This window comes from Ahaetulla prasina, chromosome 8, assembly GCF_028640845.1.
Source record: "Ahaetulla prasina isolate Xishuangbanna chromosome 8, ASM2864084v1, whole genome shotgun sequence".
Lineage (NCBI taxonomy): Eukaryota > Metazoa > Chordata > Lepidosauria > Squamata > Colubridae > Ahaetulla > Ahaetulla prasina.
Genome location: NC_080546.1, coordinates 24,638,893 through 24,783,071, shown reverse-complemented (window position 1 = coordinate 24,783,071; position 144,179 = coordinate 24,638,893). Strand labels below are relative to the sequence as shown.

The window sequence follows — 144,179 nt, the reverse complement described above, 5'->3', positions numbered from 1 at the left end:
TTTGTTTCTTTATGATCTCTATGAACTGGAATGAGTTTTTTACGTGTGAGGTGATGGATTCTGCATAGGGCTGTAGTTGTTTGGCGAGAAATTTGGCTAGGTTTTGTAGAGGTGAGCCTATGGAGCTGACTATGGGTCTAAGTGGGATTCCTTCTTTGTGTATCTTGGGGAGACCATAGAGTTTAGGGCATCTGGATGATTTCTCTCTGGGAATGATTCTTTGCTGGATTTCTTCGCTGATGGGGGAGGCTTTTATTTTGGATCTAGTGGTTTTTTCTAGGTAGGTGGTGGGGTCTGTGTTTAGGGGTTTGTATGTGGAGTCTTGGAGTAGGTTGGTTAATTTGGTTTGGTAGTCAGATGTGTTCATAACCACCGTGGCGTTGCCCTTGTCTGCTGGTAGGATTATTATGCTGGTGTCTTCTTTCAGGTTAAGTAGTGCTGTCTGTTCCTCTTTGGGTAAGTTGCTTTTGGGTGGCTTGCTGGTGCAGAAAATGTTGGTGATTTTGAGTCTGATTCTGTTGGCGTCATCAGGGTTGATTTTGGTCAGGCTGGTTTCAACTCCACATATAATGTTTTCAGTGGGGATGTGTTTGGGAGCGACTGCAAAGTTGAATCCTTTGGAAAGGACATCAGTTTCGGCTTTGGTGAGGATCCTATCTGAGATGTTATGCACTGTTTGTTTCATGCGTGGCTGTGAGGGGGGAGGGGTTTGGTTCTGGCATTCTTGTAGTCTTCGGAGTTTGTTGGTGTGCGTGTCTGTCTTGAGGGTGGTCTGTGTTTTGGCTCTCCAGACAGCGAGTTGTTTAGATTTGTCCCAAAGTGCGGGGTGGATCTTGTTGCTGAGTTTGAGGTGAAGTGCGAGGAGATCTTTGTTGATTCGATCTAGGAGGAATCTTTTTGTGTGAAGTTCATTTCTGATTAGGGCCAATTCTGTTCTTTTTAGGATGCGTTTGGTGGCTGCAGAGAAACAGCAGCGATCATACATTTCTTCTACAAATAGGAAGCTGTAAGCAGCTAGCCTGATGATGACGAATGGGATTTCGTCGAAACGTCGCCAAGACACTTCCAATTTTACGCGGGAGAAAACCCGAATAACCAAAGACCTACATACAAACACCCGCGAAAACCTCAGAAAACACACACACACACACACACACACACACACACATATATATATATATATATATATATATATATATATATATATATATATATATATATATATATAATTTTCCAATAATAAGTAAAAAGCAATACAGATAGTCCTCAACATATGACCACAATGGAGCCCAACATTTCTGTTGCTAAGTGAGACACTTCTTAAGTGAGTTTTGTTCTATTTTATAACCTTTCTTGCCTCAGCTGTTAAGCGAATCACTGCAGTTATTAAGTTCATAACACAGTCGTTAAGTGAATCTGGATTCCCCATTGACTTTGCTTGTCAGAAGGTCTCGAAAGATGATCACATGACTCCTGGATATTGCAACCGTCATAAATATGAGTCAGTTGCCAAATGTCTGAATTTTGATCATGTGACCAGATGGATGCCGCAATGGTTGTAAGTATGAAAAATGATCAAAAGTCATTTTTCTCAGCTCCGATGTAACTTCAAACAGTCACTAAATGAACTGTTGTAAGTCGAGGAATGAGAGTAGACAGTAATCAGACGATCATTCTGCCAGCTAACTTTGAGGAGCAACATTAAATCCACCCATCCCTCCTTATACTGGATATGCTGGTAGTGTATTTTTTTTCTTTAGATTCTTCAAAAGCCCAAATATGAATTAAAACTATCATGTAATAAAACAGAGCATCAGCCTCAATATAAACTTTATTACAGGGGTGAAATCCAGAAGGTTTGACAGGTTCTGGTGAACCAGTAGCGGAAATTTTGAGTAGTTCAGAGAACCAGCAAATACCACCTCTGGCTGGCCCCAGGAGAGGGAAGGGAATGGAGATTTTGCAATATCCTTGCCCCAGGAGTGGGGAGGGAATGGGAATTTTGCAGTATCCTTTCCCTGCCACGTCCACCAAACCACACCCACCAAGCCACACCACTCCCACCAGGCCACGCCCACAGAACCGTTAGTAAAAAAAATTGAATTCCACCACTGCTTTATTGGCTTAAAGATTCTCTGGCTCAGATTATTTGCTGGATGAATTCTTAGAAAACAAAAATGAGAAGGCATTGTAGCCATTTTAAGCATGCACTTAACAACATCTCAAAAGTTCACATTTGCCCCCCCCTCAAGAAAGTTGAGGGTCTCTAACACCACGGACATTTTTAAAAGAGGATCCCTTTTATGGCAGCTCTTGAAGTAGAAAATATCAGTTGTAAGTTAAGATGTCAGTGCACCGTATCTTGAAGGCATTTCCTCTGGCATGTGCCATTGCAGCAGTTATTTTGTTTAGTGAGAAACAAGTCTGTTCAAGCTATCCATCCCATTTTATACCTTCAACCCAAATCTCTGATGGATTTCCCTATGCTGTTGCTAGGAAACAAAGAAGCTATCTAACGAGACCTGCACTGATTGCAAGCTATTATTATTCCTCTTCTCCCCCTCCCCCACCAAAAGAGCCTGTTTTGTTATGATAACATAACTTTCACTTAAGTGGATGTTGAAGGATTTATGAAGAGATAAGTGGCAGTGGCAAAACTAAACATATTTATTTCATTTAAAAGGAAAGCTACTCTCCCAAGATGTAATCCTGTTTAATAAAAGATGCTTCCATATGGAACAGTTTTGCAAATGTTAGGGTGTTTGGATTAATGTTCTTGACACCTTAAGCACAGCAGGTCTGTCATGATCCCCCATGTGAAATGTTCCTACTGCGCATGGATTAGGGAAATCAGCAAAGTTGTCAAGATCTAAATCCATAACTGAAACGTTAAACCTCCACGTTTCAGTTTCCTGAAATAGCTTTTCAACCTTTAACAAAGTATCTCCTCAACCTTTATTAGATCAACTCTTCCTCGATGCTGGGTTTTTCATTGGTGTTGTGACCCAGGCCCCAGTAGGTAGTAGGAAACTCAATCAGTGTAAAAACAAACAAACTTTATTCAAACAGCTGAGAATTACTTCATTCCCAGCGTAGTTCAACTAAATTAAAGCAAATTTCTCCCAACACAAATTCCTCAGTCCTATCACAAACCTTGGTCCAATTAGGCAAACTGCCAAAGGCCTTTCTTAGCAAAAGTTCAGAAGACACTGATAAAAAATAAATGCAAGAAGACGAAGCTATCAGCTATTGTTTTCTGGCAAAGCCCAAATGACGTGGCTGGTCTTTTAAGCCTTATGGGAGGGGCCAATCATCTCTTGGCCCTACTCCCGAGTTGTCCTCTTTGCTTGAGCTGCTCTTGCCTTCTGGCAGCTCTTCTAATGCATGCATTAGGAACAAGCTCCTCCTGTTCCTTTGTCTCACCACTGTCAGTCTCTGGAGGCTCTGGAGTCCGTACCTCACTCCCCGATGGCCCCTGGCCCCACCTCAGCCTCTGACGCAGAGCCCTCATCTGGTCCCCAGGACTGTACCAAATTCTTCCTTAGCCTCATCACTGTCCGACTCTGTTGCCAGCTCCACAGGCTGCTGGCAGACCACAACAGTTGGATGCTACTGAATGTTTACCCTAGTAATATGGGGGTTCATACTGTGAGCTTCTCCAGTGGGGACTGGACGTGAGGAGAGAATTTACCTTTACCTACAATTTCTTGAGGGAAATATTGCTTTGAGAGGGAGCAGGTGATGTGTTTCTGAATGCAGTCCTCAAGAAGGCAAGATTTGGGTTTGGAGATGATTTATTGGTAATACTATTGAAAAATTAAAGGACCAACTCTAATTTGAGAAGGTTATAAGAATGTGAATCTCTGGGTGGGCGACAGAGTTCTGGCGGGACTTACCTAGACTGCAATGGTGGGTTTCAAAATTTTTTACTACCGGTTCTGTGGGTGTGGTTTGGTGGGCATGGCATGGCATGGCATGGCATGGTGGGCATGGCAGGGGAAGGATACTGTAAACTCTCCATTCCCACCGCACTCCAGGGGAAGGTTACTGCAAAATTGCCATTTCCTCCCGAATAGATGGGGGTGGGGCCAGTCAGAATTTTTATTACCAGTTCTCTGAACTACTCAAAATTTCTGCTACCAGTTCTCCAGACCTGGTCAGAACCTGCTGAAACCCACCTCTGCTAGAGCATTTCCAAACCTGTAGGCTCCTAGAGAAAGTAGGGAAACAGGACATATAGGATTCTTGGTCCTGATTTTTGTGCGTCCGTGTGTATAAGAGTGTGTGTGTGTGTGTGCATTGAAGCTCAAGTTGGAAACTGGTGTTGATTGGGAAGAGACATAATTGATATGAAGGATCAAATGTTATGGATGGCTTGACGTGATGGGGCATCTTAATTGGAAGAATATTTCGGGGGGGGATGGGGGGGTTTCAATATTGGAAAGACCTAGAGGCAAATTAACAAAGCTGAAAATGACAAAGGTAGGTATCACAAGAGATGACTGGGATGATCATTACGAAAGAAAGGGAATCAGCAGTTCGGCATTGGTCTACTCTGCAAATTTAACTGCCTCTTCCATACATTCATATTTATTTATTTGCAATTTTGCATGCTGTCTGATTCAACAACTGATAGTTAATGCCAGGACTCTAAAGCAATAATACCATATTTATTTATTTATGTAATTTTCAATTTCTAAGAATTTACATGAATGATCGAGACCTGATTGAGTGAGGATGAAGATATAGAAGAGGAAGAGGACGAAGATAACTCCGCCGCCTTCGACGTGACCTGAGTTTAACTCATCGAATCATCTATTACAATGTCCTTCCTGTTGAAGACTACTTCAGATTCAATTGCAACAATATACGAACACACAGTAGATTTAAACTTAATGTTAACCGCTCCAATCTTGATTGCAGAAAATATCACTTCAGTAACAGAGTTGTAAATACTTGGAACACACTACCTGACTCTGTGGTCTCTTCCCAAAATCCCCAAAGCTTTAACCAAAGACTGTCTACTATTGACCTCACCCCATTCCTAAGAGGTCTGTAAGGGGCGTGCATAAGAGCACAAACATGCCTACCGTTCCTGTCCCATTGTTTTCTTTCATTATATCCGGTTAATATAGTTATTACATAGCTATGCTTATATATATGCTTATATATAGTATAGTTATTTTGTGTTTATGCTTATATATACTGTTGTGACAAATAAATAAATAAATAAATAAATAAATAAATAAATAAATAAATAAATAAATAAAAATAACTCTGTCTTAGCCAGTCATGCTGGGATACTTCAGTCTCCAATACCTGGTAATGGGATTCAAGAATTTATAGGCTCCATGACATCTAAAGTCTTGTCTCAGTTCACAACTAATATGTAGCCCAACTCAATCACTTGGCCATACAACTGATCAAACTGTCACCTCAAAGCAGATAGTTTAAGATCTCCAGGCAGAAGATATTGTGATCAATCTTTTGTCATGGTCAGATTGTACACTGATCAGTTTTCAGATTTGTCACCACTGATTTCTGGAAGGCTCATGGAGTAATTAAGATGACTTACTCAAAATATCTGATGGAAATATCAGTTTTCAGCAAATACGTGGGGATTTTCCAAGCAATATATTAGGAAATTGTTTCATGAAAACGTTTGTGCATTCAGTGACAATGGAGGAAACCAAAGAGTATGACCAAACAAACATATATATCAGAATTCAGGCCTACATTACCTCAATAGAATAGAATAGAATAGAATAGAATAGAATAGAATAGAATAGAATAGAATAGAATAGAATAGAATAGAATAGAATAGAATTTTATTGGCCAAGTGTGATTGGACACACAAGGAATTTGTCTTGGTGCATATGCTCTCAGTGTACATAAAAGAAAAGATACGTTCATCAAGGTACAACATTTACAACACAATTGATGATCAATATATCAATATAAATCATAAGGATTTCCAGCAACAAGTTATAGTCATAGAATAGAATAGAATAGAATAGAATTTTATTGGCCAAGTGTGATTGGACACACAAGGAATTTGTCTTGGTGCATATGCTCTCAGTGTACATAAAAGAAAAGATACGTTCATCAAGGTACAACATTTACAACACAATTGATGATCAATATATCAATATAAATCATAAGGATTGCCAGCAACAAGTTATAGTCATACAGTCATAAGTGGAAAGAGATTGGTGATGGGAACTATGAAACGATTAATAGTAGTGCAGATTCAGTAAATAGTCTGACAGTGTTGAGGGAATTATTTGTTTAGCAGAGTGATGGCCTTGGGAAAAACTGTTCTTGTGTCTAGTTGTTCTGGTGTGCAGTGCTCTATACCGTCGTTTGAGGGTAGGAGTTGAAACAGTTTATGTCCAGGATGCGAGGGATCTGCAAATATTTTCACGGCCCTCTTCTTGATTCGTGCAGTATACAGGTCCTCAATGGAAGGCAAGTTGGTAGCAATTATTTTTCTGCAGTTCTAATTATCCTCTGAAGTCTGTGTTTTTCTTGTTGGGTTGCAGAACCGAACCAGACAGTTATAGAGGTGCAAATGACAGACTCAATAATTCCTCTGTAGAATTGGATCAGCAGCTCCTTGGGCAGTTTGAGCTTACTGAGTTGGCGCAGAAAGAACATTCTTTGTTGTCCTTTTTAATGATGTTTTGATGTTAGCTGTCCATTTGAGATCTTGCGATATGATAGAACCCAGAAATTTGAAGGTTTCTACTGTTGATACTGTGTTGTCAAGTATTGTGAGAGGTGGAAGTATGGAAGGGTTTTCCTAAAGTCTACCACCATTTCTACGGTTTTGAGTGTGTTCAGTTCCAGATTGTTTTGGTTGCACCACAAGGCTAGTCGTTCGACCTCTCGTCTATATGCGGATTCGTCATTGTCTCGAATGAGACCAATCACTGTTGTGTCATCTGCGGACTTCAGTAGCTTAACAAATGGATCATTGGAGATGCAGTCATTGGTATACAGAGAGAAGAGAAGTGGGGAGAGCACACAGCCTTGGGGGGCCCCTGTGCTAATTGTACAGGTATTTGATGTGATCTTGCTTAGCTTCACCTGCTGCTTCCTGTTTGTTAGGAAGCTTGTGATCCACTTACAAGTCTGTTCCGGTACCTGTAGCTGGTTTAGCTTAGTTAGAAGAATGTCTGGAATGATGGTATTGAATGCTGAACTAAAGTCTACAAAAAGGACCCTTGCATAGGTCTTTGGAGACTCAAGATGTTGTAGGATGTAGTGCAGAGCCATATTAACAGCATCATCTGTTGATCTATTTGCTCGGTATGCAAATTGCAAGGGGTCTAAAAGTGGATTCGTGATGGTTTTCAGGTAGGAAAGCACTAGCCTTTCAAAGGTTTTCATGACTACAGATGTTAGAGCAACTGGTCTGTAGTCATTCAGTTCCTTGATGGTGGGCTTCTTCGGCACTGGGATGATGGTAGAGCGTTTGAAGCAAGAAGGACTGTCATACAGTCATAAGTGGAAAGAGATTGGTGATGGGAACTATGAAACGATTAATAGTAGTGCAGATTCAGTAAATAGTCTGACAGTGTTGAGGGAATTATTTGTTTAGCAGAGTGATGGCCTTCGGGAAAAAACTGTTCTTGTGTCTAGTTGTTCTGGTGTGCAGTGCTCTATACCGTCGTTTTGAGGGTAGGAGTTGAAACAGTTTATGTCCAGGATGCGAGGGATCTGCAAATATTTTCACGGCCCTCTTCTTGATTCGTGCAGTATACAGGTCCTCAATGGAAGGCAAGTTGGTAGCAATTATTTTTTCTGCAGTTCTAATTATCCTCTGAAGTCTGTGTTTTTCTTGTTGGGTTGCAGAACCGAACCAGACAGTTATAGAGGTGCAAATGACAGACTCAATAAAATGAATGCAGAATGGTGAGCAGAATGTCATTTAGTCACACTCTTCAAGATACCTACGCTCTATTGGATAATATGGTTGTGTATTCTACTTTCCAACCACCATGACATTTTTGCAAAATGTTTTTATGACAAACTCAGTTGTATTTGCTCTTAGATTCCATGTTGGCAAAAAAAAAAAAAGGGAGAGTTGTGCCAATGTTTTGAGAGATTATCTGCCCTTATCTGCAAACAAACAGGAGGCAATTAGCTCACTTCAAAGAATTTTATTAGCTAGGTTATAAATCTGTTAAGGTAATGCTGGGACTAGGGGCTATAAATTAAGTGAGGAAATATCTGCTGAGAAAAAAGTCTCTTGTTTTTTCTTGAGCCTTGAGTATAGCAGAGAAACTTGTGGCACTCCAATAGCGTATGTCGATGTCCACAATATCAACTCCAGAGATCTTTAAAATATAGCAATAGCACTTAGGCTTATATATCACCCCAAAGCAATAGTGGGTTTCAATTTCGGTCGCTACTGGTTTGCTCATGGGCACGCGTGCACTCACCCGCGAAGCTTTTGCGCATACACAGAGACATCCAGGTGGATGGGCGGAGCCTCCCGCCACCACTACCAGTTTGCCCAAACTGGGGCAAACCTGTAGCAACCCACCACTGCTCCATAGTGCTTTACAGCACTCTCTGGGAAGTTTACAATGTAAGCATTATTTGTATATTGATTCCCCCCTCAACAATCTGGGTCCTCATTTTACCGACTTCAGAAGGATGGAAATCTGAGTCAACCTTGAGCTCCATCAGGATTGAATGCCAGGCTGTGGAATATTGCACTTTAACCACTGCACCACTTAGGTGGCTCAAAAGCTATTTGGGCAAGAATTCAGGAAAAACAAGTAATGAGAGGCCCAAGAAATGGAAGCCCAGAAATTAAGAATGGTTTTTTAGGGGATGCTTTTTTATAACTGGACTTTCAGGCGTTGCCTAATTAGAAGAGTTGGTTTCCTCTTCTCTCAGAAATACGTGCCTATTTTGTCTTCTCAGCCTCCTTAGCTGGTGGTATGTTTTAGGGACTGGCACTCTCCCAAGTTTAAGAACCAGCTTCTTGTTATATAAATCAAAGTATCTGCACTGGATAGGAATTGTTATTTTCAGTGGCTGACAGCTTGTGGGCTTCTCAACTACAGGCTGAAAGTCTGAAAAGTTTACTTCTGTCTCATAATCAAAATAGTCCATTACATTATTTGAAATTCTTTGGTCTGGTAGATTCCAAGGTTGGGACAAGGTTCTTGGCAGCATGAGCTCTCACATCCAACCAAACCTAGATTCTTGGGATACCAAGGAATTCTTTTGTGACTAGATAAGCCTGTGGCCCATTAAGCCATCCTTTGAGAGAGAGATGCAAGCCACTGGGAGTCTGTAGAATTAGGCAGATTATCATTTCTGTAAATAAAAGAAAACAATAATAATGCAGGTGCAGTTTGCTGATCAAATGTTCCATTGTGTCAAAAAAGGCTTTAGCTATAGTAAATCCTACTTATCTCTATTGCAGTGGAGAGAAAACATGGTTGCTAAAACAATCACTTGGTGAATGAGGGGACACAGTACATGAGACACTTCCTTCTTTTCCACTTGAAATATTATTGGTCTTGTGCCATAGAGATTTCTGAAGCTTATACATACTTCTAAATAGAAGTCTATGCATGACTTCAAATGAATTAGTGCAGTAAAATTAGGATGAAATTACAAGGTCTGCACACTCTCAATATACATACATTTAGCTACAAATTCAACTTGGTCTGTGGGAAAGAGGTAGAGTTTCTGACAGCACACATACCAGAGGTGGCATTCAGCAGGTTCTGACCAGTTCTGTAGGACCGGTAGTGGAAATTTTGAGTAGTTCAGAGAACCAGTAAATATCCTCTCTGACTGGCCCCACCCCGATCTATTCTCTGCCTCCAGAATCCCAGCTGATCAGAAGGAAATTGAGATTTTACAGTACCCTTCCCCTGAAGTGGGGTGGGAATGGAGATTTTACAGTATCCTTCCCCTGGAGTGGGGTAGGAATGGAGATTTTACAGTATCGTTCCCCTGCTACGCCCACCAAGTCACACCCACCAAGTCATGCTGCGCTCATCAAGCCACGCCCACAGAACTGGTAGTAAAAAAAAAATTTTGAATCCCATCACTGGCACATACTTAGCTTAGTTCTGGCTAGCAGTGCCTTCCCTGGCAATGTAACAGAAGTAGAAATGGTAGAATCCATGAGGCATTTTGCCATTAACCATGATATCCCTGATGTCACACCATTTGTTCAGATGATTTTTCCTCAGCATCATACCCATAGGAACCATAGGAACTCCATCCCCAAATCTCACTCTCCTCCTAGTGCAAACAGGCAAAGCATGATCAACGCACCTGAACAACAGGGCAGATTTTTGCAGAATGCTATCATTTGGTTATAGGTTCATTCCTGGATTCTCCATTTTAAAAAAACATAGCAGGACTCGGAGAACTTTTAGCAGAATGTCCTGTGTTAGGTGGGCAAATCAACTGAGCAAATCAACTTCCTATGCTTCTAGACCATATGAAAAGGCATTTCTTGTACTTCTCTTCCAAGACAAAAAGATGGGGTTAAGTTGATCTACCTAGAGTACCCTGGTAGATGAAATTACAGGAATTTGTCCAAATTACCAGCAATAAATAAGTAACAGTGAGTTGAAATAAAGCAAATGAATACTAAGTGCATTCATTCACTGGGGACACAGGAAAGTGGCAGCAGTAATCAAAATGGGTATAATTATATTCTGAATTGCTCCTTACATAATATCACTCCTCTAACTGCTGCTAATAATATTCAATACCCTAAATTATTCAGATTTGAGATAACATACACATGGTATTTTCTAAATTGTTCAGTTTAGAAAGTTGTGTTAAATTGCATAGGCATTGCTACCTGTATCTTTGCTGGGTCTTTCAGTTGCAACTCGACAATACTGAATTTTTTGCTATTTCAGAAAAAAAGATCATCTTTAAGTATGACACATCAGATGCAACCTAATGTGTTCAATAATTACCGTGTGCATTAGCCATAAATGCAAAAAATAATAATAATACATCTTTGTACCTAGGAATCAGTAGTAATGTTACAGTTTGGAAAGATAAGCAACTGAAAGCAATGCGTGGATATTATGACACTTTTAGGATAATAGTTGGCAAGCCTGTTACTAATCAACATGAATCAACATCAGTAAATATTTGAATTTCATTTAGGTAAAATAAAGGTTCCCCTCACACATATGTGCTAGTCGTTCCCAACTCTAGGGGGCGATGCTCATCTCCGTTTCAAAGCCGAAGAGCCAGTGCTGTCCGAAGACGTCTCTGTGGTCATGTGGCCAGCCAAAGGCGCACAGAACGCTGTTACCTTCCCACCAAAGGTGGTCCCTATTTTTCTACTTGCATTTTTTACGTGCTTTCGAACTGCTAGGTTGGCAGAAGCTGGGAACAAGTAACAGGAGCTCACCCTGTTACACGGCACTAGGGATTCGAACCGCTGAACCACCGATCTTTCTAATCGACAAGCTCAGCGTCTTATCCACTGAGCCACCGCGGCCCACTTTTCATTTACCTACCATCAAGGACAAGCAAGGGAAGATCCTTTGGATTCTAACTTCGTGCAAAAACATTGATAGATGCAGGTTTGATATTAGGACTCACAACAAGGACAAAATAATATCTGGATATTATACTAGAAATCTCAAAGAATCCTCTTAGAAAAAAAGAAAATTCACCAGCAGAATTCTGATAGTGACTGCTGAATTCATGTACATCAAAAGATTTCAGACTACAGTATCTCTGAAGTCTCAACAATCACAATGGATGTTTAGCACATTACAATTGTTAATTGATAGGGTACTTGTGATGTGTCTCACAGGTACCCTCTGTTAACGTAACAGTCTCTCCTCCCGGTCTTCTGAATTGAAATCTGATGTTAGTCTAGCTGCTCTATTGCAATTGCTGAAATGAGCTACAGAGCTCATTAAAGCTTATGCCTTTAATACAATTGATTAGTCTGAACCCCTCCTGATTTTTGGCTCCCATAGACTGGCATGGCTCTCTTTCGACACTATCTCATTTCTTATTCTTGCTCAGAGAATGGTGGATGTGGGCTGCTCACCCTTGAGATCATTCCAAGCTCTTATTTCAAGAGACAAAGAAGCTGAGAATGAATCATATGCCATTAGAAAGTTTCCTTCTTGCAAATGATGATAGGGAAACTGTTGGGCTGTTTTCAGGGTTTTTTTTTTTGTTTTTTTTTAACAGCAACACAATTTCTGCCAAGACCAAAGGCTCATCAGCGGGTCACACAAATCACCTTGGCAAGGTACCAATTCTGCCCACACAAAATCCAGAATGAAACAGTAAATCATTATTAATCTCTACTAAGTACTAGCACCATCTAGTGCTTTTGGAAGGCAGAGGAGTCTGTAGGTAAAGTGGATTTATATTTCTTTTAATTGCTGCTTCACCCCAATCCCCAACTCCCACCGCTCGCCTATGCCTTATATTACCATATTAAATCATTACTTGTAAAGCCTAGCAAGCAGCAAAGGTCATGTGCGATTATTGTGAATGATATTGACCAAACCCAGTATCAGCCCCTGTGAACTGACATTTGCTCTGGCCCCTTCATTTTTAATATCTCTTCTTACATAATATCTTGAGGGTGAATTTTTTTCCGCCGGAATTTCTTCAGAAAGGAAATTGATGAAATTGTCATTGCTAGCCAGGAAAATATATGGTTTTGAATGTATGTTCTGGTGATCTGCACATCTCCTTGCTCCTCTTAAATCCCGGGAAAACTTCTCCTAACACAATTTTTCCCTTTAGCCAAATCATACTGGGAAGTCTAGGCAGCTAGAGGTCAACAGAAAGCAGGAGTCCCAGCCGTCACCTCCAATAATAAACTAAACTTAAAACCTTTTATTAAGAGAAAACTAGAAAAATATCCTCAATCACCCTAAGAATAAAATAGAAAAACAGTGAGTCTTTCACAAGGTAAGAACGTTTTTTGAGAAACAGCAAGGCAGATTTTGGCACGGCATAACTGATAATTGCAGAAGGCTGCAATAACTCTATTAGCTCAGTCCTCCTGGGAGAAAAAAAATGTTTCAGCTTGAAACATTGAAAAATATTCTTTCTATTCTTAATTGGCATGGTTGCTCTTGTCCATTACAATCAATCTTTCCTAATGCTTGTTTGGCAGAAAAGTTGAGGTGGAAGTATCAAACAAGTCAAGGGATCCCTGTAAATGCATTCTTTAGAAAATTGAACCACATGCAGGCACATTTCAAGAGGGATGTACTGTTAGACATGCATTATTATTCATCAGGAGTACCATAGATGACCTCCCTCAACTGCTGGAATATATATGGAGTCTTTGGATGAACAACTATATGTGCATTGCTGTTTCTTCTTGTAATCTGGAGCCCTCCTTGTCTAGCCCTTTGATTATGAAAAGTACTATGCGCCTATAAGCAATGTGTCCACGAAGTCACATATTGTTGACTTGCACTTGCTCACCCAGATATTATTTGTATTAAAAATAAGCTATAGTGACCTTCAGGGGAAGTATGGTGAACTGAAAATGTCTCCACAAAAGCAGACCTAATGGTTATGGCAAAGACCAAAGAACTGGTGAGTAGAGCAGTTCTTTGGGACCTCTTGGAATAAGGAGATGATGGGAGATCACTCATCTTATTTCAGACAGGTGCTCTCTGGGAGGAAAATACAGAACAGCAGTCTTCAGTGGGTTTGAGTGTCAGAAGATGAAGGGTTTAGCTAGTCTTTTTGCAGCTACTGTACAGTGCGCCATTTTAAGGACGTTAGATCCACCACTTTTCTAATCAGAAATTGCCTAGTAACCATCTTAAAGCTATTAGAAACCTTCAGAATGACAACTCGTAAAAGTCACCAGATGAATTTAACTTCAGCTCTGTGCAAAAGAAAAATTAACTACAGGTAATCCTCAATTTATGACCACAATTGAGCTCAACATTTCTGTTCCTAAGCAAGACGGTTGTTTTATGACCTTTCTCATCACAGTTGTCAAGTGAATCACTGCAGTTAAGTTAAAATAACACGGTGGGTAAGTGAATCTGGCTTCTTCTTGACTTTGCTTGTCAGAAGTTTGCAAAAGGGGATCAGAAGACCCTGGGACAACCATCATAAACACATGCCAGTTGCCAATAGTCCAAATTTTGATCATGTGACCATGGGAATGCTGCAACAGTCTTAAGTGTGAAAAACAGTCATAAATAAGGATTTGATTTAAAAAATTACATATGGCTTAAAGGTCTAGTTCAGCAGTTCTCAACCTGCGGGTCGGGACCCCGTTGGGGGTCGAATGATGATTTGCCAGGGGTCGCCTAAGACCATCGGAAATATGGGAAGTATACTTGCAAGTCGAAGAATCGCGCTCCAATGGTTGACTCCACAAGCCAGCTGCAGGCTTTTCAAATTGCTAGCCGAATTCAGCTTCAGGCGCAATGAATTAAAAAAGAGAGAAGTCTTTGTTCTGATGTCTCCCTCTCAAGCCAGCTGCAATCACTCCCAATCGCTAGCCTAATCTGGCTTCAGGTGCGATAAACTTAATAGGGGAGGAGTCACCGCTTTAATGCCTCCGTCCTCAAGGCAATCGCAAGCAGTTCAGATCGCTAGCCAATACGGCTTCAGGCGCGATAAATTCAAAACAAAAATAATTTTATGGTTGGGGTCGCCACATTGTGGGGAATTGTATTAAAGGGGTCGCCACATTGTGGGGAATTCTATTAAAAGGCTCGCAGCACTATAAAGGTTGAGAACCACTGGTCTAGTTAAATTTGGGATACTGACTTTTACTATAAATTTTTGGAATTGTCAGGCTAAGTCCAAGGATGATGAAAGATAATTCAACCAAAGTTCAGTTCTTTATTTGTTTACACACAAGAGAAAGAATCTTGCCAGACTAAACCCTTACTATTTTTACCCTGATGATTATATCCTGGGAGATTCTAAAGAGTGGCTTTTCTAACTTTCTTCCTCTGTCTCCTAATCAGCTACTGGATGTAATGCCTCTTGTCTAGGCCCTCTTTCTGGAATGTTTCCCTGAGAAACTGCCAATTCACTGTAGTCCATCCCACCAGCTCCTTTTCCATGGGCACGATCTTTCATAGGAACTAGCTATAAAAAACAAACAACGGCTCATGGAAACCAGTTATTTTGGCTGCCTTGTTTCATGGCAAAGATAACTTTATGATTTTAGAAACTGGACACTAGAGGGGACTAAAGATTCTGAGTGGAAGGAAAAAGAAATACAAGCCAGTGTTGACTAGGACTTAAAACAGCACAATACATAACATTAGAAATATTAAAGGATATTTAATATTTAAATATCTCTGAAGAATGGAGCCAGAAATTAGTAGAATTAGTACAATATCAACTATGTCAGTAATAATGTCTGATTCTAGGGATAGATTATGGCCATTTCCAAGGCCATTGTAACTTTGAACAGTTGTTAAAGGACCAGTTGTAAGTCAACAACTGCCTGCAGATAAGGGATGAGATGTAGCAACAAGAGATATGTGTCTATAACTTTATGGGGATAAAGAGTTACTAAATGTGTCTATACTTATAATGAATATTAAAATTCACTTCTTTATGTATAAGCCTGACTAGGTGGCTCAGTAGCTACGACACTGAGTTTGTTGATCAGAAAGGTTGGCAGTTCAGCGGTTCAAATCCCTAGTACAGGTCTCCTGCATGTGCAGGGGGTTGGACTAGATGACCTCCAAGGTCCCTTCTCATTCTATTACTGTTAAAAAGTGTAGTTCTTTTCCTTGTCATATTCTTTTTCTCTTTTTCATTCCCTTTTCCTTGCACATTTTATTCCTTCTTGCTATTCTTTTTTCTTTAAGTTTAGTTTCTATTGGTTTTTTACCATTGTAATCAAGATCCTTAATAAAAAATGAATTACACTGATGGTTTTGAAATGTACTGTTGTTTGATTCTGAAAGCATCTTGTAACAGATCTTTGAATCTGGATGTGATTCTTTCTTTCAGATCCAGTTTCTATTTTGTATAAAAGATAATTTCATTTTAGTGATGATGTTTTATTTCATGTGTGTGTGTGTGTGTGTGTGTGTTTGTGTGTGTTTTCTGAGGTTTTCGCGGGTGTTTGTATGTAGGTCTTTGGTTATTCGGGTTTTCTCCCGCGTAAAATTGAAGTGTCTTGGTGACGTTTCGACAAAGTCCCATTCGTCATCTTCAGGCTAGGTGTTTACAGCTTCGTGCTTCTAGGAGAAATTTCTCCTTCAAGATCTATATATATACATATATATATACATATACATATATATATATATATATATAATATATATATGTGTGTGTGTGTGTGTGTGTGTATGTATATGTATATGTATATATTGTATATAATATATAACCCTTTTATCAGTCTGCAGTTAAACCAGCCAAATTACTTTGTGCAGCATAGCAAAAAGGTAAGAAGGTATTCCCTTGTTGCTTATTCATTCCATCAGCATCATTCTGGTGAGTCATTTGCACTGGCAAGTCATTAGTCAACACTGTAATTTTCAGCCATAATACCCCCTACTATGCATACAGCTAGTGAAACAGCTCACCAGTTTTAGCCAGATTCTGTGTTCTTTGAAGTTGAAGAGGCTTTTATCCATCAAACAATAGTCCCATGTCATCTTTGGCTTGAAGAGAAACACAGTAAAGAAAAGTGCAACAAACTGTGTACTGTAAGGAATAGACAACCAGAAGACTTTTGTGAGACATGTAGCAGGGTGGATCAAATGCTTCGCATGAAGTGAATGTCAGCTTCATTTCTGATCATCTACAAGTAGAGCTGGAAAAGCAGTTTCCTGAAATCATGAACAATCCTCTCCAGTTCGCCACTGACAAGTTTGGTAAAAGTGAGGTCCTACCAAGATTTCTATGTGATAAACATGAAGATATAAGAAGTGTGAGGTTGGACTAACTAATTACAGGTAATCTTCAACTTACAACCACAATTCACCCCAAAATTTCTTTTGCTGAGCAAGTCAGTTGTTAAGTGAGCTTTGCTCCATTTTATGAGCTTTTTACCATGGTTGTTAAGCAAATACTGCAATTGTTAAATAAATCACATAGCTGTTAAGTGAATCTGACTTCCCCCATTGTTAAAAGCTCCCTGGGAAAGTTACAAATACTGATCACATAATCACGGAACAGTGCAAACTGGGATAAATACATGCCAGTTGCTAAGTACCTGAATTTTGATTACATGGCCATGGAGACACTGCAAAATGGTTGTAAGTGTGAAATGTGGTCATAAGTCCCTTGTTTCAGTGCCACTGTAATTTTAAATATCCACTAAATCAAGGGTGTCAAACTCGATTTCATTGAGGGCCACATCAGGGTGGTGTTTGACCTTGGGGGGCAGGGGTGGGCATGGCCAGGGGGGCATAGCCAGCTTGACGTCACTCATGTTGGGGGTGCTTGTGGTGGTCCGAGCACTCTGCCAGGAAAAACGGGCTCCCAAGCTCTGTTTCAGCTGCAATGGCCTCCCTACAACCTTCTGCCAGCAAAAATGGAGCTCGAGAAGGCCGCACACAGCCCTCCCAAGCTCCATTTTCACTGGCAGAGGCACTGTGGGCCGGTCCACTGTTTCCAGGGTAGCCCCATGTGCCAGATCTAAGCACCTCGCAGGCCGGATCCAGCCCTAGGCCTTGAGTTTGACACCCATGCACTAAATGAACAGTTGTAAGTTGGGGAATCCCTGTATAAGCATCTTATTTGTATTAGACTTTGTATTAGACATATGTATGGAACTGTAGAGTACAAAAAGGTCAACTCGTTCCCAATACAAGTAACTGTTGTCAATGGTTCTAGGGGTATATAGCAATAGCAATAGCACTTAGACTTATATACTGCTTTGTAGTACTTTACAGCATTCTCTAAATCAGGGGTGTCTTTGTGGAACCGGGATGGATGTGGCCTATGCCAGCGGTGGGTTCTATTTACCTTTACTACTGCTTTGCAGCGGGATCACACACATGCACTTTCTTCTGCACATGCGCAGAAGCTTCCTGATAACGTTGGGGGTCAGTGGGCAGAGCCTATCCCGGGTTTTACTACCAGTTCACAAGAACCGGTCTGAACCGGGGTGTCGTGTCCCACTCCCACTCCAATGAACGAGTCAAGGAAGTCCATAACAAACTTGGCAATGAAGCCTTTGCAGCTTGCCAAGTTCCTTCGAGGTTTATCAGGGCAGGCAGGAGTCCAAGTTGTGACTTCAGCGATAGAATCCGATATCAGCAAACTAGATAAGACTTTGTTTGACTCAAGGTTGGAATGCCAAAAGCAGGTCCTTTATATAGGCTGTGGGGTATGGCTCCATGACTCAGCATTTATCCAGGCCTGCCTCACCCTTCCTTCCGCTGGCGTCACCTCTCAGATCTCTAGAAGCGAGGGTCCTCCCAGTCTGAATTGTCTTCAGCTGGATCTGCTGCCAGCCTCTGGGAAAGGGAGGGGTCAGAGGGAGTAGGCCCAAGTAATTCCAGCAGCTGGATAGCTTCCTGCTCTGAAGGCTGAGCCAAAGGAACACACGCTGCATGAGTGAGATTTATCGGGTTTGTCCTTTCACTCCTGGAATCCTCTCCGGGCATGGGGCCAGGGCCGGGGGCTGGAGGCATGACAGGCCGTTCATCTTCATTATCAGACTCAGAGTCTGATAAAAGGCCCGGTTGGAGACAGGAGGGGCCCGGCTGAGGAGAGAAGGGAGGACGAGTCACAATACGGGGACAATCCACCACTGGCCTATGCAGTCAAACTAGGTGCTCTAGGTGCTCAGGCCTGCTCTAAATGGTTCACGCAATCAGCATATTGACCCAATCTGAATCCTCATTTTACGGACCTCAGAAGGTTGGAAGGTGGAGTCCATCTTGAGCCAGTCAGGATCGAAAGAATCAAACTCCTGGCAATGTGAGCAGAGTTAGCCTACAATACTACATTCTAACTACTGCACCACCATGGCTCATATCCTGTTTATCTGTCCCTTGATCTGACATATATAAATTATTCCAGCTCATTCCTGAAGTCAAACAAAGGCCTTGAACAGCTTCTTCATATTCTTAAATGATCCTTGAACCTCATCTGAATGTCTCAAGATTCTATTTTAATATCATTCAGAAAGGAAGATGGGACTTTTTCCTCCATGTTTCTCTGCAACTGAAAATGAGATTGGAATTGATAAGACATAAGAAATTCCTAATGATTTCTTTTCTCTGGTTTAGGAAAATCCAGTGGAGTAGAAAACCAATTTTCCCCCCAATATACTTCCAATGACATTGATGTACATCAGGAGTCTCCAAATCTGGCAACTTTAAGACTTGTAGACTTTAAGTTGCCAGGTTTGGAGACCCCTGATGAACATATGGATGAGGATGGCATTGGTGTTCTTTATCTTTTGAGGCCCATTGTGGTGTAGTGTTAAAAGGATTGTACGAGGAGCTGCGAGATCCAGGTCCAAATAGCCATAGAAGCTCATTGGCTAATTCTGGACTAGTTATTCAGCCTCAGTCCAATGAGGGTAAGAAGAGGGTGGGCTATATATGCCTGGAATTGCTGAACAAAAAGGAGATATAAATCTAACAAATGTGATGACATTTGGTAAAGGGCTAGGAATCCCAGCAGCTCCTCTTTTCATCCATCTTCATCTCCTAACTGCATCAATGTCCTTTTCGCTGTAGTAGGTTAGATTGGCCTAGTTTTAAAAGATATCTCTATTACAATGTTTGCTTTTCTTTTGATGTGCTGTAGAACTAGGCAGTAGGATCTCTGAATATCAACAAAGTTCTCTGATCCCTAAACTTACTCCAAGCAAATAAAATGTTAGAAGCTCCCATGCTACAAAACAGTTTTATTTATTTTGGCTTTTTTATTTCATTAAATTTATTACAGCTGTATGTTCAAGTAATCTCTGAGTTGCTTTCAACATCTAATACAGATAGTTCACTTTTAGCAGCTGCCTTGTTTAGTAATTATTCACTAAATAGTTATGACAGTGATGAAAAAGTAATTTTGCAGTTCAATTTTATGATTTTTGTAGCATCTCTCTCTCTCTCTCTCTCTCTCACACACACACACACACATAAACACACTTATTTATCATGGTTCTATAAGCATTCTGGGTGATAAATTGCTAAAACTTGAGAGAGGAGTGATATTGGTTTCCATATTGATATTGAATAATTTAGTCAGACTTGATTGAATGATTATAAAAAGATTAAACAAAACATAACCCATATTTGTTTATTTAACTGACATACCCCAGATATAAATATTACTGAGGGTTTTTGTATTTTTTTGCTTTTATTGATTGAATAAAAAAGCAGGAGAGAAAAATAAATAATGCATATTATAAAGAAGAAAAAAGAAAGAAAAACTAGAGGAAATCTAAAAAGGAAAAAGATACAGGGCATATATTCAGGCATACATCTATATATTTCAATGAATGATAGAATTTTCATGTCTAAACAGGGCATTACCATAGTAAGTGCAAAATAAGATAAAAGTAATCCATTTCTGAATTAAGGGTTGCTCTGCAAGAGTTAAGAAAGTGAGCAATTTGAAGAATAAATATATTATCATTTACATATGCCTACAGGAATCTTGTTAATTAGGTTGACAAGTTTAAAAATGCAGGCCATACAACATTCTCTATTATTAATTTCTTTATGAATATACACAGTGAATAGCTCAGGCTATTAGAGCCTGTTATTAGAACACAGTAGCCTGCAATTACTGCAGGTTCAAGCCCGGCCCAAGGTTGACTCAGCCTTCCATCCTTTATAAGGTAGGTAAAATGAGGACCCAGATTGTTGGGGGGGCAATAAGTTGACTTTGTAAAAATATACAAATAGAATGAGACTATTGCCTTATACACTGTAAGCCGCCCTGAGTCTTCGGAGAAGGGCGGGATATAAATGTAAACAAACAAACAAACAAAAAGATGATGGAAATAGTTTTTCAGCCTATGCTCACATTTAAAATAGACTTGTCTTTTCTAAAGCAAGCCACACAATTTCTGAGCTCTTTTTAAGCCTTTTCAAAAGTTCAATTTTTCCTTCTACCACCTACATAGATAGATCTCAAAGCTTCTCTCTTCTCCACACATTTCAGAATTTTGATTACCACGCACACACACACACACACACACCAGCAGATTGTTCTACCTACTTTTAGTTTGTGATCTTAAACCATGCTAGAAGCATAATTTCTAAAGGCTAAATGAGAAATGAATGGCCAATCAACAGCCAATTCTTTGCTCTATTTCGACCAAAAAATGAGTAGCATTTTCTAAATAGAAGAATAATGCAGCTTTCCTAAAGCATTATAGTCTCAGGACTTATTTACAATACAAACAACTGTTGTTAATAGTTTTAGTTTTCTTCCAAGGCAGAACACTAAACAGCTAACCTGAACATATAATAATTCCAACCTGTTGATGCCTAGCTCCTGTGCCCCTTACCCATCATAATCTCAGTAGTGAGGGATTATGGGAACTGCAGTCCCGCAAAATTCGGATGGCTACATGATGCCCAACTCTGATTTTCTTCAAGTTGTCAGATAACATTCTTATTCAGAATTTGATTGACAAGGTCCCTATAACATACAGAATTCAACAACAGAATTTTCTATGGAATGTGAAAATCTTTCCCTGGTACTTTTCCTGTGTCTCATCCTAAATTTAGAAATTAAACCAAAATGACAGTTACTGAGTTCCATTCCTGTTACATTTGACTTTACTACTAGAGAGGTGGCTTCTCATTCATTTATTTACTGATTCTAGGTCATAGTCCAAGACTCCAGTGGGCAGAAATCACAAGTTCAAAACGTATCAATATTTTAATATTCCATTGCTATTAGAAGCATGGCTGATTTAAAAATAAATGTTCCTACTATTATTACTATTCTATTATTACTACTGCTATAAAAGCCAAGGTGTGACACAGTGGTTAGAGTGCAGCACCTCAGGCTACTTCAGCTGACTGCTAGCTGCAATTCAGCAGTTCAAATCTCACCGGCTCAAGGTTGAAGGCTGTTAGCCTTCCATCCTTCCAAGGTTGATAAAAATGAGGACCCAGATTGTTGGGGGCAATATGCTGACTCTGTAAACCGCTTAGGGAGGACTGTAAAAGCACTATCAAGTGGTATATAAGTCTAAGTGCTATTGCTATATAGAAGTATATACAACCAAGGGAAATGGTGGCTCAGTAGCTAAGACATTGAACTTGTCAATCAAAACGTCGGCAGTTCAGCAGTTCAAATCCCTAGTGCCATGTAATAGGGTGAGCTCCCATTACTTGTCCCAGCTTCTTCCAAACTTGCAATTTGAAAGCATGAAAAAATGCAAGTAGAAAAATAGGGACCACCTTTGGTGGGAAGCTAACAGCATTCCATGCACCTTTGGCATTTAGACATGCCAGCCGCATGACCACAGAGGCGTCTTCGGACAGTGCTGGCTCTTTGGCCTGAAACGGAGATGAGCACCACCCCCTAGAGCAGGGGTCTCCAACCTTGGCAACTTTAAGACGAGTTCTCTGGGAGTTGAAGTCCACAAGTCTTAAAGTTGTCAATGTTGGAGACCCCTGCCCTAGAGTCAGGAACAACTAGCACACATGTGTAAGGGGTACCTTTACCTTTTATAAAACCAATTTAAAGGAAACTATTACAACAGCTACTGTTATTTGATTTCTATTATATCATATTCGCACTTGAGCTACAATATTTTTTTAAAGCTTACATTTTTCTCTTTTTGAAATTTCAGTTATGTGGGGAAAATGGGATTCCTGTAGAGAGAAACAAATCATTGTTAAAAGCCAGTCATAATCTGGCAACTTCCTGACCAAAATGGAAGTTGAAGCTAGCACATTTCACAAAACTTTTGAAGGGCTGATTAGGAGGCTGACAAAACTCAAAACCCAAGACAGACTCAGAATCAAACTTCAGAGACCCTTAAAAACCAGCCCTCAAGAGAGTTTAGATCCTAACAGAGTCAAACGTTTCTTTTCCTACCAGTTCTCTTTGTCAAACTAAGGAATAGAATTTTGAAAAATATTTCTTTCAAAGACTTCAAAGGAATTCTTAGAAACTCTCATAGAGGGAGTCCTATGTAATTTCCTAAAGCAAATAAAGTTTCTGACAGAAATGTCACTGTATATAATTGTCATTTTTCCCTTCGTGTTTTGTCTTTAAGTATTTGTGCAACTCATTATTTTCTCTCCAGTTTCATTTTAGTTTTCTGACTCTACTTTTTTTTAGCCTTGGATACTTTTTCCAAGACATATAATCCTTCTGTTCTTTCTGTTTTTTGTCAATAATATTTTCTCAATTAAATATTATTCAGTTCATTATGATTATTATAAAGAGTACTGCATCCAGTTTTGGTCACCACACTATAAAAAAGACGTTGAGACTAGAGAAAAAGTGCAGAGGAGAGCAACCAGGATTATTAGGGGGGTGGGTGGGTTGCCCCCGGTTTGGACTGGTTCTATAGAACCGGTAGTAAAACCAGTGGGAGGCTTCGCCCACTGACCCGAACATCATCAAAAGTGATCTGCGCATGCGCAGAGTGTGCAAGCAAAGCATGTGTGTGTGCGTGGGCACGATGCAAACCAGTAGTAAAGGTAAGTAGAACCCACCTCTGGATTGGAGACTAAAACATATGAAGAACGGTTACAGGAACTGGGCATGGCTAATCTAGTGAAGTGAAGGACCAGGGGAGACATGGTAGCAGTCTTCCAATATTTGAGGGGCTGCCGCAGAGAGGAAGGGATCAAGCTATTTTCCAAAGCACCTGAAGGCCAGACAAGGAATAATGGATGGAAACTGAACAAGGAGAGATTTAACCTGGAAATAAGGAGAAATTTTCTGACAGTGAGAACAATCAAGGGAACAGTTTGCCTTCAGAAGTTGTGGGAGCTTCATGCCTTGAGACTTTCAAGAAGATATTGGACTGTCATTTGTCAGAAATGATATAGGGTCTCCTGCTTGGAGGTGTTGGACTAGATGGGTCCCTTCCAATTCTGTTAATCTGTAATCATAATTCTAACTGAAGCTATTCAGAACTTTTAAAATTTACTTCTCCTGGCCATCTTTCATTTGATTGATTTTATTTTTGTTGATTATTCTCTGAGTTAAATCTTTTTAGACTGGAGTTCTGGTATTCTCTCCAGATTTTTTTCTGTATTTTAATAATTTCCTTTGGATACTCTCAATTACAATTGTTACAGTTTCCTCTCTTTTTAGATTCTACCAACTTATTATTTTCCTTTATTTGAAATTCTCCTGCACCTATGGGTATCACATATAGTGACAAAATTCATATATTTGGTTTGTTAGAGATGATCTCTTTTACAATTTTTTACTTGCTTTAGTTTTATGTTTAAAGATTCCTTGGTTAATTGTCTATGTTAAGCACTTTAAATCAAAAACTAATTAAAGTCAAAAAGATGCTTATATCCTTAGGCTGAAATTCTTTCTGCCTGCCATGCTGACTGCCTACTCTAATTTTTAAAACTTTTAAAATTTATCCTAATTTTAAACACAGTGTTCAAGGAACTCTGCTGGTCAAAGGACCAGCTTTGAACTCCATTCTTATTTTACAGATTATTCTTGCATTTCATGTGGGCTGCATACGATACAGATACAACACAACGCAACACAACACAAAAAAAAGACACAGTGAAATTAAGATATATTTTTTTTGTAAATGTGACAAAAAGCTGAATGTTGATAGTATTTGGGTGACTGGAAGCAACTTCATTAATTCACCATTCCTGGTGAATTCGCAATAGCCATGATATGCCAGTCATTTGTTTTTTAAGCACTCAAAAATATTTCAAAATATCAGACGTACTGATTGGATTCCAACGGCTGGGGACCCTGCTCTGAGGAAATCTGGGTATCATTCAGCTTCCCTCATAAGAACAATGTGACACATTTTAAAGTAAAATATGCAGGTTGTCCTAAGGTCCCACAGGAAATATTGTGTCTGAAGGTCAAACTGCATGTTATACTTATCATGAAGGATGCAGCTGATTGTGTTGCTGTTGCCTTTTAACCTTAAACAGGACCTTATGGTTTTGTTCTGCCTTTGAACTGAAGCAATGCTATTTTCTCCTAGTTTCATTCATTCTCCATATGGCCATTTCATTATCTTATTTATTTCCAAATGTTTTGGTAGGAAAGTTGATTTAAAAGGTTATTTTTATATGTATAGGGGGACAATGGCTCAATGGTTAAAGATGGTGAGCTTGTCAGTTGGAAAGCTGATAGCCCAGGTTTGAAACCCAACCGCTGCGCCATGGGGTGACCTTCCGTTAGTTGCCTCAGTTGCTGCCCACCTAGCAGTTCGAAAGCATGCAAATGCGAGTAGATAAAAAGGTACCACTCTAGTGGGAACGTAATAGTGTTCTGTGTGCCGAGAGCTCTAGCTCATCTTCCTGAATAACTACCTGAATAAGCAAAATTGGGCCAAGCCAGTGGCATGGAACCTACACAGCTCAAGCGGGGTGGGGGGAGGATAGCAATAGCAGCAATAGCACTTAGACTTATAAACTGCTTTATAGTGCTTTTACAGCACACTCTAAGCGGTTTACAGAGTCAGCATATTGCCTCCAACAATCTCGGTTTTCATTTTACTGACCTCGGAAGGATGGAAGGCTCAGTCAACCTTGAGCTGGTGAGATTTGAACTGCCGAACTTCAGCTAGCAGTCAGCTGAAGTAGTCTGCAGTGCTGCACTCTAACCACTGCACCACCTCGGATCAATCCATTTTCCTAACAGGCGTAGGCAATTATAACTTCCCCAAGGGCAGCGTACTAGAGTGGGGTGTTAACTGTCTCAATAGAAAAACCACTATTGTCTTCTTCCCTCTGTATTTTTACTATGAAATGAGAGTAGAGAGTAGGAAGTTGATAAAATAGGCAGCCTTCAGTTTGTTCTTGAAAAGCCAATAATACTCCCGCCCTCCCATTTTTCCTTATTCCCATTCACCCCAGAAGTGGTATTCAGCAGGTTCTGACCAGTTCTGAACAACCGGTAGTGGGAATTAGTTCGGAGAACCGGTAAATACCATCTCTGACTGGCCCCTCCCCCATCTATTTCTGACGCCCCAGTCCCAGCTGATCAGGAGGAAATGGAGATTTTAGAGTAACCTTCCCCTGGAGTGGGGTGAGAATCGAGATTTTACAGGATCCTTCCACTGCCACACCCACCAATCCATGCCATGCCCACCAAGCCACGCCCACAGAACCGGTAGTAAAAAAAATTGAATCCCGCCACTGATTCACCCCATTATTGCTTCCATCTCTGTGCCACCTATGAAAGGAAACTCAGAACAGCTCTATACTTTTTGTCCCTAACACTGAATATCCTTTTGATTTTTGTGCCTTTGGGGATAGACACACAGCTGCTCTGACATTACTTTGGCTTTCAATACTTTCACACTGACCAAAACCCATACGTTTCACAGAGTTACTTGAAACAAATCTTTCAATAAGAATTGCTTAATACCAATATACTCATGGCACTTGTCTTAACATTTAAATGTTGTGAAAAGAGCTGAAGCTTACAAGGTCAGCTATTCAGATACCGGCAGCAGGATAGGATTTTATCTTCAAAAACAGAATTTCTCAAACTCGGTCCCTCCAGACCATTTTGAAGGCAGCCAAGATCCTGTTTGCATTCCTGAAAGGTTTGGAATCAAGGGAGAAAAAATATCCATGACCTAGACTCTCTCGCTAACTGATAACAGAATGCCCAAATCGTTATTTAGTTGGTGCCCCCTTGCCTGCAGCAGATTGGGTCCATATATATATATATATATATATATATATATATATATATGTATATGTATATATATATATGTATATGTATGTATACACACACACACACACACACACACACACACACACACACACACATATATATATATATATATATATATATATATATATATATATTTTTATATATATATGAAATTCTAAGATATTAGGAAGTTAAAGAAAATCCATGTTTTCAGAAGTGAAATAAAAAGAAGAGGAAATTTTCAGGATGCCTGATGGTAAGTCTCTGAAGAACTCGCATTAAAAATAATCTCTGTAATGCAAATTAAATACAAATTAAAATCATCATTACAATGTTAAAAATTGGCTCAATGGGCTAGGAGAAATCTAAATTCTCAGAACCATCTGCTTCAATGGACATCCCCTGTTTGTTTGATTAATTCTTTCGTTCGCCCATGACTTGGTATTAAACACTCAGTTGCATTATCAGGAAATAGTCCTTCAGCCAATGGAAACGTGTGTTGCCAAAAATATCCTTCCTTGGCAAACACAGAAACAAAAGTTATTGTTTATTGTCCATCTAGTCATTCATCACAGTTCATATTTATTTATTTGTTTGTTTGTTTAATCAGATCTGTGTGTCTAGTGAGATGTACGTGTCCTACAATGTCCTAAATATTGGGAAGCTCAGGAAAAAACAGATTAAAGGCCAAAAGCAGGGGTGAAATTCAGCAGATTCTGACAGGTTCTGGAGAATTTTGAGTAGTTTGGAGAACCAGAAAAAACCACCTCTGCCTGGCCCCAGAGTGGGGTGGAAATGGAGATTTTTCAATATCCTTCCCCCAGGAGTGGGGAAGGAATGGTGTTGTGTCAGCGCCCCCCAAGCCGGGCCCCCTGCCAGAAAGTGACTCGGAAAGTGAGGGGGAAGGGCCATCAGGACTTACCTCTAGAGAACCGGCTTCCCTGGCTCAGCTCCAGGAGCCAGAGGCAGGCCAGGTGGAGGAGATAAGGAGGCCTCCATCCCCTGACTCTTTCTCCCCAGGCCATGCCTCCAGACCCAGATGATGGCAATCAGGCCTGGCTGGACCCTAGTTTCGTAGGCAGGAGAGGCGGGAAGAACAGAAGCAGGGGTGGGGCGGGCCTAGGAAGTGCTGAGTCACGGAGTCATACCCCACAGAGTATAAAAGCAGCACTGGCTGCTCTTCTGCTCCGTGACGAGCAAAAATTGAGCTGAACTATTTGACTCAGGGAGAAGTGAGCTGAACTCTTTGACTCTTGGAGAATTGAGCTGAACATTCTGCCTGGACTGCTGACTTCCTGGTTGCCTGGCAACCCCAAGATAAAAGGGAGACTTTGGCAGGCAGCTGCAGATCCCCTCCCAGGACTGATAGCAGCCGTGAACTCAATTACTGGCTCATTTAGCCAGCTCGTGTGGCTGAGGCCGGGAGGGGGCAGAACAAATGGGGATTTTGCAGTATCCTTCCCCTGGAGTGCGGTGGGAATGGGGATTTTGCAGTATCCTTCCCCTGGAGTACGGTGGGAATGGGGATTTTGCAGTATCCTTTCCCTGCCACATCCACCAAGCCACGCCCATAGAACCAGTAGTAAAAAAAATTGAATTCTACCACTGGCCACAAGTCATTGTAAGAAATATCTGGAAAGAAAAGGGTTCAAATTGACGCCTTGTCACACATTCTGAGTCTTCTTCCAGCCCTCCTGTTGCTGAAAAAAAGGCATTTTTGCTAGCAAATGTTAGTACGGCTTTGTCTCGTGGATTGGCCACTTCTGCCCTCTTCCAATCTTGCCAGCAATCTTGCACAGAAAAGCACATTAAGCCTCGGGGCCACATGATTCCCTTTAAGCGGGACTGATGAAAGCAGCTGTCACTGACCTGATGTCTTCCAAATGTATCAGAATTATATTTTCAAGGATCTCTTGACAGCTGAGCCATTGGCCTTGCCAACTAGAGATTCAGTATGAATAAAGGTAAGACTTAGGGGCTGGTGCCACACAACGTTAGACCATCACTGCTTATAGATTTTTTTTTCTTCCTGGCAAAATAAGTAAGTCCATATATAGCAACTCACATAAAAAAAAACAGGAAAGGAAAACACAACTTTAGAAAACAAAGAAGAGCTGTAAATACAGCTTGGCACTGACTTTAATTAAAATTTGTTCTTTTTTGTTGTGCTTTTACACTCTCTCTCTTCCTCCTATATAGAATTGTCTACGCCACCAGGCTTAACATTTTGGGTTTAGACAATTTGGAACTGCGCCCCCTGCGGCCCGATTTAAGCATAGTACACAAAACTGTCTGCAACAACATCTTGCCTGTCAATGACTTCTTCAGTTTCAACCATAATAGTACACAGGCAAACAATGGATACAAACTCAAAGTAAACTTCTCCAAACTTGATTGCAGGAAATACAATTTCAGCAACAGAGTGGTCAATGTCTGGAATGCTCTACCTGATTCCGTTGTTACAGCCTCAAACCCTCACAGTTTCAACCTCAAACTGTTTACCGTGGACCTCACTCCATTCTTAAGAGGTCCGTAAAGGGGGCGTGCATAAGCACACCAGCATGCTACCATCCCTGTCTTATTCTCCCCATTTATTTATATTTACTTCTTTTGTTTATGTTTATGTTCACTTTATGTTACACTTGTTTATGTTCACTTTATTTTACACTAGTTATCTTGTACATGTTTGACAAATAAATAAATCTTTCAAAACAAGCATTTCCATATGTTCAGATACTAAAATGCCCCCTTTCCAGAGAAGACAAAAAAGGATTTTTCCAAAATCCTAACATGCAGAAAAAAGAAAAAAAAAACACAATACCAGTCTAGGACTGAAAGTTGATCAGCTAAAGATTGTTACACAGAGACAAAGCAGACACATTGATAAGGCAGGAAAGGAACAAAGAGTTCCTAGTATCTTCCATTAAACACCCTTATTGACTGTTTCACTGTTATTTCCTGAAAAGGAATTTGTTGGCTTATCTAATGTAGTACCATCAGTCAAAGGTCAGCCTTCAAGAAACACAAACTCTTCTTTCAGGATGTGTAGACTTTGCCATCACAACATGGGCTGGTTCACTTAAGGCCTTGAGAGGCAATTGTGGTCTAGGCACCTGAAATTTTTATAGTTGTGGGAAAAGAAACATTCCAACTGACGCACAAGCCCAGTCCTGTTTCTGTAACTCACCCACTCCTCACTAAATATATAATTTAACCATACAGAAAATCTTTCTCAAATGAATGGTTGGCACCATGTTTTGTGGTGGGCTTTATAAATAAATTCTGCCTTGTGTACTATCCAAAGGTTGTCCTGTGGAAAAAGAGAGCAGCATTCTTTCACATAATAGCTCTGTAGAAGAGAAGAATAGGAGGTGTCATTTATCCCTGCCAAACCATGTAATCAGGAGCAGGACTCCCCTTAAGCAGTACACAACCCAAGAGCCCATTGAGGCCAGACCTATCTCTTTGGCAGATAAGAGTGAAAGGTTTAGTGCCCTTCTCTTCCTGTTTTCAAGGTGAGTTCTTTCTCTAAACTTACATAAAATTTTAGCTACGTTATTGTAACAAGGATGGTATCTAGCAGTGGTGGTATTTAGCCAGTTATATCCGGTTCGGGCGAATCGGTAGTGGCAGCTGCGGAGGGCTCCATCCACATGCCCAGACATTATCATGTCCTGTTTTTGATGCTCTTCACATGTGTGAAAGAGTGCGCATGCTCTTCGGTAGCAAAGATAAGTGAATACTACCCCGGTGTCTAGCTCTTAGCTTCCACCTTCAGTTTCATCTTCTTCAACACAGTTAAATCATATCATATCATATCGCAAGATCTCAAATGGACAGCTAACATCAAAAACATCATCAAAAAAGGACAACAAAGAATGTTCTTTCTGTGCCAACTCAATAAGCTCAAACTGCCCAAGGAGCTGCTGATTCAGCTCTACAGAGGAATTATTGAGTCTGTCATTTGCACCTCTATAACTGTCTGGTTCGGTTCTGCAACCCAACAAGAAAGACACAGACTTCAGAGGATAACTAGAACTGCAGAAAAAATAATTGCTACCAACCTGCCTTCCATTGAGGACCTGTATACTGCACGAATCAAGAAGAGAGCCGTGAAAATATTTACAGATCCCTCACATCCAGGACATAAACTGTTTCAACTCCTACCCTCAAAACGACACTATAGAGCACTGCACATCAGAACAAGAAGACACAAGAACAGTTTTTTCCTGAAGGCCATCATTCTGCTAAACAAATAATTCCCTCAACACTGTCAAACTATTTACTAAATCTGCACTACTATTAATCTTCTCATCGTTCCCATCACCAATCTCTTTCCACTTATGACTGTATGACTGTAACTTTGTTGCTGGCAATCCTCATGATTTATATTGATATATTGACCATCATTTGTGTTGTAAATGTTGTACCTTGATGAACGTATCTTTTCTTTTATGTACACTGAGAGCATATGCACCAAGACAAATTCCTTGTGTGTCCAATCACACTTGGCCAATAAAAAATTCTATTCTATTCTATCCTATCCTATCCTATCCCATCCTATTCTATTCTATTCTATTCTATTCTATTCTATTCTATTCTATTCTATTCTATTCTATTCTATTCTATTTTTAAAAGTGCAGAAGTCCTGCTGTCTTTTGTACAAAGCATTTTCCAAAAAAGTCTCCCTACTTTTACTCAAAGGTAAAATGTTCCTGGATCGGACCGGATCGCGTAATCCAATAGCGATCATGGCTGGTAGTTCGGTGGAGTGGTGGAGTGAAGCTCCGCCCACCCGCCTGGGGTGTCATTACTTCCTGGTTTTAACCAGGAAGCAATGTGTTCTTTTATCTTCTGCGCATGCACTTCCGAACCGGTAAGGAAGTAGATTTCATCCCTGCTTTTACTCCAACTTTTTATGTTAACAAGCACAGGTTTGTAAACCATCCCGTTCTCAATCTGGCTGAAGCAGGAGTCCATCAAAGAACTGAATCCACTTGATGAAGATGAAAGGTGAAGTAGAGATAGGTAAACTGCATATACTGTAGATGGCACCCAGCTCCATATTTCCTGATAATTATATATAGAATAATAAAAATCATATCATATTTGAAAAAAAGTACGTGTCGATCTTGTTCCCATTGACCTGGCTCTTCAGGACTGTCTTATCCTTTTGTAATACTTGGAAGTTTCTCTTTCCCTGGGCTCCTCCTCATGGGTTCCATGTGACTGTAGACACAATAGATACAAGGGATTGTATGCAGTGGTGGGATTCAAATTTTTCTACTACTTGTTCTGTGGGCATGGCTTGGTGGGCATGGCATGGCTTAGTGGATGTGGCTTGGTGGATGTGTCGGGGGAAGGATACTGTAAAATCTCCATTCTCTCCCCACTCCAAGGGGAAGGTTACTGCAAAATCCCATTTCCTGCTGGTCAGGTGGGACTCAAGAGGTAGAGAATAGATGGGGGTGGGTCCAGTCAGAGGTGGTATTTACTGGTTCTCCGAACTACTCAAAATTTCCGCTACCGGTTTTCCGGAACTGGTCAGAACCTGCTGAATATCACCTCTGACTGTATTATGGAGCCACTGGTAGTTCTACCCCATCGTCCTTAACTATCTTTCTTCTCATTGCTACCATTGAGCTACACTTTTCCAGCCCAAATGACATCCAACTGTAGATTTGTTTTAGGTAGATCAGCAAGCTGATGTTTTGTTCATTCTTGGCATACAGCTTGATGTCATCCATGTAGAGAATTGGCTGGTGATAGTTCCACTCTTGAACTTGCATCCATCTTTTTCTGTCTCTGTATCTCTCTATCTATATTTCATTTATATCTATATCTAAATATCAATAACATCTATATCAATATCATCTATATAGCAATAGCAACAGCACTCAGACTTATAGACTACTTTACAGTGATGTACAGCCCTCTCTAAAAAGTTTACAGAGTCAGCATATTGCCCCCAACAATTTGGGTCCTGATTTTACCCACCTTGAAAGGATGGAAGGTTGAGTCAACCTTGAGCCTGGTGAGATTTGAACTGCCAAATTGCAGGCAGCTGGCAAGCAGAAGTAGCCTGAAGTACTGCACTCTATCCACTGTGCCACTGCAGCTCATAATATCTATATCTATTACCTCGATCTATGTCTATCTTCTGACAAATTTATGCAACTGTATGTTTAAGAAACTAGAAATGTTGGTGGGGATAAAGAAAACATAAATCAGACGAAAGTATGTGTCCTGAGCATTCCTGTCTCTTTTCATAAATGTTTTACAATCTTTTCTACCTAGTAACTGATGAGCAGAATCAAAAGCTTTGAAAAGCCCTACAGCATTTTTTGGTAGACCTGAAACTCTATTTTTAAATCTCTCATCTTTATAGTAGCTAAAAATAATTGCTATTTCACCTTTTTTTTAAATATGCACAGTATATTTTAGTAGTTTTTTTTCTTAATAGAAAATACAAATAGAAATAAAGGCAATGGAAAAACTGGAAAGGAAAGGGAATTGAGGGGGGGAAAGGGAGTGAAAGGGGAAAAAGTAATGTTTTAAAGAAGCAGTGATTTTTGACTTTTTTCAGTGCAGAAAGATACATAGTAGAATTATAATATCAATCACTAGCCATTTATTATAATTATTAAATATAATTAAAATAATATCAACCATTAGCCATTTCTATAACAATTAGCCACTTAATTGTCAAAAGCAAAGTTTCATTTTTTTTCTCTTCCACAAAGAAAGTCCAGAAAGTTACATTGTTGTCCCTAATTAATGAAGTCAGCTTCATTATCTCCATCAGTTCCATCACCTTTTCAATCCATTCCTTGATCATGGGGGTTAATGCTTCTTTTCATTTCTGAGCTATTTCACCATTGTTGTAACATTTGATTTTGTTTAGCATTCCACTCAAATCTGGGTTTGCTCTTCATGTTTATCCAATGTTCTTAGATCTTGTTTTCTTTGAAATATCTGAAATCACTGATCTCTCGCTCTCTCTCTCTTTTACAAAATGGTGGCATATGCAGACAGAGCAATCCAAGTTAATCACTGAAAGAAAGAAGAAAGAAACTTTGCCATTAATTAGAGAAGATTTTTTTAAAAAAAGCTTTTAATCATTATTCCTATTGGCTAAGAAATTGTCTCTCATCATCCAATTAGAAGCAAATGTGGGAGCAATGGCATTCTGAAGACCATTAGAAACAATGCTGGGTTCCTGGTAGAAATAGATAAATATTAGAAAGAGAAATATAGTAACAATACAGAACTAGCAAGGACATCTGCAAGGATGATAGATGACATGTGTCATTTCATCATGCAACTGACACAATTTACATATTGTCTATAACATGGGTGTCAACCTTGAAGCGGACCTGACCAAAACCATTTTTGACTGCTTCAGTATTGTCACACTGGAGCTGAGGGATAGGGAGGGGGGATGTGAGATAGAGGGCATTCTGTAGCCAAAACAAAATATTTTCTCGTGGGAACCAAAACACCTGTTTGGGGGAAAGCAGAGTGATGCTATCCGGCTGCCAGTCCGCATCATGATTGGACCATGTAACTTATTGTTTTGAGAAAGTAGAAAACCTTTTACTTTTGATTAGGAGAAAACCACAAAAGTTGGTTTTCACCTGATATTGCCAATATGATATTTCCAATAAAGCTATTTGAGGAATCTACCTGCCTTGGAGTTTTGCTTGCTATGGATCTATTACATGGAACCCTGATATTAAACCAATTCTGTCAAACACACAGCATCTCGTTGCCTTCACATGTCATATCGCGATATTATTTTTCCCTTCATGGAGCTGGTGTGGGCGTGGCCTGCACATTACACATCCGACCCACAGGCCTTCCGTTTGACACCACCGGTATTTAATTACATCAGTTGTGCAGTGAAGTCATAGCACATGAGTTGGCATTTGACATTTGACATTTTCTTGACTTCTTATGGATGTCACTTGTATCTAGCATTTATTACACTTTATTTGCTACACTGCTTCCAAGAAAATGCACAGATTCCAGAATCCCAAAGAAGTTTGGCAATAATTACTGCATATTATTCTGCTTCCTTCCTTCCAGCAACCCAACATACGTTTGATCGATAGAAGCTGAAAGATAACTGGGTTAAAGGTGTATATGAAGATTTGAGCCTCAATTTCTCACATCTTGGCCAAAATCTCATCACTACAATCCTCCATAGGAATAAGTCCCCTTACCTTTAGTAAGACTAACTGCTGAATTGACACATACAGGATTAAATTGTGATTCATACTTCATTTGATGGGATTTATAACTTTGGAGCAAATAATATTATTTTCACATAGGCATCATAATTAAGGCCTAAAGTATCGAGATTTATTATAGTTATTGTTACTGATGGTATTTCAGGAATTGTTGCTTTTCTATAGATGGAGATTTAAAGAAGGAGTAGCTGTACTTCTTAAAATTGCCTTTCTAAAAAATATGTGACTTATTTTTAATTGGTAGTCTAGTTCCAATTGAGAGGAAACTGCTTTACTTCTTTGGAGCAACACCCGACTTTATGGACCTAAATTAACTGATTACTTCTATGTAGAACCTCCATGTTTAGACATAGAAACCCATTGAATTCCAATTCTGCAAACGAGAGAAATAAGATATTGTAGCATTTTCTGGAAGCTCCTCTGACATTTGAACAAATTTGTAAAGAACATAGAATGCTTTTGTAAACAAGCTTTTGGATCTTGCATATTATGCTTCAGCAGACTTTGTTCAATTGTTTACTTCGGCTCAAGTCCTAACTACTCAGGGGTGGTATTCACTTACTTTCCCTACTGGTTCCCAAATGTGAGCGCATGCGCTACTTCTGTGCATGCGCATGGCCTTCCACTTGTGCGCTTTGAACACACACACGCCTTCTCCTGGCCTCAGAAATGTGCCTGAATAGGATGGCATAGAGGCGGGGCAAGTGGGCCGGTGGGCAGGACCACCCGCGATTTCCACTACCGATTCGCCTGAACCGGTCCAAACCGGCTGAATACCAGTTCTGTAAGTACTCATTTGTTTTAACTATTGCCTCCTCTATTAGGAAGTTTATTCAATTAAGCCTGAAGTCCTGCAGCATCACCAGGCTGGATCAGTAGCACTTAAAATACATCAAATATTGACGAGGCTGTGCATGAAGTTTGCAGATGTTTTGGTCTTTTTCTAGCAGGGAACAATAAGGCTTTAGAAGAGACAGACAGGATTAGCAGATCATATTTTCACAGCAGCCACAAGCAGTGACACTTGGCCAGAGATCAAGTTGAAACACGAAGACTCATAATCATTGGGATTCCCACTCCCTCTGCTTTTAAAGGAATGTGTTATTCTTCCTGTTTTTGGTCAAGAGATGGATGAATGACTCACTGGAACACTTTCGTTTCCAAGCTACATCATCCATGGGAACAAGAGCTTCCTTGCAACAGGAGCTGCAATTCTCAGAGAAATGCATGCAATATTTAGAAAAAGGATAATGCATTGACTGCGGCTGTATGAACCCTATGAGAAGGTGCACTGCAACAATGCGACGTCATAGAAAGTTACTCTCTCTGAATCAGGAAAGCAGCTGCTTCTCTCTTTATTGTTTTTGAGTTTGCACAGCTGCTCTGGAACCTATTCCTGAATGTCTCCACACATGCTTTGAAGGAAAGTGAGTGACTATGAACAGCTTCTGAAGCAGCTGTACAAACAGGGGAAAAGATGAGGCTGCTTTATTGATTCAAAGAGAGGTGCTTTGTACATGTTCCAATATCTTGCAAAGCATGTCCAAATGATTTCCCATCATTTAACAGATAATACCACAACCGATAAAGTATGCTCAATCTCCTTCTACTGTGGTTTTGTATACTTTATGTATGTCATCCCATAAAATATTACTTGACTGCAGAGGAGATATTTAATCCAGGCAAATGCGGTTGATTCATTTTGTTGATATGTTATCCTGACTTTTTTGTCTTTATCGTCATCATCATCATTATTATTATTAGTAGTAGTAGTAATAGTAGTAACTGAATAGTAACTGAGAGCATATGCACCAAAACAAATTCCTTGTGTGTCCAATCACACTTGGCCAATAAAATTCTATTCTATTCTATTTCTATTCTAGTAGTATTGGAGTCCCTTTTATTTGATCATTTTGTTCATCCTGGGCAAGATTTCAAGGCAGTTAACGCAATATAGAGCAGTGATGGCTAACCTTTCCGGCACCAAGTGCCAAAACTGTGTGCATCCACCCATAATGCAAAGCACACGAACCCCCTGCGAGCCCTGCACTCTGAGCATGTGTGTGCAATCCCTGCATGCGCCCTGCCCACCCGCACATATGCTCATGACCCCTGATGTGCGCCCCGCCCCCATGCATGCACACATGTCTCCTGCATGCACCCCTCCAGTGCATGCACCGGAGAGACCCAAATACCAGCTGGCCAGCGGGAGGCACGCATGCATGCGCAGTGGAGTGGAGCTAGGGAGACAGCTCGCATGCCCTCAGAGAGGGCTTTGCATTCCACCTGTGGTACGCATGCCATAAGTTCATCATCATGGATATAAAGGAACTTAAATGTGACTCTTGTACTACATGAACCCTACATGGGTGCAATCTCCAGAGGGCTTCTTAACAGAATAACAGAGTTGGAAGAAACCTTGGAAGTCCAGGGGTGTCATCACGTGACGAATCACAACTTTTTTCCCCTTTGCTAAATCAGCGCATGACACATCTGGCTGGTGGGCCACGAGTTTGACACCTCTGTTCTAGTCCAACCCCTTGCTCAAGTAGGAAACCCTGTACCATTTCAGACAAATGGTTGTCCAATCTCATCTTAAAAACCTCCAGTGTTGGAGTATCAACAACTTCGGGAGGCAACTTTTTATTTCTAGCCACTTTTGGAGAGTTCATTTTTGTGACACCAGAGAATGGGTTTTATACTCTCCTGCCCTAGTAGAATAACAATTCAACAAAAGGAAAATTAAATAAAAATAGAAGGAAGCAGTTAATTAAAAAAATGAAGCTTCTTGCAGGCAAATAATTGTTCCATGCATAAATAAAATAATAAACAAGCTTAATAAAAAAATAACAGGGACATGTAAATATATTCAAGTATAAGCCTATAGAATTGTAGTCTTATAAATTTATGGAGTTATATAGTGATTGGGGGTTGGCCCTGTCTTTATTTCAATTCCTTTAAATATTTATTGCAACAGGAAAATAGAATAGGTGACTCAGTTAATTCATTTAACATCAAGCCACTTATTTGCCAGCTTAACTTTTCATCTGCCTTAAAACTATCTTTGTGGCATTCATCCATCTTTTGTGAACTCATAAGCTTAACATACTCTGCAAGGGAAGCTATTATAGAAACTTCCTCAGCTCTATAATGTACTGTGATTAAATTCACTTGAATGGATTCAATTATCCAACTTTCAAATCAGAAAATACTCAGAGGTAAAAATGCACTAAGAAGAATTGTCACATATTGCAGAATATGTGCAGTTGTCTCTTTGTTAAAATAATGCCAAGTTCACAATAGCTGTGGCTATTGCACGTTAATGTAATTAAACCTTTTTCTACCTCCAATTGTCCCATCATAAGCAAAACACTCATACTGATTTGTCATAAACCGTGTTCTTCTAACCCCAGTAGCTAAAATTTCTCAAAAAGAGATAAATGCATGCTGGAACATACCATTATTATGAAATGCCCAACTCTATAATAAATTACCAAAAATGTGTATGTATGAAAAATCATCTATATCCACAATCTTTCCATGGGTAATTTAAAATATTGGCTTCCAGCAAGTCATTTTGAACACTTGATTTTCGGCTGGTTATTTTCCTGTACAATTGATAGCTTTTCGTGTGGTGGAACATATTTCATTCTGTTTTATATGTCTAATATAAATTGGAAAATAGAAATTCTGGCAAGGGAAGTGGTGAAATCTGCAAAGACAAAAAGAAAGACACAATTCACCAAGTTGTCAAAGTAGGAGTTGGTGGAATATATTTTTTTTTAACTCTGAAAATATTTTAGCCCATTATTATATATTTGGGATTAAATTGTGTAGCCTGTAACCTAGTCCAGAGAACCATGGTGATTACTAGAATCAGCTCAAATGTTAAAAATGTGTAATAAATTAAAAATTCTTTCTCTCCAGCTCAAAGATGTCCAAGAGTTGAGGGGAGGCAAAAGATTAAAATAGTGGTTGCAACTATGTGATCAAAATCTTATTCCTCTTTACATACATAAAAAAGTTGCAGTTCAGTTACCATCTTGATTTTTAAGACCCTCCCTTTTAAATGCTCCTGCTGTCTCTTGTCACAACTTTCAGCTAATTCTTAAGAGATCCAATAAAAGTGAATTAGTGAATTAGTTCAACTTACTTCTGAATGGACAGTTTCCTGAAGTGAAACTACGTGGAAGAAACACTGGGGAAGAAAATAGGATTAAAAAGGGGAAAATCATGAATGAACCCTCTAAAATTCCAAGAGAAGTGGCTCCTTTGTCTCTCTGTCTGATGAAAAGAGGATAGAGATTTTGCAGCTCATACAATTCAAGTATTGTAAATTTGATGTGTCCCTGAGTCAAGTTCAAAACTTGTTTCTGCTATTGCAACTATTATCGTTTCCCAGCTTGCCAGTGAACTAGGGAGTAAGGAAGGGTGAGATGCGATGTAGGCTCCAGACATTAAAAATACCATCCGTGAGAACCAAGGACATTTCAACAGCTGCTTTCTCATAACAATATAGGGACAGTCAATTGGACAATGTAACCTACACAGCCAGGAGGAAGGGGGAATTCTATACTTTAACTATATGGGATTGCACAGGAATTAGGCAAAGCTGGTTTTGCTTTAACCTGTGCTGAAATGATGTACTCAATAAAGTTTTGTATTAAGAGATCAGAATGTCTCATCCGTGCTTGCTTGACGGAGTTTGTCAGCTGGAATCTTGACACCCTGTGTGTGATAAGTAATTTTTAAAAAACCCAGCAAACAGCCACTAAAGGGATAGCTGAAAATAATTTGGAATAGAGAATATATTAGCACTTATCATCATTACAGGTAGTTGTCAACTTATGACCACAATTGCAATTAGAATTTTGATTGTTAAGCTATGCAGTTGTTAAGCAAATCATTGTGACCAGATTTGTTTTTGTGACCATGTTTACTGTAGTTGTTAAGCAATCACATGGTTATTAAGTGAATTGCTTAATTGATTTTAATTGTCAGAAGCTGGCTGACAAGTGAAAACCGTCATTAAACAAATGATTATAAGTTAAGAACTACATGTGCCTGAAATTAAAAAATACTCTGAGACTTCAGGGAGAAGAATGATGAACTGAAACAGCTGACAACTGAAGACTGTGGCAAAGACTAAGGAAGACTACTCTAATGAGTAGACTGATCCTTTGGAACCTTTCCAGAAAAGGAGAGGACAGGAGATAGACCACGTGTGCGCCAGACAGCTGTTACTTGCAAATAGACTGCAGTCCCACAGTTTTCTGTGAGTTTGAGCACCAGAAGACAAAAGCGTTAGCTATTTTGCCCAGAAGGATGGTGGAGATTTTTAAAAGACAAACCTCACTTTATAATCATTTGTTCATTAAGCGCTTCTAAGAATAGAATAGAATTTTTTTATTGGCCAAGTCTTTGGGACACACAAGGGATTTTTCTTGGTGCATATGCTCTCAGTGTATATAAAAGAAAAGATACGTTCATCAAGAATTCTAAGGTACAACACTTAATGATAGTGATAGGGTACAAATAAGCAATCAGGGAACAATCAATATCAATATAAATCGTAAGGATACAAGCAACAAAGTTATAGTCATACAGTCGCAAGTGGAAGGAGATGGATGATGGGAATGATGAGAAGATTAATAGTAGCCCAGATTTGGTAATAGTTTGACAGTGTTGAGGGAATTATTTGTTTAGCAGAGTAATGGCCTTCGGGGAAAAACTGTTCTTGTGTCTAGTTGTTCTCGTGTGCAGTGCTCTATAGCATCATTTTGAGGTAGGAATTGAAACAATTTATGTCCAGGATGCGAGGGGTCTGTAAATATTTTCACAGCATTCTTTTTGACTCATGCAGTATACAGGTCCTCAATGGAAGGCAGGTTGGTAGCAGATGACACAACAGTGATTGGTCTCATTCGAGACAATGACGAATCCGCATATAGACGAGAGGTTGAACGACTAGCCTTGTGGTGCAACCAAAACAATCTGGAACTGAACACACTCAAGACCATAGAAATGGTGGTAGACTTTAGGAGAAACCTTTCCATACTGCCACCTCTCACAATACTAGACAACACAGTATCAACAGTAGAAACCTTCAAATTACTGGGTTCTATCATATCGCAAGATCTCAAATGGACAGCTAACATCAAAAACATCATTAAAAAAGGACAACAAAGAATGTTCTTTCTGCGCCAACTCAGTAAGCTCAAACTGCCCAAGGAGCTGCTGATCCAATTCTACAGAGGAATTATTGAGTCTGTCACAAGAAAAACACAGACTTCAGAGAATAATTAGAACTACAGAAAAAATAATTGCTACCAACCTGCCTTCCATTGAGGACCTGTATACTGCACGAATCAAGAAGAGGGCCGTGAAAATATTTGCAGATCCCTCGCATCCTGGACATAAATTGTTTCAATTCCTACCTCAAAATGATGCTATAGAGCACTGCACACCAGAACAACTAGACACAAGAACAGTTTTTTCCCGAAGGCCATCACTCTGCTAAACAAATAATTCCCTCAACACTGTCAGACTATTTACTGAATCTGCACTACTATTAATCGTTTCATAGTTCCCATCACCAATCTCTTTCCACTTATGACTGTATGACTATAACTTGTTGCTGGCAATCCTTATGATTTATATTGATATATTGACCATTAATTGTGTTGTAAATGTTGTACCTTGATGAATGTATCTTTTCTTTTATGTACACTGAGAGCATATGCACCAAGACAAATTCCTTGTGTGTCCAATCACACTTGGCCAATAAAATTCTATTCTATTCTATTCTATTCTGTTATTTTTTCTGCAGTTTTAATTATCCTCTGAAGTATGTCTGTCTTGTTAGGTTGCAGAACCAAATCAGACAGTTATAGAGATGCAGATGACCGACTCAATAATTCCTCTGTAGAACTGTATCAGCAGCTCCTTGGGCAGTTTGAACTTTCCAAGTTGGTGCAGAAAGAACATTCTACAACTACCATAGACAAGTTTGAAAACACTGGGTGATTCTGCCTTCAATTCTAAACAAAATAAAAATGTAATCATAAACTTAAGAATTTAGAGAATTTAAATTTAAAGAATTTAAAGAATCTGAAATAAACAACAAAAAACAAAAGGAACAAAAACAAAAAAAACCTGATACAAAAACCTGTATTTATGGAAAGTATTCAATAGTTCCAGAAATTTTAAGGGTTTGTGATGCTACCAGAAAGTAAGATTTTGCACATTGCTTCCCGTTGGTTGAGGGTTTTTTTGTTTTTTGTTTTACATTTATACCCCGCCCTTCTCCGAAGACTCAGGGCGGCTTACAATGTATAAGGTAATAGTCTCATTCTATTTGTATATTTTTTTTACAAAGTCAACTTATTGCCCCCCCCAACAATCTGGGTCCTCATTTTACCTACCTTATAAAGGGTGGAAGGCTGAGTCAACCTTGGGCCGGGCTCGAACCTGCAGTAATTCTAATAACAGGCTTCTCTACTGCCTGAGCTATCCCGAGTTGAGTTGATTGAGTTCACACAATATATTTCCAGGGTTCAAGTAAGTGTGTTACATGGAAACAAGATTGCTTCATTCACACAGAATGTTAAAACAAGGAGTGATTTCTCAAAGACACTGAATCACAAAATACCCAAGTTCATTTCAGCCAAGACGGCTGCCCAACTATAAAATATCAAGGATACAAAGGATAAGAATTAACATTATTATTATTTTCTTGGATAAAGAAATTGGCAAGTTAAACACGAAACTGATTTGGTGATGCAAAACTTTAGGGCTAGAAAGCCAATGCAAAACATTATCTAAATTTGGAATGTCATTTAAAATAAAGGAAAATGTGAACTGACATGCACAATTAGCAATAGCAACTATGAGGAAATTGTAATTCCTTTTAAGATACTAATCAGTCATTATTCTATGACAGAAACTTGACCTAGACATTTTTGGCACTCTAGCCACATTTCCTGGTAAGTTCCTGGTAAGTTCTACTCCCTAATATAGAAGTCTACACTCAATTTAATAAACATGCAGGACCGATACACCCTGGAAAACCAAAACATCAGCAGCAGAGACACTTTTGAAGAATGGATTAATAAGATACCATAGAACCACAAGCTTAGGCCTGGGGTCTCCAACCTTGGTCCCTTTAAGACTTGTGGATTTCAACTCCCAGAGTCCCTCAGCTGGCAAAGCTCACTGAGGAACTTTGGGAGTTGAAGTCCACAAGTCTTAAAGGGACCAAGGTTGGAGACCCCTGGCTTAGGCCAATCATCTGCAATAAATAGCAGGTTACATTTTGGTTCAAGCAAAGAAAAACACACCATTAGTCTCGGATATTAAATCTCATAACAAACTGAAATTACCTTCAAGAAGTTTATAAAATTTCTCTCATAGCTAAAATTTATTAGATCTCAAGGTAAGCAGAACATATCTTTGACCCATCTTCATCTATCTGCTCTCATAGTATTTGTGGATCTGCAAACATTCATTAATTTTTCTTTCACTTTTACTAGTTCCTTTTCATTTCGCTGGATTTAATCATACTTTCCAGTTGACTTCACTAGAATGTTCAACCATTGTTGAAGGGCAGCAACGTTCATCATCACTCTGTATTCACCCCTGCATCAAATATGACCTCCAGACATATTTTTGGCTGTGGTTTTTCTTTTTCCCTTATGTTGCTTGAGCTCTCCTGTCCATTTTTGCTCCTGTATTTTACTTTGCTACAAGCTAACTCCAACAGTTCTTTAGCTACTTCACAGAGGCAGGAATTCTTCTGCAAATGAGTCAGCTGTTACCATGGTTTCTAATGACTTCTACAGCTAACTTGGCTTGTAGATAAAAAGATTGCTGCTTAAACACAGGTTTCTGTTTTTTTAAAAAATGTCATTTTTCTTTCTCTGAGCTAGATTTTTTTTTCCCCTCGGATTTTTAAAAGCAAGTCCAGCAGTGCACCATTTCATCATTGTTCTAGTGCAGTGGTGGTGAACCTTTTAGAGACCAATTGCCCAAACCGCAACCCAAACCCCACTTATTTATCACAAAGTGCCAACACGGCAATTTAACCTGAATAATGAGGTTTTACTACCTAAAATAATGATAAACAATGCAGAGTTCAGCTAATTGTTCTAAGAAACATGTGATAAATGCACTTTTATGCACCTTCATTTTTTTCCTGTTTTTAAAATATTATGTTTAGTAACAATAAAAAAAAAAACTTGTGTAATATCATTTCTCTCTTTCCATCCTCCACTTCCCGCCTCTCTTTCTCTCTCTTTCCCTCCCTCTCCCTCTCCCTATCCAGTCTCTTTTTCTCTCTTTCCCTTCCTCTCTCTCTTTCCCTTCCGCTCTTTTTCCTGCCCTCTCTCTCTTCTTCTCTCTCTTCCTCCCTCTGTCTTTCGTTCTCTTTTCCCCTCTTTCTTTCCCTCCCCCTTTCTCTCTCTTTCCCTCCCTCTTTCTTTCCCGCCCTGTCTCTTTTTCTCTCTCTTTCTCCCCCTCTCTCTTTTTCTCTCTCTCTCTCTCTCTCTGTCTTTCTCTCTTTCCCTCCCTCCCTTTCTTTCTCTCTCTGCCTCTGTTTCTCTCTCTCTTCCCTCCCTCCATCTCTTTATCTTTCTCTCCGTGTCTCATCTATCTATATATCTATATCTATATCTATATATCTATATCTATATATCTCTATATCTATCTATCTCTATATCTATCTATCTATCTATCTATCTATCTATATCTCATATATCTATCTATCTGTGCTCTCCTGTCCAGCTTCACGTGTAGTGTGAATCCAACCACTTGGGCTGTGGAGGGAGAATGTGTCGTGTCCCACTCCTCTGCTGACGACCGGGTCAGGGAAATCCGAATCAGGCATGCCTCTGCAGCTCTGCCAAAGTCCTAGCAAAGTTCTCAAGGCAGGCAGGAGACCAGAAAGTGACTTCAGCAAGATATGTTAGACTTTGCCTGACTCAGAGAATGCCAGAAAGCAGATCCTTTATATCCTTTATAGGCCATGGGGTGTGGCTCCATGACTCAGCACTTATCCAGGCCTGCCCCTCCCTTCCTTCTGTCGCCGCCCCCTATCAATTCTTCTGAAGCAAGGGTCACTCCAGTCTGCAGCTGTTGGTAATTGACCTTCCTCAAGCTCACATGCTGTGGGGGAGGGGGAGGGGTCTAGTTGCTTCGTTTGCCTGGGCATGGAGCCAGAGCTGGGGACTGGAGGTACTTCTTCCTCCTCAGCCTGTCTGGGCATGGAGCCAGGGCTGGGGCCGGGAGGCATACTAGGACATTCCTCAGTGTTTGGAAGCAGATAAGAAGGCCCCGGCTGCGGTGAAAGTGGGCGAGACACAACAGAATGGAGGATGGCAGGCAAAGCCTAGCATTAGAGATCCACACAAAATAAGGCAATTCCAACCTGGATCCTGTCATGGAGATTCCCCCCTTCCTTCTCCCTCCCCCCCCCCGCAGCGGGGCCCAAGCAGCCTGAGCGCAACTCCCTCCTCAGAGGCAACCAAAAAGCAAACAAATGTGGTGCTCTGGCTGGGAGGCGGTGGTGTGGAGCCCCACCTCTGGCCAGCAAGACTAGAACAGGCAAGGTGTGCACCTTCCCCACCATCGCTGCAGCACTGACACTGGCCGGGAGGGACGCATGACCTGAACATTTGGACCCAAACTCGGTGGAGTTTGCAAGCGGGCTCAGTGGGGCCTCTTAGTGGGGAGACCCCGGCCCATTTGGTTTGCTTCAGCATGGGGTGGGAATGCAGAAGGGAGAGGATATCCGTGCCTCTCGGCATTCAGCCCTCAAAGACTCCTTTGGGGTGACTTTTTGTGCTTTTGAAACATTACGTTTAGCAAAAAAGAAAAACTTTTTGTAATATCATTTCTCTTTCCCTGTCTCTCTTTTCCTTCCTCTCTATCTCTCTATTTCTCTCTCTCTCTTTTCTCCTCCTTCTCTCTCTGCCTCCCTCTGTTTTTCTCTCCCCACGGTACATGTGACGTATCGTGACTTTTTCCCCCTTTGCTAAACCGGGGGTGCAGGTGGCCAGCAAGTGACGCATCCGGCCTGTGGGCCGCGAGTTTGACATCCCTGCATTGTGCTATCATAGCATTCCTGATAAAGACAGTTCTAGAAGAGACCAGAGACCAACAGGGCATCATGAAATACATTCGTATTTTAAAGGTGTGTGCTGGACCTGTGTGCTTTGACACACACACACACACATAGAAAGAGATGAGAGAGACTTTTAAGTATATGGATCTGTGTATCTGGTAAAATTTTATTTATTTATTTATTTATTTTGTTGAATACATATTAAATAATATATATAAGAATAAGCATGAATTGAATACACAAAATGAATACAATTAAAGGAACATTAGGACAGGGATGGTAGACATGCTGGTGCTCTTATAAAGGTAAAGGTTCCCCACGCACATATGTGCTAGTCGTTCCCAACTCTAGGGGGCGGTGCTCATTTCCGTTTCAAAGCCGAAGAGCCAGCGCTGTCCAAAGACGTCTCCATGATCATGTGGCCGGCATGATTCAATGCCAAAGGCGCACGGAACGCTGTTACCTTCCCACCAAAGGTGGTCCCTATTTTTTCTACTTGCATTTTTTACGTGCTTTCGAACTGCACAAGTAATGTCACAAGTAATGGGAGCTCACCCCGTTACGCGGCACTAGGGATTCGAACAGCTGAACTGCCGACCTTTTGATTGACAAGCTCAGCATCTTAGCCACTAAGCCACCGCATCCCTGGTGCTCTTATGCACACCCCTAAATCCACCACATGAATAAAAGCAATTGTCAGTTGCTGTCCTGCTGTCCTCTTCCTGCTGTCCAGAAGAAGAAAGATGGGAAGCTCCAAAGGGAACATGTGATTACTTTGCTCTATTGATTTACTACCTTGTGAGCTGTTGCTAGGTGTCTTAATCCAGACAGGAGTTCCTTAGATGACTCTAGAATCACATCCACATGAGTATAAGACAGAAGCAGCTTAAAGGGGCACTGTTCATTGACTCAGTATTAATAACTGCACAAAGCTTACTCAAGTTTTCCACCTCAGAAGGCTCTCCAGAAGGGCTGACATTACAGTTTGAGGAATAAAAATAATTCAGCCATAATCCATGATTTGAATAAATTCTTATGTGTGTAATTATCAGTTATCAGCTTCATTCCTTCCTTTCCTCTCCCAACTGAAGTAAGGGTAGAAGCCGATATCTCAAAGTCTTCTAGACTTAGTTAGCATGGGTAATAGTCAGAATTTATGAAATATATTTCAGATTATAAGACGCACCTGACTTTAAGACGCACCTAAATTTAGAAGAGGAAAACAACAAAAATTAGTTTTTGGCCTCCACACGCCCCATTTTTGGGCTTTTTTCTGGGCCTTTTCCAGCCTTTTTTCTGCCCATTTTCAAGATTTTTTTGGCCTGTTTTTTTTCAAAAAAAATGGGCCAACAAAAGCCTCAAAAACAGGCCGAAAAAAGCCTCAAAAATGGGCTGAAAAAAGCCCCGAAAACAGGCCCAAAAAAGCCCAAAAAACAGCCGGCAAGTGGGTGGGCTTTGGCAATATTCGGTCTATAAAATGCACAGACATTTTCACTCCCTTTTGGGAGACAAAATAGTGTTTCTTATAGTCCGAAAAAAACGGTAGTCCAAAATATCTGGAAGGCACTTGTTATGTATTGATGTTTTGTACCTTTAAATATTTGGGCGGGAAACAAGCACGTTGCTGATTGGTTGAAGCCGCCGGTTGAACTGTATATAAGGAGAGGTTTTTCCCCAGCCACGCTGCTGGGTTCACCCTATATTAAAGAGCTGTTGTCACTACCCTGGTCTCCAGCCTCATTACTTCCCGAACTTAACACTGGCGACGAAGGTGGGATCTCGAGGCTAAGGAGCACCAGAACCGAGCTGAAGCACGATAGAACCGAACCCAGCAACCCCGGGCAGAAAACGCGGAGATGGCCAGCTACACTCCGCCCGCACCGTTTGACCCAGCCAGAGAGAAATGGGGAACGTACATGACCCGTTTCGAAAGCTTCCTAGAAGCAAACGAACTGCAAGGAGTTCCAGACAACCGCAAAAGGGCTTATTTCTTGAGCCACTGCGGTCCCGAGGTCATCGACATTGCGGAAGCCCTGGCAGAGCCAACGCCGGTACAATCGGTATCGTGGCAAACTCTGCAAACCCTGCTTAAAAACCATTTCGCGCCAACGCCGTCCAAATACGTGCGGCGTTTTGAATTTGGTGAGCGCAGACAGCTAGAGGGCGAATCCCTCAGCGACTACATGGCCGCCCTGCGGAAAGCCTCCAAGGACTGTGGGTACCGAGACTTGGACGAGGCGCTGCTAGAGCAACTCATCCGTGGGGTCAGAGACATCCGTTTGCGAAGGCGGCTGCTATCAAAGAGCAACCTAACGCTGGCAAACGCTCTGGACGAAGCCAGAGCCCATGAGATGTCTACCCAAGCGGCGGAGACTCTGCAAAAGCCGCTCGCACCGAAGGCGAACACGAGACCAACCCCTGTACACGACGTACATAAAGAGGCCCAGACCGATTCAGACGGTGAGGATGAGGAAGGGGTTTGTCGTACCGAGAGACGGGACAAAGACGACAGAGAGGACTGCGGAAGTTGCGGAGGGCAACACCAGCGCCAACATTGCAAATTTAAGGACGCTACATGTCGGCGGTGCGAGAAGAAGGGGCACCTGGCTCAAGTCTGTCGAGCACCTCAACCTTCCCGCCGAAAATTCAAACCGACCAATCAGAGCACGGGATCGGCAAGGCGACCCGTGATTGGCTCAAACAAGAAAGGCGCGAACTTGAATCGCACGACTGTAATCATAGGCCGCGCCGAAACCAAGGTGGAGAAGAAAATCTTCACCAAACCCAAAATAGAAGGAGTGCCGTGCCGACTAGAAGTAGACACCGGGTCAGCGATCACAATCATGTCCTGGGACACTTTTGCGAAAGCTTTGCCATCAGTCGCAAGCGCCACCTGCAAACACAACGGCCACGAGTCCACGACTACCAAGGGAATCGCATCCCTGTTCGAGGGACCACCTCCGTCCGAGTCGAGTACGGACCACACAAGAAGACCCTGCCCATCACGATCGTCGAAGGACCCTGCCAGTTTGTTGGGACTAGACTGGTTCCGCATTGGGCATGGGAGTGACTGGCATCTACAGAAGTGACGTTAACCTTAAAGATGCACTCATGAGTGAATTCGAAGATGTGTTCAAGGACTGCCTGGGCAAGTACAAGGGGACCCCTATTTCCTTCAACTTAGACCCCAGGTAGCCCCTATTAGGTTAAAGGCAAGGAGGGTACCTTTTGCCTGAAGCCCAAGATTGATAGGAGATAGACAAGTTAATAAGGCAGGGATATTGGTACCAGTAGACCATGCTAAATGGGAGACGCCAATCGTCACCCCAGTAAAACCAGATGGGTCAATTAGAATCTGCGCTGATTACAAGGCAACGTTAAACAAAGCCTTGCAAAAAGCGCTTACCCAGTTCCTGTGGTGCAACACTTGCTGCACTCTTTGGGGCAAGGGCAAGTTTTGCAAATTAGATTTGGCTCAAGCCTATCAACAACTGCCCGTAGACGCCAACACAGCAGAAGCTCAAACGATTGTGACTCACAGAGGGCTTTCAAGTGCACCCGTTACAGTTTGGGGTGAGTGTGGCACCAGGTCTGTTCCAAAACTTAATGGAGCGACTTCTGCAAGGGCTCCCGGGTAGTTCCTATTTTGATGATGTATTGGTGTCAGCAGAAAATTTAGAGGAATTGGGGAGCGTTGAGAAAAGTTCTGGGCATTTTCCGTCAGCCGGACTAAAGGTTAAAGTGAACAAATGCCAAATAGGGGTAGAATCCAGAATTCTTGGGCTACAGAATAGACAAGAAGGAATTCACCCCACTGAGAGCAAGGTCAAGGCAATCAGAAAGGCTCCAGCGCCCAAAAACAAAACAGAGCTACAGGCATTCCTGGGTCTAGTGAATTTTACGCGGTCTTTTAAAAATAAGGCAACCGTTGCTGAGCCGCTGCATAAGTTCTGGGAAAGAATACTGTTTGGTCTTGGGGAAAGTCGGAAGCTAGGGCTTTCAAGCAGTAAAAACCTACTCTCGAGTGATAGCCTGCTAATCCAGTATCATAGCTCATTGCCATTGGTTCTGGTTTGCGATGCCTCCCTTACGGGTGGGGCTGTGCTCAGCCACAGGCTCCCAAATGGCACAGAAGCCCCAATAGCCTTCTATTCCAGAACGATGTCCCCAGCCGAGAGGAACTATAGCCAGTTGGATAGGGAAGCCCTAGCTATAGTGTCAGGGGTAAAGAAGTTTCATGAATACGTGTTTGGCAGAAACTTCGAAATTGTGACTGACCATAGACCACTGCTAGGGATACTGGCTGGCGACCGCCCAACGCCTGTGGCACTTTCGCCACGATTGACCCGATGGACTATCTTTTGGCCGCCTACTCCTACAAGCTGCAGCATCGACCAGGAAAAGACTTGGGGCATGCGGACGATTAAGCAGATGCCCACTACCAGGGGCGATCGAAGACCCCACCCGGGACGCCCATCCTATTAATTGACTCTCTGGACTCTGGCCCAGTCACATCTAAGGAGGTGGCTCGGGCATCATACCGACATTACCTTAAGAACTGTACTTGGTTGGGTACAAGAGGGTGGCCGCTGCGCCGGGCGAGCGCTTTTAAGGAATTTGTAAAAACGGGGGAACTCTCGGCTCAAGGGGTGCCTGCTATGGGGTGATCGAGTGGTGATCCCGGAGAAATTGAGGAAAGGTATTGGACCTCCACGAGGGTCACCCAGGGATCGTAAGGATGAAGGGCTAGCGAGAAGCTATGTGGTGGCCCTTAATGGACTCAGAAATTGCTGAGAGGGTAGGGAAATGCCAGGCCTGCCAAGAGTCCAGACCACTACCCCAACGGCCCCAGTCAGGGAATGGGAAAACCCCAAGGGCCCTGGTCGAGAATCCACATTGATTTTGCTGGCCCGTTCCACGGCCAAACCTTCCTAGTGGTAGTCGACGCTTTCTCTAAATGGTTGGAGATCATTCTCATGAGATCCATGACAGCCGAGGCAGTAATCGCAGCCCTGCGGCACCTATTTGCCACCCACGGTTTGCCCGACACGCTGGTATCCGATAACGGCCCGCAATTCACGGCCCCCCAGTTCGAGGAATACTTGGCAGCGGAGGGCCTCCGACATGCCCTCTCTGCGCCTTTCCACCCTGCGTCGAATGGCCTTGCAGAGCGTTCCGTCCGGAGCGCTAAAGAGGCATTGGCCAGACTCAAGCCAGGCGACTGGCAAACCAAGATAGATTTCTTTCTGGCCGTTCAGCATAGAACTCCCAGCACGGCTACAGGCAGAAGCCCAGCCGAATTACTGATGGGTCGGAAGCTCCGGTGCCCACTCGACAGGTTAAGTCCCCATTACACACCAGAGGGTTACAAGGGGGAACTGGAAAAAACTAGAGAAATGGGCATAGGCGACCGAGTGTGGGCCCGCAACTATGGGGACGGCCCAAGTTGGTTAGCAGGGCCAATCATAAAAGCAACTGGTCCAAAGTCATACTTGGTTGAGTTAAGACAACCGAGTATGGAGGCGACACATCGATCAAATACGAAACCGAATAGCCGAACAATCCGAGCTAAATGAGACAGACCCTGACCGCACATTAGTTGAACCCACAGCTGACCTTAACCCGGGAGAGGCGCAAGACTTAGCTGAGTCCCGGAGGTCCAGCGACGCCATCAGGTTCCCTGGAAACAGCAGGGACGACTCTGCAGTAATCCAAGGCCGGATGGCCAAGAAAAGAGTCTGCAGTAATCCAGGGCCGGATGGCCTAGAGAAAGAGCTGGGAGGAGCAAACAGCCCTCCGACCAGCTCAACCCACTCCCAGGACTGAACCGCGCAGGTCCGAAAGAATCAGGAGACGCCCAGGTTATTTGCGTGACTACGTTGAAAAATAACATGTAAATAATATGTAAATAGAGGTAAAGTGTTTTCTGGGAGGGAGGAGTGTTATGTATCTTTAAATATTTAAGGGAAACAAGCACGTTGTTGATTGGTTGAAGCCGTTGAACTGTATATAAGGAGAGGTTTTTCCCCAGCCACGCTGCTGGGTTCACCCTATATTAAAGAGCTGTTGTCACTACCCTGGTCTCCAGCCTCATTACTTCCCGAACTTAACAGCACTTGGTTACCTATTCTTTGTCCAATGATAATTATATGTGTTTTTGCTTCCTATTAAATAATTGCTTTCATCTATAAAAATAGCCTTGATCATATCACCTTTGATATACCCAATGGCACGTGATATTAACTGTCCTTGGTTATCATACTAATAATAATTTTAGGATGCTGCAGATGCTACAATATTGCTACATAAATTATTTCAATATTATAAAGGCTGAAACATATCTTTTGGCAGATACTGAATGATTTCTTGTTCCTATCCAACTTCAGCTTCTCTCATTTTCATTGTTGATTTTACCTAACAAAAAATTTGGATTTAGATGTAATTAGTGCTACAAGAAGTTGAGTTTGCATTCTTTTGGAAAATGAAGCCTTACATATGGCTTATATTTTGCTTCCAGTAAAAAAATATAATCAATATTTCCATTTAAAAAACAACAACAGCAACATGTTGAGGAAATTGCTTCATTGTTTCCCTTTTAATTAGTCTGGAATACAATGTGAAGCTCATTGTAGGGGCCTTTGTCTGACAGTTTCTCACAAAATGCCTCAATTTAAAATAGAATAGAATAAGTGAAGCGGGCGACTGGGCATTGGGTGGGCATGGGTGGTGGGGGAGGGATTTTTGCTACTGGTTCTCCGAACCACCCACCACCAATCGTATTGGCTGGTCCTGTCCGAACCGGGAGCATTTCAACCCTGAACTCAGCTGAAACTGAAGTTTATCAATATGGAGGACATTCAGCTGAAAAACAGGACAGAATGTCACAACTCAGACTAAGAGATCCCATAGTCTGAGGCAATGTATAAAAAGCCTTCTCTCTTCTACTCCCAAATATTCTAGATACAGAAGTTGGCAGACATGGAAATTTAATCTTCAATGTGCAAAGCAAGCAGTTTATCCCACTGTTAATTTAGGAAGCATAGGCATCCATTTTTCCCAAGGTATGCTGTCTGAGGAAACTGACTCATTCTGCCTTAATGGTAGACTCCAGCTTCAATCATTCTTGGAAACGGCATGCCTTAAGGTAGAATTGAAAAAGATGGTAGCCCAAATTGCACAATACCAGCCTTTCCCTAATTGAAACTGCTCACCAAACATTCTTTTAAAAGTTTGGAGAGTGCGTTTTCTTATAGTAATAGTAGCATTCGTTCTGCTTTGAGTATGGCCATCATTAAGTGTGGGTGTGTTTGAATGCCTTTTTAAATTACATTTTCAACGTTATCAAAGTGACCTCTTCTAGAGGGAGATCCGTTCCTTTAAGCAACCTTTCCTGACCTCTGCAGCTAAAGAACAAAATAATGGAGTAACAAAAACACTGACGCCTGCCAAAGAAGAAGGAGTTCCTGTGAACGGGCTGAAACAATAAATCTCCTCCATGCTGAATTCCCGGAGGGAGGCTGTCGTATTTCCTCCTGTTCTTTATCAAGGTCCCCCAAATAAGCAGGATGGGCAGTGGCTCTCCACAGCTGGCCTTACTCCCTCTTTCTCTCTGCTACAAACCTTTCCCACCAGCTAATTACAACCAGGTTGGGTGAGAGAGCTTTGGTCCTCCTGCTGCTGCTGCTGCCTTTGGAAAGAGAGGCCTGGAGTACCCTGAAGGATGGCTGGGAAGCTGTGGAGCACTGTCCTCCTTTCCCTGGCTCTGTCTGGCTTCTTCTGTGAAGAGGGTAAGGCCCCAGGTTTCTTTGCCCCCCTTTCAGCTTTCTCAGAGCAGCGGAGCTAGTGAAGGGGCAGCCTGTTATGCTGCCATTTTGTCACCGGATTGCAGTCATATTTGTTTGGGTCTCAGAAACCGTGCCTCTACTATGGGAAAAAAACCCACATGCTTCTTTCTAAAACTAAAAAGTAAAAAGATCTGTCTCTCTTGTACCTTATCAGTAAACTTGTCTAGAGGACTGGCGCCTTGTAACTGAGGATAACAAATTATTATAATTTATTTAGCATATGGCAGCTATAGAGGTCTTGCAATCACAGATATATAAATTTAGTTTAAATAAATGTTATTGTTTGATATCTAAGGAAGCTAACCACCCGATTGCTTCTGGTGTGGCTGCGGTAACATCATCCCAGGTGCCTTGAATTAATTAAAATTTGTATTGTCATACAGGCATCCAAAATGATTTTTAGAAGAATTTCCCACCTGTGATAAAAAATCATAAACTCCTTTTAAACTCCCTTTTACAACCTTGTAATCCAGGGTAATTCAGAGTAGAGACGGGTAGCTGGGTGGAGCTGAGCATCACAATCATGCTAAAAATTAACTACTTACCTTAGAAATATTGCATTTAAAGAAGTAGGTTGCTTTTCAAGCATAGTTATTGGAAAGAAACTTCTTTAACCATAAGAATTTACTTTGCAGCAAGCAAGCATTGGATTGCATTAGGGTGCTCCTTTGGTATAATAAGATCCATTGTATTTAATGAACTCAGTGCCAGAAAAAGAAATATGCTGTTATTGTGTGGCCATTTTCTATTTGTATTTCTAATTTTATGCTAGTCAGAAGAATAAGGTGGGGAATAAAGCAATGTCCTGGCAAGAATAGAACGCTCTGATCTGTGACAGTTTGGGGAACATAATGCAACTAGGACTAGTGATATTACAGATTCATTTCTTAATATTTATTATGGATTCTAGCGTTGGTGCATTGTGTGGTAATCTTTAGAGGGCTGCCCATTTATCAAGGAAGTAATTCAAATCAATAATCAGAAAGCAACTAGTACTATTCCTTTTTCAAAACACTCTGAAAGAACTTGAGGCCAGAAATTTCATTTAGCAAGAAAGAAATTTGTGTTATTGTTGTTAATTCTAGTGGTGCCTTCTAAGTTGGTGCATAGTATCCTTTTATCCAGTGGTGAAATCCAATTTTTTTTACTACTGGTTCTGTGGGCGTGGCTTGGTGGGCATGGTGTGGCTTGTGGGCGTGGCATGGTGGGTATGGCAAGGGAAGGATATTGCAAAATCTCCATTCCCACCCCATTCTGGGGCCAGCCAGAGGTGGTTTTTGCCAGTTCTCTGAACTACTCAAAATTTCCACTACCGGTTCTCCAGAATCTGTCAGAACCTGCGGGATTTCACCCCTGCTTTTATCCTTTCACAGATGTTGGGATAGACCAATTGAATGGCTAGCAACTATTGGGACCCTTGTGGTTAAATAATTATGCAATCCTAGGTACTGAATTAAAACAGCCTTTTGTTGCAAAAGAGAAGACTGGAATTAACAGAGTTCTCACTGAAAATTCTGTTTGCATCTCAAAATTCTCTTGTATTTGTCAGTGCTAAGATCTAAAAATCCTTGATATATCTATGTCTGATATATTTACATGTGCATAAACACACTTAACATGGAGAAACATTACTATTGATAACCAATAGTATAACCAATGTGCTTTTAAACAGCAAAATAAAAAGGGTTTGAACAAGGGACAATAAAAAATTTGTATTCACATGAGTAAAAATATGTGGGTGCATGTATATATTGCTCAGGACGAACTGAGCAGATGAATAAATACCATTTTATTCAAGATAATAAATCTATATTTTTCTGAACTCTGGATGTCTACCCATATTCCTTTTATTGGTTATTAACTAAACTTTGTAACTTGACAATACAGGATATAGAATCAAGGATTAAAGTTACAGGAAAACAGATTCCTGTTGAGTGTTATGAACAGGAAGAGCAATTCAGCAGTCCATAATTAGAAGATTAAAAATTCCATCACTAGATATGATAACGCCTGGATAATCATGCTTTAATTTGGATTCCTATCTGGAGCAATGGGTTGGTTTTAATGGTCTAAGTGACAATACATGCTCAAAAAAGGGAGAAATGCCATTGACATTGGATGAATTGATAGAGGGGATTGAGTTGGATCATCCAATTGGATGTTCTGTCTCCTATTCTGTCTCCTGGAGTTTAAAAAGTCTTATAGACATCTAGTATGTGAGTATATAGTAAGGCAATGAGTCACAGGGCAGCTACAGAAGGAAAAGATGGAAGTGCTTTGAAAGAGTTGAGATTGTGCCAGGTTTGCACCCATACACATACTCAACAACCTTCATAGAAAGAAATTGAAAACAATGTGCAATCTGGTAGATACGCACAGTATAATCGTAGAATTGGAACTGAATCATTTTAGGCCATTAAATTGATTTTGCCATAATTACTCCCTAGTAAACTAAACCTCACTCCCTAGAGAGACAGTAGCTTAAATAATGAAACAGCCATTGAAAACTATGAAGAACAAAGTGTCCTAGGTTTCTACATTTGGTAAAGGGGGTGTGTATGTATATACACACACACACCCTTTATCAAATACAGTTAGATAGATAGATAGATATTCTGTTTCCCCGAAAATAAGACATCCCCTGATAATAAGCCCAATTGGGCTTTTGAATGCATGTGATAAAATAACCCCCCCCCCCGAAAATAAGCCCTCTCAGAAAATATTTAAATGCATGCATAGCCAGTCTCCACCATTTCCTCTGCTTAGGGAGACAGGGCCGGAAATCAGTAAGACGGCAAGAGAAGCCCCGTCTTGCTCAATGCGCCTCCAAATAATAAGACCTCCCCGAAAATAAGGCCAAGCACTTATTTTGGGGTTCAAAAAAAATAAGACAGGGTCTTATTTTTGGGAAAACATGGTGTGTGTGTGTGTGTGTGTGTGTGTGTGTGTGTGTGTGTGTGTATTCTTTTGGGCCTCAAAATAATCACTACCACTTATTTTCAGGAGGTGTTTTATTTTTTTCCATGTACTGGAGGCATACTTCTGCTTGCCCACAGTGGGGCAAGAGACTGTGTGGCATGCCGCCAGGAAGCAGGGGGGTGGAGCTGCTATAGCTTACCTTAGGGTCTCCGCAACCAGGCCACCCATGTCCCAACATGCCTTGCACAGTAGCTCCAGCAGCCCCAACCAGTTGAAGAAGTGGGCTAGCGATCATGTAGTTTCCTGATGCACATGGCTATTGGTGCTGTTGTTGCAAGGCAGGTGTTGGGGCGTGGATGGCCTGGCTGTAGGGCCCTGAGGTAAGCTGGTGCGGGGCAGGTGGGGCAGCTCCACCACCACCCCGCCTCACCTTATGGCCGCAGCACGATCAACTAGATGAAATGGGCAGATGCCGGCTGCACAGGCTGTTAAGTACCGCTTACATTAGGTGCATGTAAAGAACATGCTAGGGCTTATTTTCGGAATAGATCTTGGTTTTAGGGAAACATGGTATATACTATATATTCATCTATTTTCTGACAATATATGAATGGACATAAATCATAACATAATTTGCAGCCATTATTTTTGTAAATAATGTTACATTGCCAGTGTAACTAGCCATATAGATATATAGCTAGCACCAAATTTGCAAATCAATATCCATATGCAAAATGTCATAGAGATATCACATATATCTGGCATACATTGTAGTCATTTAAGACTGCTATGCAACACTTTGGATTTAAGGTTAAATGGATGTTTTGGAGCATAAAAGAACACAAACATGCAACCCTTTAGCAATTCCTTAAGCTAATCCTTTCGTAATATTAAGTGGCAGTAATGGAAAGCAAAGTCACAGCTTTTCAAGTGCCACAGGATATCCTCCTCCTATCTTTTGAAGTCCTTTAAAAAAAAAAATCATAGAACTGCCCAGAATTTTACTCTACTCAATGCAAGCCATTCTAGGGCAGGAGTCTCCAACCTTGGCAACTTTAAGCCTGGTAGACTTCAACTCTGGCAAAGCTGGCTGGGGGATTCTGGGAGTTGAAGTCCACCAGGCTTAAAGTTGCCAAGGCTGGAGATCCCTGTTCTAGGGGGGAGATTTGTATGTGTGTTAGTTAAATATATTAGTATGCTATAAGATTATAAATGGATACCACCTCACAAAACTCCCTTATTTTGTGGCTGCCAAAACATCTCAATACTACACTCCTAAAAACAGTTTCAGCAGTATTTTTTTTTTAATGGTTAGTTTTGGAAAAGACATAAAATAAGTTTTAACATGTTTGTTCTCCATTTCAGGGGCGTTCATGGGTTGATAAATGGAGGACATGCCTATGAGATATTTGTCCCATTCCCTTTTTATGAGCATCAGTAGACCTTAAAAAGAGGCAGGGCTTTGATCACATGATCATAATCCTTTTAGCCCTTCCCCCGAACGTCTGTCTCAAACCTCCTAGCGTCTCAGTAAAATTCCTGTACCACAGAGGATTCATGTTTTTCCCTCAGAGACATTTTCTTTCTTTCCTTTTTTTAATTTTAACTGTTTTAATCCAGTAAAAAAAATTATCACTCCCATGCAAACGCATAGCATCTAAAATTCCTCAATCAGCATAGATGCTTTTCCTTTAATTCCCAGCTCCCAAATTGTAATAAAATTATAGCTTCTTAAATATTATTCATAATAAGAGAATCAGTCCCCAGAACAGTTTCCGCTGAGGTTCTCTTTTGGGCTACTTATCTGAAGTGTTAATACTTGAACAGTGTTGAAGACCAAGTATCAGGGGTGCTATTCATCAGGATCTGACAGGTTCTGAAGAACCGGTAGTGGAACTTTTGAATAGTTCAGAGAACCTACAAATACCACCTCTGGCTGGCCCCAGAGTGGAATGCAGAGGTGAAATGCTCCTGGTTTGGACTAGATCGGTCAGTAGTGATGGCGGCGGGTAGTTCGGAGAACCAGTAGCAAAAATCCTTGGCCCCCGCCCATGCCCACCCAATTGTCCATAACAGGTAAAAAACAAAAAAGGCTCTGACAGCACAATCATCAAAGCCTTTTTTTTAAAACTTTTAAAAGCATTTTTTTAATAACCTATTCGGTCGAACATTAGGTTATTAAAAAAATGCTTTTAAAAGTAAAAAAAGGATCGTGCGCAACAGCTGATCAACACCCCCCCCCGTGCTGTTCTACTTACCCCATGCCTCCTTTTGGCGTGTACTGCATGCGCGCGCATACCTCGCATTTGATGCATGATGCACACTGCACACGCACGCACGCAGCGTGCTTGCACAGCCAGCGAACTGGTAGTAAACCAGTTCAGATTTTACCACTGGTGGAGTGGGAAAGAAAATTTTGCAATATCCTTCCCCCAGGAGTGGGGAGGGAATGGGGATTTTGCAGTATCCTTCCCCTGCCACGCCCACCAAGCCACGCCCACAGAACTAATAGTAAAATAATTTGAATTCCACCACTGCCAAGTATAGTTATTTTAATATTTTCTACAGTGAACCCAGAAATGAGGGGGAGGGACAATGGGAAATAACAAATTCTCACATATTCACTTATCAGTTTCAGTTATTAGTTCCCAGCTGTAGTTTTAGAAATTATTCTTGTATTTGTCCAAGAATATTTGGTCTTGATATTAACTCTACTACTGCAATTTATATATTTATTTTGGTTAAAGAAAAAAAACCTACTTCAGTGTCAGTTGTGGAACAGATAAGAAAGCTAAATTAGTTAAGGAAATTGGAGTAGATTGGCATATTTCAGTTGAAAAAGGAAATAGGATTAACCCCCAGAACACATGCTTTTGGTTGATATATTCTGCCTCCCTAGTAAGAACCAAGGAAGGCTAATGATTATAGACAGCAGTATTTATACAGTATTGTCAAAACCTACAAGATGGTGGCCATGGTGTCATGATCAAAGTTCTAACCCCTTTGCACTAGTATGTGCCATCACTGCTGTATAAAGAAGGGAGGGTTTTGATCATGCTTTTGTGCCTGCTATTTTGCAGATTTTGATGCTTCCTGGTAAATGGTATAGACTAAGAGGTCTATAAGGGGCGTGCATAAGAGCACAAACGTGCCTACCGTTCCCTGCCCTATTGTTCCTCTTTATTATATCCAATTAATATACTTATTACATACTTATGCTCATATATATATGCTTATATATTATATAGTTATTTCATATTAATGTTTATATATATTGTTATGACAAAATAAAATAAAAAATAAAAAAATGACCATGAGGGATAGGACTTGTCAAATCATAGAGTGTACTCATGGTAAACCTTAGAATAGAATAGAATAGAATAGAATAGAATAGAATAGAATAGAATAGAATAGAATAGAATAGAATAGAATAGAATAGAATAGAATAGAATAGAATTTTTTATTGGCCAACTTTGATTGAACACACAAGGAACTTGTCTTGGTGCATATACTCTCAGTCAGTGATGGGATTCAAATAATTTAACAACTGGTTCTCTGCCCTAATGACCAGCTGGGTAGGCGTGGCTCGGTGGTCATGTGACTGTGTGGGCGTGGCCAACTCAACATCACTCACATCGATAGGTGCTTACCCTTAGCTGTTACAATGTAATAAGGGTTAACCAGAGGCAGCTTCTGTAAGCAAGGCAATAAAGATTAGGCTAGAAACAACGCCAGAACGTTTCCTTCCTGCCTTCCTTACAGGATTAGCCCTGTAAAGTGGAAAAAAAACAAAAGGAGATTTCTTTCAACAACCGGTTCTCTGAACTGATTAGAAAGTTAACAACCAGTTCTCCCGAATAGGTGCGAACTGGCTGAATCCCACCACTGCTCTCAGTGTACATAAAAGAAAAGATACCTTCATCAAGGTACAACACTTACAACACTTAATGATAGTCATAGGGTACAAATAAGCAATCAGCAATCAATATCAATATAGCAATCAATATCAATATAAATCGTAAGGATACAAGCAACAAAGTTACAGTCATACAGTCATAAGTGGGAGGAGATGGGTGATGGGAACGGTGAGAAGATTAATAGTAGTACAGATTTAGTAAATACTTTGATGGTGTTTAAATTTAAGAAGTAAATTGTCACTAACTAGTAGATAATGGGAGAAATGTACTTTCGGGCTTGTGAGATTCTGCTAATGCAGCTTTACAATAAAGTAATATTAGCTCATCTGCTCATGTTTCCTGTTTGGTCTATAGGTTAAAACAGATTGTGATTGGAAAGTGTGATGCTTCATTCCTTTTTCACTTAGTAATCTTTTTAGCCATTGTACTTTATATAAGTGGAAATCAGCGGAATAACATTTTAATTGATTTTTTAAAATCTTTCGGGAGCTGATGAAAAGCAGTATGCCAATTTCTCTGGAGCACCCACCTTCTTTTGATATTCCAGTGTCCTAATGCGCAGGCTCTAGCAAGTGATGGAAGCCTTATATAGTTTATCTTTGAAGTGCTGAGATGAAGATATTGTGAAGTTGCTTTCACTTCCTGCTCAGTTTTAATTGTTTTCTTTATTAATCACGATAAAATGTCTCTGGTGCAAAAATAAAAGTTGTGCAGTGCATTGTAAGAGTGACATTAAAGGGTGAGGGGTGCAAAATGGCAACCCTTGGGGATATAAAAGTTCTCCATTTATTTGGATGCTGTCTAACAAATAAATAATCTCTTATTTTCTGGTAAGTCTGTGAAAGAGCTTAGCTTGGCCAGATAGAATAGAATAGAATAGAATAGAATAGAATAGAATAGAATAGAATAGAATAGAATAGAATAGAATAGAATAGAATAGAATAGAATTTTTATTGGCCAAGTGTGATTGGACACACAAGGAATTTGTCTTGGTGCATATGCTCTCAGTGTACATAAAAGAAAAGATACCTTCATCAAGGTACAACACTTACAACACTTAATGATAGTCATAGGGTACAAATTTAACACTTAATGATACAACACTTAATGATAGTCATAGGGTACAAGTAAGCAATCAGCAATCAATATCAATATAGCAATCAATATCAATATAAATCATAAGGATACAAGCAACAAAGTTACAGTCATACAGTCATAAGTGGGAGGAGATGGGTGATGGGAACGGTGAGAAGATTAATAGTAGTGCAGATTTAGTAAATACTTTGACGGTGTTTAAATTTAAGAAGTAAATTGTCACTAACTAGTAGATAATGGGAGAAATGTACTTTCGGGCTTGTGAGATTCTGCTAATGCAGCCTTACAATAAAGTAATATTAGCTCATCTGCTCATGTTTCCTGTTTGGTCTATAGGTTAAAACAGATTGGGATTGGAAAGTGTGATGCTTCATTCCTTTTTTACTTAGTAATCTTTTTAGCCATTGTATTTTATATAAGTGGAAATCAGCGGAATAACATTTTAATTGATTTTTTAAAATCTCTCCGGAGCTGATGAAAAACGGTATGCCAATTTCTCTGGAGCACCCACCTTCTTCCGATATCCCAGTGTCCTAATGCGCAGGCTCTAGCAAGTGATGGAAGCCTTATATAGCTTATCTTTGAAGTGCTGAGATGAAGATATTGTGAAGTTGCTTTCACTTCCTGCTCAGTTTTAATTGTTTTCTTTATTAATCATGATAAGGGGCGTGCATAAGAGCACAAATGTGCCTACCGTTCCTGTCCTATTGTTCCTTTTCATTATATCAAATTAACATAGTTATTGCATTCTTTTGTTTATATATATATTTTTCTTATATGATGCGTGGTGGTTTTATGTCAATGTTTGTATACTGTTGTAACAAAATGAAATAAAAAAAATGTCTCTGGTGCAAAAATAAAAGTTGTGCAGTGCATTGTAAGAGTGACATTAAAGGGTGAGGGGTGCAAAATGGCAACCCTTGGGGATATAAAAGTTCTCCATTTATTTGGATGCTGTCTAACAAGTAAATAATCTCTTATCTTCTGGTAGGCTTAGCTTGGCCAGATAGAATAGAATAGAATAGAATTTTTATTGGCCAAGTGTGATTGGACACACAAGGAATTTGTCTTGGTGCATATGCTCTCAGTGTTCATAAAGGAAAAGATATGTTCATCAAGAATCATAAGGTACAACACTTAATGATAGTTATGGGATACAAATAAGCAATCAGGAAACAATATCAATATAAATCGTAAGGATACAAGCAACAAAGGTACAGTCATAATGTCATAAGTGGAAGCAGATGGGTGATGGGAATGATGAGAAGATTAATAGTAGTGCAGATTTAGTAAATAGTTTGACAGTGTTGAGGGAATTATTTGTTTAGCAGAGTGATGGAGTTTGGGAAAAAACTGTTCTTGTGTCTAGTTGTTCTGGTGTGCAGAGCTCTATCATTTTGAGGGCAGGAGTTGGAACAGTTTATGTCCAGGATGTGAGGGGTCTGTAAATATTTTCACAGCCCTCTTTTTGATTCGTGTGGTATACAGGTCCTCAATGGAAGGCAGGTTGGTAGCAGATAAAAAAGGGAAGCTGCACTGAAGAAGGTATTTCAACTGAGATCTGCAATTATTTCTTCTCACAGCTTTAAAGCCAGGAGATATATGTCATCATTTGCACCTCTTGTCTTGACTAAATATGATTAGAACAGGTTAGCACAGAGGTCTTCAAACTTGGCAGCTTTAAGACTTGTGGACTTCAACTCCCAGAATTCTGGGAGTTGAAGCCCACAAATCTTAAAGCTCCAAGGTTGAAGACCTCTGGGTTAGCATATAAATGAAGGCTCACCAAGGAATTGCAGAGAGATACACAGACACACAAACATATATATGCATGCATTCATACATATGTACATACATACACACTAACCTTAGAGAAAGAAAAGAGAATGGAAAGACTTGCTAGACTGATGTCAGCCTTCCTGCCTAAACCAGACAGGAAACATGACTAGATGAGCTAATTCTACTTTATTGTAAAGCTACATGAACAGAACCCTACCAGTTTGGGTATAAACTTCCTGCTGCCATTTTTAACCTTCTGATCAGTTAGGGTGGGTCCTTTCTAAGTTTCTTCCTCTTACCAGTAACTCACTGGGGCTCCTTCCGCCCTCATCTGTTTACTAGACAACATCGTTTCTCCTCAACCCCCTCATCTTCTACACATTCCTTAATACTGAGGTCTTCAAACTTGGCAGCTTTAAGACTTGCGGACTTCAACTCCCAGAATTCTCCAGCCAGCATAGCTGGCTGGAAATGTTCTGGTCCACCAGCAGCCTGCGGAGCTGGCAATGTACTCGGACAGCAATGAGGCTGAGGAAGAGTGTGGGCCAGTCCTGGAGGCTGGGAAAGGCCCGGATGAGGGCTGCATCAGAGGCTAAGGTGGGGCCAAGGCCATTGGGGAGTAATGTGCGGACTCCAGAGCCTCCAGAGACCGGCAGTAATGAGGCAGAGGAACAGAAGGAGCCTGTTCCTAATGCACGCATGAGAAGAGATGCCAGAAGGCAAGCAAAGAAGATGACTCACGAGTAGGGCCAAGAGATGATTGGCCCCTCCCATAAGGATTAAAAAACCAGCAACAGCATTTGGGCTCTTTGCCAGAAAACAATGTTGATAACTTCGTCTTGTTGCATTTATTTTGTATCAGTGTCTACTGAACTTTTGCCAAGAAAGGCCTTTGGCAGTTTGCCTAATTAGACCAAGTTTGGTGATAGGACTGAGGAATTGTGTTGGGAGGAATTTGCTTTAATTTAATTGAACTACGCTGAGAATGAAGTAATTCTCAGCTGTTCGAATAAAGTTTGTTTGTTTTTACACCGACTGAGTTTCCTACTACCTACTTGGGCCTGGGTCACAACAGGAGAATTCTGGGACTTGAAGTCCACAAGTCTTAATGCTGCCAAGTTTGAAGACCTCTGCCTTAATATGAGATTTGCAAATAGCATCATTTAAAAGGCTCCACCATGGTTATAAAGCAAGATGACTGATTCGGTCATCTTCTGGTATTCAAACCCATGGAAAACTGTGTTCCAGTGTTCTCCTTGTGAGAAACTGCTATCTGGAGCGCATGTAAATGATCTCCTGTCTTCTTACCCTGAGAGGTTCCAAAGAACTGGTCTACTCACTGGTTCCTTGGTCTCCACTTTCACAGAGGCATCTGCAGTTTGCAATGTCTCCCCTGGAAACCTCAAAATTATACAATTTTATACAATTATACAATTTAGAAGACTAAATAGGAGTTGAGCTCAGCTTGAGGACAACTACCATTTAACTTAGGGGTCCCCAACCTTGGCAACCTTAAGCCTGGTGGACTTCAACTCCCAGTATTCTGGGAGTTGAAGTCCTCCAGGCTTAAAGTTGCCAAGGTTGAAGATCCCTGATTTAACTTGTCCAAGCCTCTGCAGTTATCAATTATTCAGCCAAAACTGGTTGACCTTAGAAGTCTGAGTAAAGACTCCTCCTTGAATAGGAGATCTTCTGGATATTCTATGACTCTTATATAGGTTGTTAAACATCCCCACACCAGTGCAGTAACACTGCCAAGAAACTGCAGGAGTTTACCTCAATTTAAGGACATTTTTATCTATTTACTTGTTATTTTATTTATTTAGTTTGTCAAACATGTACAAGAAAACAGGTATATGTAGAAACATGGATATGAACATAGGAAATGAATATGAGTAAATGGGGACAGTAGGAAAGGGACGGTAGGCACCTGGTGCGCTTATGCACGCCCCCTTACAGACTTCTTAGGAATGGGGTGAGGTCCACGGTAGACAGTTTAAGGTTAAAGTTATGGGGGTTTGAGGATGTAACAACAGAGTCAGGTAGTGCATTCCAAGCATTGATCACTCTGTTGCTGAAGTCGTATTTCCTGCAATTGAGTTTGGAGCGGTTTACCTTGAGTTTGTATCTATTGTTTGCCTGTGTATTATTGCGGTTGAAGCTGAAGTAGTCATTGACAGGTAGGACGTTGTAGCATACAATTGTATGTACTACTCTTAGGTCAGACTGTAGGCAGCATAGGTGGTAATAATAATAAAATAATAATAATAATAAATAATAAAAAGTAGGTAACCTCATTATCTTAAGCTGAAACCAAGAGAACTGTCAAAGTAGACCAACCAACCTCAACTTACTTCTCTTGATACCATGTTTCCCTGAAAACAAGACCCTGTCTTATATTTTTTGAACCCTGAAATAAGCGCTTGGTCTTATTGCCATGCGCTCAAAAGCCCGATTGGGCTTATTATCAGGGGATGTCTTATTTTGGAGGAAACAGGGTATTTAAGGGGAAATTTTAATCATTCCTGACTTTCTTATCCATGTGTTTATATTTGTAATAACAGATCAATATCATGACTTTAATGCATTAAGGTTCTCTTATCTTGCAAAGGGGAAGGTACAGGTGAACAGATAGGATGGAAAACAAGCCTCATTTTTGGACTGGTCAAGAATGTATATGTTTGGACTGAATTCAAAGTGGGTTATAAATATTTGAGCAAAGAAGTTTGTATTTTCAAACTTTGTCTTCTTTGCAAGTGCATATTTATTCATATACATTATGTCCACAGCTATTAAAATTTATTGCAGCAAGCCTGCTTCTTATTTGGATAAGTTATACTAACACTAAAGCTACTTTAAAAATAAATCCAGTTCTTGAGACATGCTGCTAGTAATCCAACGTGCTCACACAATTACCCTAATCTCATTTGTGTTGACCCAATATTTTTTCATAAATTAGAGATGAGAGTGACCTTATCAACTTAAGCAAATTATCTGGCTATTTCCCACCGCTTTCTACAGACTAGGTTTTAATTTAAGTATCTTACTTAAATAACCAGAATTTTTGCTGGTCATTTTTTTCCCTTCCAAGCTTAACTAGTAAGTGCCTATATACTTTTGGTGATATGTCATTTGAATGAGAAGTTTTACAAAATGTCACTTTCGTTCCTAAATAATAGACTTGGTCTTGATACTCCTGGTATTTTTTCTCCTTCTTGACTTATAATTTTCTGATCTATCTATCTATATATCTCTCTACCCATCTATCTATCAGGGGTGGTATTCATCTACCTTCGCTACTGGTCTGCAAAAGTGAGTGCATACACAGAGTGTCAAAAATGGAACATGATGATGTCCAAGCGGGTAGGCGGAGCCTCCCACAGCTGCCGCTACCAGTTTGCCCGAACCGGATAGAACCGGCTGAATACCACCACTTATTTATATATATATATATATATATATATATATATATATATATATATATATATATATATTATATATATATACACACACACATACATACATGTATGTATGTATTTGATAGAAAGGGTTGGAGCCTAACACATGCAAATGAATGATCTTGCCATTCTTGAAAACAAGTCCCATTAGTTAGTTCTCTTTTTTTTTTTTTTTTTTGAGAAAGTCTTTAGCAACAGATCATTTTAATCACTGTGGGGGAAAAAGGACTGCAATATCTAGCACTCTTGCTTTCTCTTTCCCTGTCTGGAAACCAAAGTATCTACCATGAATGATAGAGAAGAGGCAGGTGGTCACTCTCCTTCCATTCAGAGACAGGTAGTCTTCACAAATTGTAGTAGTTTGTTTAAACTATTTTTTAGCCCTAAAAGTGGATTAATGTTAAAGAAAAAAATAAAATAAAAAGAAAATGTCTTCTAGAAGATTGTCCACTAGCTATAGAATGCCTGCTGGATAGCTAGTTCACAGATGCCTTCCACCTATACAAAAAGAGAACAATGTCAAAGAACAGAAGGAGAAGAAGGAGAAGGAGAAGGAGAAGGAGAAGGAGAAGGAGAAGGAGAAGGAGAAGGAGAAGGAGAAGGAGAAGGAGGGGAAGATTATTCAAACATTTTTAGGGATGATATAACCTTTCAGAACATAACGCTATAACCTGATGTGCCATAGTCATCAGCCATTTCTTCATCTTTTCATGTGTTTTGGGAAAGGATGTTATTCATGGTGGACTAACATCCAGGTAGAAGCAAGATTAGCATTCTCTCTGTAAAGCTGCATGTGGGAATCTAATGCTGCTCGGTGATTCTAACATAATCATTTTCTTCCAGGAACATGTCAGGAACAAAGCTGTATCATGAGCATATAAAAGATAACAGGAAATTCTAAAAATAATTGCATTATGGGAGCCATTTGCGGTGACCCTCTTCAGGCAGTACACAGCTTAATCACATTCTTCTGTTAGAAGTTAGATGTTAAGGTCAAGCTAGTTACATACTAAAGTGAGACTGAATAATACGAAAACAACCTCCGACCTCATTTGTCATAGAGAAGAGCTTTTTTTTCCTCTGCCTGGAATGATAAACACTGTTTTGATTTTTCTCGTCTATACAATGACTGACTGATAACAGTATTTGCTGAATTTCTAAATGTTCTCAGGTGAACATGATCACAACAGCCCTGGAAAGGTATCTCCATTTGGTGGACACATAGGCTACCTTTGAGGCAGAGAGACTGCATGAAACAGATGAAGCCAAGTTTGAGTTCTGAGCTTGGTAAATGACTTTGATCAGGCATCGCCTCTCAGCCCATTCTATTGTACAAGATTCTTGTGGGGATAAAAATGATAGGAGAAGCATCTGGAGAAAGGGCAGACTGTATATGCAGCAATTCGTGAATAAGCAAATGATGCTAGCTTTTCTGCTGAAAGAATTGGTGGAGAGGAGGAAAGAAGGAGAGAGGTAGGAATAACTCAGAGGTGGCAGGGACTTTGCAGGTATTCTAGCCCAGGGGTCTGCAAACTTGGCTCTTTTAAGACTTCTGGACTTCAACTCCCAGAGTTCCTCAGCCAGCAAAGTCCACAGGTCTTAAAAGAGCCAAGTTTGCAGACCCTTGTTCTAGCCCAACCCACTCTTCAAGCAGGAAACCCTATATCGTTTGGGTGGTTTCCCAGTCTTTTTTTAAAAACCTCCAGTGATGAAGCACCCACAACGTCTGAAGGCAAGCTGTTCCACCAGTTAATTGTTCTCACTGTTAGGACATTTCTCCTTAGTTCTAAGTTGCTTCTCTCCTTGATTAGTTTCCACCCATTGCTTCATGTCCTGCCTATAGGTGCTTTAGAGAATAGTTGACCCTCTCATTTTGTGGCAGCCCCTTAGTTATTGGAACACTGCTAGAAGACCCCGAGTCCTTCTTTTCATTAAACCAGGTATACCCAATTCATGCAACTGTCCTTTATATATTTTAGCCTTCAGTCCCCTAATTATCTTTGTTGCTGTTTTCTGCACTTTTTCTAGAGTCTCAACATCTTTTTTTTATATTGGGGTGACCAAAACTGAATGCAGTATTCCAAGTGTGGCCTTACCAAGGCATTATAAAGTGGAGCTAACCCTTCAAAAAGATCTAATCCTTGACTCATGAATTCTCTCTCCAGTTACCCAATAGGAGAGTAGAAAATCAGGATTCAGAAAGGGTCACATTCTTCAGCTCTTGGAGTAAAGATTCCCTTGCTCCTGCTCTACACACACAAAAAACAAACAAACCAACATCCATGAAAATGCATTCCCAATCCATGTTTTCATTAGATGCATACATTCATCTTTGCAAAAAGACCTGAGAGATGGTGGCGAGTCCTCTTGTTTCTGCTAAATAGCCTCACCTGCCTATGTTGCAGAAAGATAGTGTGGCGGCATATTTGCAAGCAAGCATTTTTCACAGTAACTCTAATCATGGTTTTAGGTTACATTTTAGAGCTACACTATTATGTGTGCATAGGGAAGAAAGTAATGGCTCACTTGAGAACACAGGCTCACAGGCAGATAAACCTAGAACTTAATCTATGCTGATTCAATACACAGAAGAAATCTACTTGAGCTCAGCTGTTCATAAAGAGATTATGAAAATGACTAGAAATTTTAAGTGGGTAGGTCAAGATTGGATTTGTTGATTTAGGGGCCAGTAATCTTCTAGCGGCTTAGTGGCTAAGCTTAGCTTGTTGATCGAAAGGTCGGTAGTTCAGCGGTTCGAATCCCTAGTGCTGTGTAATGGGGTGAGCTCCCTTTCCTTGTCCCAGCTTCTGCCAACCTAGCAGTTCAAAAGCACGTTAAAAAATGCAAGTAGAAAAATAGGGACCACCTTTAGTGGGAAGGTAACAGCATTCCGTGAGCCTTTGGTGTTGAGTCATGCCTGCCACATGACCACGGAGACGTCTTCAGACAGCGGCTCTTCGGCTTTGAAATGGAGATGAGCACCACCCACTAGAGTTGGGAATGACTAGCACATATGTGCGAGGGGAACCTTTACCTTTATCTTTTTAGTTTTTTTCTAAAATAGTTCTTCAGTAAGAACTTACTTGAGCAACATCTTACTTGAACAATATGCCTATTGCTGTTTAGGCATATTAGAGCAAAGCAAAACCAGTAGAAAATGACTAGTTTAACTTCGTTACCCACTCTCCCCCATTGTTCTGATTTCAGATCAACTAGAGCAAGGGCCTGGATTAATGCACAGAGATACAGTCCTGGTAATTCAAGTAGGTTCTCTGCCTCCAAGCCCTAGTGCAGGAGGGTTAGACTCACATTGTCACGGCAACATCATGTGACGTATCGGAACTTTTTCCCCCTTTGCAAAACCGGGTGTGGGCGTGACCAGTGTGTGATGCATTCAGCCCATGGGCCGGGAGTTTGATATCCCTGCCCTAGTGGTTAGAGTGCAGTACTGCAGGTTACTTCTGCTGATTGCCAGCTGCCTGCAATTTAGTAGTTTAAATCTCACCAGGCTCAAGGTTGACTCAGCCTTCTATCCTTCCGAGGTGGGTAAAAGGAGGACCCAGATTGTTGGGGGCAATATGTTGACTCTGTAAACCAGGGGTCCCCAACCTTGGTCCCTTTAAGACTTGTGGACTTCAACTCCCAGAGTCCCTCAGCCAACTCTGGGAGTTGAAGTCCGCAAGTCTTAAAGGGACCAAGGTTGGAGACCCCTGCTGTAAACCACATAGAGAGGGCTGTAAAGCACTATGAAGCAGTGTGTAAGTCTAAGTGCTATTGCTAGTGCATCCCTCTCTAGCTGAATAAACAACCAGGCTTTTTAGCACAAAGCACACATCATGAGAATCTATAGGATAACATACAAGAATCTACAGAGATTAATAAATGAGATGAACTTTAGAAACTAGAGAACTCCTCTGCACTTGAGCGTGGCGTGAAAGTCTGATTTAGCTCACAGTAAATGTGCATAAGATTGCTGCACAGATTAGTTAATCAGAGTGATTAATCATCTAAGGCTTGAATTGCAAATTGGAATTGCCTCTCAATTTATTGACAATAAACAAAGACTCTGGGATGAGAAACACTTAAAGGGCCTTCCATCACAGCAGGCACTCAACTTGGCTGCTTAAATCCCATTAATTCAACTTGCTTCTACACCCACCCAACATCTATTCTGTGAGCAGCAAGGCATTTCTATAGGGGTATAATCACTTCTGCCTGTTCTGGATACTTAAGCAACTCCTTTGGTGTCATAATACACATTTTGAAGTAAAGATTGCAATTTTCATGGTACTGAAATTTTCTGATCTTTCTTAACTGCCAATAGACTTTTCTTGTGCCTGAGTTCTCTACTATAATTTGCTTTTCACACAATAATATCTGTCATATAATTAAGCCTTTCACAGCAGATTGACCCAGTCAAGATGTCAAGCACAGGGCCATTTAAATATATTTACTGGGGGAGAAATGCTAAACTCAAAAATATATCCCAGCTGGTTGCAGTTGTACAATCATGTTACTTACTGCTACTTACAGATGCAGGGTTAACAATAAGTACCTCCTTACAAAGCACCACTTTTTTTATTTCTATTTTAAAAGTATTGCATTTACAATGAGCAAACAAATTATTCCTCTTCTTGGAAACTGAAATCTTTCTACTGCTAGTATAATAGGTTCAAACCAAAAGAATTCATATGATTTTCTCTCTTATATATATATACAATGAAAGTAAAAATGGCCACAAATACAGCTTAGTTCCTGGTGATTATAATAATAATAATAACAACAGAGTTGGAAGGGACCTTGGAGGCCTTCTAGTCCAACCCACTGCCCAGGCAGGAAACCCTACATCATCTCAGACAGATGGTTATCCAACATTTTCTTAAAAATTTCCAGTGTTGGAGCATTCACAACTTCTGCAGGCAAGTCGTTCCACAACCATGCAATTTTCTTGGCAAGATTGTAGAGATGTTTTGACATGGCTTTGTTCTGAGACGTTTATTTGGACTTTCAAGTCTAGTCTATAGCCCTGAATTTTCAAGTATTAACTAGGCTCAACTTTCATTAATGTCAAACAAGAGAGGCACTTGAAGACATGTTTCCTTCACTTTTTAAAGTTGTGTAAAAAAGGGGGGGAGGAGAATATATCAGGTCCAGCTTTTCATGATGCTACTCCATGACGTTATTTAGAAGCACTAGACTTTAATGAAACAGAATGGCAGAACATTTGACAGATAAATGGAAATGCTTCACATAGCTCAGAGTACCTGTGCAATTATAAAGAGATGTAATCCACCTGGCTAATTTTAAAAGCATTTGAACAACTATATGAAGAGGTGATGGGACTGATGTCATATTAGGATCAGGATCAATCAAGATCAAAGGCAGGTTGGTTGGTAAAAGGGGAAATTAAGTTTGTAATTATTTCAGCTGTTTTATTAATGATATAAATGACTAGGCATGCTTCTTGTTTTTTTAAAATTATGTTCTATATGATTAAAAGAATTATTATTTAGATACAGCTCAACAGAACGTTTGATTTCATCCTGTGTCTTCTAATTAATTGCTAGCTAGGTATGTGACAGAATTGGTTCAAACTTATGGGTTTTGTTTTGTTTTTGTATCTTCTACAGTTACCGTACCCAATAGTACTCAAGGAACTACTGGTAAGCAAAAACATGTAACCATATCATGAAAACAATGGCATCAATTGAGATCTCTTTGTACTCTTTTCATTTTGGAGAGTTACTCATAGTTATTATAAAGCTATAATAAGTCAGTTACTCTCCCCCTATAGAATAGAATAGAATAGAATAGAACAGAATAGAATAGAATAGAATAGAATAGAATTTTTTATTGACTAAGTGTTATTGGACACACAAGGAATTTGTCTTGGTGCATATGCTCTCAGTGTACATAAAAGACACGTTCATGAAGAATTCTAAGGTACAACACTTAATGATAGTCATAGGGTACAAATAAGCAATCGAAACATATTAGGAAACAGTCAATATAAATCATAAAGATACCAGCAACAAAGTTAGTGTCATAAATGGAAGGAGATGGGTGATGGGAACATTGCAGAAACTGGGAGAGAGGAGAGGCAGTCTCCTTCTTTATGTGAATATAACTACCATAAGACGATTTAATAACTGAAGCTGTGGAACATCAAAACATCAGCAAAGAACATCTAGAAGAAGCCTGTCAAACTCCCAGCCCATGGGCCAGATGCATCACACACACATCACTCAGCCCGTGGGCCAGATGCATCACGCCTACACCCCAGGGGTGAAATGCTCCCGGTTCAGACTGGCTCCCCTGATCCGGTAGCGATGGCGGCTGCCGGTTCGGAAAACCGGTGGCAAAAATCCCTGGCCTCACCCCCCCTGCCTCTGCGGAGCCGCACCATCAGCAGAGGTTTTGTGTTTTTTTTACTTTTAAAAGCAGTTTTTTCTTCAGCCAAAAACATGCCTATAAAAGTAAAAAAAAAGACTTTGAGGCCATGAGGCAAGCCTCATGGGATCATCAGAGAAGCCTTTTAAAAACTTTTTTTTCCTCTGGCAATCCCAGAGGAGTTTCCTGATCCTCACAGGCTTTTAAAATCATTTGTAACAACCTCTTACAACAGCCCATCCCCACCCAATCGCCCCTTCCCCACTTTCCTTATTCCTGCTCCTTTCGGGCTGGCAAAGCATCAGCAAAACAGGCAGTTTCAGTTGCTAGCAGGTTCAGGCAGATGAATATGCCTGTGTAAAATCCATCTGGCTGAATCTGCTAGCAACTGAAACTGCCTGTTTTGCTGGCTGAGGAACTCTGGGAATTGAAGTCCACAAACCTTAAAGTTACTAAGGTTGGAGACCCCTGATCTAAAAATATAAATAAAATAATAAAATAAAATATTTGTGCAGCTTTCTGAGATTTGGTGTGTTTCTGTAGTGTTTCACTCTAACTACACAAACACACAAAATCTCACAAAGCTGCATGTGGCATTTTGTGTGTGTCAGTTGTGTTGTGTTGTGTGTGTGTAAAGTGTGAAAGTTGGTTTTTGAGCTTTTTGTGACTATGTGAGGTTCCTGCTTGTTGCAGGGGCCATTTTAGGTGAAGTGCAGCTGCTTTTACATTGTGTGTGAGTCAGTTGTGTTGTGTTGTGTGCATGTAAAGTGTGAAAGATGGTTTTTTGTACCTTATTGTTTTTTATACTTTGTTTATTATTTTTATTATTTATTGTTATTGGCCACGCCCACCCAGTCATCTGACCACCAAGCCACACCCACCAATTAAGCCAAACCCACATAAACGATAGGGAAAATTTTTAGATTTCACCCCTGCTACACCCGGTTTAGCGAAGGAGAAAAGTCCCAATACAGCACATGATGCCGCCGTGACAATGTGAGTTTGACACCCCTTGATCTAGAGTACAATAAGAACTTGAAATCTGTAAAGTAATCCTATTAATCTAAATAACAAAGTGGACTAGATCCTCACATCTGTAACTTTAAGCTTCTCTAATATTTAATAGAGATAGATAGTACTTTAATTTGATCTCAAAAAGCATAGGAGAGCTAATTGAAGAATAACAACTTTTATTGATATCCCTCATCAATGCAGCTATCCCATGTGCCTATATAGTTAACTGGGGCACTACCCTCCACTAGGCTATGCATTTACACGTATGTAAATGCTGGGATTCCATTGATCGTTAATATTTCTGCATGGCTGAGAGTTAGTACATAACCATGTGGAAATTTTCCAACAAAGCCCTTTCAGGACCTTGGAGAGCACATTGCAAAAGCTACACCTAAAAGGCAGATTACACACCTATCTCAGGATTTTCAAAGATCCGGCAAAGCCAAGAAATCCTTTTTAGCTCCACCCCTTAAACCTAAAGACCCTCTAAGCATTAAACTCAGGCATAGCTAGTAAATCATGGGAGAATCATCAGAATCTGAATTATCTTCAAGCTGAGAAGGCACAAACAGGGATGATGTGGGCTTTCCCAGAATTGACATTGCAATGCATTTATTATATGCAGAGTTCTTTACCTATTTTGTAATAGGTCAATGTGGGGATCTGAAGATATTTGTGTTAGAACAAAAATATTCATGTTGCTATAAATTCTTCATCCAATATGCAGCCACCTGTATAGATATGCAATATTAAATTTTTTAAATATAATTTCAAGAGACTCGGCGTGGGAAGTTTCTAATAATGGATCAATGTTAAGGTAATTTCTTTAGTTTGAGCAGAAATAGTTCTAAGTTATCTAGATGCACATATTTTATTCCAGTCATGTATTTGTTTGTTTAATTAATTAAATTCATTTGCTTCCCATTGTGAAATCGGAGGCACTTTAAGGTATATAGGTATTCCTATATATTTATACCATATTATTGTTCTTAGAAAACTCTGTGTTATCTTTACTGAAGTCTGCTTCTAGAAATAGTATTGTTTTCCTGAAATTCCATATATTATTATTTGTTCAAATGATGTCATAGTTTGGAATCTGAATGTAACTATATTGCTATTATTCAGGAAGTAAGTCAGTTAATACTAAAAAAAAGGCATGCTAAAAAAATTTTTTTATTTGCATTTATATCCCGCCCTTCTCCGAAGACTCAGGGCGGCTTGGTATTATAAAATTGTAACCCTTAACATTGAATATGCTTTCTACAGGGTCTCCCATGATAAATGTCACTTCAGGAGCAAAAAGTAAGTTCTTGAATAAACAACTGCTTGAATTCCTGTATTTAACTATACAGGAATTCACATGTTGCGCAAGTGAAAATATTTAAAGAAGTTTTTATCGGTGTCTTGATCCGCCACTGATTACATTAAAGGCTTCTTTACTGTATTTCTATAAAATTATGTTACTGGATACTGTTTCAAGTATAAATTAACAGTCTGCTCTAAACACAGACAGACAATCATTTGCTGCTAGGGAAAGTATCTTTTAAAAATGAATATTGTTCTGTGGCAATGATGTTATCCGAAAGATCAGACCTCACATTTGTTGTTGATTATTCCCTTGTATGCAAAGATTGGATCACAGCTAAAATCCTTAAACTCTGCTCTCCCACATCCTTGTCCAGTGTTCTGCTGTGTTTCCCCAAAAATAAGACCCTGTTTTTTGAACCCCAAAATAAGTGCTTGGCCTTATTTTCAGGGATGTCTTATTACTTGGGGATGCATAGAGCAAGATGGGGCTCCTCTTGCCATCTTATCAGATTTCCAGCTCTATCTCCCTAACTCTAACCAGAGGAAATGGCTGGGACCAGCTGCACATGCGTTTAAATAGTTTTGGGGAGGCCTTATTTTCAGGGGGGCTTATTTTAGCGCATTCACTCAAAAGCCCAATTGGACTTATTATCAGGGGATTTCTTATTTTAGGGGAAACAGGGTACTTTGGGGGTGGGGACCATGTTTTCATAACTATAACTGTCTGCAAGGGAGCAAAGAGCCCAAATATAATTTGAACATGATAACTTACTGTATTTTTCGGAGTATAAGATGCTCTGGACTATAAGACTTGCCTACCGTTTTTGGTGAGGAAAACAAGAAAAAGAAATCTGCCTCTGCCTCCCAGCAATTTTGCCTCAATGCAGCAAACAGTAAATAGCCTCCTTTACTTTAGTTTTCGTTTTCAGCATAGCTTGATTAGCACAAGAAAACAAAATCTGCTCCCAGCCATTTACCTCCTTGCAGCAAGCAGCAGAGGCCCACACAGCAATAGGCAATGGCAATCCCTGCAGCTGAAACAGCTTAGAGTCGGGAGGCCGATCCAAGGGACAATCAACTTGTGCTAATTAGGCTGTGCTGAAGCTGAAATGGGCTGTTCTTCTTGCTGCTTGCTTCAAGGAGGTAAATTGCTGGGAGGCAGAAGCCAAAGGGTGGGGGTCAGTGGGTGGGTGGAGCTACATTTGGTGTATAAGACGCATCCAAATTTTCACCCCCTTTTAGCGGGGGTGGGGAGATGTGTCTTATACTCCAAAAAATATGGTACATTCTTTAGTCTGATGTAGGAATGCAAGATTAAATGGGCTTTATGATACCAGACATATATTTTATATTTTTTTCTTGCCTCATTTAGTAGAAGATACCTATGTCCAGTGGTGGGATTCAGCCAGTTCGCACCACTTCGGGAGAACTGGTTGTTAACTTTCTGAGCAGTTTGGCAAACTGGTTGTTGGAAGAAATCATTAGGGCAGAGAACCAGTTGTTAAATTATTTGAATCCCACCACTGCCTATGTCTACATTTTTTATAGTAGATCCACACAGCTAGTAGGTACTCTCATGGAATAAAAGAAAAGGGAAGTACAATAATAGGCTGAAGGTGGCAGAAAGAGAAAGTCAAGATGGCCCAACACCTGATCAAAGCCCTGCCATTTCTATACGCATCACAAGGAAGTTTCAATTTTTCTAAAGCCCTCCATGCTGCAGACACTTCTGCTAGGTTTGGAATAAGATCCATCTGGTAGTCTGGGCTAATTGGGTAAATGGATTGGCAGAATGTTGCTGTCTTTCAGAAAGAAGAAATAGGATATCCCCTCACCATTTTTCTGTTCATAATCAGGCACTCAAAGCCTATGAATAAACACCTTTTTAGTGACAATTCTCAGAAAAAACCATTGGATTCAAATTTACTGGCCTGATGCTTAACTTTTATTAACTTCCATCTGGAATTTTATCATGCAGGGGAACTGGGGATAAGCAGTGGGAATAATCTTAAGTCCTCCTACCCCGTTCCTTTGCTCAGGACTGCAGCCTCCTAAGGCTGCTTTGCACTGAAGAGAACAGTAATTCACGTAGTGAATCACAAAGTATCCATGTTTGAAGAAAAGGAAATAATTTGTTCTGCAGCAGAGGAAAAAGAGGGCGTATTACAATAATGAAGCTAGAGAAGTTTCACATATTGATACAACAGCACAAAAAGGCATTGTCACTGACTGCAGGATGGAAGCCCAGAACAGTAAATTTAAAACTTGCTTTCAACTATGCTTAATTTAAAATAATGTATTGCCTTTTTCAAAAAGATACGATCGTTTTATCTAAGAAGCATTAAACTTACTGTGCATTTTCTGTCTTACCCTTCCAAAGATGCCACTTCGATGAGCACAGTTGCAACTACTACCATTAAAGGTAATGTTTTAGCTTTGTGTATTATTTAGAATACTTCTAATATTTTATTTCTGTCTTAATTCATATCTAAACATTTTCTGGACAGTATGTTACAGCAGAGACCTACTTAAAAAAGAAACTTGTGTTGTTGAGTTACAAGTAAGTTAAAATAGCATGCTGTAAATTAACACCCAAGTCCCATGTACCACATGGCAGTCCTGTCTGAAACACTGAGGCACTTCCAGGTTGAAAGGTTTACCTGGTGGCATCACCATTGTCCAGGTGATGCCCTTTTGGGTGGTCCTTTTATGTCCTTTTATGTACACGGTGGCTCAGCGGCTAGGACGCTGAACTTGTTGATTGAAAGGTCGGCAGTTCAGCAGTTCAAATCCCTAGTGCCATGTAATGGGCTGAGCTCCCGTTACTTGTCCCAGCTTCTACCAACCTAGCAGTTCGAAAGCACATAAAAAATGCAAGTAGAAAAATAGGGACCACCTTTGGTGGGAAGGTAACAGCATTCCGTGTGCCTTCGGCATGGAGTCATGCCGACCACATGACCACAGAGACGTCTTTGGACAGCGCTGGCTCTTCTGTTTTGAAATGGAGATGAGCACTGCCCCCTAGAATCGGGAACGACTAGCACGTATGTGTGAGAGGATCCTTTACCTTTACCTTTATGCCCCCAGCAGGAGCTGGAAAAAGGGACGGGAGCTCACCCAGTCTCACAGCAGCACTGGGATCTCAAACACAGGCTTGCTAACCTCCAACCCAACGTCCTAACTACAGGGACCACCATACACTAAAGAGTCCCATGCATGATTCCTCAACACTAATTTTGATTTTGTGAATTGGATTTACTCCTAGCAAAACATCCAGAGGAAGGGTGCATATCTTTTTGGAGTGAGAACTCCATTTGTCCTTCAAGTAGCAGGTTGAGCACTCCCTAAAATACCAGAAGAAAAAAAATAAATTTACATGGATTTAACCAGTAAATGCAATTAAATTCAGTTAATATGATTACTTCTGCAATTATAATAATTCCTCCCTCATATTAATTACATTATCTTGGGAAGTGCCCCGGGGATACAGAAAACTAGCTATATGTTGCTTTGTGGCTGCAGATGAGATTGCAGCCTTAAACTGCTAGTAGTAATTGCTTGGACATATATAATGCCAATGCTATCAGAAAAAAAGAAAATGATTTGGTGTTTGAAGTATCAAAGAACTGTCCCCATTATGCTGGATGGGGAAGAGGGAGAAAAAATTTCCTAGAGCATTTATCCCTTTCTTAAATTGAGTTACAGGTTAGCACCCTGTTTGCTTTTCCTCTTGGGATTCCTTGGGAGCCTCTGACAAGAATCTCATCAGTTTTATATTCATCTCAAGATAGATGCATCTGTTTTGTTTTCCACAACATTTTCATTTTCAAGTACAATTTTTCTACTTTGGTCCATAAGCTGAGATTGCAGCCAACAGTAATTGCTTTTGTTTGGTTTGTAAGTGCCTTTTAACTCTCTGACAAACTTTTGTATAATTCTCTTACATATCAAACCTTTATATGGAATCTACTAAACAATGAGAAGCTATTTTCTTAATGGGTACATCTATGTTGTTTTCTATCTCATGTGCATACTGTTTTATGCATTTTTCCCAGTGTTTGTAGCATTGTTTAAGTTGGGGCATTCGTTTGGTTGTAATTGTAAAGAATAATAAAGTTACAGTTCATCTATTACTAAGAATTAGTTTCCATTTAAAAAAAATACAGAAAAATTATTTTTCTCCCACATTTCACTGTAGCTGACAGGATAGAAATGAAATATTTATTAGATCAGATCATTTTTGTACCCCACTTTATAATATCAGATTTTAGAATTTAACATAAAACAGAGTCAAAAACAAGAAAACACCAGATATTATTTTAAAACCGCCAAGACCTGCACAATCAAAGCTCTGTTTGCATATTTGGGGAAGACATCCATTAAATGAAGAGGCTTCCACTGCAAATTAAGAAAGTCCATGAAATATAATAATAATAATAATAATAATAATAATAATAATAATAATAATAATAATAATAATAATAATAATAACAACAACAACAACAACTACAGAACCTTACTTTTTTCACTGTTGAATTTCATTTTGTTAGATAGCGCCCAATGTTCTAGTCTGTCAAGATCTTTCTGTAACTTGAGCCTATCTTCTGGAGTGTTGGCTATTCCTGCCAGCTTGGTGTCATCTGCAAATTTGATGAGTTCCCCATCTATCCCCTCGTACAAATCATTGATGAAGATGTTGAAGAGCACTGGCCTAAAACAGAGCCTTGGGGTACTCCACTGCATACTTAAATGTCTAAGTGCCTTTTAAAAAAATGCATGCTATTTTTACTTAAATGATGAAAAAGTTAGTAATGTGTTTTTCTAAAGAAAGGTATTCCATTATGGCTTTGACGATGAAAAATAGTCTGCTGAGAAACATTTCTATTTTGTGGTTAATACTGTAATTCATCCCGTTCATTCAATTCTTATTTTCTTTATATCAATAATTTTCAAACTTTCTGGTTCTCAGGATCATTTGAAGGATCTCAAAAATATTATTGCCACCCATTCATAAAATGGCAGCAAGTTCAAGTGAGCACAGAACAATTACAGCTGAAAAATCATTAGTATCATCTTTTTCTCAGTGAGAAAAATGCTTAGCCTTTTTGTCATACAAAAAAAAACCACCTTTGTATTCCCTTGTTATTCTACTGCACTTTCTTTTTTCTTCCTACAAGCCTTTTCTCAAAATCCATAAGGCATGATGAGATTTTGGAAGACACCTAATACTATGAGAGAAGTTCACCAGTCTTTTAGAGTTAGTTATATTTTCCTATTTTTTTTTAAAGAAAAGTATCTCCTGTTATAAAAAAAACACAGGGTAACAATAATAGGAAAACTATGTTTGCAATTATTTCCTTTGAGTGCTATTTAGCCTTCTTAAAATGATTCATTATGCGTTCCTGCTTACAAGTGTAGAAGGATAATCCCTAGGAAATTCCTGATTCTAATGAAGGCAAATAGTTTTGCATTTCTGAATATGATACAGCAGCACTTGCTAATTTGTTTTTTTGTTTTGTTTTGTTTTGGCAATACAGTACTTCTGAAACGGAAATAGATAATAATACCATGATCCCTGATTTATGCAGTGTTAAAGTCGTTGAAAGCTATTATGGGGCCATTGACAGAGTAATTGACATAGGTCTGAAATCTCTGGCCTGAAAAATTTTGATAAGCAACTAAATCCACATTTTTATTAAAGTAAACTGTTATTGTGATGTTCATATGATTGGTTTGGACATGTCTTCAAGTGTCCCTGGTAAGTATTTACACTGATGTGCCATAAGTAGACAACCGCTGAAAAGCAGGACAGCCTAATGGCTAGCTCTGTTCTTTTTTCTAAATTAAAAAAAATGTTAAATACAGTGTTAATGAACTATTCCTTATTCATTCAACTTAATCTAAAATAACTCCAGACTGTTTGGAGTTAAATCTCTCATTCTAATGTTAGGATCAGTGGATGCATTCAACAAGCAAATTCTTGATACTTAAACGTGTTGTGCACACACTACTTATGTGTTGGAGCATGGAATATTTATTTCAGGGAGCCAAAATGAGGGCTCTAGTGGATTTTGCTAGGAGGTATTCTGGGCTATATTGGGGACGCAGTGGCTCAGTGGCTAAGAAGCTGAGCTTGTCAATCGAAAGGTCAGCAGTTCGAATCCCTAGTGCTGTGTAATGGGGTGCGCTCCTGTTACTTATCCCAGCTTCTGCCAACCTAGCAGTTTGAAAGCACGTAAAAAATGCAAGTAGAATTTGGTGGGAAGGTAACAGTGTTCCGTGCACCTTCAGTGTTTAGTCATGCCAGCCACATGACCACGGAGACATCTTTGGATAGCGCTGGCTCTTCGGCTTTGAAACAGAGATGAGCACTGCCCCTTAGAGTCGGGAACAACTAGCACATATGTGCAAGGGGAACCTTTACCTTTACATTTACCTTATTCTGAGCTAACGATAAAGATATGGTCTTATATGGATGGCATTCTGCTTAAGCTTACCTCAGTTTTAAGATGTTGCTTGCCTTACAATGTTATTTGCCTAGAACAGGGGTGTCAAACTCACGTTGTCATGTTGTCATGTGACATATCATGACTTTTTTCCTCTTCACTAAAACAGGGGTGGGCGTGGCCAATATTTTTATTTATTTATTTATTTGATTTGATTTTTATACCGCCCTTCTCCCGAAGGACTCAGGGCGGTGTACAGGCAGAAGTAAAAAAGACAATACAATGTACAATTTAAAATGTGAATTAAAAAACTTATTATAATTAGCCCGAAACTTTAAAATATATAAAAAACTAAAATCCCATTTAAGATTAATATTAAAAATTTAAAAAATTTAAAAAACCAATAAAATTCAATAAAATTCAAGCCAGTCCCGCGCGAATGAAAAGATGTGTCTTCAGTTCGCGGCGGAAGGTCCGAAGGTCAGGTATTTGGCGAAAACCCGGGGGAAGCTCGTTCCAGAGCGTGGGAGCCCCCACAGAGAAGGACCTTCCCCTGGGGGCCGCCAGCCGGCATTGCTTGGCGGACGGCACCCTGAGAAGTCCCTCTCTGTGAGAGCGTACGGGTCGGTGGGAGGCATGAGGTAACAGCAGGCGGTCCCGTAAGTACCCAGGCCCTAAGCCATGGAGCGCTTTAAAGGTCGTAACCAACACCTTAAAGTGCACTCGAAAGGCCACAGGCAGCCAGTGCAGTCTGCGCAGGAGCGGTGTTACGTGGGAGCTACGAGTAGCTCCCTCTATCACCCGCGCAGCTGCATTCTGGACTAACTGAAGCCTCCGAGTGCACCTCAAGGGGAGCCCCATGTAGAGAGCATTACAATAATCCAAGCGAGAGGTAACGAGCGCATGTGTGGCTGTGCATAAGGCATCCCGATCAAGGAAGGGCGCAACTGCGAACCAGGCGAACCTGGTGGAAGGCCCTCCTGGAGACGGCCGCCAAATGATCTCCAAACGCCAGCCGTTCACCCAGGAGGCCACCTAAGTTGCCCCCCCTATCCTTTGGGGCCAATAACTCGCCGCCAACAGTCAGCTGCGGCTGCAGCTGACTGAATCGGGATGCCGGCATCCACAGCCACTCCGTCTTGGAGGGATTAAGCTTGAGCCTGTTTCTCCCCATCCAGACCCGTACGGCCTCCAAACACCGGGACAGCACTTCAACAACTTCATTGGGGTGGCCCGGGGTGGAAAAGTACAGCTGAGTGGTGTCAGCGTACTGCTGGGATCTCACCCGAAGCCACTGATGATCTCACCCAACGGCTTCATATAGATGTTGTACAGAAGGGGCGAGAGAATCGACCCCGCGGCACCCCACAAGTGAGGCACCTCGCGGTCGACCTCTGCCCCCTGTCAACACCGTCTGCGACCGGTCAGAGAGATAGGAGGAGAACCACCGATACACGGTGCCTCCCACTCCCAATCCCCAACCGGCGCAGCAAGATACCATGGTCGATGGTATCAAAAGCCGCTGAGAGGTCTAATAGGACCAGGGCAGAGGAATAACCCCTGTCCCTGGCCCTCCAGAGATCATCCACCAATGCGACCAAAGCTGTCTCCGTGCTGTATCCGGGTCGGAAGCCGGACTGGAACGGGTCTAGATAGACGGATTCATCCAGGTATTGGGGTAGCTGTCGCGCCACAGCACTCTCTACAACCTTCGCAACAAAGCGAAGGTTGGAGACTGGACGATAATTACCCAAAATAGCTGGGTCCAAAGAGGGCTTCTTGAGGAGGGGTCTCACCACCGCCTCTTTCAAGGCGGCAGGGAAGACCCCTTCCAACAAGGAAGCATTGATAATCCTCTGGAGCCAGCCTCGTGTCACCTCCTGAGTGGCCAGTACCAGCCAGGAAGGACACGGGTCCAGTAAACATGTAGTGGCGTGAAGCCTCCCCAACAACCTGTCCACGTCCTCGGGAGCCACAGGGTCAAACTCATCCCAAACAGACTCAACAAGACGTGCCTCCTCTCCCTCGCTTGGATCATCCCAATTTCGGTCCAGACCATCCCGGAGCTGAGCGATTTTATCGTATAGATAACCACTAAACTCCTCGGCACGTCCCTGCAACGGGTCATCCCGCACCTCCTGATGAAGGAGGGAGCGGGTCACCCGAAACAGGGCGGCCGGGCGGTTATCTGCCGACGCAATGAGGGTGGAGGCGTAAGAACGCCTCGCCTCCCTCATTGCCACTAGGTAGGTCCTAGAATAGGTCCTAACTAGTGTCCGATCAGCTTCGGAACGGCTGGACCTCCAGGTGCTCTCTAGGCGTCTTCTCCGGCGTTTCATCTCCCTCAGCCCCTCGGAGAACCAAGGGGCCGGACGAGATCTGCGCCGGGTCAGAGGCCGCAAAGGCACGACACGGTCCAAGGCCCCAGCCGCGGCCTGTTCCCAGGCCACAACTAGTTCCTCAGTCGTGCCGTGGGCCAGATCCTCAGGAAATGGCCCAAGCTCCGTCAGGAACCTCTCGGGGTCCATCAGGCGCCTGGGACGGAACCAACGAATAGGTTCCGTCTCCCTGCGATGGTGGGTGGCGGTTCGGAAGTCTAGACGAAGGAGGAAATGATCGGTCCATGACATTGGTTCTGTTACTATATCATCTAATACCAGATCATTTAACCACTGTCCAGAGATATAAATCAAATCCAGCGTGCCTCCCCCCATGTGCGTAGGGCCATCATTTACTCGAATCAGGTCCAAGGCCGTCATGGAGGCCTGGAACTCCCGAGCTGCAGTCGATAACAGGCCAGCTGATGGCAGGTTGAAATCCCCCATGACTATAAGTCTGGGGGTCTCAACCGCCACAGCGGCGAGTACCTCCAACAGCTCGGGCAGGGCTGTGGTCACGCAGCAAGGAGCCAGGTACGCGATCAACAAGCCCAACTGATTCCTATGGCCCCACCTCACATAGAGGGATTCACAGCCGGCAATCTGAGGAACAGTGGCCTCCCTCGGCTCTAGATCTTCCTTAATGACAACCGCCACCCCTCCACCCCTACCTTGGGCCCTCGGCTGATGAAATGCTCGGAAACCTGGAGGGCACAGCTCAACAAGGGGAACCCCCCCCTCTGGACCCAACCAGGTTTCCGTAATGCCCATAAGGTCCGCGGACTCCCCCTGAATAAGATCGCAAATCAGGGGAGCTTTGTTAGCCACGGACCGGGCATTACATAACATCAGCCGAAGATCCAAGCTCTGAGGATCATGGCCTCCCGAGGAACGGGTAGGAACTGAGGGGCCGGAGCACGTGATCGCTTTCAGGCATCGAACACGTGCTCCCAGCTCTCGGTACGGCCCCCCCCCTCCGCCATATCTGCCTCTCCCACTAACCACACAGATGGAGCCACACTCATCTTCAGGAACGTCACTCTCCCCCAAAACCTTCGGACCTTTTAAAACCCCGCCGCAAACACGCGCAGTGACTGGCCCCTCCCTCGGCGAGCTACCCCCAATACCCGCCCTTGCCCTCCCCCCCCTTAAAAATTCCCTATCTAAAAATCCCCACAGGTTCTTTCTACGCGCATGCCACCTCTGTGGATCCCAAGACCCGTCATTGAGGCCGGCCCTCGGTAATGTAGGGGGCCATTCCTGCGAGGCGGGGGCACCTCGCAGGCGCAAGAGTTCAATTGAGGAATATCGCATAATAAAATCGGCGAAAAAATTGGCTCCATCTCGAAATTGGCTGAGATGATAATATAAGGTTAGTCCTCAGTTAGGACGGACGTATAATAATCCGGTCAATGGACTATCATGATGGTATCTCCTGTTCAATATCCAGACCCAGATCTTAGTTTGGTCCAATAAATATGAGGTCTTAAGTCCAGGATAAATAGTCCAAAGCCAAGTCCTGAACATGAGAAAAAAAAGGGTGGGGTTGGTGTTTCGTGTCCACTCCAAGGTACCTCCATTGTCTTACTCTCTGCCGGCCTCAGGCAGTCCTCCAATAACCGGCTCCAGATTCGTCCAGCCCACATTCACCAGGGGTCACTCCATCTACGCCACCAACACCCCTGGAATGTCCGGGTCCGGCTCGTTCCAGAGACCAGGTCTCTCCAGGTCTCTCCAGAAACCCTCCAAGAGGCCTCATGAAAAGGCAAGGCCTCCCCCGAGGGGCCGAAGGACGGGAGGAAACAGGCCGCCCAGCTGGAAATAGAGGCCGCAACAGGCCATCGCAGGCCGCAATAGGCCGCAAAAGGCCGCCAGAATGAAGAAAGGCCGCAAGAGAATAAGTCCGGAGAGCCTTCATGGCCAGAGCCACACAGTGGAAACGCCAAAAAGCGGAAGATGAAAATGGCAAAAGCTGTTCAAACGCCAGAAAACCGCTGCTGTTCCAGTTCACCACTTCCCCCTCCGCTGCAGTTCGTATTCACAGCCGAGGGAAAAGGGCCCAACGACACACGACCGAGTTAAAAAGCAGGCCGGCTCACCACCCTACCGGCGCCACAAACATGGCCGCCGCCATCAGCCGCTCACCTTCCCGAGTCCGTTCCTGGCAACCGTGGGGCTTAAAAGGTCCGAAAACCTCTCCCACGGCTGCCGGAGACTTCAGTTCTTCCGATCAGGGGCATGGGCGGCTAAGCAGACGGCCAGGGGCGCTGCCATCTCGTCAAGGCCAGGAACACCGCCGACGCCGATCCTCAGAGCGTCGCCATCTTGCGCATGCGCAGAAATCAGCAATATGTGATGCATCTGGCCCGTGGGCCACAATTTTGTCACCCCTGGTCTACATGCAATCATTGGCCTTCTTCATTACAGACCAAAGCTCTCAGACCTCTCACATCCGGGCAAATGAAACAGACAGATTAGAAAACGTCACTGAAGCTAGACCTAAAAGTAAGTAAAGACAGATTTACTTATCAATACATCTTTTTTTTTAAAAAAAAAACCTGCAATATCACCTATATTAATTTTCATCTATTTAGTGGTTATCACAATTTTTACAACCCAGTCTTATAGCATTAAATCCAACACGTATAACATTTCTAGTTGCAAAAAGATGCTGTGGAGATGTCTTTTCTGTACAAGAAATCATCCCTGCTCCAGAAATTTAAAAAAAAAAAAGTATGGAAAAAATCACGAAACAAATGCACCTTTTGAAGAATGATTTAACAGTTTGTCTTTTCATTTCATTTTACAATAGTTATTGCCTTTTTATATTTACAAAGAAAGCTCCTTAACCTCATAAGCTCTGATATAATGCCATCGTCCTTCCCGTTAATGGGAGGAACATCTTGATGGGATAGTTTATACATAGATAATCCACAATATGTTACTTCATTGGAGGAGCAAAATAAGCAAAATCTAAAGTTTAACATACTTGGACATGGTGTCTCAGTGGCTAAAATGCTAAGCTTGTTGAACGAAAAGTCAGCAGTTCAGCAGCTCGAATCCCTAGTGCCGCATAATGGGGTGAGCTCCCGTTACTTGTCCCAGCTTCTGCCAAGCTAGCAGTTTGAAAGCACGTAAAAAATGCAAGTAGAAAAATAGGGACCACCTTTGGTGTTTAGTCATGCTAGCCACATGACCACAGAGACATCTTCAGACAGTGCTGGCTCTTCGGCTTTGAAATGCAGATGAGCACCGCCCCCTAGAGTTGGGAACAACTAGTACGTATGTGTGAGGGGAACCTTTATTTTTAAAATTTAACATGTATGTTTATTTACAAACACATCCATCTATTTTTATAATTTTAAAAAAAAATTAAACAACTAAAAAGAAATTGTAAAATTATAGTAGCAGCTAAGCAGGAAATATGAGGGTGATATTACAGGCATGCTAATTGGTCCTTGGGTCAATGAATCTAAGTTAAAGCTTTTCCAAAGAAAAGAAAAGAAATGTCCAGATGTTATTTCTATTGCTATAACTCATCTCATAAATAATATAACTAATAATATAACTCATAAATAAATAAAATAAAAATAAAATAATAATAACTCATCTCAAGACAGAAACATTGATTATGGAGTTGTAGATGATTTTAATTTCTCTTAAAACATTGTAACAGTCTTCATTCATGAAGAAATTCTGAAAAGACATCACTGCATTATCAACATTTTCAGTAAAAATGTCAAAAGCTCATTTTTTCTTAAAATAGTGGATGTCATTGTGATACCTATTAAAACAGTCTTCTTTAAGCTGGGATTCTTATATATTTTGAACTTCATTCCCTGTAGTTCTTAGCCAACATGACAGTCAATGTCCAACATTCTGAAGAGCATCAACTCAAAGAAAGCAGCTTCAAATATTTCACAGGCAGTTGGCCCTTTTGAGAGCATAGCAACTAATATTTAGATTCTGGTCAAAGTGATTGAATTTTATAGTGATTCAAGGTAGTAAGACAATTTAAAAGGCTGGGACCACCATACCTGCATACCCATTCTGTTATTTCCTTTCACAGTGGGCAAATGTTATTTGAAACACAGAAAGTGGTAAGAAAGTGCAAAGCAGAACAATTAAACATGTGAGATAAGAAAAGTCAGTATACCTAAGCCTAATTTAGCATTCACTATGCCTCTCTATACATTTTTATCCTGCAAAGCATCTTTGCTATCACCAAGTCCATATTTGTTTTATTCATTTTTATTTATTACATTTACATGCTGAGTCACCAATAAGGCAACTCTTCATACTGCTTCGTACGCCGCCCTTATCATTATTTCTCTATTGTTTTGTTTCATTTTAGGATCTCATTAACTCAGCCCAATCATAGCTTTCTGTTTTCTCCTCTCAATCTGTTTATTCTTCCTTCCTTTATTTGTTTGGCTGAGACCTGAGGATGTTGAGAAAAGAGCTTTGATTTTCATACTTGCATACTGATTATTCCTTTGACAAATATGTTTTGAGAACAGCAGATAACACACTGTCATTTATCTTATCAAAGTAACAGCAGGCACAACCGAATCATCAACAAAGATTCCTGTGACTTCAGCACTCAGCTTGGGTCCAGCAATTTTAGGTGAGAATTCCCCACCCCCACTAATCTCAATCACATCTCAAAAACAGACCTATTAAACACCTGTTATATGACTACCGCATTTGCCTCTTCTGTACTACCTTATTACCGTTTCAACTCCTTTCAACTGACGTGAGCGCAGGTATTCGCATGGTGTTTTTTTTATTGTTGCTGATCCAAAGGGAAACCAGGACGGCTGTGGGAATTCTTCACAGAAAAATCATATTATTGTTATTGCGCTCTGCCTCCTGAAGGAGCTGAAAATGGAGCACATAAAAAGAGCAACATGTAGCGAAAGCTAACATAAGGCTTTGTTATAGCAGCAATACTTGTGGGAAATAATGGGAGCTGTGGTCAAATATATCTGAAAGTACCAGGCTGGGGAAAACTTTATTAAAGTGGGTATCAATATTTTTCAGAGAATAGTTGCCATCACTCGGTTATGTGGTGGCCTGGCTGCCCCCACTCCTTTTTATTTTAAAAGTAAAGGTCATCTTTCAGTGAGGCAACTCCTAGAAGTTTTAGAGAAGTTCTCTTAAGGGATCAGCTGCATCGTCTCAGTACGTGGCTCTTAATTCAAGAATGGGCAACCTTTCTTCTGCCGAGAGCCCTTTGAAATCACCCTTTGATGGGGCAGACCTAAAAGGGGGGTCAACTACTCTTTCTCTTTCCTATTTTCTAACTTAAATATAGTATATATCTTTTTTTTTTCACTTTCTTTTTTTCTCTTTCTCTTGGTTTATCCCTCCCATCTAAAAAGATTTGGGATGAACAGATGGCTTTTGACAGAGCTCTAAATTGATTGATTGTGAAAGGTATTTGAAAATAGATGGTTCTACTGGTTGCATTAATACAGACTGGAGAGCAACATTGCTGATTTGAATGTTCTTCAGAAAAACAACAACTAGTAACTGCTGAAGGGCTAGCATTTTTGGAAGAAGGGTTATGCTCGGGGTGAAATCAACAGGTACTGGTGAACCTTTAGCAGAAATTTTGAGCAGTTGGGAAAGCCGGTAGCGGAAATTTTGAGTAGTTCGGAGAACCAGCAAATACCACCTCTAGCTGGCCCGAGAATGGGGTGGGAATGGAGTCTTTGCAACATACTTCCCTAGGACTGGGGAGGGAATGGGGATTTTGCAGTATTGTTCTCCTCGCATGGGATGGGAATGGAGATTTCGCAGTATCCTTCCCCTGGAGTAGGGTGCGAATGGAGATTTTGCAGTATGCTTCCCATGTCATGCCCACAAAGGGACGCCCACAGAACCGGTAGTAAAAAAAATTGGATTTCACCACTGGTTATGCTGAAGGCATTGTTAGCCATCTACAACCTAAGCCTATGGACCAAACTCAAGGCCAGCCCGCGCAGTGCTTAAATCTGGCCCACAAGGCCAGCCTGGAAATAGCAAAGGACCGGACTGGCATGCCTCTGGCAACCAAAACAGGGTGCGAGGGGCTTTGTGTGGGCCCCCCGCACCCCATTTTGGCTGGCAAAGTGCTGCAGGAGGCTGTCCAGGCTGAAAACGGGGCACAGGGAGGCCTCACAAGCTCTCCTATGCCCCATTTTGGCAGGCAGGGTGCTGCAAGAGGCATCATCCCATCTCCTGTCCCTGTCCTCCTCCACAGAGGAGAACTGCAATGCTGAAATCCAGTTTGACATCCAGTTTGAAATCCAGTTTGACATCCCCGCTATGGACTATCTATAATTTATTGTATCTAAAAGTTCCAAGGCTTTTTGTAATGACCCACCTCAGCCTACTGAACATCTAAAGTAATTGCCACGAGATGGGTCTAAACTGCTGAGCTTTATGGTAGTGACAGCATCTATTAATGTCATGGAGTGTGTACCTGGAAATTGTAAAATACACACTTAAGAATATGTGAACATGGATGCAGCAAAGGTAGCGATAATCAATCATGAAGTTAATCGATTAATGCAGTAATTAATCAAGCTGTAATTGTTTCATAGAAACTTCCCACTTTCTGCTTTTTGCAAGTATGATAAAAATTGGTTATGTTGGTTAGTTTTAAGATAGGATTATCCTGCCATTCTGCACCCCATTGACTTCATGTAAGGGACATGATAAGGTATGGATGGAGACTCTGCTGAATTCTTCCATTCGAAAGAAACACAAAGTTACATTTGGTTTTGCTTGTGATTAACACACATTCATTGGACTTCTTCATTACAGACCAGAGTTCTCAGAGCCCTAATAAGACAAATACAACAGTCAGACTAGAAAAAGAATCTGAAGCTGGACCTAAAAGTAAGTGAAGCAAAACTTATATATTAATATGCCCAATTTTGTGTAAACCTGTAACTATCTCTGGCGTATTTTCTAATAGGCATTCCCCAAGGCCATCATAAGATTACCAAATCTGGGTTTCAAAAGTATGAATGACCACTAGATATACAAAAAAAATTAACTATGATTTTTTTTTTTTTTTGCAGCCCAGATATAGTAAGCATAGCATTCCAGACTCAGGGTGTTGGATCTGCACATGTCCATAGCAGTTTCTTTTTTTAATAAAAATAAATGATCTATTAAAAATAAAGGTGTGTGACATATGTTTAGACACACTGATGTTCATGTGCTTCATTAGAAATACAAGTAAAATAGCTTTTTTGTGATTAGGTTGCTTTCCTTTCCTCTAGAGTAGGGGTCTACAAACTTGGCTCTTTTAAGACTTGTGGACTTCAACTCCCAGAGTTCCTCAGCCAGCTTTGCTAGCTGAGGAACTCTGGGGGTTGAAGTCCGCAAGTCTTAAAAGCCAAATTTGCAGACCCCTGCTCTAGAGCTTCACTGTGGCGCAGTGGTTAGAATGCAATACTTCAGGCTATGTCTGCTGATTGCCGGCTGCCAGCAGTTCGGCAGTTCAAATTTCAACAGGCTCAAGGTTGACTCAGCCTTCCATCCTTCGAGGTCAGTAAAATGAGGACCCAGGTTGTTGGGGGCAATGCTGACTCTGTAAACCGCTTAGAGGGGACTGTAAAGCACTCTAAAGAGGTATATAAGTCTAAGTGCTATTGCTATCATTCGTTTATTTTTTTTAATTATTTTTTATTTATTGGATTTTTATACCGCCCTTCTCCCAAAGGACTCAGGGCGGTTCACAGCCTAGATAAAACAGCAATAATGTACAAGTAAAACCATAATTAAAAAACTTATTAAATATAGGCCAGATTAAAACATTTAACCGTAAAAACCCCATAAAATTTGTATCAAATATTAAAAACTATTTAAAATTCCTATGCCAGTCCTGCGCGCGTAAACAGATAAGTCTTCAACTCGTGGCGGTAGGTCCGAAGGTCAGGCAGTTGACGAAGTCCAGGGGGAAGTTCATTCCAGAGGGTGGGAGCCCCCACAGAGAAGGCCCTTCCCCTGGGGGCCGCCAGTTTGATTGTTATCCAGAAAGAAGGAATATGGAACAACAACTGATAGCTAATCATGGTTTATCTGGTCAAAGAAAACATGATAGAGAAAGCATATTAGGAAATTAAGCATATCTTTTAAGCTATTAACTTCTTGTAAATATGAAGCAATTTGAAATAATGAAAGCAACTATAACAAAAAAAATCCATAACATATTGCCCCAAATCAACTGATCTTGGACAATATTACTGTCCTCATTTTTCAGATATGAGTATGGAATGCTTTCCAAATCCACATTAAGGTAGCTATCCTTTTAAGGTACTATCCCAAATGACAACATGGTTGATTGGGAAGAATCATAAAAAATGTGAAAAGTACGATAAATCTAACAGTCATTGTCCATTATTTGTTATTTTTTTCTAAAATCTTATTGACTTATTGTTTTTGGAAATATTCTGTACAGAATATAATCACATCATGCTAGATAAAAGACTGAACTGTGCAAATAAACACATCCAACTTCATAGTAGAAGCATAACAAAAGTCTAGATAGCAATCATAGCCCCAAGACTGAAGCCCCTTCCCTTTCCCTGTTTTACATGCAACATGAATCAGAATAAATGTCTGCAATACAATGTAATAAACAAGAAAATAATATCAGTCTCCATAGCACCTGTCCATCATACTCCCACCCTCCTTGCTGGAACTCCTGCCTCATCCCACTTACCCGACTCCTGAGGTTTCAAGGGCAAGCCTGACTGTCAAGATTGATTGATTGATTGATTGATTGATTTCATCAAGCATGTATTTTATGACAGATACAAGTTTAAACATAATTATAAATGCATGTAAAGGATACAAATAAAAGAAAACATTAGGACAGGAATGGTAGGCAAGCTGGTGCGCTTATGCACACCCCCTTACAGACCTCTTAGGAATGGGGTGAGGTCAACAGTAGACAGTCTAAGGTTAAAGTTTTGGGGATTTGGGGAAGAAACCAGAGTCAGGTAGTGCATTCCAGGCATTGACCACTCTGTTGCTGAAGTCATATTTTCTGCAATCGAGTTTTGAGCGCTTTACTTTAAGTTCGTATCTATTGTGTGCTCATGTATTGTTGTGGTTGAAGCTGAAGTAGTCATTGACGGGTAGGACCTTGTAGCGGATAATTTTATGAGCTACGCTTAGGTCATACTGAAGGCAGCATAGTTCTAAGTTGTCTAAGTCCAAAATTTCAAGTCTGGTGGCATAAGGTATTCTGTTGCAAGCAGAGGAGTGGAGGACTTTTCTCGTGAAATATCTCTGGACTCGCTCAATTGTATTAATGTCTGATATGCGGTGTAGGTTCCTGACAGATGAGCTTTATTCCAGAATTAGTCTAGCAAATGTTTTGTATGCTTTAGTTAGCAGTACAATATTACCAGAGAAGATACGTGAATATATGTGACTATATGTATTTCAATTTCTTTTCTCATAGACAATTCAGGAGTAACTAATCAGGAAAAACAAGATGACGCTTCTTACATTGGTAAGTAAATATGGTCCACGATCTCTTCTCTCCAGTTTTCACAAATTATTTTTTTTTACAAAAAATTGTAATGAAATTGTTGCATTTGCTAGACTGTGAACCTTGCAGCAAATATGTACCTGCCCATTTTCCTGCTATCTACTTTTGAGTGTGTTTAGATTCTCCAAAAGAGAAATAGAATGCAATTATCACACAATTAATGTTCACCTCTGACCTTTTGCCTTTAGAATACTGAAGTATAAGCGTCAGATAAAGAAAAAGTTGGATCATCCCAACCTGTTGTTACCCAGGCCCAAGTAGGTAGTAGTAGACGCAATCAGTTCAAAAACAAACAGACTTTATTAGAACAGCTGAGAATTAACTCATTCTCAGCATAGTCCAAACTAAATCAAAACAAGTTCTTCATAACACAATTCTTCAGTCTTATCATCAATCTTGGTCTTATTAGGCAAACTGCCAAAGGCTTTTCTTGGCAAAAGTTCAAAAGCAGAAGACGCTGACAAGAAATAAATGCAGCAAGACAAGGAACAAATCAATCAACGTTGTTTTCCGACAAAGAGCCCAAACGCCGTTGCTGGTCTTTTAAGCCTTATGGGAGGGGCCAATCATCTCTTGGCCCCACTCCCGAGTCTGCTTTAGCTGCTCTTGCCTTCTGGCAGCTCTTCTCATGCATGCATTAGGAACAGGCTCCTCCTGTTCCTCTGCCTCACTACTGTCAGGCTGTTGTGACCCAGGTTCCTGGACCCAGACTCCTGGACTCGGATGATTCAGAAAATGAGGGAGAAGACCTGGCAAGCCCTGCTTCTCTTGAGCCCTCTCCCTCCCTGGCACCCACTCAAAGGGAGGGGCCGGCAAGGCCTGATTCTCCCGGGCCTTCTTCTGATTTGGCAACGCCCCAAGAACAGTTTTGGAGGGACGCAAGATTACGAAGGCTTGATCGACGTGCGCAGCAGCGGAAGAGTTGGGACAAAGCCAAGTCATAATTGTCATGCAGTGACATCTGCAGAGACTATAAATAGGAGGCGGGACTTCCTGGTTTTTTGTCTCGGACAAAGCAATGAATTTGGCGCAAGCTAATTCATGGAGGGAAGAATATATTCGTGAGTAATTCTGGCCTTATCTATAATTTCCTCGTTATCTCCAGAAACTTGGCAGGCCCGTGGGTAGACGTGGCCAGGACATGTATCTATGTAAATAAAAGGAAAAAAGGAAGGCCTCTGACGGACTCTTTGCTGGGAGTATTGGGGGGAAGGGAAACAGAACATTTTGTCCAAGACCTGACTAAAACATCTTCCACCAAAGATGGATCAGCAGCAGGTACAGCAGCAGTTAGAGCAGCTACACGCGGCTAATCAACAGCTCCAGCAGCAAGTGGCTCACTTGGCAGGCCAACTTGCTGCCAGGAATGTGCCTGCAGCCCCCCATCCTCCCACCTCCTCCTCGCCGCAGTGCCCGATAACCGTGCGGATAAGTTTTCTGGGCAGCCTGAGATGTTCCCGACCTTCTTGGGACAGTGCCAGCTCTACATGGCTATGAGGCCAGAGGATTTCCCAGACGACCGGGCTAAGGTGGCCTTCGTGATTAACCTTCTTTCCGGCTCGGCTGCTCGATGGGCCACGCCCTCTTGCTCCAGGACAGCCCCTGCTGGCGGACCAACAGCGTTTTGGCAGCACCTCGCACCATGTATGAGGACCCGTTCGAATGCTGACGGCAACCAGGCGCCTTAAGGAACTCCGTCAAGGGAAACGCCCCTGCAGGAGTACATCGCCGAATTTCGTCTTTTGTGCCAGGACTCTGACTGGAATGATGCAGCGCTGGTGGGCAGCGTTCAGGAGGGACTCTCAGAGGAATTGCAAGACGAGCTGGCCCGCGTGGGCGCCGCGGACCCTCGACAACTTGGTGCCCTTTGTCTCCGCCTCGATGCCCGTCTGCAACGGCGACCGTCCCGTCGCACCCCGGGACCCTCCGTCGACATCTGCACCCCACTTCCTGCACCACCAGCACCCAGGGTCGCCCCACGTTTTGTAACCGCTGCGGAAGAGCCCATGGAGTTGGGAGCGGCCAGACCTCGCCTAACAGCCCAGGAGCGGAACCGAGGCGCCAAGGGGATTGTGCCTGTACTGTGGGAGCCCGCCACTTCGCCGCTTCTTGCCCCAGAAAGCGAAGTGGGGCACGACGCCGTCCCCGAATCACAGCGTGACCAATCGAAGCGGAGCAGGCCCGACCTCGGGAAACCCTAGGTCGGGCACGTACTAAGCCCCACTGGACGCTATGGAAGTAGACTCTGGGCCCCTCGGCATCTGATTCTGGACACACGGATATGGTTGGGGAACCAGTCGGACGGGCTCCAGGCGCATGCGCTGGTGGACTCAGGGCCACAACAAACTTTATGGACCAGGCCTTTGTGACCCAGTTTGCGGTCCCGTGGTTCCGTGGACCCTCCGATGCGGTAGAGACAATTGATGGGCGAGAACTGGTGTCCGGCCCCATTAAATTCGCCACCCAGCCTTTGCGCCTGGCTATTGGGGACCATGAGGAGGCGATCCAGTTTTATGTCACGGCGGACCTTCATTTTCCCTTGGTCCTTGGGTTGGCCTGGCTTGGACCCACGATCCTCAGGTGGCCTGGTCGCGAACGCCATCTCTTTCCCGAGTCTGCAGTGCGTCGATCACATCCGCCACACCTGTGCCGCCAGAACGCCCCACCGCTGCCATCACCTTGCCTCCTGAGCTGACGGACTTCGCCGACGTGTTCAGCGAGAAGGAGGCGGACCGACTACCCCGCATCGGCCCCTCGATTGCCCGTGGACCTTCTGCCCAACGCACCACTGCCTGTGGGACGCCTGTATTCCATGTCGGAGCCCGAGTTGGCCGCCTCAGGGACTTCCTGGACAAAAACCTGGCCCGAGGTTCATCCGGCCTTCAAAGTCCCTCTCGGCCCCGGTCCTCTTTGTGAAGAAGAAGACAGGGACTTGCGCCTATGCTGTGATTACCGCCGGCTAAACGCCATTACGGTGCGGAATCGCTACCCCTGCCGCTCATCCCGGAGCTACTGGAAAGGTTGCGGAGGCCACGATCTTCACCAAGCTCGATCTCCGGGGGGCCTACAACCTGGTGCGGATACGAGAAGGAGACGAATGGAAGACGGCATTCGGCACCCGATACGGACACTACGAATACACTGTCATGCCATTTGGGTTGACCAATGCTCCCGCCGTTTTTCAGCACTTCATGAACGACGTGTTCCGAGACATGTTGGATCGGTTCGTGGTTATCTACCTCGACGACATCCTGATTTACTCCCGGTCCAGGAAAGCCACCTTCGACACGTCAGTCTGGTTCTGCAACGCTATGGAGCAACAACTCAATGCGGCTGGAGAAATGCGTCTTCTTCCGGACTTCCATAGAATTCCTCGGGCATATCATCTCGCCCGAGGGCATAGCCATGGACCGATGTAAAGTAGAAGCTTTGTGTAGCTGGGAAGCCCCTCGTCGGGTGAAGGATGTTCAGCGCCTACTGGGCTTCGCCAACTACTACCGGACCTTCATCCCGGGCTTCGCCACACTGACAGCTCCACTTACCCAGCTCCTCAGGAAGAAGGTTGCATTCCGGTGGGGTCCCCCGCAGCAAGAAGCATTCACAGCCCTCAAGAAAGCCTTCGTCACGGAACCCGTCCTGAGGCATCCCGACCCGCTCCGGCCTTTTGTGGTGGAAACGGACGCGTCAATGTGGCTCTGGGGCGGTGCTGCTACAGGCTCCGGCGAATGGTGGCACACTTTTCCCTGCGCTTACTACTCCCGGAAACTCAACCTTCCGAGCGCAACTACACTATCTGGGAAAAGAGTTGCTGGCTATCAAGGCTGCATTCGAGGCTTGGCGACACCATCTGGAGGGCCCGACATCAGGTGGAGGTCGAGCGGACCATCGGAATCTCGAGCACCTCACCACAGCTCGGAAGTTAAACCAGCGGCAGATCCGGTGGTCGTTGTTTTGCCGGTTCAACTTCCGCGTGACCTACATTCCCAGCGGTCACAACCGGAGGCGGATGCCCTGTCCCGAAGCCAGAGTACCTCTGCGCCAAGGACCCCTTCCTCCACGGACAGTGCTGCCGGCAGAAGCCTTGGCCGCAGCACGGGAGCCAGTGGACTTGCGGGCCCAGGTGCGAGGCGCAGCGCCAGGACGCCTGGTCGCAGCAAAGGAGGCGGAGGTGGGCCCCACGTCTCCTTGGACCTTGGAGGAGGACTTACTCAAGTTTCGGGGGCGATTATATGTGCCCACAGGACCACTCCGAGCCCTCGTCATGACCCAGTGCCACGACAACCCTGCAGCAGGACATTTTGGGTTCTTCAAGACCCTCCACCTGGTGACACGGACCTTTGGTGGCCCGAGTGCGGCATGATATACATGCCTCGTGACATCCTGCGTACCGTGCCGGCAAGCCAAGACCGCCACGGGGCCCCTCCCGGGCCCCCCCAGCCCTTGCCGACACCCGACAGACCCTGGGGGGCGATCTCTATGGATTTCCTGACAGACCTGCCGCCGTCCTCTGGGTTCACCACGGTGCTGGTGGTGGTGGACATGCTCACCAAGATGGCACACTTCATCCCATGCCGCGGACTGCCCACAGCCGCAAAACGCCCGCCTCTTTCTGCAGCACATCTTCCGCCTCCATGGTCTACCGGACAGGGTGGTTTCGGACCGCTGGAGTTCAGTTCACAGCCCGCTTCTGGAAGAGCCTGATGGCGCGTTGGAGGTGCAGGTATGTCTGTCGTCATCGCACCATCCGGAGACCGGCGGGGTACAGAGAAGGTCATCGGTATACTGGAACAGTATCTCCGTTGCTTCATCAACCAGCAACAGGACAACTGGGCCGACTACCTGTCTCTGGCGGAGTTTGCTTTTAACAACTCTCAGCACACCTCTACTCAGATGACCCGTTCTTTGCCAATGTGGGTACCATCCGCGCTCTTCCTCTGGCACCACGGACTCTCCTGTTCCCGAACGCAGACCTTCCTGACGGAATTGCATGCGGTCCAACAGTTGGTACGCCAGCAGCTGAATCGGGCAAAGGAGGACTACAAACGGTCCGCTGACCGCTCCCGACGGGCAACGCCCCGCTGGCAGTTGGAGACCGGTGTGGCTCTCCACCAAACACCTCCCGTCCGACCGCCGGTAAAGTTGGACCACCGATTCATCGGCCCGTTCCCTGTCGAGGCAGTCATCAACCCGGTAGCCTACCGACTGACCCTGCCACGATCCATGCGGATCCACCCGTTTTCACGGTCCCTTCTGGTTCCTGAGGCCACACCGAGTCCCCTTCGGTGCCCAACAGCACCCGTCACTGTCGCCGAGGGCGGGTCGGAGGAATCTGAAGTCCACAGCGTCTGAGACTCTCGCTGGCTAAAGGTCGTTTCCAATATTTGATCGCGTGGAAGGGATACGGGACTGATTTCTCCTGGGTAGATGCCTCCGGCGTTCATGCCCCTGACCTGGTGCAGGCCTTCCATGAGCAGAACCCAGCCCGACCGCATCCCGATCGTCAGCCCGGGGAAGGGCCCTGCGGTGAGGGATAGTGTTGTGACCCAGGTTCCTGGACCCAGACTCCTGGACTCGGATGATTCAGAAAATGAGGGAGAAGACCTGGCAAGCCCTGCTTCTCTTGAGCCCTCTCCCTCCCTGGCACCCACCCAAAGGGAGGGGCCGGCAAGGCCTGATTCTCCCGGCCTTCTTCTGATTTGGCAACGCCCAAGAACAGTTTTGGAGGGACGCAAGATTACGAAGGCTTGATCGACGTGCGCAGCAGCGGAAGAGTTGGGACAAAGCCAAGTCATAATTGTCATGCAGTGACATCTGCAGAGACTATAAATAGGAGGCGGGACTTCCTGGTTTTTTGTCTCGGACAAAGCAATGAATTTGGCGCAAGCTAATTCATGGAGGGAAGAATATATTCGTGAGTAATTCTGGCCTTATCTATAATTTCCTCGTTATCTCCAGAAACTTGGCAGGCCCGTGGGTAGACGTGGCCAGGACATGTATCTATGTAAATAAAAGGGGAAAAAAAGGAAGGCCTCTGACGGACTCTTTGCTGGGAGTATTGGGGGAAGGGAAACAGAACACAGGCTTTGGAGGCTCTGGAGTCTGCACCTCACTCCCTGATGGCCCTGGCTCCACCTCTGCCTCTGACGCAGAGCCTTCATCCAGCCCTTCCCCAGCCTCCAGAACTGGCCCAAGTTCTTCCTCAGCCTCATCGCTGTCCGACTCCGTTGCCAGCTCTGCAGGCTGTTGGTAGACCACAACACAACCTTGGAAGAAAGCAAGCATTAGAATATGTTTGCCCAAGAGCTATAAACTTATCATTCAGGTAAAGCATCTGCTTGAGATTTTATTTAAAAGATATGTGATGCAATATGATTAATAATAGAGACAACTCCTTAATAAGATATATCGGGGGGGGTGTTATCTATAAAAAAAATAGAAAGCTATGTAGTTGTGTTTGATACTCACTTGGGTATCATCAGACTGAGAATCTTTATCACGATCTTGCAATGCATTTTGGGGAGGAAACCCCCTGAGCTTGATGAGCGGGGAGTTGGCACAATCCAACAACTCTCTGCCTAACTAGTTTGCTTTGATTGATGAAGCTGCTTGGATGAGCAGCGAAACGTCTCAAACTAACAAGGAAAATGAATCCAGTTGCCAGACCTTCAGACCAGGGGTGAAATGCTCCCGGTTCAGACCGGATTGCCCGATCCAATAGCAGTGGTGGCGGGTGGTTCGGAGAGCACTGGTAGCAAAAATCCCTGCCCACTTCCACTACCACCCCATGCCCAGCTGAGCCACATGATCATCAGAGTGGTTTTTTTTAATTATTTTTAAAAGCATTTTTTCTTCGGCCAAAGAGGTTGTAGAAAAAAAATGCTTTTAAAAGTAAAAAAAAAAAAGTTGGCCATGCCCACCCAGTCACATTACCCATTCCACCAAGCCACGCCCACAGAACTGGTAACAACAAATTTTACATTTCACCACTGCTTCAGACAACCTTACCTGGATGACTGAGAATTTTCATCTTCATACTTCGGTAGCATCAGACCCTCATTAAAACATCTACTCAGTTAGCCCATCTGGTCCAGCAATTTGTTCTCACAGTGGCCAACCAACTGCCTGGGGAAGCCTGTACTTTCCCAGCAGATGACCTCTGAGATAATCACACTGCCATCAAGGCTAATCGCCATTGATCCCCATGCCTTCCATGAACTGGTCCAGCCTTTGGCGACTCTGCTTCCAGTATTGTGGGAAGATTGAAATAGCTTTCCTTTGTCCCTTTTATCCTAACTGCAAATATCACAATTTTTATCCGAAGGAAGTTGCTCGAAACCTTTCCTCACTGTAGTTGCTCTCTATGAACCTTCTCCAGCTCTACAATGTCCTTTTTGAAGAGCAGCAACCAGAATGAAGAAAACTGACTCAGAAAGCACGAATTACTATAATTCTCTTCTTTAAAAGGAAGACACAGGGAAACAAAAAAAAAATCAAGTTCTTCCATAATAATTAAACAGCTTGAATTATAGATTTGCACTTTGCAGCAATTTTTCTTAAGCTGAAAGGTATCACCTGAAAAATAGGTTTTGCAAGACTAAAATAGCATAAGAAAAGGAGTTCTTACTTGATATAAAATGTACATATGCTGAATCACATGGGTAAACATATATAAAATATCTTATAATTTATAAACAGGTCATATATAACTCAGCATAATGAAGGGTATGACATCTTGGATAGACAAATTCTTTGCAAAAGAGGATATAAAGCTGCTAGAAAGCAATGGGACACTAAAATCCATACAGGTAGTCCTTGACTTACAACAGTTCATTTAGTGACCATTCAACGTCACAACAGCACTGAAAATTATGACATGACCATTTTTCACATTTATGACCTTTTGCACCTTCCCCATGATCATGGGATCAGAATTCAGAGGCTTGGCAACTAGTTCGTATTTATGACCATTGCTGTGTCCCAAAGTCGCCTTTTTGTGACCTTCTCACAAGCAAAGTCAATGGGAAGGCCACATTCACTAAACAACCGGGTTATTACCGTATTTTTCGGAATATAAGACACACTTTCCCTGCCCCCCCAAAAGACAGTGAAAATTTGGCCGTGTCTTATACACTGAATGTAGCTCTGCTTCCCAGCAATTTACCTCCTTGCAGCGAACAACAAACAGTAAAACAGCCCATTTCAGCTTCAGCACAGCCTGATTAGCACAAACAGTTGATTGCCGGTTGGATCGGCCTCCTAACCCTCAGCTGTTTCAGGCTGCAGGGATTGCCATTGCCTTTTGCCGTACGGGCCTCTGCTGCTTGCTGCAAGGAAGTAAATTGCTGGGAGCAGATTTTTTTTTCTTGTGCTAATCAGGCTGTGCTGAAAATGAAAATGAAACTAAAGCAGGCTGTTTGCTGCAAGAAAGCAAATTGCTGGGAGGCAGAGACAGAATATTTTTTTCTTGTTTTCCTCCCCAAAAAAGGGAAGTGTGTCTTATCCTCCAAAAAATACAGTAACTTATCAACTGCAGTGGTTCACTTAACAACTGTGGCAAGAAAAGTCACAAAATGGGGCAAAACTCACTGAACAAATTTCTCGCTTAACAACAGAAATGTTGGGCTCAATTGTGGTCATAAGTCAAGGACTACCTGTATTCACAATGAATGGGAAGAGAGAGGGGGAAGAAGGGAGGGAGGGAGAGAGAGAGAGAGAGAGAGAGAGAGAGAGTGAGGGAAACCATTTACAGTATCCACTCTCTTAAACGTATCTGAAGAAACTAGTATTATGCTGAGGAAGAGATATACACTCCCATTTGTAATTTGTTCTTCTGATTCATACTGGGAGGGGGGGCATCTTGAACTTAAATTCTGGAAGTCAAGATACCACTATTTACTGCAGAGACTTTTTGAGCAGGACAGGAAAATAGATTCCACACAACAACACCACCACCCGCCTTTCATTAAGGTTCTTTGCCTGCCACCTAGTGGTTATGCTGAAATATAGAAAGGAAAACCTAACAAATTGATTTTTAAGGGTGCCTTCAAGTCAGTGCTGGACATGCCCTCCAGTTTCCTTAGCAAGATTTCAGAAGTGGTTTGCATTACTTCCTTCCTAAGGCTAAGAGAAAATGACTAAATCAAAGAAATCCAGCTTTGGGCTTATGGTAGTACTAGAACTACCATAAGTAGTAGTATGTAGTAGTATCTAGTACTACTATAACTACTACCCTTATGGTAGTACTAGAACTAAGTTTTTCAAGAATCTGAAAGAAGATATCAAGGGTGGTTGAGAAAGATGGTCATATTTTATACCTACTGTTAAGATGTGCAGGTGTCGTAAAGTGTATGAAATAAAACAAATACTTTCATTACATACAGGTATAATTTTGCCAGTTGTCATTGCCCTAATAGTAATAAGCATCATCGTATTCCTTTTAATGGCTTTGTACCGAATGTGCTTGAAGACAATGCCAGGTGTGTATGTATTCTTTAAGGAAATAAAATGTCTATGACATAATGAAATAGACAGACATAGGATGAGGGTATCTGGCTTTGCATTGCAGTGTTTGAGAAAGTATCTTAGTTGTCAACTGAACATGAGTCCACAATCTTTGGTTTTAAAAAATAGTTTCCAGATTTTGTGAAATATAATTCTTTCTACTTTGTTCTACTTTGGTGGGATCCCATTAGGGGTGAAATGTTCCCAGTTTGGACCGGATCAGCTGATCCAATAGCAATGGCAGAGGGTGGTTCAGAGAACCGGTAGCAAAAATCTCTGCCACCCCCACCCACCCATGCCCACCCAATCGCCCGGTCACCCGCTTGCCGCTTCTTTTAAAAAAATACTTTTAAAAGGTAAAAAAAAGGCTCTGACAATCACAGCTGAATCGTGCGATCGTCAGAGCCTCTTTTTTTACTTTTAAAAGCATTTTTTTACAACCTATTCGTTCGAATTTGGCAAAAAGTAAAAAAAAAGATCGTGTGCCACAGCAGATCCCGCCCCCCATGCACTGTTCTACTTACCCCATGACTCCTTTTGGTGTGCACTGGTGCATGGTGCACACAGCTTGCATGCGCGGCCAAAGAACCGGTAGTAAACTGGTTCAGCTTTCACCCCTAGATCCCAACACAAGTATGACAGGCAGTTCTGCATGTACCACATTCATGGAACAGATTCAGAGATGGTAAGAAAAATAATCAAGGAAACATAAACTTAAAACTAAAGGTGCTAACAATATTTAGCCATGAGAAAGAAGATCAAGGGACTACATTATAGCACTCTTTAAATATCTGAGAGATTATAATATGGAAGATAAAAACTGTTCTTAATTGTTGCAGAATATAAGGCATAGTGTTCCATGAAATACTGGATAATCATCTGTTGGGGATCCTTTACTCTGAATTCCTGCATAGAGGAGGAAGTTGGATTCAATGATGTGAAAGGCCTTAGTCTCAGCTTTTATTTGCTAGAAACTTAACCTGATCTCTCTTAAAGTGCTTCTGAGATTAGGTGAAAGAAGATCTAGAACCCTAAAGCTAAAGTTCATGAGCCTTGGTGGCACAGTGGTTAGAGTACAGTACTACAGGCTACTTCTGCTGACTGCTGGCTGCCTGCAATTTGGCAGTTCAAATGTCACCAGGCTCAAGGTTGACTCATCCTTCCATCCTTCTGATGGGTAAACTGAGGACTCATATTGTTGGGGGCAATATGCTGACTCTGTAAACCGTGTAGAGAGTGCTATAAAGCACTGTAAAGAGGGATATAAGTCTAAGTGCTATTGCTATTGCTATCCTACAAACTCTTAAGGGGACATCCTCATTGCCCATCCAACCTAGTCTTAAGAAATCTGCTAGAAAAACGTTCTTAGAAAGATATAGAAATTTAATAGTAGCATCTGTTACTAAAGACTGCTATGTGTCTCAAGAACTTCATAGATTAGATTTCGGTTGCTGATTTACAAGAACACAGAGGTGGGCTTCAAAAATTTTTAGCAAGGGGATCTCTGCCCGGTTGCTGGGTGGGCATGGCCATGGTGGATGTGGCCTAGGCCTCGTGCATCACAGCGGGGGGGAGGCTTTTTGCCCTCCCTGGGCTCCAGAGGCTTTCCTCAAGCCTCCGGAAGAACGAAAACAGCTCCCCAGGCTCTGGAGGCCCTCTGGAGGACAGAAATGGGCCTATTTCCAGCATTCCCTAACTTCCGATAGGCCCGTTATTCGCTCTCCCCGAGCCTCCGCACACGCTCTGCACTTACTGCATGGGGACTCCTGGGAGAGGTGGGGTGGGGTGGGAGGGGCCAGCCAGGAGTGGGATTTGAGGGTTCTCCGAACTGCACAGAATCTTAGCTAGAGGTTCTCCCAAACCCCTCCAAACTCCCAGCAGCCCATCCCTGCAAGAACAACTGTTAAAAAATGGACCAGAATTAAACAATTGGAATCGGTTCTAAACCTTCTTGGAATAAATTATAATTAGATTCACATTGCTTCAGAATATTCATCTATAAAACCTTTGAAAAGTATTACTGTTTTTAGACCACATTCAATTTTTGTATTTCAAGAGTCTCTATATAAGAAGGGCAAAAATCCTGATACATAAAAGAAAAAGGTCTCTGACATATCATGTTGAACTAGAAATGTAGAAAGATGATGTGACTTATCATGGTGGACTAGAAAGATAATGTGAATTTAAATTCCTTCTAGAGAGGCAAGAGAATGGAACTGAACAGTAAGTTTTTTTTTCCTTTTCTTCCATCCATTTTGCTCATTTATGTTAAACCATGTTAAAATATGTTAGGTTATAGTTTCTTTAACAACCCAGTTTTGAAAAGACTGGTGTTGTTCACCTGACCTTCTAGCTTTCTATGTTTATCTTTCAACAGTCAAGTCCCATTTGTTCCAGATGAATGTAATTTTGAGAGTGAAAAAGTAGAGTGTGGGAATTAAAGTTGCATAACTTGCATGCAGATACTCTGTGGAGTTTCAAGTCTGCTAGAATCTCTCTCGTGATTCTCTCTCTTGATTCTCAGTGTGTGACCAAGCTGCACTCATAGTCATTATTCTACTTGGTGCAGCAATAATATTTCCATAAAAGCTTTTTTTAAACCACCACCACCCCACCCACACTTCAGAAAATGTAATCTTGTGAAATTCCATCCAAATGTTTTATTCTGCGTGTGTATATAATACCACACAGGGTTGTTGTGGGGAAAATGGGAAGAGGAAGCAGTTTTGGATATGTTCACCACTTTATTTGTAAAAATATTAAAGGCGGGATATTAATAAATAAATAAGCAAATAAGTAAAATAAGACAACTACAATTTTCAGGATACAAAGGACAGATTATTACTACTATTTGCAGCTAAAGAAGTCATCCAGAGTCACTTTGATAGTGAGATGGGTGACACATAAAATTAATAAATAAGGAGAGACTATTTTATCATTCTCTTTCTTGGTATTCAACCCCGTCTGTGAGAAAATACTGGAGAATTTGTCTCCACACTGTCATTTTCAAGGAATTGTTCTCTACAACTTTAGTTATAGCAGTAAACTGTCTGAATTATATTACTGGCTCAGTACTTAGCACAGGTATTATCTATAGTTACTACCATACCATTATTTGAACTCTAAAATTTCAGGATGAAAGAAGTTGAGACAATTGATTTTCCCATTGTCTTAAAAACAGCCTGTCAGTCAGGGCATAGCTCTTTGGTAATTCCCCAAAAACGTTTAGTGTTTGTAAAGTTGTTTGCTGACCATCTGAATTCATTTATTATATCATTTCACCCTGAAATTTAAGAACACTAGAAAGCATTTCCATTTCTGTAACAATACTTATCTTGTCCAGACTTGGGTTTATTTTTTCTTTGTTTGGATACTGATCCAAAAATTCAAATTTGCACAGACCTAAGTACAATTGTTTTAATTTAAACTGTTGATTTACTAATCCAGGTAGATGTTTTGGAAAGTTTTAGCACCGCCTTTACTGTTGACTCACATACCAAACTGACATCTGTAAAAACAATTACACCATTTTTTAAATCCTCTTTGAGCTCATTCATTTACCTCTGGAAAATCTTCAAGGCAATCTTTTAAAACCATATTCTCCAAATGAGGTAATGAATATATTTTGCTTGGCCTGGCTTTCAATTAGGCTTGGGTTACATCCCTACACCCCAGCCCTGTCCATTTTAGAGAATATAGAGCTGCAGTTTTATGTAATATTGACAGTGCGCAATTGTGACCATGTTCTGTTACTGTCATTATTTATATTTGGGGAAAGTCAGGTGCAAGTTGCTAAGGCTTTCCAAAACTCCTCAGGTTGCTTTCCAAATGAATTCAGTCACAGTCCTCTGAATTATTTATTTATTTTTATTTTATTTTATTAGATTTTTATACCGCCCTTTTCCCGAAGGACTAAGGGCGGTGTACAGCCAAATATTAAAAAACCCGCAATATACACATTAAAAACAAAACTAAAACAAGCATATTACAAATGGCCGAAATTTAAAAACAATTTAAGATCATAAAATTATAAATAGCCCCAATTAAAATTTAGTAAAGCTTTTAAGACTTTTAAGCCAGTCCCGCTTGAATAAATAGGTGCGTTTTCAGCTCACGGCGAAAAGTCCGAAGATCAGGCACTTGACGTAAACCAGGGGAAAGTTCGTTCCAAAGCGTGGGAGCTCCAACAGAGAAGGCACTACCCCTGGGGGCCGCCAACCGACATTGTTTGGCGGACGGCACCCTGAGAAGGCCCTCTCTGTGTGAGCGTACGGGTCGGTGGGAGACATCAGGTAATAGCAGGCGGTCCCGTAAGTACCAGGGCCCTAAGCCATGGAGAGCTTTAAAGGTGGTAACCAAAATCTTAAAGCGCACCCGAAAGACTACAGGAAGCCAGTGCAGACTGCGCAGGATTGGTGTTACATTTACTATTACCTGCGCAGCTGCATTCTTAAATGATTCTTCTCAATAAATCTGTGTTGGAACAGATCAGTGTTCCTCTCCTACTTCCCATTGGGAGCAAGTTATAATCCTCTGTCTTTTTATGCTGGCCGCGGAAATAGGAATTTGGTTTTTCTAAAAAAAAATAAAAATTCCTGGGATAGAAGCCAGGTTTAGGATTCTTTGCTAAGTGTTATTTGTTTTTCCAGTCCAGCGCAGAAATCCAATCAGTTGCCCACAAAGGAAAAAACAAATTTTCTGACCCATTCACTCCAGGGAGGACAAGCAAGGGGACAGAGAGAACAAGACGTACCTATATTTTCTAGCAGAAAAAGGGAGAAATTAACTTAATCCATATTTGAATGAAAACATACCTAATTTTATTTTCTTTTAACCAATATGCAGCATGAAATTTTCTAATACAATTTCTCATTATTTTAAAAAAAATACATTGGAAAAAAGACTCCGATCAAAGGTACATATTCATGAAAACAGTGTACAATCTGACTTACACTGTGAAAATTATTTGTATTAAAGAAAAGTACACCTCTGCATCAAAATACACAAGGATTCCCAGTGTTCAGTGAGTTGGACTTGCACAGAAGCTGAGAAGGACCAAATCGAACGTATCTGTGAAAAAGTGACTCTGAAAGAAGCATTGATTGGAATTGCCCTTTCCTATGGTGGCTTACTTGCATTTCTTATTCTAGACAAAATGGGGCAGTGGGCATAGTGTGCAATTGCGGCCGCTCAGCAGTAGTGGCTTTGTTGTCCCTCCCGAATTGCCAAGCCATTTGCACAGCTCAGTGTCCATCTGGCTCGCTTGGATCCTTTGAATTGGCCAGCTGCTATTAGACATGATCAAGGATGCTACGGTCCTCAACTTACTTGCCAAGTACCCAACCATGATTTGGTACTTGGGATGGGAGCTTCCGCTGCTAAGTGATGCAGTCATTAAGCAAGTCACACCTGAATTTGTGACCTTTGTTCCATGGTCATTAAGCAATTTGTGTGAATTTGGCTTTCCCCATTGACTTAGGCCAGGGGTCTGCAAACTTGGCTCTTTTAAGACTAGTGGACTTCAACTCCCAGAGTTCTGGGAGTTGAAGTCCACAAGTCTTAAAAGAGCCAAGTTAGGAAGCTCCCTGGTAAGTTTGTAAATGGCAATTACGTGACCTTGCAATTGTCATGAATACATGCCAGTTGCCAAGTGCACGAATCTTGATGGCAGGGACACTATGACAATCACAAGTGCAAGGACTTGTAACTTTTTCAGCATTGCTATAATTTTGAATTGTCATTAAATGGATAGTCATAAGTTGAAAACTATCTGTATTCCATCACTGAGGTTGAAGTAAATCAACGTTATGTAGTTCAGTCTCCTATAAAAGGAATGAGAGTAAACAAAATGTGAGGATAAGATGTCAGAGAAGAAGCAAAGCTAGGCAGGAAAAGCTATGTGTTAGATCCAGCCAACAGTCTATCAATTCTCCTCTCCTATATCATCCTATATCTGTTTCCATATCATGTATCCTTTGCCATCATGAGACATTTGTCAATCATACAACACCTCCCAACAGAGCCCCATCGGATAAAGAGAATGTGAAACTCATTTCTGTTAAGACAACTTCTTCAGACTCAGGTAAGTCATGCTTATTCATTATTGATCAGGTTGAGAATTTAGGACCAAGCTTTTAAGCATTCAGCCAGAGTTAGACAAACTATTAGACCTGTATTTACAAGAAAGGTTATGCTTGCTTGAAAAAGATTTTATGAGACTAGCACATGTCTGTTATTAATTAAATCAATCCAATTAGTTTGGGGCTTCTTCACAAGTGTGGAATAAAAGATGCCACTGCTTTGAGGAGCCAGATCCTTAATGTAAATGAGAAGGACCCATTGACTTTTTAAAGGCTCTGAATCAAGTTGGGCTACTTTCATAGATAGTACTGTATTTTTTTGAACCCTAAAATAAGTGCTTGGCCTTATTGCCATGCACTCAAAAGCCCGACTGGGCTTATTATCAGGGGATGTCTTATTTTGGGGAAAACAGGGTATTAAAGGTCATAAAAAACCTAACACACTTCTTCCAATTCTTCAAAAAACGCACAGCCCTAACAATCTGTTAAGATAAGATAAATCTCAACAACACTGAAGGAGGCTTCTCTAAATAAAAAATGCATGGACCAAATGATACCAAAAAAAGTTGCTTTGGCTGCTTGTTCAGAATATTTGATTTTTTCCTCCCCTTTGGATATGATTATGCCTCTCATGTAAGTTTTAGCCATTTTCTGGAAAACAGTACAGCAAAAGAAATGGTTGGGACCTTCTTCTAAACTAGGGATGTCAAAATCAAGGGCGAAGATTCAGCCTGTGGGGTGCTTAGATCTGGCCCATGAGCCCACCCTAGAAAAAGCAAAGGACCACCCCTGTTTTTGGCCATGGCCCTCCAGGGTCCCATTTATAATGAGATTATAATGAGAGTGAGGGAAGGTCTGAGAGAAGTCCTGCCTTAGCATTTGGCCACCACAGGTGCCTCGACACGAATTATGTTGACCGGCCATGCCCACTCTGGCTACACCCATCCCATCCCCATAAGGTCAAACACAACCATGATGTGGCCCATATTTGAAATCGAGTTTGACACCCTTGTTATAAACCATTTATATCATATATACTTTGTCATTAGAGATTTTTCACTTATAAATAAGCTCTTTTTTAAAAAAAACTAGATTTGTTAAAACAGTTTGAAAACCACAAGTATGAAATTAGCAAACTGTTTTTAGACATAATGTTTTCAGACTTGGAATAAAAGAAAGATAACATTGACAGGGTTTTTTTTAAAGTAATAAATGGAAAAGAGAGCTTCAGGGCCTCAGAAGACTTCTAAATTTTCCAATCTAACTATAAAGTTTTCTTCTGCTGAGCAAATGCTCAATAAACCCACTCCTGAACCGTGTTGTACGCATTGTATATTTGGAATACATCTGAGCCATTGGCACTTTAGGCACATTATTTTTTTCCTCTTCCCTCTCACACTAGTTAATTTGATTCATATTTAATACACTTTTTGCAGTTGGCTTTTCAAAACTTTAATGCACTTTCAGTTCACACATTTCCATAAGCATGAAATCCACTTTGCCCTTTCTGATCTTGTGAAATATTCAGGTTTTAAAAAGCCCAAAAAGTAAAAAAACAACAACTCTAGTTTCCAAATCTCCCCTGAGATTTTTCTCTCGTACATGTAATCACATTTACCTTTATCCAACTTTTCTGAAGGAAATGAGCCTCCCTCCTTCAGATGTCAAAACTGAGCACCCAGGGAACAGCTGTTTTATGAAACAGAAATGCAAGAAAGATGGGCTACAAAATTATAGTCCGGTGGGATTAGATGTGACATGTAACAGGAAAATAAGATTGTTTCACCACAGTTGAGGATTATTTCTGCATTGATTAAAATAGTTGCTCTTTGGTCCAAAAGAACTTGGATTTAATTGGCAAAGTCATCTTCAGGATGAAGAGCAACTCTTCAGGTGTTAACTTTGGTTCCCAGCATTTTAAAAGTAGAATGACCATTGTTCTGAATACCAAAAGTTAAAATCAGGATATGGGGCAGAGGGACTTCAGTCTAGGGAGGCTACTGTATATATAAAACTATACAGTGGCCCCTTAACTACAATCTAAATGGGACATAAATGTAAATAAAAAAAAATCTATTCTCCAGTCTATTTTCCCTTGGTTGATCTTAGAAGCCATATTAAGAGAGAAAAGAACTGCAACCCACCTCCACATTCCCTGTTAATAATCCAGTTTATTATGGACTGTAGATTCTGTATTCTCTAATTGTGATTCAACAGATCAATAATTCTTAGTAGTTTTTTTAAGTTTTTGAAATTTTGCATAATTACCGTATTTTTCGGTGTATAAGATGCACTTCCCTGCCCCCAAAAGTGGGTGGAAATGTCTATGCATCTTATGCAGTGAATGTTGGCAAAGCCCCGCCCACCCATTGGCCCCCACCCTTCATCCTCTGCCACCCAGCAATTTGCCTCCTTGCAGCAAACAGCCTGGTCAGCTTCAGTACAGCCTGATTTAGCATGAGCAGCTGATTGGCAGTTGGATCTGCCTCCCGGAATACTGCCCATCAGCTGTTCAGGCTGTGGGGATCGCCACTGCCCATCACCACCATTGCTGCCCATTGCTGCTGTCACCTATCACTGCCTCGATGTGCCCCATTTTTGGCCTCCGCGCATCCCGTTTTTGGCCCCCACCTGGAACGGGCCAAAAATGGGATGCGCGGAGGCCAAAAATGGGGCATGCAGAGGTCAAAAATGGGGTGCACAGAGGCAGCGATGAGCAGTGGCAATCCACGAAGCCTGGAACAGCTGATAGGCAGTATTCCGGAAGGCTAATCCAACCAACAATCAGCTGCTTGTGCTAAATTAGGCTGTACTGAAGCTGACCAGGCTGTTTGCTGTTTGCTGCAAGGAGGCAAATTGTTGGGAGGCAGAGGCAGGTTTTTTTTCTTGTTTTCCTCCCCAAAAGCTAGGTGCATCTTATAGTCCGAAAAATACAGTATATTTTAGCATGATGTTTGTATTCTGTTTTTCATCTCCTGCATATTTTAAACCACTGCTGTTCCCCATTAATCTTTATTTTCCTTCTGGGCTAGGCATGTTCAGTTTCTTGACCCTTTCCTCCTATGACTTGCCTTTAGGCATGTCATTACCTTTGGAATCCTTCAAACCAATGTGAGTACTCCCATTGGTGATCAGATGGCAGCCTAAAGACTGCAGCACTTCCCAATGGGCTTAGAAGAGTGGTTTCAATGGGTTCCCTTAGAGCTGGGATTAAGTTGCTTCTGGGTTGGGAGTCATCAAACTGGTGGTATCTATCCCAGCCTCTTCCTGAGTAATGATATGGAATATTTGTATATTTAAGCAAAAGAATTTAGGATTTTTTTTCTTTACAATCTTAAATGAGTACCTGTTCTTATTACTCAGTTGGGTATTAAAGTGCCTTGTGGCTCTGCTAGATTAATATGTTGGCCATCCTTTTTTTTAAAAAAAAAATTAATTTATTGAGTTCTTTTTCACCGACTGCAGTGGCCTATGGCTAAGGCAGAAAACTTCCATATCTCTGGACCTTTACTGAAATTGTGCATATTTTCATTTTTCTGAGCAGATCAGACTTCTCAGGGAAGGAATAAAACTCGGCAACATAATGATTCCTCCTCGTGTCAAGGCAACAAATGTGTATGCTCAAGATTTTATTTCTATCTGCTAAACGCTGAATGAATATTTCTCCTTTTCAGTGGCAGTCAATAGCTTTTCGTTGAAAAAAAGGCGGACAACCTTTTCTGTAGGTAGCTTAAAGGTTTGGAGCAAATATTGTTATGTGTTGTGTCCTCCCTCGCCTCCGTCTGAGTGATGGCTTAATTAGCCAGCACTATCAGCTCTGGCAGCAGAATAGCTAGCGTCTGCCAAGAACCTCCATTATCTTCCACAACGCTGGTGAGTCACCTAGAAACAAACTTCAGCTCTTAATCAGTGGATTTGCCTGTTACAAAGAGACATAGCAGCTCTCGCTGTCTTTTATATCCTGTGGGGTGTGGCTCCATGACTCAGCACTTCCTGGGCCTGCCCCACCCTTGCTTCTGTTGATCCCTCCTCCACTTGGCCTGCTTCTGGCTCCTGGAGCTGAGTCAGGGAAACCGGTGCTGCCAAGGTAAGTCCTGATGGCCCTTCCCCCTCACTGTCCAAGTCACTTTCTGGCAGCAGGCCCGGTTTGGGGGGCGCAGACACAACAACATGCTTTCCCAAAGCAAAGAAGGCAAGTGGATAAATACCTTAGAGGACTCTGCTTGCCGTTGAGAAAATCCAAAACAGAGCAGATTCTCAGTGTCAGTCATGGATAGCATCTGGGTACCCTTGGAGATGGGCTACTGTAATTATGCAAAGGTCATTTAGAAAAAGAAATATAACATGAAAATAGGAGGTTCTCTGCAGGGAGGATGCCCCTGACAAAACAATGAACTACAAAGAGTTTCGTATTAACTCCATAAGATAGATGTCCATGAATGCTATAATTCAGAGATGGATGGGGAGAGGGGTCATTTCAAAAGAACTCAATAAAGAGATGGGTGGATGGATGGGAGATAGATAGATAGATAGATAGATAGATAGATAGATAGATAGATAGATAGATAGATAGATAGATAGATAGATAGATAGATAGATAGATAGAGGATGGATGGATGGATGGATGGATGGATGGATGGATGGATGGGTGGGTGGGTAGGTGGGTGGATGAATGAAAGGATGGACGGATGGACGGATACATAGATGGATAGACAGATAGACAGATGAATAGACAGACAGAGGGCAATGACAATTAGGAAAAGGGGATATTTCTACACCCTTCTTTTAGAAACTTCCATTTGGTTTCCTTTGGCGGATGTATGACCTCTGCAAGATTAGCCTGAGGGAATCTGTCATTTGAGAGATGTAAGGTTCCTTAAATGATCCTTAATCCCAAATGAAACAGCATCACCTTTCCAAGCAATTAATTGTCTGCTAACTAAGATTCTGAAACAGATTTGAAATTATAGACTAATAATGCAAATTATTTTAGTTTTTGCATCCTAAAAGTCAGCCTAGTTGATATAGTGAAGCCAAAATCATCTTTTACTACAAACTACCTCGAAATTTTCCTTCATTTCAGATGTGAAGCATTCCTGTTTCATTGTAGAAACCACCAAACAAAGTTGGATTTACTTGATGTGAATCAAGAGCTTCTATGTATTCCTGAAAAAACCTGTTCGTTTCATTTCTCTGTAATTTTGCCATGTTGTCATGTTGTTTTTCTATATGCCTGCTGTTTATCTCTAAAAAGAATTTTGTAGTTTTCTCTCTCTTTCTGTCTTTCAGTCCATTGCTCTACAAGACCTATTTATTGCTTTCCATGTATGTAAGGTAGAGGAAAAATGCATATTGTAAAACTATATAAAAATGCACGTGACCTTTGCCAATTCTGATTCTGTAGTTTTGTACATAAAGATATATTCTGCCTGTAAATATAATTCTTTATCTGCTTTCAGTAATTACCACAATATTAAATATTATTTGTTGTGGTCATATCTGTTTACAATAAGAACAAGATACTAACTTGAGTCTTTCCTTCTGTAAATACATAGATTCCCTCACTCCCATTTCAATGCAAAGCAAAGATTCAAGTTATAGTATCCATGATGAAGAGTGCAGAGAAGAGCAACAAAGATGATTAGGGGACTGGAAGCTAAAACATATCAAGAACAGTCGCTGGAACTGGGTATGACTAGTTTGATGAAAAGAAGGACTAGGGGTAACATAATAGTAGTGTTCCAATATCTCAGGGGCTGCCACAAAGAGGGAGTCAGGCTATTCTCCAAAACATCTGAGGGTAGGACAAGAAGCAATGGGTGGAAACTAATCAAGGAGAGAAGCAACTTAGAACTAAGGAGAAATTTCCTGACAGTTAGCACAATTAATCAGTGGAACACCTTGCCTCCAAGGGTTGTGAATGGTCCAACACTGGAAGTTTTTAAGAAGAGATTAGATAACCGTTTGTCTGAAGTGATGTAGGGTTTCCTGCCTAAGCAGAAGGTTGGACCAGAAGACCTCCAAGATCCCTTCTAACTCTGTTATTCTATTTCTATTTCATAAGTGACTAATCTCCTTATTAAGACTAACCTTATTAAGACTGGTACAAAAACGTTAACCACATTTAGGTTTTCCAAAAGTCTTTCTAAAGCAAAATGTGACAAAAACCAAGGAATGGGGGAAGAAGCAAGACACTCGAAAGCTCAGAATTTGTCTCCATTAGGTCTGCAATTCAGATTTGGACTGAAGATTGGAGGTGTCAACAGAACCTATTTGCAGGCGGCAGATGCAATATATTCCGAGTTTCAACAACTATCATAGGACATATTTTGGTGGTTTTCTTACTTTTTGCAGTAACATTTTACCTTGATGCAGATTTCTGCAATTTCTTCTGCCTCATTTGATAATATCACAAGTATTATTACCATATTGTGGATTCCTGGGGTGTTTTTTTTTCCCCGGATAGGCCAACATGACTGTATCTTTTAAACTATTATACTGTATGTAGCTCTGCAAACTTTTTTGTGCAGTGGTAGGGAGAAATCATTGCAATGCAGCCTGAATCTAGGGAAAGGAGGAGGAATGTATAGTATGTATCGGGGTGAAATCCAGCAGGTTCTGACAGGTTCTGGAGAACCAGTAGTGGAAATTTTGAATAGTTCGGAGAACGGACCAATACCACCTCTGGCTGGGCCCAGAGTGGGGTGGGAATAGAGATTTTGTAATATCCTTCCCCCAGGAGTGGGGAGGGAATGGAGATTTTGCAGTATCCTTCCCCTGCCACTCCCACCAAGCCATGCCCACCAAGCCATGCCCACAGAACTGGTAGTAAAAGAAATTGGATTTCACCACTGGTATGTATATATTAACACTCTTTAATAAAATACATGGGAATCGCTTTCCTTAATCTACTGGATTTCTACTTCAAAAGGGAACTCCAGGGACTTTTTTTTTTTTACGAATGTCTAATGTTCCTTAGTTCCTAAAATTCAAAAAGGGGGAATAATAATTTCAGAATAACAAAATCCATGATACCACCTTCTACTACCATGTCTACATTGCATAAGCACAATGTTCAGAAAAGATTCTAGAAACCATCACCCTGTCAGTCTGTATCAAGCATTTTTCCCTGGAAAATTGTCTTCTCTTTTTAAGAAAAACAAATCCTGCATATGGTCAGAAGCTGTGTTTGCTGTACCAATCTAGAAATGTAATAAACAAATGATTGTGTCAAAATTCCTTTCCTGGGTGCTTTTATTAAGGATGCAAAAGTATAATTTGGCAGGAAGAAAAAAATGTGTTTTTCTGCAATATTTTATCACAGAGACATTTGCGCTTAATTAACACAGGGGAAGGACACAAATAAGTTGCTGAAAGCTGTGGCAGGTTTTAAATAATTGGGAGGTCATCACATTCAATCTAGGGATGCTAGAAATTCGACATTAAATTGCAGTTCAGTCTTTCTTTGAAACCTCTAATGAAGAATGGACACATCCTCCCTATTTCAGTTGGTATAGTTAAACAGCTTATACTGCCAGAGAGTTATAATATTCAGCCATGATCCCTTTTTGTATAATTTGAACCTGTTGTATCAGGCCTCAAAATGAGGCAAAAGAAAATATATTTCATCAGACATCTGACAGACTTTCAAATATGTTAAGATAGCTATCATATTTCCTCTTAATTGCCTCTTTTCTGAGGAAACCATGCCAAAGTCCTTCCATTTTTCCTCATGTTCTATAGGCTTCTCACAATTTCCATCTTCCTCCTATGGACGTCTCCCAGTGTCTGTTAATTTTTGAAAACCTGAGATCACAATCCACTCCGAGAATCAGTGAATAAATCAAAAGGAGAGAATTCTTTCATCCTTAAACTGAATGATGATTTAAAGAGTGGGGAGGAGATTATATCATATTGTTAAAAACTGTTCCAAAAATGTAAATGTAAATAAAATTGGAGTAGGAATCTGTGTGCTTTTGCCAGCAAAATTTGAGTGAATGGTGTCAGTACTTAAATATCGACTATAAAAACAAAACAGAATAAAACATTTGCCTAAGTATTTAGAGAGCTTGGGTTTCTTTGGTGCCAAATCCAGATGTTATAGAAACACAGGTAATCCTCAATTTACAACACAATTGAGCCAGGGGAGGGTTTTACTTACCTCTGCTACTGGTTCGCAGCGGGGGCGGGGGCGCTCACTTCACTCACGCTTCTGCGCATGTGCAGAAGCTTCTGTGCATGCAAGATCATTCATGATGACGTCTGGGAAGGTGGGCGGAGCCTCCCAGCACCGTTACTTCGCAAGAACCAGACCGAACTGGGGAGCAACCCACCACTGAATTGAGCCCCAAAATTCTGTTGCTATAGTAAGATCATTAAATGTTATATGAGTTTTGCCCCAATTTTATGACCTTTCATGCTACAGTCATTAAGCGAAGCACTTGTGTTGTTAAGTTAGTAATACAGTTATAAGCAAACCTGACTTCCCCATGGACTTTGCTTGTCAGAAGGTTGCAAAAGGAAATCACATGACCCTGTAATACTACAATCATCATAAATACAGGCCAGTTTCCAAGTGTCTGAATTTTGATCATGTGACCATGATCCTGCAATGATTGTGAGTATGAACAATGGTCATAAATCACTTTTTTTCAGTGCCGTGGTAAATTTGAATGGTCACTAAACAGATGGATGGATGTCGAGGGCTACCAGTAGACTAGGCTGAATTCCTCAAATTATTTCAGGAAAATATTTTCCCTGTTACATGCAGTTCCAGATTCTTCAGTGAAACAACAGCCTGAAAACTGTGTTAAATGTGATGACTTGAAATAATATAGGAAAGAAAAGGAAAACAACATGTAAACCTTTTTAAATGAAAGATTGTAAACTTCTGTAAGTACTTCCACTTCCCAGTCTTCCACTTCTACTCCATGCATACCATTTTCTTGAGGTGAAGGATTTATTTTATCACCATTAGTATCACCCGTGTGGCCAGTCTAGTCAGCTTCTACACAGAATTCAAAAGGTGAACTTTTTTCTTTCTTTTTTTTTTTTTACAATAAGCTTTCTTCGACAAAGACCACAGAACATTCTGCTTGGGAAACCTATGCAAATACAAACAATCACAATCAGAATAGAGCTGGAAGGGACCTTGGTCTTCTAGCCCAGGGGACTCCAACCTTAGCAACTTTAAGACTTTTGAAGTTCAACTCCCAGAATTCCCAAAGCTGGCTGAGGAATTCTGGGAGTTGAAGTCCACAAGTCTTAAAGTTGTCAAGGTTGGAAACCCCTGTTCTAGTTCATCCACCTGCTCAATCAGGAGACCCTATACAATTGGAGACAAGTGGCTGTCCAGTCTCTTCTTAAAAACCTCCAGTGATGAAGCACCTACAGCTTCTGCAGGCAAGCTGTTCCACCAGTTAATTGTTTTAACTGTTAGGAAGTTGCTCCTAATTGCCTTGTTACTTCTCTCCTTGATCAGTTTCCATCCATTGTTTCTTGTTTTGCCTTCTGGTGCTTTTGGAAAATAAGTTGACCCCCACTTCTTTGTGGCAGCCCCTCAAATACTGGAATACTGCTATCTATATGAAGCCGCTGGGTGAGATCATCAGTGGCTTTGGGGTGAGATACCAACTGTACGCTGATGATACTCAGCTGTACTTTTCCACCCCGGGCCACCCCAGTGAAGCTGTCGAAGTGCTGTCCCGGTGTCTGGAAGCCGTACGGGTCTGGATGGGGAGGAACAGGCTCAAACTTAATCCCTCCAAGACGGAGTGGCTGTGGATGCCGGCACCTCGGTACAGTCAGCTGCAGATGCGGCTGTCTGTCGGGGGTGAATCATTGGCCCCGATGGAGAAGGTACGCAACTTGGGCGTGCTCCTGGATGGTCGGTTGTCCTTTGAAGACCATTTGGCGACCGTCTCCAGGAGAGCATTTTATCAGGTTCGCCTGATCCGCCAGTTGCGTCCCTTCCTGGACCGGGATGCCTTATGCACAGTCACTCATGCTCTCGTTACCTCTCGCCTGGACTACTGCAATGCTCTCTACATGGGGCTCCCTTGAAGAGCACCGGAGACTTCAGCTAGTTCAGAACGCTGCTGCGGGTTATTGAGGAGCGTCTCGAGCTCCCACATAACACCTATCCTGCGCAGACTGCACTGGCTACCTGTTGTTTTCCGGTGCGCTTCAAGGTATTGGTTACCACCTTTAAAGCGCCCATGGCTTAGGACCGGCTATCTACGGGACCGCCTACTGCCGGCTTCTATCTCCCATCGTCCGCACGCTCCCACAGAGAGGACTCCTCAGGGTGCCGTCAGCCAAACAGTGTCGACTGGCGGCCCCAGGGGAGGGCCTTCTCTGTGGGAGCTCCGACCCTGTGGAACGAACTTCCCTCGGACTTGACAATTACCTGACCTTAGGACCTTTCGCATGAACTTAAAACTTATTTATTTCGTATGGCTGGACTAGCCTGATTTTTATTTTTATTGGATGGGTTTTAAAATTTTGTGATTTTACGGGGAATCGTTTTTAACATTTTGGGCATTTAAATTAGTTTTTTAAGGGATGTTTTTAATTATTGTGTGTATTTATATTTTATCTGCCTGTTCACCGCCCTGAGTCCTTCGGGAGAAGGGCGGTATACAAATTAAAATATTATTATTATTATTATTATTATTATTATTATGTCACTCCTAGTCCTTCTTTTTGTTAGACTAGCCATGCCCAGTTCCTACAACTGTTCTTCATATGTTTTATATTTCTTTTATATTCTGATTCATTTATGCTACATTGACATACTATGTCAGCGATGGCGAACCTTTTCGGCACCAAGTGCCGAAACAGGAATGTGTGCGCATGCATGTGCATACCGGAAACCGGAAGAGCAGCTTCCCGTCCGGCGCATGCACACATGGGCATTAGAAACCGGAAGCTCAGCTTCCTGGCACATGCATGCATGCCAGCCACCTGGTCTTCTGGTTTCTAACATGCATGTGCGCATGAAGACCAGCTGGCTGACATGGGCATTTGCACTGGGGAGCTGCTCTTCTGGTTTCCGGTGCTCCTATGCACGCAAAGACCAGCTGGCCTGCGCGCATGCATGCGCCAGAACCCAAAAGAGCAACGGGTGATGGCTGGCATACTTGGAGAGATGGCTCTGCGTGCCACTTCCAGCACGCGTGCAATAGGTTCGCCATCATGGTACTATGTGATACATTCAACATAAACTAAGATTTCTGCCTTCATTAATAATCATTGCTGTAAGTGGTAACCAGTGGTAGGATTCAAGTAATTTAACAACCGGTTCTCTGCCCTAATAATTTCTTCCAACAACCACTTTGCCAAACTGCTCAGTAAGTTAACAATCAGTTCTCCCGAAGTGGTGCTAACTGGTTGAATACCACCACTGGTGGTAACCATAGCTTTGAAGAGCCTGCAGTCTTAAAAATATTATCTATCAGCAAAGACTGAGTTGATACTGACATTCTTTATTATCCTAACTGCTGTATTACAAGGCCAGCAATTAAACATGCAGTTTCTGAATTTTTTTGGGTCTCTGTTTCATATTGCCAAGAAAAGAGGGATTTTAAAAAAATACCACAGCTGTATTTTCCAGCCTAGACTCCTCTGATGTTTAGATTTCTACTTAAAACCTAATCTCCAGCAAGTATACAGTGGTCATCAGAGGATTATATCAAATAAAGCCAACGTATTTGGAAGACACAAAGAAAAGAAAAGTTGAACTAAGTTCATATGTCAAGTTCTATATATGGAAATAAATCATGCCAATAAAATGTACATCCAAACTATGAGATAGGCCAGAAATGCAGTAAAAAGCCTCTCTCTGTCATATAATTTATTGTAGCTCTTTCTTTTTCTCCACTTTTCTTTTCAGTCTGCATTTTGTGACTGGGAAAAATGATGACTCTTCAACTAGCACCTTTTGGCCATGATGCCTGTAATAGTTGCAATCCAACACATTTGGATTTATTATGCTTGGAAATCCTGACATAAATATTCATGGCTCCACCATTATAGAAGACTGTTTTTTTAGAGTTTGCTATGGGTCCATGAAAATTGAGGGAAACAATTAGAAGCAAAAACCAAGCAATATGAATAATTTATTATAACATGACTACTTTATAGCGTAACAACAATTATATGTCTATTTATGTATATATTATTTATTGATATTTATAACTGGCCCAATTTACATCAGGGGTGAAATGCTCCCAGTTCAGAACAGATCGGCTGATCTGGTAGCAATGGCGGTGGGTGAACAGGTAGCAAAATTCCTGCCTCCCCCCCCCCCCGCCGCCCAAGCCCACCCAATTGCCCGGTCGCCTGCTTGCCTGTTTGCCCGCTTGCCACTTCTTTCCGGCTTGCTCGCTTTTCCCACCCGAATGGTAGGAATAGGTTGTAAAAAATGTTTTTAAAAATAAAAAAGGAGGGGGGGCTCTGAAGATCACAGCTGAGCCGCGCAATGTCAGAGCCTTTTTTTTAACTTTTAAAAGCATTTTTTTACAACCTATTCGGCCAAATAGATTGCAAAAAATGCTTTTAAAAGGTAGAGCAAAGGCTTTGACGATCACAGCTGACAATGTCAGAGCCTTTCTTTTACTCTTAAAAGCATTTTTTTACAACCGATTCAGTTTTTAAAAGTAAAAAAAAAAGATTGTACGCCACAGCTGATACCCCCCCCCATGCACACTGTTCTACTTACCCCATGCCTCCTTTTGGTGTGTGGTGCACACCGCACATGTGCACTGCCCACGCAGGCGCAACCAGCGAACCGGTAGTAAACCGGTTCGGATTTCACCACTGATTTACATGTACTCTGGGCTGTACTCTGTACTCATTTAGCAATTGGAAATGTAATACAATAAAAACTAATAAATTAAAATAATAACATCTAACTGACTTTGTTCATCACCCAAGGAAAGCTGTGGGCCAGAGGCTAATGGAAGCACTACCACTTTAACTTGATTATTAAAAGCAAGGAGGGTTGGATTCACTTGTATTTCACAAGGTAAGGCATTACAATGTTTAGTCAAATATGATACTTTGAATCCCGGTGTTATTAAATAACTTTCTTGCAAAATTTTCTTTATATTAAAAAACTATTATGCTTAAAATATCCTTACCTTCTTTTGCTATAATTAATTCATCTGCAAAAAAAAAAAATCAGTTAACCGAAGTGCTTTGAAAAAATATTCTTTTCATTGCATAATTGTACTTAGCTTTTTTCCAGACACATCAAATGTATACTTGGGTAAAATTGTGCCAAACTAATTCTCCATTCAGCACCAAGCATCAACAAATAACCAGATACTTTTAGATATCGCAATTTCTATCTATCTTCTTCAAGTTGTTTCAGACTTTCTAGTGTGGAATTATAGATCTGGATTCAGAATCTTTACTGATTAAGATTTCAACACTCTTGTCACTATTAGAAGGTTAAGCCTATTGATTTTAGAATGCCTTCTAAATTAAAAAAGATGTATTGTATTCAAAATTCCTTACTTTCTATCACTTTTTAGCTCAGAGTCCCTTACAGATAATTCTTAAAGGCCATTTGCAAATGTGGCCATTTTGCACTTATTTGGAAGTTATCCCTAGAGTTTTATCTACAAACTTCCAGCCAAGTTCCTTGTATGCTAAAAACATTATGCAGAAAAGCATACAAATGTTGCTTTTACTGTTAATCTAAACATTACTATTCTTCAGGATATAAAACATGAGGCCTAATATATATTTATAAATAATGTTGTTGCACAAAGTCGTTGCATCCTATAGATAGTACTACTAGAAAAAGTAACATAATGACTGCATCTCTAACAATCCATCTGTTAAACTACTGAAGTTTGCAGATGACACAACAGTGATCAGTCTCATTCGAGACAATGATGAATCCACATACAGATGGGAAGTTGAACAACTAGCCTCGTGGTGTGACTGGAACAATCTGGAACTGAACCCACTCAAACCATAGAAATGGTGGTAGACTTTAGGAGAAACCCTTCCATACTTCCACCTCTCACAATACTGGACAACACAGTATCAACAGTAGAAACCTTCAAATTTCTAGGTTCTATCATATCGCAAGATCGCATATCGCATATCCTGGACATAAACTGTTTCAACTCCTACCCTCAAAACAACGCTATAGAGCACTGCACACCAGAACAACTAGACACAAAAACAGTTTTTTCCCAATGCCATCACTCTGCTAAACAAATAATTCCCTCAACACTGTCAAACTAGTTACTATCTCTGCACTACTATTAATCTTCTCATTGTTCCCATCACCCATCATTCGGGTGGTCCCGCCTCACTTCCACTTATGACATTATGACTGTACCTTTGTTGCTTGTATCCTTATGATTTATATTGATATTGATTGTTTCCTGATTGCTTATTTGTATCCTATAACTATCATTAAGTGTTGTACCTTATGATTCTTGATGAACGTATCTTTTCTTTTATGTACACTGAGAGCATATGCACCAAGACAAATTCCTTGTCTTGTCCAATCACACTTGGCCAATGAAAAATTCTATTCTATTCTATAACTTCTATTTCCAAATAATGCTACAACAACTTTGTTTTGAGACGAGAAAAACATGGATGTTGTGATGTTGCTGAACTATTTACTCCCAGCAATTCCAATTGCTGTAATCAAAGTTGAAGTATGCTTTGCAATTATAGAAATTCTCAATGTTGTTGTTGTTGCTGCTGCTAAGATGTGTGACCTGTTGCTGTTGCTGTATGACTCTTTGTGACCCGATGGATCATAGTACACAGGTTCCCCTGTGCTCCATTGTCTCTTGGAGTTGGCCCAAATTCATGTTCACTGCATCGGTGACACTTTCTAACCATCTCATCCTCCGCCGTCACTTCAGGGGTGCACATGCCTCCCCCTCATGCTCCATTTTCACTGGCAGAGGACTAGCAAAACAAACTAAAACAAAACAAAAGGAGAAATGTTTCCCCTTGTGCATGTGAGCATGCAAGAAGAGACAGGAAAGGAGGAAGGAAAAGAGGAAAGACAAAAATGGGAAGAGAGCAAGGAAGGAAAGGAAAGACGGGAAGGAAGAAGAAAGAAGAAGGAAGGAAGGAAGGAAGGAAGGAGAAGAAGGAAGGAGAAGATTATAATGGAGTGAGTGAGGGTCTGAGGGAAGTCCTGCCTTAGCACTTGGCCACCACAGTGCCACCGACATGAGTGAGGTCGAGCTGGCCACGCCCACCCTGGCCACACACACCCCTCCCCTCCCAGGATCAAACATAATCCTGATGAGGCCCTCAATGAAATCGAATTTGACACTCCTGCACTAGTTTGTCTTTTGCTTCATTGAATTGAATTGTTTTACACTTTCCCCTTAACTTAATGGATGAAGTTTTAGATATGTACCTTCCTTTGAGGCAGAAGTCAGGTTGTTCTTTGTAGGGTACAAATAATAGCAAGTCTATTTATCAATGGAGAATTCTAAAGTTTTGAGTTAGTAAGAACATCAGTGTTCACACACAAAACACAAATCTGGTTGTAACTAGTACATGCGCATAAATAAAGTGACTTTCCCAGCAAAAGGCATTATTATTAGTAGCCTATATCTGACACCTATGAGGCAAAGAATTTGATTTGCTCATTTCTACAAAGAAATCTGTTCTTGTGGGTGGCCCAAGAACATAGAACACAATAATCCTTGATTGTAGTTTTCCAGGTTCTTGACATCTTTTTAGAAACAACTGCTGAAGATTCAGGTTGATTGCATCCCACACATTGAGTGATTATGGCGGGAATACACCTTGAAAGAAAATTATTGGGTAATTAAAGAAGGTTTGCCTCTCATAAATCATTGGGTGATCCGGATCAATACTGTCCAGAGTGTGGCTAGTTTCATGCAGCTATCCCAACTGCTTCCTTGAGAAGTAGGAACTGAACCTTGTTCCCTTTTCAGACATCTACTATTTGAGGTAGACAAAGTTGTTTTCTCGGTAAAAATAAGCACCTACCACAGATGCTGATGCAGTTGTTTTTCTGCATTGATAAAGTTTTTCATTGGACGTTTGAGATTGCTCCCAACTGGCCTTTATTTTGAGGAAATATTGAAACTATGTAAGCATCATTACAATATAAAATGTTATTTTTACAAATGTTTTTATTATGCATTTATCATATTATAGTGCATTCTGTATTATTGTTGCAATAAATAAAATGTTTCTTTTATTTACGATATTTTTTTCCTTCAATTTATTTGTGTTCTCCTTCTCATTGTAAAAAAAATTGGTCACCTTATGAATAATTCCCTTTTACAGAGAAGAAAAGATGTTGGTATTGAACCTTTAATTTCCTATATGGCTAAGTGGCATGAGACCCAAGCAAGAAACCTACTTTTAATTCAACACATATAGTCTCTATGCCGATTTGAGAGAGCCAGGCTAGAAAGTGGGAAAATGTGAGTTGTAGTCCTCCTACCTAAGGAAAGCCACTATGGATAACTTTGGGTCAGTCACTCTCTCTTAGTCCAACCCAGTTCATAAGGTTGTTATGTAGAAAATAGGAGGAAGGGAATTGCATATGCTCACTGCCTTCAGTTATTTATAACTATTTTTATTTATAAAAATAATAAGGCATGATACAAATAAATAAATGCTCACAGTAGTCTGGGGAATCTAGAATGTCTATGACATTTAATGTCATGTTTATCTGAGAAATTCTATTCTAGAATCCACAAATATCTCAAACCAATTATCCTAGGAGTCTTTGATCCTGCTATACATGCTCAGAAATGTTTTAATCATTATTATTACAGATTTTCCAGGGCGATGTGTACGAAGTACCAGAATAAAATCTTCATTTCAAATTAATTCCTGGCATCTCTACTTTTAAAAAATACAAACACACACACACACACACACACACACACACAGAGCTACGTCCTTTCATTCCCTCCAAAAAATATTGAGTATTTTTCCTAACTGTCCTAATATCAGTTCCCTCCATCTGTCCACCCACCTTGTTCCCTGAACTCCAGAAATATTAATTCACCTTTCTCAAAATAATTGTTCCATACTGGAGAGTACACTTTTCAAATCCTTCACACTGAGCAAGATATGGAGATAAAAGTCGCCTTGTTTAAAATCTACGCTATTGCTGTTAGAATAAAAAAGCATAAAAATTATGAGAACATGTTACTGTAAACGTTTGCTTAGATAAATTTACTTTGCAGCCCTCCTCAAAGTATATTTGTCACAGAGTACCAGATGCTTCACAAATAATACAAAACCTTAGGGAAAAGAAAGAGAAGGAAGCAAGGGAGAGACAAAGCCTAACGTTAACAATAAAATAAAAATAAAATCAACTAAGACTAGCAAAAGGCACAAGTAGTATTACAAATCTCAATTCCTGGCAAACAGATGGGGAAAAATTGCGGCAGTGACAGATTTTATTTTCCTGGGCTCCAAGATCACCGCTAATGAGGACTACAGCCAAGAAATTAAAAGATGCTTGCTCCTTGGGAGGAAAGCTATGGCAAAGTTAGACAGCATTCTAAAAAGCAGAGACATCACCCCGCCAACAAAAGTGTGTATAGTCAAGGCTATGGTTTTCCCAGTTGCAATGTATGGCTGTGAAAGTTGGACCATAAGAAAGGCTGAGCGTCAAAGAATTGAGGCCTTTGAACTACGGTGCTGGAGAAGACTCCTGCGAGTCCCTTGGACTGCAAGGCGATCAAACCGATCAGTCCTAGAGGAGATCAACCCTGGCTACTCTTTAGAAGTCCAGATCCTGAAGATGAAACTCAAATACTTTGGACACTTAATGAGAAAGAAGGATTCACGGGAGAAGAGCCTAATGCTGGGAAAGATTGATAGCAAAAGAAGAACCGGAAGGCAGAGAATGAGGTGGCTCACTGAAGCAGTCGGCGTGAGAATAAATGGACTCTGGAGGATGGTAGAGAACAGGAAGGCCTGGAGGAACGTTGTCCATAGGGTCGCGATGGGTCAGACACAACTTCGCAACTAAAAACAAGTATTACAAGTAATATACAATAAAGGTAGTCCTTGATTTCCAACCACAACTGGGACCAAAAATTTCTGTTGCTATGCAAAGCACTTTTTAAGTGAGTCACACTCACTTTTAAAACCTCTTTACCATGTTTGTTAATTGACTCATTGCAATTGTTAAATGAATCACGCTATTGTTATAGTGAATCCAGTTTTCTCCCTTGACTTGTTTGTCGAAAGCCAGCTGGGAAGTTCTCAAGGGCCAATCACATGATCCTAGGATGCTACAACCATCGTAAACACCTATGGGTTGTTTTGATCATCTGAGTGTGAGGGTGCTGCGATGATTGTAAATGCAAGGACTGGTCATAAGTCACCTTTTCAGTGGTGTTGTAACTTCAAATGGTTCTTAAATGAATAGTTGCAAGTTGAATACTGCCTGAATAACTACCAATATATTTTTACACATTTTTTCTAAATACTGAGAGTGAGGACCAATATTCATCTGGAATATTGGAGCCACGGTGGCATAATAGTTAGAATGCAGTACTGCAGGCTACTTCTGCTGACTGTTGGCTGCCTGCAATTTGGCAGTTCGAATCTCACCAGGCTCAAGGTTGACTCAGCCTTCCCTCCTTTTGAGGTAGAAGTGGAATGTGGACCCAGACTGTTGGGGGCAACATGCTGACCCTGAAAACAGCTTAGAGAGGCCTATAAAGCACGGTGGTATATAAGTCTAAGTGCTATTGCTATCTTCTGAGGCACTGTACTCAGTGGTGGGATTCAAGTAATTTAACAACCGGTTCTCTGCCCTAATGATTTCTTCCAACAACCAGTTTGCCAAACTGCTCAGAAAGTTAACAACCGGTTCTCCCGAAGTGGTGCGAACTGGCTGAATCCCACCACTGACTGTACTACATAATCCAGAGCAATGAAAGCTTTCAACAATGTGCCAGAGAAATAAGCTTCTGACAGCTTAGATATCTTTCAAAAGGACCTTTTCAGTAGAACTTAACAATCAGAAAAGCTTGCAGAGACAGAAAAGCAGACCCTTAGAAAGTAGGACCAAGCCATATAGAGCTTTAAAGGTGAATAAATGTGAAAAAACATCCCTAGTATAAGCATGACTCCTTATGATTGCAACCATCCCGTTTTCTTGGCAGTGATATGGAAGCGATTTGTCTGGGAGTTAACTCCCCATCTAACCAACAGCTGTGACATTCCAAGCAATGTCCCATCCAAGTGCTCAGAAGGGCCAATCCTTCTTAGCTTCTGAGCTCAGTCAAGATCAACTAGATTGTCTCATCTACTTTAATATTTCCAACATTTCAGTTGTGCCTTGTAAGCCATTGGCAACCAGTGTAGCTCTTCAAGCATAGGCATGATATGATCCTTGTACAAGTTGACAGTTAGCCATCTTTTGAAAGCAATAGTAAACAATGTATTCTACCCACATCCTCTACTGTACTCTATAATAATAGATCTTTACACGAGGCTTCAGAAGAATGTTATTCTGCATGGATTTAATTTATTCCAAGAGTTTATCCTTTTATGCTGCAGTTAACATCCTATCGGATTTCTAGCGTATCCCTAGTATAGTTAGATAATGATTCAGTTCCATAAGAAGGATTCTTAGGAGGAGGAGTGTCAATTATTCCAGCATTTCTATATTCCACAGATCAGCCAAGGCACTGGCAAACATTGTTGATAAATGATGTAGGAAATTGCTCAGGCACATTCAGGAAACCATCTGGACCCATCAGACAACTGATCTATTTTAATGTTCTTAATAGATGAATTGTACATTGTATCCTTGCCTTGTAAAATAATGTGCAATTACATCAAACATTTTTCCCTCTCTTGTTTCTAAATTTAGCTCAACCCAGTATTTTCAAATAAATACAACATAAGACTAATCAGTTAACTCAGAGGTTTGCAAACTTGGCTCTTTTAAGACTTGTGGACTTCAACTCCCACAGGACCTCTGGGAGTTGAAGTCCACAAGTCTTAAAAGAGCCAAGTTTGCAGACCCCTGAGTTAAATCTTCTGATGAATTAAGATTGCAAACGTCATCAATACATCTTGAAGATGCAGTTGTTAAACACTAGATGGCGCAGTAGGCAGGTTTTGACTTCTTTTGCAAAAAGATGTAATTCTTCCTCTTCCGTTGGATATTATCCTTGAGTCTTGTCGTTATTAAAGAACTCTATCTTTGTTATGAAATAGATAGAATCTTGTTTTGTGAGACATTTTTATAAGCTTGCATAAATTAAACTGTTTGTAACAGAGGTGGGCTCATTATTTTCAGATAAAAGTCACTGCATCGGTGACCTGATCTCATCCATGAAGTAACTGAAGTGCATAATCGTGATGGGAAGTGGGGAGAGGAACAGTCGGCAATGTGCACAGCAGATATATCAAGGGAATTGTGTTGTTTTCCAAAAGTGAAGATCCGAGATGTGACAGAAAGGCTGATTGGACTAATCAAACTTACTGATCACTATTCATGTTGAAACAAAAGAAAGACCCCCAAAAGAATATAGAGATTACAAAGAGCTGGACAGGAAAGAAAAATAATTCAGAGCACCAGTGGTATTTTTATTCATATTTCCAACCAAAAATTATGCCCCAAGAACAGAATGGAAGATTCTAGTCATTAACCATTAACTAGTGAAGTTTTTTTTAAAAAAAATGGACTTCAGACCATGGTCTGCACCACCTTTAGAAAAGTTTCAGGTGAAATACGGACTGGATCTCACAGAGACTGTATACAGGTCATCTGCTGGTCTTTAAAATATGGAGAAGGAAGAGTCTAATACCTAGAACCATATTCAAATTATAAGCCCAAAGCCCAAAGCAGAACAATCCAGCAGGTTCTGACAGATTCTGGAGAACTGGTAGTGGTAATTTTGAGTAGTTCGGAGAACCGGCAAATATCACCTCTGGCTGACCCCAGAGTGGGGTGGGAATGGAGATTTTACTATATCCTTCCCCCAGGAATGGGGAGGGGATGGGGATTTTGCAGTATCCTTCCCCTGGAGTGGGGTGGAAATGGAGATTTTGCAGTATCCTTCCCCTGCCACGCCCACCAAGCTATGCCCACCAAGCCACACCACACCCACCAAGCCAGGCCCACAGAACCAGTAGTAAAAAAATTGAATATCACCACTGGCCCAAAGGCAGTAAATCTTAAGAAGAAAGGAAGTGGTAAGCAGAAAGGAGTTTTCAGGAATACAGAAGCAAACTTTATTTCATACATATATCGACTTCGACATGACCTGTGTTTAACACACAAAATCATCTATTGCAATATCCTTCCTATAAAAGACTACTTCAGCTTCAATCGCAATATTACAAGAGCAAAAAATAGATTCAAGCTAAATGTCAACCGCTTCAAACTTGATTGCACAAAATATGACTTCTGTAACAGAGTTGTTAATGCTTGGAACTCATTACCTGACTCCATAGTCTCTACTCAAAATACCAAAATCTTCAACCGAAAGCTGTCTACTATTGACCTCACCCCATTCCTGAGAGGACTATAAGGGGCGTGCATAAGAGCACAAATGTGCCTACCGTTCCTGTCCTATTGTTCCCTTCATTATATCCAATTAATATAGTTGATGCATAATTTTAATTATATATATATATATTTTCTTCAAGATATGCTGTTTTATCTATGACATCTGTTTGTGTATACTGTTGTGACAAAAAAAAAACAACCTTTAAAAAGGTAATACTGAAAGACAGAGTATAGGGACGAAATAGGGAGAACTTGAAGCCCTCGTACCAGATAAAAAATATAACATTGATGGTATTATTGAAACCTGGTGAGATAACCTGGGATTTGAATACAATATTGGATATTGGGGCCGGAATAGCTCAGGCTGGTAAGAAGCCTGTTATTAGAACACAGTAGCCTGCAATTACTGCAGGTTCAAGCCCGGCCCAAGGTTGACTCAGCCTTCCATCCTTTATAAGGTAAGTAAAATGAGGACCCAGATTGTTGGGGGGGGCAATAAGTTGACTTTGTAAAAAATATACAAATAGAATGAGACTATTGCCTTATACACTGTAAGCCGCCCTGAGTCTTCGGAGAAGGGCGGGATATAAATGTAAAACAAACACACACACACACAAAAACAATATAATTTGTCCCAAGAAAGAGACCCAACAAGCAGGGAGGCTGAAAGCATCTGGAGCAAGACAAAGGGAAAGGAAACAAAAACAGCAGTGTTCCAAGTGTGCACGGCAGGCCACAAAACTAAACAGAGGATATAGATCAAATCTTCACAAATGAGATGGCCAAGAATTTCAGGAAAAACACAGGAGTGGGATTTCAACGGCCTGATATCAACTGGGAATCAAATTTTGTAGCAAGTGGGAGAACCAATAGCTTCTTGATATATATATAATGAGGATAACTTCCACATCCAAAAGATAGAAGGCCAAAACTAAAGGATCATCTATAATGGACTTAATGCGTATTAACAAGAAGTAACGCTTGAGAAAGTAGAAACTGAAGGAGCCTTCTAAAAGGACCATGTTATTTTTGAATTCATCATATTGCAGGCAGAGACAATTGAAGATAGATCAAAAGAGAATTGACTTTTAAGAAGCTAAGCGGAAAAGCAGGAATAATTTCATAGATAAATATCCTGAAGAGAAAACTTCTGGAAAATTCTGGAAAATAACATAGCTGAGGTCCAAACAGTAACAATATCAAACAGAAAGGAAATGGGACACACATAACGAAACCAGACTGGATGGCATAAAAAGCTCTTTGATAAACTAATAAATGAAAAAGGACAAGTTTAGCAAGAGTAGAATATTGGGGAATAACCTGAATCTCTAAGGAGGGTTCAGATCAGTGGTGGGTTTCTACTGGTTCACCCCAGTTTGGGCAAACCAGTAGTGGCAGGTAGTGGGAGGCTCCACCCACCCGCCTGGACATCATCATAGACTGCGCATGCACAGAAGGTTCTGTGCATGTGCAGAAGCGCCGCCTGTGAGCTAAGCAAGCGAGTGCGTGCGCTCACAGGTCCAAGCTGGTAGCGAAGGTAAGTGGAACCCACTACTGATTCAGATAGACTGCGTCTTCATTACCAATATTTTATATAGATGCTCATTACACAGAAGTGATTCTGAGTAGCATACAGATATTAAAACAAAACCTACAGGTGAAAACTGGAATGCAAAAGAAAAGAACAACAAAGGTGGTGAAGGGTTTGGAGGCCAAATCTTATGAAAAATAGTTAAGGGAGCTGAGCATGTTTAGCCTAAAGGTGAAAAGGCTAAGTGGGAAGATAATAGGAGTCTTTCAATACGTATCATAGTCAAGCGAATGTAGATTATTCTCCAAAGTATTTGAGTGTAGGACAAGAAACAATAGATAAGTAAAGGTAAAGGTTCCCCTCGCACATATGTGCTAGTCGTTCCCGACTCTAGGGGGTGATGCTCATCTCTGTTTCAAAGCCAAAGAGCCAGCGCTGTCCAAAGACGTCTCCGTGGTCATGTGGCCAGTGACTAAATGCCAAAGGCGCACGGAACACTGTTACCTTCCCACCAAAGGTGGTCCCTATTTTTCTATTTTCATTTTTTTACATGCTTTCGAACTGCTAGGTTGGCAAAAGCTGGGACAAGTAACGGGAGCTCACCCCGTTACGCAACACTAGGGATTTGAACCACTGAATCAATCGGTAGAAACTTTACAAAGGGAGATCTATGTGGAACATCCTGACCATGAGAGCTATTAAACAATCAAACTAATAGCATTTAGAGTTATTAAGCTTGCCTCCTTTGCTCATGGGTGTTCCATCCCTGGAACACTAATTTGTCAGGGATAGTATGAGGTTTCCTATCCAGGATAGGGGACCTCCAAGTTCCAATTCAGCTCTATGATTCTTTGACTGTGTGTGAAATCCATAGGTAACCTGTACCCTTAGTGAGAGTTAGGGTTAGGGTTACATCTGAATATTTTTATCCTTCTGGGATACTCAATTTCTCCCAGCAGCATTTTCAACAATGAGCAAGATTGCAGCAGATCTGTTTATTTCCATTTCTGCAGCTGTTACACTTCTGAATCAGTTATTCATTCCATCTACTTTCTGCACCATCTTTGCAGCAAAATATCTGCATCAGAATTCATACTGTATGCACTTCTCGTAATACATTTTGTCTTGCTTTTTCCCCTGAGATATGCTTGATTCTCACAGTAAATATATTTATCTCTAAAATATAACTTTCAATGTATGCATTAGAACATAGAACATAACAGGTTGGAAGGGACCTTGGAGATCTTCTAGTCCAACCCCTTGCTCAAGCAGGAGACCCTATAATGTCAGACAAATGATTGTCCATCTCTTCTTGAATACTTCCAGTTTGGGGGAGCACCCACAACTTCTGGAGGCAGTTCTGATTAATTGTTTTGTCTATAAATTTCTCCGTAATTCTTGATTATTAATCCTTAATAATTTGCACCCATTACTCCTTGATCTGTCCACAGGTGCTTTAGAAAAATAGATCTACCCCTTTTTTCTCTGACAGTCCCTCAAATATTGGAAGACTGCTATCATGTTATTCCTAGTTCTCCTCTTCATTATAGTAGACATACCTAATTCCCATAACCATTCATCATACAATTTAGACACCAGACCCCTTATCATCTTTGTTGCTTTTCTCTGCACACTTTCTAGAGTCTTAATATCTTTTTTGTATAATATGGTGATCAGAACTGGACACAGTATTCCAAATGTGGTCTTACTAGTTCAGTATAAAGTGGCACTATTACTTCACATGATCTTAATACTATCCCTCTGTTCCTGCAGTCTAGAACTGCATTGGCTTTTTTAGCAGCTGCAGCATATTGCCAGCTCAAATGTAAGTGGTGGTCCATAGAACATCTCTCACAGTTATTGCTATTGAGCAAGGTACCATCTGAAGTACTATGCATGTTCATTTGGGTTTTTCTTGCCTAAGTATAAGACCTTATTTTTCTCACAATTGAATTGCATTTTGTATAAGGCCCAGTATTCAAGTCTGTCAAGATCCTTTGGTATCTTGAGTCTAGAAGACGTGGCTCTCCTTCCCAGCTTGCATCTGCAAATTTGATGAATTATCCCTTCTATCTCCTCATCTAGATCATTTATGAAGAAGTTGAATAGTACTGGGCCTAAGACAGAACATTGAGATACCACCCCCCCACATGTTTCCTTCAATTTAGGTATAGCTCCATTGAGGACTATATATTGAGGACTATATATATTGAGCGCAGTTGGTCAGGCAGTTGTGAATTCATCTGGTAGGTGATGGTGTCTATCCCACATTTGTCTTTCTTATCAAGAAGCAGCTGTCTGAAGTCTAAGTAAACTATGCCCACAGTATTTTCCCGATCCACCAATTTAGTCAATTTTTAAAGGAGGTAGAAAAATTATTTTATAGATGCTTGCAAATCTACTGTTTATTGTTTTTCCAGAATTTTCTTAGATATTGATGTCAGGTTAATTGGTCTGTAGTTTCCTGGTTCCATGTTTTTCCTTTTTTGAAGACTGGAAATACATCAGCAATTTTCCAGTCCATTGCCCAGCTGCTGTGGCCTAGAGGTGGAGCTCTTGCCTCACAATCAAGAGGTTGTGAGTTGGATCCTAGATAGAGGCATGTGTAGGGTCTCCTGCTTGGGCAGAAGGTTGGACTAGATGACCTGCAAGGTCCCTTCCAACTCTGTTAATCTGTTAAATCTGATAGTTCCCCAAGCTCCAGGAGTGTTGAAAGTTTTGTCAGGTTTCGAGATCACATCTGCCAGTTCAGGAGTGGGTTCTATTTACCTTTACTACCAGTTTGCATTGTGCCCACGCACATGCGCAGATCACTTTTGATGATGTTCGGGTCAGTGGGTGGAGCCTCCGCCGGTTTTACTACCGGTTCTATAGAACCGGTCCAAACCAGGGGCAATCCACCACTGTGCCAGTTCCTTCAGAACCCTGGAATGTAATATAGCTTATCCTGGCTATCTGAACATGTCTAGAGTGAATAGATGTTCTCTTACCATTTTCTCACCTATTTTGACTTGTATTCCTATTTATTTATTTTATTTTTTATTTATTTATTTAAATTTTTATACCGCCCTTCTCCCAAAGGACTCAGGGCGGTTCACAGCCTGGTAAAAATACAAGATAATACAATATACATATGATTAAAATATAATTAAAAAACTTATTGAATTGGCCATTAAAATTTAGAATAAAACCCATTAAAACCCATAAGTTTAAAAACTAACCCAGTCCAGCGCAGATGAATAGGTGAGTTTTAAGCTCATGACGAAAGGTTCGGAGGTCCGGAAGTTGACGGAGTCCTGGGGAGTTCGTTCCAGAGGCGGGAGCCCCACAGAGAAGGCCCTTCCTGGGCGCCGCCAGACGACACTGTCGCTACCGACGGCACCCTGAGGAGTCCCTCTGTGAGAGCGCACGGGTCGGTGAGAGGTATTCGGTAGCAGCAGGCGGTCCCGTAGATAGCCCGGCCCTATGCCATGGAGCGCTTTGAAGGCGTTCACCAACACCTTGAAGCGCACCGGAAGGCCACAGGTAGCCAGTGCAGCCTGCGCAGGATAGGTGTCACGTGGGAGCCACGAGGGCTCCTCTATCACCAGCGCAGCTGCATTCTGGACTAACTGAAGCCTCCGGATGCCCCTCAAGGGAGCCCCATGTAGAGAGCATTGCAGTAATCCAGACGAGACGCCACAAGGGCGTGAGTGACTGTGCATAAGGCATCCCGGTCTAGAAAGGGGCGCAACTGGCGCACCAGGCGAACCTGGTGGAAAGCTCTCCTGGAGACGGCCGTCAGGTGGTCTTCAAAAGACAGCCGCTCATCCAGGAGGACGCCCAAGTTGCGCACCCTCCCCATCGGGCCAATGACTCGCTCCCAACAGTCAGCCGTGGACTCAGCTGACTGTACCGGGATGCCGGCATCCACAGCCACTCCGTCTTGGAGGATTGAGCTTGAGCCTGTTTCTCCCCATCCAGACCCGACGGCTTCCAGACACCGGGACAGCACTTGATAGCTTCATTGGGGTGGCCCGTGGAAAAGTACAGCTGGGTGTCATCAGCGTACAGCTGGTACCTCACACCGAAGCCACTGATGATCTCACCCAGCGGCTTCATGTAGATGTTGAACAGAAGGGGCGAGAGAATCGACCCCCGCGGGACCCCACAAGTGGGGGGCCGGGGTCGACCTCTGCCCCCGCCACACCGTCTGCGACCGGTCGGAGAGATAGGAGGAGAACCACCGATAAACGGTGCCTCTCACTCCCAATCCCTCCAACCGGCGCAGCAGGATACCATGGTCGATGGTATCGAAAGCCGCTGAGAGGTCTAATAGGACCAGGGCAGAGGAACAACCCCTATCCCTGGCCCTCCAGAGATCATCCACCAACGCGACCAAAGCCGTCTCAGTGCTGTAACCGGGCCGGAAGCCGGACTGGAACGGGTCTAGATAGACAGTTTCCTCCAGGTGCAGGGGAAACTGATATGCCACCATACTCTCTACAACCTTCGCCGCGAAGCGAAGGTTGGAGACCGGACGATAATTACCCAAAACAGCCGGGTCCAGGGAAGGCTTCTTGAGGAGGGGCCTCACCACCGCCTCTTTCAAGGCGGCCGGAAAGACTCCCTCCAACAAGGAAGCGCCAGAATCCCTGAGCCAGCCTCGTGTCACCTCCTGAGTGGCCAGCACCAGCCAGGAGTGGCACGGGTCCAGTAAACACGTGGTGGCATTCAATCTACCCAGCAACCTGTCCATGTCCTCGGGAGCCACAGGGTCAAACTCATCCCAAACAATATCACCAAGACCACCCTCAGACGCCTCATCTGAATCGTCACAATTTTGGTCCAGGCCGTCCCGAAGCTGAACGATTTTATCGTATAGATAACCGTTAAACTCCTCAGCACGTCCCTGCAACGGGTCATCCCGCTCCCCCTGGTGAAGGAGGGAGCGGGCCACCCGAAACAGGGCAGCTGGGCGGTTATCTGCCGACGCAATGAGGGAGGGGGCGGAGCAACGCCTCGCTTCCCTCAGTGCCACTAGGTAGGTCCTAGTATAGGATCTAACTAGTGTCCGATCAGCCTCTGAACGGCTGGACCTCCAAGAACTCTCTAGGCGTCTTCTCCGGCGTTTCATCCCCCTCAGCTCCTCGGAGAACCAAGGAGCCGGTTGGGATCTGCGCCGGGTCAGAGGCCGCAGAGGCACGACACGGTCTAAAGCCCCAGCCGCAGCCCGTTCCCAGGCTGCAGCTAGTTCCTCTGCCGTGCCGTGAGCCAGACCCTCAGGGAATGGCCCAAGCTCCGTCCGGAACCTCTCTGGGTCCATCAGGCGCCTGGGACGGTACCAACGTAATGGTTCCGTCTCCCTGCGGTGTTGGGTAGCGGTCAGAAAGTCCAGGCGAAGGAGAGAGTGATCTGACCATGACAAAGGCTCTGTGACTATATCTCCCAAGTCCAGATCCTTCAACCACTGACCAGAGATAAAAATCAGGTCCAGTGTGCCTCCCCCAATGTGAGTAGGGCCATCCACTACTTGAGTCAGGTCCAGGGCCGTCATGGAGGCCATGAACTCCCGAGCTACTGTCGATGACGAGCCAGCAGATGGCAAGTTAAAGTCCCCCATGACTAAAAGTCTGGGGGTCTCCACTGCCACCCCGGCAAGCACCTCCAGGAGCTCGGGCAGGGCGGCTGTCACGCAGCAAGGAGCCAGGTACGCGACCAGCAAGCCCATCTGACATCTATGACCCCACCTCACAAAGAGGGATTCACACCCGGCAATCTGAGGTACAGTGGTCTCCCTCGGCTCTAGACTCTCTTTAATAACAACCGCCACCCCCCCACCCCTACCCTGGGCCCTCGGCTGATGGAATGCACGGGAACCCCGTGGGCACATCTCAACCAGGGGCACGCCCCCTTCAGTGCCCAACCAGGTCTCCGTAACGCCTATAATATCCGCGGCACCCCCCTGAATCAGATCATGTATTAGGGGGGCCTTATTGGCCACGGACCGTGCGTTGCATAACATCAGACGAAGGCCCAGGCTCTGAGGGTCTTGACCATCCGGGGAACGGGAGAAGTCAGGGGGATCGGGGCACGCGATCGCCTGTATACATCGAACGCGTGACCCCCTAAACCGATGCGATCCCCCCCTTCCGCCATATCTGCCCCTCCCACTTACCGTGCAGATGGACTCACCCTCACACAAAGGAACACACTCCCCCCCCATAACCTCCGAACCCATTTGATAGTCGCCACGAGCATGCGCTGGAACTGGTTTCCCTCCCGACGGGCTACCCCCATCACCCACCCTAACCCTCCCACCCACCCCCAACCCAAACCCGCCGGTTTCCTCCCCTTAAAATTTCCATTAAAACTCCCACCCGGGTTTCCCCAACACCCGCCTACCCTCCCACCCTTAAAATCCCCATTAAAACTCCCTTAAAATCCCCATTAAAGCTCCCCTTAAAAAATCTATTAAAACAATTAGTTAAAAATCCCCTAAGTCTCCTGGATTTAGCATGCCAACTCTCGGGGTTCCAAAACCCGTCCTCAAGGTGGGCCCTCGGTAGTGTGGAGGGCCAAACCTGCGAGAGAGGGGAATCTCGCAGGGCAAGAAGGTCCGCAGTTGAAAATCTTCGCATATCAAAAAGTACGGTAAGCAGCCCATCGAAGCCGGTCAAGATGTCAACCACAGCAGAACGGGCTCTCAGGCTGGCAGGACGGACCGCGGACATCTAGGGCTCCATGGGGCCGCTACTCCATCTCCAAACCCAGCGGCCACCACTCGTCCTAGGTCCAGATGACACCCAATCGAATCAGTCACTCTCCTCTGAGCCAGTCTAGCCAACCAATGATGTTTAAAAGACGATATATGGTCTTAATCACAGTCTTAATCTTGATCTTAGTCTTAGTCTTAGTGAGGGACACGATCCAGGACAAGACCATCAAATGATAAGGCCATCGTGTCGCCGACAGCCAGGATCCCCAGCTGACGCCGACGCCGCCACCATGGGCCATCCTAGTCCAGACTGCTGAGGGTCCGAATGAGGGCCAACCTCACCTCCAGCTCCAACTCCCTTTCAAGGGATTGGGCCCTCCAGATGACTCTTCGGGCCCTCTGCCTCTCATAAGTCCGACCCTCTGCCTCTCCAGCGTTGATGGAAAAACTCTGTCCCATGAGGAGGTTGCTGCCGCAGCCGCCGCCGCCGCCGCCGCCGCCGCCGCCGCCGCCGCCGCCGCCGCCGCCGCCGCCGCCGCCGCCGCCGCCGCCGCCGCCGCCGCCGCCGCCGCCGCCGCCGCCGCCGCCGCCGCCGCCGCCGCCGCCGCCGCCGCCGCCGCCGCCGCCGCCGCCGCCGCCGCCGCCGCCGCCGCCGCCGCCGCCGCCGCCGCCGCCGCCGCCGCCGCCGCCGCCGCCGCCGCCGCCGCCGCCGCCGCCGCCGCCGCCGCCGCCGCCGCCGCCGCCGCCGCCGCCGCCGCCGCCGCCGCCGCCGCCGCCGCCGCCGCCGCCGCCGCCGCCGCCGCCGCCGCCGCCGCCGCCGCCGCCGCCGCCGCCGCCGCCGCCGCCGCCGCCGCCGCCGCCGCCGCCGCCGCCGCCGCCGCCGCCGCCGCCGCCGCCGCCGCCGCCGCCGCCGCCGCCGCCGCCGCCGCCGCCGCCGCCGCCGCCGCCGCCGCCGCCGCCGCCGCCGCCGCCGCCGCCGCCGCCGCCGCCGCCGCCGCCGCCGCCGCCGCCGCCGCCGCCGCCGCCGCCGCCGCCGCCGCCGCCGCCGCCGCCGCCGCCGCCGCCGCCGCCGCCGCCGCCGCCGCCGCCGCCGCCGCCGCCGCCGCCGCCGCCGCCGCCGCCGCCGCCGCCGCCGCCGCCGCCGCCGCCGCCGCCGCCGCCGCCGCCGCCGCCGCCGCCGCCGCCGCCGCCGCCGCCGCCGCCGCCGCCGCCGCCGCCGCCGCCGCCGCCGCCGCCGCCGCCGCCGCCGCCGCCGCCGCCGCCGCCGCCGCCGCCGCCGCCGCCGCCGCCGCCGCCGCCGCCGCCGCCGCCGCCGCCGCCGCCGCCGCCGCCGCCGCCGCCGCCGCCGCCGCCGCCGCCGCCGCCGCCGCCGCCGCCGCCGCCGCCGCCGCCGCCGCCGCCGCCGCCGCCGCCGCCGCCGCCGCCGCCGCCGCCGCCGCCGCCGCCGCCGCCGCCGCCGCCGCCGCCGCCGCCGCCGCCGCCGCCGCCGCCGCCGCCGCCGCCGCCGCCGCCGCCGCCGCCGCCGCCGCCGCCGCCGCCGCCGCCGCCGCCGCCGCCGCCGCCGCCGCCGCCGCCGCCGCCGCCGCCGCCGCCGCCGCCGCCGCCGCCGCCGCCGCCGCCGCCGCCGCCGCCGCCGCCGCCGCCGCCGCCGCCGCCGCCGCCGCCGCCGCCGCCGCCGCCGCCGCCGCCGCCGCCGCCGCCGCCGCCGCCGCCGCCGCCGCCGCCGCCGCCGCCGCCGCCGCCGCCGCCGCCGCCGCCGCCGCCGCCGCCGCCGCCGCCGCCGCCGCCGCCGCCGCCGCCGCCGCCGCCGCCGCCGCCGCCGCCGCCGCCGCCGCCGCCGCCGCCGCCGCCGCCGCCGCCGCCGCCGCCGCCGCCGCCGCCGCCGCCGCCGCCGCCGCCGCCGCCGCCGCCGCCGCCGCCGCCGCCGCCGCCGCCGCCGCCGCCGCCGCCGCCGCCGCCGCCGCCGCCGCCGCCGCCGCCGCCGCCGCCGCCGCCGCCGCCGCCGCCGCCGCCGCCGCCGCCGCCGCCGCCGCCGCCGCCGCCGCCGCCGCCGCCGCCGCCGCCGCCGCCGCCGCCGCCGCCGCCGCCGCCGCCGCCGCCGCCGCCGCCGCCGCCGCCGCCGCCGCCGCCGCCGCCGCCGCCGCCGCCGCCGCCGCCGCCGCCGCCGCCGCCGCCGCCGCCGCCGCCGCCGCCGCCGCCGCCGCCGCCGCCGCCGCCGCCGCCGCCGCCGCCGCCGCCGCCGCCGCCGCCGCCGCCGCCGCCGCCGCCGCCGCCGCCGCCGCCGCCGCCGCCGCCGCCGCCGCCGCCGCCGCCGCCGCCGCCGCCGCCGCCGCCGCCGCCGCCGCCGCCGCCGCCGCCGCCGCCGCCGCCGCCGCCGCCGCCGCCGCCGCCGCCGCCGCCGCCGCCGCCGCCGCCGCCGCCGCCGCCGCCGCCGCCGCCGCCGCCGCCGCCGCCGCCGCCGCCGCCGCCAGAATCTACTACAAGTAATCCTCAATTTACGAACATAATTGAGTCCCAAATTTCTGTTGCTAAGCGAGACAGTTGTTAAGTGAGTTTTGCTCCATTTTACAACCGTTCTTGCCACAGTTGTTAAGTGAATCACTGCAGTTAAGCTAGTAACACAGTTGTTAAATGAATCTGGCTTCCTCATTGGCTTTGCTTATCCAAAGGGCGTAAAAGAAGATCACGTGACCCGAGAACATTGAAACCATCAAAAATAAGAACCAGTTGCCAAGTGTCCAAATTTTGATCATGTGACCATGGGGATGCGGCAATGGTCATAAACGTGAAAAATAGTCATAAGTCACTTTTTTCATTGTAACTTCAAACAGGTCACTAAATGAATGGTTGTAAGTCAAAGACTACCTGTACTATAACACCTTTCACCCTTGACTATCCAATGTCTGTTTCAATGATTCCAGAAAAGAAAAGTCCACCACCTTCAAAATCATTACTTAAAAGATTTTATGATTTTTACTGTTGTATAACCAAAACATGACCTGTGTTTAACACACAAAATCATCTACTGCAATATCCTTCCTGTAAAAGTCTACTTCAGCTTCAATCGCAATAATACAAGAGCAAACAATAGATTTAAACTTAATGTCAACCATGCTTCAAACTTGATTGCAGAAAATATGACTTCTGTAACAGAGTTGTTAACGCTTGGAACTCATTACCTGACTCCATAGTCTCTATTCAAAATCCCAATATCTTCAACCAAAAACTGTCTACTATTGACCTCACCCCATTCCTAAGAGAACTATAAGGGGCATGCATAAGAGCACAAAAATGCCTACCGTTCCTGTCCTATTGTTCCCTTCATTATATCAAATTAACATAGCTGTTGCATACTTTTACTTGTATATACATATTTTTCTTTCATGATGTGTTGTTTTTATTTATGACGATGTGTATACCGTTGTGACAAAAATAAATAAAAAAAATAAAAAATCTTTTTCATTGTAATGTAATTTCGTTGTTGTTTTGTTCTATCATCTGGAACAACTTTGAACACTTTTCTCCATTTTCTGTAGGATGACCCTTCAGAGAGTTGAAGGATGCTATCATGTCGTCCTCCAGTATTCTCTTCTTCAGGCTGAACATACCCTTCACCTTCTACCATTCTTCATAAGCGTTTCCTTCCACAAACCATTTATTAACTTGGTTAGTCCCCTTGAGTCTCCCTCCAGTTTGCAAACATACTTCATAAATTACTCCTAAATAATACAGGGATGACTGGCACTCTTATCCATATTTTGTTGGAATCTGATGGCAGCAAAACCCCTGGGAACTATATAACTTTGGAATGCAGAAAACAAAAAAGCAGTACCATATAGTAGAAACACAGGAGCGAAACGTTTGAAGCGTATGGGTCTACTTGCATTCCATCTGATATTCTTTTGCCATGCCAAAGTAACATCAACAACTGCCACGAAATCCTAACGATTTTATTTTTTATTATTGTAATTACTTCAGGGCAAAACTACTTTATGATTTGGTGTTTGTTTGATGCCTGTTTAAAGGTTGAGGCCATGCCAAACAATCTGTTGGAGCAATCACTTGGAAGAGTGTTCCAAGTTCCTTTAATCAGAAGGTCAGTGTCCTGAATGACCTGATGAGGGGGAACACAGTGTAAGTATTATGCTGCAGGGTTTTTTATTTATTTATTTATATGTATCAGATTAAATGCAAAGAAGTGGAATTCCTTCCCCTGTGCACTGGTAAGGATGTATTATTACACCTCCCAATATTGAGATGTCCGGTCTACACTAGACCTGGAATTTGTCAACTTTCTGAAGGCTGGAAGAAAAATATGCTCACATTCTCCACTGTTATGGGAAATTGGAAAATGTCTTTAAATGCAAAGGCAACATCTTTATGAAAAGTAAGGATGCAAATAGAAAATGGTCGAACACAGCCAGCTCCTTAATTTGTTTTTTTGTTTTTAAATCCTTTTGTCCTATATGGGATTGGCTCTTCTTTCTCTTATTCACTGGCAAGAAGCATCTATTATAATGCCACCATTCCTGAGATGTCTGAACTATTGTAGACATGC

General features: G+C 42.5%; 1 protein-coding gene across 6 annotated transcripts; it reads left to right on the top strand.

The window, feature by feature from the left end:
- The first annotated feature begins 53,737 nt into the window (after nucleotides 1–53,737).
- On the top strand, nucleotides 53,738–117,106 carry EMCN (endomucin). 6 transcript variants are annotated; one of them, XR_009156289.1, is made up of 15 exons: nucleotides 53,739–53,966; nucleotides 72,822–72,854; nucleotides 75,862–75,897; nucleotides 78,284–78,325; nucleotides 87,155–87,232; nucleotides 89,280–89,354; nucleotides 91,541–91,615; nucleotides 94,197–94,247; nucleotides 103,667–103,762; nucleotides 105,986–106,010; nucleotides 109,808–109,869; nucleotides 112,900–112,978; nucleotides 113,412–113,482; nucleotides 114,951–115,556; nucleotides 116,091–117,106. XR_009156289.1 is itself a non-coding variant. In XM_058192888.1 (14 exons), exons 1-13 carry the CDS (start codon nucleotides 53,900–53,902, stop codon nucleotides 113,434–113,436), a joined length of 744 nt encoding a protein of 247 aa, XP_058048871.1. In that variant the 5' UTR covers nucleotides 53,739–53,899; the 3' UTR covers nucleotides 113,437–113,482; nucleotides 114,951–117,106. The 6 variants fall into 6 exon arrangements, 5 of the variants coding, with proteins under 5 accessions (XP_058048874.1, XP_058048871.1, XP_058048873.1 ...); XM_058192888.1 differs by having other exon boundaries at nucleotides 114,951–117,106; XM_058192891.1 differs by lacking the exon at nucleotides 103,667–103,762 and having other exon boundaries at nucleotides 53,738–53,966; nucleotides 114,951–117,106.
- Nucleotides 117,107–144,179: the final 27,073 nt, after the last annotated feature.

What these genes read in the sequence shown, in the direction of transcription:
- EMCN (XM_058192888.1), top strand. Translation starts at nt 53,900, where the DNA reads ATGGCTGGGAAGCTGTGGAGCACTGTCCTCCTTTCCCTGGCTCTGTCT. An exon ending in TGGCTTCTTCTGTGAAGAGG is followed by an intron (nt 53,967 to 72,821) that starts GTAAGGCCCCAG and finishes TATCTTCTACAG; the next exon opens with TTACCGTACCCAATAGTACT. An exon ending in TGTCACTTCAGGAGCAAAAA is followed by an intron (nt 75,898 to 78,283) that starts GTAAGTTCTTGA and finishes ACCCTTCCAAAG; the next exon opens with ATGCCACTTCGATGAGCACA.